The sequence below is a fragment of the Ambystoma mexicanum genome, chromosome 3q, assembly GCF_040938575.1.
Source record: "Ambystoma mexicanum isolate Mex_15411 chromosome 3q, UKY_AmexF1_1, whole genome shotgun sequence".
NCBI lineage: Eukaryota > Metazoa > Chordata > Amphibia > Caudata > Ambystomatidae > Ambystoma > Ambystoma mexicanum.
This window is the reverse complement of record NC_090926.1, coordinates 321213554-321357732: the sequence shown is the minus strand read 5'-3', so window position 1 is coordinate 321357732 and position 144179 is coordinate 321213554. Positions and strand designations below refer to the sequence as shown.

General features: G+C 48.2%; 1 protein-coding gene across 1 annotated transcript; it reads left to right on the top strand.

The window, feature by feature from the left end:
- The first annotated feature begins 47055 nt into the window (after positions 1-47055).
- Positions 47056-142764, top strand: TAMALIN (trafficking regulator and scaffold protein tamalin). The gene is made up of 8 exons (XM_069653895.1): positions 47056-47290; positions 109019-109068; positions 123641-123695; positions 124305-124407; positions 132066-132159; positions 136937-137003; positions 137211-137277; positions 138122-142764. The coding sequence occupies exons 1-8, from the start codon at positions 47144-47146 to the stop codon at positions 138574-138576; spliced, it is 1038 nt and encodes a 345-aa protein (XP_069509996.1). The 5' UTR covers positions 47056-47143; the 3' UTR covers positions 138577-142764.
- Positions 142765-144179: the final 1415 nt, after the last annotated feature.

Here is a 144179-nt window from a genome sequence, read left to right as displayed (position 1 = left end):
ACCTAACTGCCACATTCTGGGCCATCTGGAGTCTCATCATCTGTTTCACTGGAATCCCTGTCATCAGACTATTGCAATAGTCGAGATGGGAGTTTACCAGGGCCCCTACGACCACAGAGTGATCTTGGGCTGTTATGAAGGGGAGTACGTTCCTAAGCATACGCAATGAATAGTACAGAGCTTTTACTTTGGCCCCTACCTGGGCCTCACTGGCCAGATTCTCTTGCCATATGCACCGAAGGGTTTCACTTTCTTCGAGAACGGAATTTATTTACCCAAGATCTGCGGTATTATATTTAGTTCTTCACTTCTCCTTTTTTCTCTGATCCAAATAGTATTACCTCTGTTTTAGCTGCATTAAGCTGCAGATGGTAACATGCCATCCATTTTTTTATATCTTGCATGCACAGGTCAATCCTTTCAAATGCCTTGGACAAATTATCTGTCTCCCCATAGATCTGCGTGTCGTCGGCATATGAATGGAATCTTAATCCATGTTTCCTCAATATATCAAATAGCGGGCGTATATACAGATTAAAGATCAGTGGTGAGAGCGCTGAGCCTTGGGGTACTCCGCATCTCAACTGGATTAGCTCTGAGAGGAAGGCTCCTAGTACCACCTGCTGGGTTCTATCATGTAGGAAAGAATCAAACCAGTCCACCACTACTTTTGTGGCTCTCCCTATTTTTCCAATACGTTGGAAGATAATCTCATGGTTGATTGTATAAAATGCCGCAGACAGCTCAAGCATCAACAGTATTGTAGAGCCTCCCCTATCTGCAGCTTCCAATAGATCATCCTGGACTGCCAATTAGGCGGCCTCTGTCCCATGGTTTAGGTGAAACCCCGATTGGTATTCGTCCAGAAGGCCTTTGCTATCTATGAACTGCTGGAATTGGCTGCAGACCACTTTTTCCAGAATTTTAGTTGGCCAACATAGGTTGGCAACTGGACAGTAGTTTTTTAAATCCATGGGATCTAGGTTGGGTTTCTTTAATAGGGGTTTCACCAGAGCTCCCTTAAGGGTATGTGGGACATAGCCCTCCCTTAAGGATTTATTTATAAAGGAGGTTATAAATGGGGTGTGATTAGCTGCCAAACGAATGGCAGTACATGCTGGCATGGGGAAAGCCAGGTCCTTTGTGGGTTTTAGTTGGAGTATTAGGGCTTGTACTATTTCCTTCTCAATAGTTTGTAGTTTGTAGTTGCTATTCTTACGACGACGGCCATCATATGGATCTTGTGTCCCGTAATGGAGCCTGGCTGGGATTTCATGCACTCCGGTGCATCGTAGTGGATTCGAACAGCTGATTGTGGGCATACTTGTGTTGATCCTCGCAGCGGAGCTGCAGAGAGGGGATCTGGCCTTTCCTCCCGGCCTTCCCTCAGCGGCTTCGATTCAACGACTCATGTTCACCGCCTTCAAGAATAGATAACCAGTCTTGGCTGCTTCAGCCCTAACACCAGGCCAGGCAGCTTCGCCATTCATTTTTATGATCCCAACTAATTTTAACTGTGACAAAGCTCCCGACCTTCTCTCCATGGGTCTGGGCTTACTAAATGTGTGACACCGATATCCAGCTTCTATACAATGGCGCCTCGGCCTGCAGTCTATTCATTACGTATAGCCAGCTTCTATGATCACTTAATCTACTTGCTTTGCTGCATCTGTACAGTTTCTTAAACGGCTTGTATTTTCTGCAGTGCTCTTCACATGTGCACTCTTTTCTTTGCATATGAAGGTTTTCTCAATTCTTTATTTCGTCATCAGTTTCTATAAGGGTCATGCATGTTCTTCAGCCAGTCTTCTCTGTGCGTCATATTTGTAAACATAGGGGTGCCTGTCATGACCCACAGAACGCGCCCCTTATGGACTTCCTGGTCCTTGTCACGGCGGGGTTTGCATTCATTGTTTCTCCCAACATGGCCGTATCACGTGACACACCTCGCACCAGCCTTCACGGCGCACGTAGTACGTTCCATAAATATGCCACGCCCCCGCGGGCCCGCGCGTCTTAATGCTATTGCGAAGTAGCGACCAGACGTGTGCTCCGTAGCTCGCGGTATTATTCCCTTGCTTCTTCCACCCTAACCCAATTCTAGTCCCTTCCTCCCTTTCTTGATTCCTGGACTTGTGTGCTAGTTGCACACCCTGTTATTTCCTGGATTCCTGGATCCTTGCTTCCCGGTACTTGAACGCACGCTGGAGTCGGAAGAGACTCGTGCAGCTTTATTCAAGACTGAAGCAGTACACAAGAAGGCATTGATCAAGAAATCCAGCAAAGATCAAACTCAGGTGAGAAGGGGGGAACTCCTTGACAGTTTGAGACGCCACCTGACCAAACTCGATATGGACATGGAAGCGGCCGTCCAGGACCTAATGCGTGGCATGCAAGAGCTATCAACCGAGGTGCAGAATCTAAAGGCGGAAAACGCCGCTCTCAAACAACTAGTTCTATCCCGCGATTCTGCCACAAAAGAAAGTATATTGCTGGGCAGTATAGTGGACAAATATGATGGCTCACCAAAAACCCTTCGAGAATTCCTGGATTCATGTTTGGTTCACTTTACTTTTAAGCCCTACTACTTTTCAACTCCCAGGGCTAAAGTGGGCTTCATAATTTCCCACCTTTCAGGAAACGCCTTAACATGGGCTACGCCCCTCGTTAATTCTGGCGACGTTCTTCTAGATGACTATGATGGCTTCATACAGACCCTTAAGACCATGTTTGACCGTCCAGAACAGGTCTATAGTGCCCAGGAACGTCTGTTAGACTTTCAGCAAGGATCCCAGGATATGCTCACCTATGTTACCCGATTCAAGCAGTTAGTCAAGGAAGCTGATTGGTCCCCAGAGGCGAGTTTTACCCTTTTCAGGAGAGGACTGAATGAGGAGATTAAGGATGACTTGGCCAGAGTTGTAAGAGGATTCAATTCAACACTACAGCTAAGTCAATGCCTAGTCTGGGATACTGAATGTAAACCCTTATTGATATATCTTTATGTCCAGTTCATGAGTTCTGGATGACAACCCCTATATAACACCCCTCTCTTGGAATCCCCCTGACCCCACTGAGCCAAGAAGTAGTTCTGTTTTGCAAGTTTAAAAGGTGTATTTGAACATTTGAAAAAAAATTAAACAGTATATATATATATATATCACACTTTTATAATGAATTAATAATTGGATATCACACTTAATCTGAGCAGTAATCAATAATGGATAGTCTGGCACTAGCACACTTCTTTATAATCAATGATGAGTGGGTATAGGATGGATAAGATAGCAACAATACTTTTTTGGTTTCAAATAGATGCAATGTGGAATGAAAATGCAGTACAGAAAATAACTTGATAGGATTTCAGCAAAAGACAATGTAATCACTTTCTTGGACAATTCACCCCCCCCCCCTTTATGCAATGTAAAGAGATGAAGATGAGAGCACACAGTTCTTAGGAATGTAATCAAATAGAATTCAGTTCAATTCCCCCTCAGCAGCTTATACAACAGATAGGAGTTTTGAAACACAGGCAAAATGCTTTGAATAAGGTGACAATGCAGTGAGAAATATGCTGAAAATGCTTTTAATTCCCTTCAGGAGGTTCAGGGTGAGTGGTATATAGTTAATATGAGTTCAGGCTCACTCTAGCAATGATTCAGGGATGGTTCTTAAGAGGCAAGCGTAATTTTTGGCAAAGGAAAGCAAGGGCTGGATTTTTAACCAAATCGCGAATCGTGGCAAAATTCGCGAATGCGTGAATCACGATTACGGCAAAAGTATAAGGAGTAGCAAGTCAGTTATAGGTTCGTTGAAAAGCTAGGATTCTAAGCTTTCAGAGGAAAGTTTCTAGCACAAACGGTTACGGAGTTATGAACGATTTTGTGAAGGTTGTTTTTCGGATTTGAAATTTTAAAGTTCAAAGCGACAGGTTACAACTTTGCAGCTTCAGAATTGACAAGTGGCAGTGGTGCAGCTTTACAAAATAACAAGTGACAACTTCTAGGAGGCAGTTCTGGTTAGATTAAAATAGTTTGGATTAGATTATTTTAACTAAGAGATTAGTTCTGCACAGTTCTGCTAGGTACTCACAATATATTTTTGAAATAGGCCTCGCCACGGATCTGGTCAGGTTTTGGACTGGACTCCGGTTCTGGTCTCGGCACTTCACAGTGATCTGGGTCAGCTCTGCTCTGCTGGTCTAGCCTCTCTGGATTCTGGATGTAACACTGCTTTCTGGGTACTGCTACAGGTTCTGGAGATTGATGGATTTGAAGTCTGGATCGCTGAATGTGAAGTCGTCGGTCAGCATGCTCCGCAGTAAATGGAATTGAATCTCTACCTGTCCCAGCAGTCTATTTTATGTGTTTTGAAAGTGGGTGTGTGTCGGGGCCTAGCTAAGCCTGCCCCTTTCTACTTGTCATTGGCCCAATTCTCCCCTCTCCCATGATTGGGGGAAGGAAATGTGAGTCAGAGTGATGCTGTAGGTTTTATGGGTCAGAGGATCCTCCCCTGGTCAGTTTGCCCACAAATCTATAATCGATTCAAATACATATTGCACAGATACACAGTTGTTTAAAATTACATGCACCCATCACATATCACATGAGGTATACTCTGTTCAAACTCTGCTCTTCCTGAGGGCTTGCATTCAAAAATGGCAACTTATTTTCGATTTTAGTGGGTTATGCAACCTTGGTTCTTCATTAAAAGTTATACACATATACACAGGCTGTCCATACCTACTCCAGTAAATTCCCATACCTCTAGCTTAAACACAGAGGCCCTCATTCTGACTCAGGCGTTAAGGGGTTTACGGCGCCGGAGACGGCGCCGACCCTTAACGCCTGATTACAAGGTTCCCTTTGCGGGATGGCTTTTAACGGCTGCTTTTTTGCAGCCGTTAAAATCCATGCCGCAAAGGGACCTTGGCGATAATTACGGCACCGTAATTTACGGTGCCGTAATTATCGCCTTTCCCCATTCCCATTATGCCCTATGGGGCACCCTATGGGGCGAAAATGGGAATGGGGAAGGGTAAAATGGGAAATGGGGATTTACCGCCCCACTCACCTTGGAATGGGGCGGTAAATCCACCAACCACCATGGCGTAAACATAGTTTACGCCATGGTGGTAAGGGTACGACCCAGGCGGTAACTTACCGCCTGGGTTGTAATGAGGGCCAGAGTATGTGGTGTCAATAAATAGCGGGGTTTTGCCCCAGAACATCACACAAATTGGAGTTTGGGCTTGAATCGAAGGTACATTTTTTAAATTAAGGCTCTCAAAGTTATACATTCCTGTCATTTGATTACAAAGGGTTATCAGTATTTTTATAAACTGTATTTTTTGCTTTCAATTCAGTTCTCAGAATGTTGGAGTCCACCTCCAAGACTTGGGTGGGTCAGAAACCATGCCTCTGCTGGCAGGCAGGCCTTTGTTGACAGGAAACAGTCAAAATCAACATATTCTATTCAAGTGCAAGAGCCTATCGTGTGGTCTCTGGGAGGCTTAGGTCAGCAGACCAGGGGGTCACTTTGCATTTGGTTATTATGACCATGTGATATCCTGGGGTATGGTGTGAATCTCTTGAGGTGAGAGGGTTTTCCAGGCTTCTGGCCTCTGGGAACAGCAGGTGGCTAATTTTTGATTAAAATGCAGCCTTTGAAGTCAGCTGAGTCAAATTCCTTTGTCAGCAACTGCACTCAGTTCTCCTGTCAGAGTTTAGACCGCTAGCGCCGCCTTGAGGATTTTGTTGGTACTGCATCCATTTTTGGGATCTTTCTTGGATTAATGCATTCCAAACAGGAATGGTTCTTACATGGTAGTAAATAATCCTTGCTTAACATTGTTTTGATGGGGCTCCTTACAGTAAAATGGTTATGTGGAACCCCACAAAAGGGTTGAATCTTTAAAGTGGTCCGATGAGCCACGATTTCAGCAACTTTTTGACATCAGTAACAATGGATTTTGTTAACAAAGATCTTTCTTTACACTGGTGGGTGGCAAGTTAGGTAACCATTTTGGTGTGCGCACAAACTGCGTGGTTCTCCTGGATTCTGGCGCACATGTGGGCTTTTTGGTCATCTTGGATTTTCTAAGCCCACAGCACCAAATGTTGCAGCATGATAGCTCAAACGTGGGTCAGGACACCCAACAAAGCCCCCCCACACGACTACACTTTGAATTTGAGTCGAAGGGGAGTCGGGTGCACAGAAGGTGATGACCCACGCACTGGTATGTCCGCATAATCTTCTTCCAATTCTGCAAATGGCACAGTTCAGCATCTTTTCCTCCATCCGTTACTGATCGATCGGTTCGCCTCGCCGGTCCTGATGGGAATATTGGGCGGTACCCCAGGCCCCTTGGGTCTCTGCTCCCGGTCTCCGGATCGTCCTCCCTGGCCAGTCTCCAGGTTTTCTTTCTCCTAGGACGACAAAGGAAACGCGGCAATACCTATTCATGGACATTTCTCCCCCACCATTGATATAGTGGGGTGGCATATCTATTTTAGAACTCAACAGATATGAACATGCACATTTCTTTTTGCATTCAAAAACGAAAACACCCACATTGAGAAACTCAGAATTTGATAGGCGATATGTAGGATATTGTAAGTTAGAACTGAATTAATCTGAGACAGTACCCTCTAGGATTCCAGAGGATTCCTCCAGTTGTTACAGAGTGTGCCTGGGATGGCAACACTTCAACTGGTTAATGTGGACCCACTTGTCTTCCCCCTCTGCCAAAGGACCTTTAGGGATGTGGCTCTTGTAGGCCACAGGGGAGATCTTGTCTATAATCTCAAAGGGTCCCTTCCATGTAGGCAAACATTTGCGCTGTCTTGCCTGGTTTCTTTGGAAGTTGTATAGATAGACCCGGTCCCCCACCTGATATTCCTTCCTGGAAGTTTTCAGGTCATGGTGGGTCTTCATACTCTCGGCTGATCTTTCTATATTCCGCTGAGCATAGGCAAAAGCATGTTGAAGGTGTTTCCTTAAATTCTCCACGTACTCATGAGTTGTGGAGGCATTTATCAACGTTTGCTCTTGGGTTCTGTAGAGCAAATCCTGAGGAAGCACCATCTTGCGTCCAGTCATCAACTCAAATGGTGACATTTTGGTTGCAGATGAAGGGGTAGATCTGATGGCCATTAGGACCAGAGGTAATCGGATATCCCAACTTGGCGCAGAATCTGCCATAAACGTTTTTAAGATGCTCACAATTGTCCGGTTGTAGCGTTCCACTGCTCCAGAAGAAGCTGGCCTGTAAGCAATGTGTAGCTTTCTCTTGCCCCCCAGTATCTCCCTATCTTTCTCCTCACTTCACTGGTGAAGTGGCTACCTCTGTCTGACTCAATCCTTTGAGGTAGACCAAAACGGGAAAAGATGTGGTTAATCATCAAGGCAGCTGCCGTTTCTGCCTTGCAGTTTGGGGCTGGGAGACATTCCACCCACTTGGTAAACAAGCATGTCACAGTCAACATGTACTTATTCCCCCTAGCGGAGCGAATCACGGGGCCTACAAAGTCGATTTGTAAATCTGACCATGGGAGTGTCATTCCCCTCTTTTGGAGAGGCGCCCGGTGTGTGAGGGATGTTGGCTGAAATTGTGCACACACAAGACAACCCTTCAAATATTGGTTGAGGTCCTGGCCCATGTGGGGCCAGTAGGCAACCTCTCTTAAGATCTCAAGTGTTGTATGAAACCCCCTATGACCGGCGGTAGCCGCATCATGGGCGTGACTTAACATTAGGCTTCGGAAGGAGGTAGGAACCACCCACTGATCATGGCCAGCTTGGGATTTCCTTACCAACAACCCGTCTTGGATCCGGAACATTTTTGGACATTTCATCAACACTCTTAGGTCCTCTTTCCCAATGTAATCGGTATCCGTCAGGGGAAAGTTCTCAGGGTCCTCAAGGTGTTGGTAAAACTTACCAATAATTGGATCCCCCTTCTGAGCTGTAATTAAATCAGCATCAGGGGTCTCCTTACTCCATTGTGCAATTGAAAGATCATTGTGAGCATTTGTCTGGGACCTAGTGATAGCAGTGACCTGGATTTCCCCCAACAGGGACTCAATCTCAATTAGATCCCCTTGGATGGCCCCGGTTTTGGCCAGCTGATCAGCTAAGTCATTTCCAGTTTTGTCTGGTCCCTCTACTTTGGAATGACCCTTGATCTTTTTCCAATAGATGGTCATCTCATTCGAGGTGACCAGATCATCAATGTTTTGGATCAACTTCCCATGTTTCAAGGGTTTGTTGTTAGCACATAACATGCCTCTGGTTTTCCAATTAACCAGGTGCTCCACGAACCCGTTCCGTACATAATCAGAATCTGTGATTATGACCAGTTCGTGGGGTTGATGTTGGACAGCAGTGAGGATGGCTGGACGCACAGCCATCAATTCTGCCACCTTACTACTTTGGGGACCAATTTTGTATCCAGCAGAGGGTTCTGGGAACTCATTCACCCATGCATTCCCTACGCCGGCCACCAGTTCTTTCTCCCCGTTGTTGTCAACATGGTAAGAGCATCCATCCACATAGACAGTGGGCATTCCCTCACACTTGTCCTCTTCAAAGACTTTGTGTGGGGAATTAAGGTATGCCTCCATGTTGTCCTTGATTTTTAGACTTTCGTCCTCAAGACAGTTTTCTCTGGCACAATCATGCAAGTCAGCCAGACCTTGCGCGAGGGGACTCTTCTTGTTTTGGCCATATCTGACCTCCACAGGAAAGCCTTGCATTGACAGAATCCAGGAAGTAATTCAGGAATTACTCACATTTCCGGCCCGGATTCTGTCACTTTGGAGATATTGCAGAGGCTGGTGTGGAGTCTGCACTATCATGTGTTCCCCATGGATGAACGGGCGGTAATTCTTCAATGCCCACACCATTGCCAGGAGTGCCTTCTCACAATCGTTGAATTTTTCCTCCACAGAGGATAAAGTTTTGCTCGCATAGGAGATTACTTTATTGACCTCGTCATGCTTTTGGTATAATACTGCCGCCAAGCACGTATTAGAGAACCCTGTCTCCAGGAAGAACTCCTTGTTTCTGCCAGGGTAAGCTAGGCAGGGAGCTTGTGAGAGGCTTCTTTTGAGTTGTCTTACTGCCTCGGCTTGTTCTGGACCCCATTCCCACTTGACCCCCCCCTTCAGGAGATGAATCAGGGGTCTGGTGATCTCTGCATAGCCCTCAATGAACTTTCTGCTGTAATTAGTCAGTCCAAGGAGGCTCCTTAGTTCCTGCAGAGTTGTGGGGTCTTTCAGTTTCTGAAGTGGTTCCACTTTCTTTTCCTGGGGACAGAGACCCTGAGGAGTAATCTCATGGCCCAAGAAATTAACACGGGTCCTACACCACTGTGCTTTCTGAAAGGAAAGTTTTGCTCCGGCGGCCCTCAACTGGGTCAGAACATAACGGATCTCCGCTATGTGTTCCTCCACAGATGAACTTTTGATGAGGATATCATCTACATAAGCCAGGTTACCCCTTGCACCTAAGTCGGGCATGGCCTTGTGTAGGAAAATGTTGAATTCATTGCCGGAGTTGAGGTATCCGAAGGGAGTCCGGGTCCATGTGTACTGCTGGCCCCCAAAGGTAAAAGCCAGTTTGTATTGGTCCTCCCTACTGACAGGCACGGTCCAGTATCCATTGGTTAGGTCTATTGCTGTGAATACCTGTGACCCCTGAATCTGGGCCAGCCCTTGGTCAATGCAGGGCAGAGGCCATTGGGAAGTATGGACCCGTTTGTTGAGCTCCCTGAGGTCGGCGCAGAGTCTCCACTGGCCGTTTGGCTTCAATATTCCCAGCACCGGGTTATTGAAGGTGCTGTGAACTGGACGGATTATTCCCCGGGACTCCAGGTTCTTAATTATTTCAGTAAGGGACTCCATGGATGCGAGAGGCAAACGATATTGCTTCACAAACACTGAGTCATTCCAGGGTCCGTGGGAATTGTTGTTGTGTGGATGTCGGTGCGACCACAGTCATATGAGTCTACCGCAAAGAGATCTTGGAAATCCAAGAAAACTTGTTTCAACTTTTGCTTCTGTTCCAGAGTCACACAGGCATCAGCTAGGTTGACTCTCTCTTCCACCATCTGCCTGAAGTCTGGAAAGACTTCTGGTTTGGCTATCTCAGCGGGTGGAGAAGTCCCTGGTCAGAGTGCTGATTTGGACTGGAGGCTTCAGGTGGGAAAGGCAGCCCTCATGGACCTGGAAAATCACCTCATCCCTCCTGAAGTCACAAGTCACATCTTCCTTACCATAGGGGCAGGAAGTATACACCAGGAAGTTCCCCCCATGCCGGGTAAAAATCCTGTCTGGTGTTGTATTGTCCTCACTGTCACCATCAAAACAGTCCTTGGGGATTGGTCCTAACAGTTCATTTCCTAGATCAATGGAAAAATGTCGGTCATCAACCGCCATTCCAATAATGGTGCCTGCGGCTAGAGTAATACTCTTTAAGTCGCTGTTATCCACCTCTATTGGAATGGTGTCATGTTCTATGTTGAGTAATGGTGTTGGGTTTACCCCTAACCCTTGCTGTTGGAGAGAAGCATTTAGATGGATATAAGCATCAGGGTTTTTCAATGTTTGTCCTCTTTTAACTTTCACTCCCAGGGAGAATTGCCGGGTCCTTTCTGGGATGGTGACTTCCTCTTTAATCTGAATTTCAACTGCATAAGGTAGCAATTGAGCTGACCTAAATGCTTTTTCTGGATCATCAAAGCCCATGGTATTATCCGCTAATCGGGACCAAGCTTTGAAGTTTATTAGGTCCAAACTAATGGCAAAGCGATTGAGAATGTCACTGCCTAAGTAAAAGGCGGCAGTGACGTCTCGCACGACCCAACAATTATGGACTATGCTCTTGTTGCCAATGGATATTTTGAGCATACACCTGCTTGGCAGGAGATGTTTGGAATTAGGTGCTTCCAGGTCCATTTCCCATTTGTCTATCAGTTTGAATGTGGGAATGGCTGGATCTTTTGGGAGTTGGCGGAACATGGCTTCGCTGATGAAGCTCTTACTGTTGTCCACACACACTCGAGCGAGAACAGAGTCCTTCCCATCATTTAACTGGACAGGGATGAACAACTGCTCTCCAATTTGCTGAATATCAGCCAGGCTCTGAGCTGATTTCACATCTTTCTGGACGATAGGAGTGGGAGTTTCTGATTGTGGATTAGTAAAGAATTTCAGGGTGTTTCCTTCCAGTGTGGAATACCACCTTAAACTGGAAGGAAGGTTGATTTTCAGAAATAGAGAGGACCCCCCCATCACCAGTCTGTTGCCCTACTGCTATTACTGTCACGTCTGGAGTTTGGTTGTTCCGGAAGTGAAATTCTACTTGGTCAGATTTTTGTTCAACCATGTGGCAGGTGCCGTTTAAACTAACATGGTTGACACTCTGTTTTAATTTTATTGGTCGGCTAGTCTGGGTCCAGAGGACCTTGTTTACACAATCTATTAGGGGTGACAACCTTATCAGGAGGTCATTCCCTAGTAAACAAGGGGTGCCCTCTAGAGTCACTACTATGACCGGGTGTTTCACCTTGTGTCGCCCAATTTTAATGTCCAAGTCTGCAGTCCCCTCAACGGGAATTTCCTTCCTGTCAAAGTTCTGCAGTTGTCCAGAAAGAGAGGTGAGAGGAATACAGTAATTCTCCCCCCTTCCGGCATTTAGTTCCTCAAAGGCCCTTTTGGACAGAAGGGTAGCTTGGGATCCAGTGTCCACCAGTGCCAACATCATACCCTGCCCCTGTACTTGTACCGGGGCATAGTATCTTCCCTCCTTCTCCTCAAGGGGGCACAGATAATGCACATTTTTGGAAAACTGGTGGGCTAACTTTCTGGTTTTGGACATTGCTAGCGAAGAGATTTGGGCAGAATTCTGTGGAGAGTCTTGGGAATCTGAAAGAAAAAGTTGGCAACTGGAGATCAGAGCCATTGTGTGTTCCCCAGGTTCTGGTTCTGGGCCGCCCCCCCCCCCTTTTTGGAGGCAGTCACCAGGATGGGTTTGAACCAGGGGATTTCGGTATTATGGGTTCTGGGATGAGATGATGGGCGGCGGTAGCTCAGTCTCCACATCTCCCCAGTCTGGATTGGAATCCCTTGGGACCCATTTTTCCTTGGGAGGAGTTCCCCCATCTCTGAAGGAGAAGGTCCTTTCCCCAGGATACTCTGAGGATCCCTCTCCCTAAAATTGGAAGACCTGTACCTCCGCCACAAAGTGGGTCTGTTTGGGTCCTTTGTTTCTCCTACCCCCCCTCTGCTCCTTGGTAGGCAGGCTTTCAGGGGTAGGAGATTTTGTTTCCGGTTCCTGGTTTTCCAGGGGCTGTTTACAAGTTGGGAAGGAAGCTTCCTCCAAGGCTTTACACCCCCCTTCCCCTTGTGCCTCCTCCCTGGGAACCGGTGTGTTATCGGGGTGCTGCCCCTGTCATTGTTCTGGAGCACCAGGTCCAGAGTTTGGGGCATTCGGCGGTGGCATGCTCATCTGAGGGTTCTGTCGAGCCCTCAGTATGTGACCCAGATCTCGTGCCATATTTGGGACCTGGCGCTCAAGTTGTGAAACCCGCTCAGGCTGATACGGGGCTCTATTTTCTCCCCTGGGCTGATCCCGGGAAGGGTAGCTATCCCTTCTCTGGTAGTACCCCTGGTTGGGAAAATGTTGGTACCCCTCCACCCTTGGCCTCCCCTCTCCCGGATTAGGTTGTCTGGGCTCAGGGAATTGAGGAAAGAAGGATGGGTGATTTTGGGGCTGGAAATTGGGTGGATACCTGGGGAAAAAGTTCTGCCCAGGATTTGGAGAATTTCTGCCCTCCTGTGGGAAGTTAGGAGGGAAGTTCCCCGGGTCAGGTGCTTGGCTGGATCCCCCCCCTTGGGCTGGAGGAGTCCACACATAACCCAGGATTGGTCGGTTTCCCTTGTAGCGGGGACTTACATAGTCAGGAGAGCGGGGGACCCCATTTGTGGGACTACCTCCTCGACTCCCTGTCTGTGACTGGCCCGAGGGCCTTCTGGGCTGTGAATTATTTGGTGCAGGCAGGTGTTTAGGCCCCCCCATCTCCAAATCTAAAACGGAGGTAACCTTTACCTCTGCTACCTTGGCAGCAGCAGGGGTGCTGTTGGTTTTGGGATTTTTCGGCGCATTATTTTTATTTTTGATGGGCTTCTGCACCTCATAGATCCGGGTAGCCTGTTCAATGACCCAGTCTAAAGATCTTTTCTCATGAAAATCTCTCACGAGCTGGGTCATTATGTATTTGGGTAAGGCATGGAAAAACGTATTGATAAATTCTCTGCTATCCGTGCGCACCCTTCTGGTGGTCTGCACAAAAGCACGTTTTAATTCTTGCACAAACTCTTGTGGGGCCTGATCCTCCCCACATTGCAAATTGTAGGCTGCCTTGCGAGCCTCTTGAGTATTTCTGTGAACAGAAAAATGTTTCAAGATGGCCGCCTTATAGGTGGACCATCTTAAATGATTTTGGTCCTCAAGCCCCGCAAAGAAACTGGAGTACTCTGGTGAGAAGGTCCACTTTACATATTGAATACTGCTTTGGCTGTCCTTCAAATGAAAAGTCTCCATCATTTGCTCAAACAGCTCTAAGTGCTCCCAAACAGAATACTTGGCGTTCTTATGATAAGGCGTGATAACACTCCTTATTGCCTTTATTTGCTTCAATGGGTCCTTAAGCAAGGCCCTTTTTGCCTTATTGGCCTTTTTGGTTCGGGTAACCCTGGTCCATTCATCCTCTGACTCAGAAGCACTGCTTCCAGAGGTTCCTGTCTGATCTTCCAGGTTTTCCCGTATTCTGCGAGCCTGGGAATGGCTGGCAGAATGTGGGGACCTGGTCTCCTGTGTCCTGTGCCGTTCAGAGGAGTCTTCAGATTCCTCCTTGCTGCCAGGATTTGATGGATACTCCCCCCCCCCCACTGACCTAACTGGGCAGAAGTTTTCAGGATGCCCTTAATGGGCCTACTCTCCTGGAGTTCCCCTCTAAATTGCACTGTGCTTGAGTGCCCATACCCGGATGCCCGCCCCTCCATTCCTGTGTGGTACTGGCCTATGAGCCCCATACTTTTAGCTGGATAGTAATCTGCCATCCTGCTCATGTGCGCCAGGCAGCATGGGGGTGGCAGAGTCCAGGGATTGGGAGAGATTAAGGCCTCTGGTACTAGGGCTCCTGAGGTTATGCTCAGGAGTTTCTCTTTCCCAGCAAACCTCATCTCTATCCGCCCCTGTTCCCTGTTGCAATGCATGCAAGAGCCTGCGCTTTCAGTTCCTCAGTTAAGGCCTTACTAGACTCTATCAGTCTCTCCTGCATCGCTACCTGTTGTTGGAGCCTATCATTGAGCCTCATTCTCTCTCTGCGTTTCCTGATTGGTCCTGGAGCACTGGGCCAGTCTTTGCTGCAGGAGGGTTACCTCCTGAGTCCCATCCCTACTGCCCTGCTCCTGTCTTGCCAGAGCCTCCTCCACCCTCCTGGTGTGCTCTAGAAAGTCCTGGTGTTCTTTTTGGAGGTCACCCAGTCCCTGGTGGGCCAGGTGATTTTCTTCCATTTTTCTTTTTAAGTGGCAGACTTCCTGGCCTAAGGTGTCCCTTTCCTGACTAAGAGTCTGCATCTGTGCCGTCAGGTCATCCCTTTGCCTTTGGAAGGCACCAGCTTTCTGACGCTCCTGATCAAACTCTGCCTGGGTATCCAGGTCTTTCAGGATCAGTTTATTGCTCTCCTCTTTCTCTCTGTCTAGTTGGATTTGCAGGGTGGCTACCTGCTCTGTGCATGCCCTGTTGAAATTGATCTGTTGCTCCAGCTTTTTCTGGCTCTGCAGTAGGGATACAAACTGTCTTGGCGTTCCTTCTGCAAGGCCAGAATTCTGGTATCCTGGTCAGCCTTTTCCTGTTGAGGTATATCCGTGTCCTCTTTTATTTTAATGATATACTGCCTACTATCATTTTCTGCCTCCTGGCTCCTCTGCCGCCTCTGCTCAGAAGAGACCAGGTCAGATTGGACCTTCTGTAATGCCAGCAGTTGCCTACTCGCCAGATCTTGGCCTTCAGCACATTTGTCCTGCATGGCTCCCATATGTAAATATAAATATGCCACTACCCTGGATATCTTATTGTGTTCATCTTTGGCTTTCGGAGGCAAAAATAGTTCACTCAGGGCCACATGTAATGGACCCTGATCTCTCCATCTGTCTGACCCTGTTTCAGTGACCTGTTGCGCGATGGCCTGCAACCAGACCGTTTGGTCCTGGTGAGTCCACTCACCTCTCACAAATAGCTTATGTAAGAGGTGCTCCCTCGCTATTTTCATGTCTACCAAGGTCGTCATTCTAGAGATTGATCTCTGTCCTGACTTACAGAAATTAGTATTTTATTTTTGCAAAACAGACCTTTTCCTTAGAGTGTCCCTTTGAAGAGTGCATTACAGCGTAAAACAGCTTGGTGATCCGACCGGATGTATGTATCCCGTCAGTTAGTACACTGTATTAAGCTGCACAAGCGAGAGATCTAACCCAGACGTCCGGCTCGAGCCCCCAATTTGTAAGAGGATTCAATTCAACACTACAGCTAAGTCAATGCCTAGTCTGGGATACTGAATGGAAACCCTTATGGATATATCTTTATGTCCAGTTCATGAGTTCTGGATGACTACCCCTATATAACACCCCTCTCTTGGAATCCCCCTGACCCCACTGAGCCAGGAAGTAGTTCTGTTTTGCAAGTTTAAAAGGTTTATTTGAAAAAAAATTAAACAGTATATATATATATATATCACACTTTTATAATGAATTAATAATTGAATATCACACTTAATCTGAGCAGTAATCAATAATGGATATTCTGGCACTAGCACACCTCTTTATAATCAATGATGAGTGGGTATAGGATGGATAAGATAGCAACAATACTTTTATGGTTTCAAATAGATGCAATGTGGAATGAAAATGCAGTACAGAAAATAACTTGATAGGATTTCAGCAAAAGACAATGTAATCACTTTCTTGGACAATTCACCCCCCCCCTTTATGCAATGTAAGGAGATGAAGATGAGAGCACACAGTTCTTAGGAATGTAATCAAATAGAATTCAGTTCAATTCCCCCTCAGCAGCTTATACAACAGATAGGAGTTTTGAAACACAGGCAAATGCTTTGAATATGGTGACAATGCAGTGAGAAATATGCTGAAAATGCTTTTAATTCCCTTCAGGAGGTCCAGGGTGAGTGGTATATAGTTAATATGAGTTCAGGCTCACTCTAGCAATGATTCAGGGATGGTTCTTAAGAGGCAAGCGAAATTTTTGGCAAAGGAAAGCAAGGAAGCTGCTGTTTTCACACGTGGCTGGATTTTTAACCAAATCGCGAATCGCGGCAAAATTCGCGAATGCGTGAATCACGATTACGGCAAAAGTATAAGGAGTAGCAAGTCGGTCATACATTTGTTGAAAGAGCTAAGATTCTAAGCTTTCAGAGGAAAGTTAAACCAAGTTTCTAGCACAAACGGTTACAGAGTTATGAACAATTTTGTGAAGGTTGTTTTTCGGATTTGAAATTTTAAAGTTCAAAGCGACAGGTTACAACTTTGCAGCTTCAGAATTGACAAGTGAAAGTGGTGCAGCTTTACAAAATAACAAGTGACAACTTCTAGGAGGCAGTTCTGGTTAGATTAAAATAGTTTGGATTAGATTATTTTAACTAAGAGATTGGTTCTGCACAGTTCTGCTAGGTACGCACAATATATTTTTGAAATAGGCCTCGCCACGGATCTGGTCAGGTTTTGGACTGGACTCCGGTTCTGGTCTCGGCACTTCACAGTGATCTGGGTCAGCTCTGCTCTGCTGGTCTAGCCTCTCTGGATTCTGGATGTAACACTGCTTTCTGGGTACTGCTACAGGTTCTGGAGATTGATGGATTTGAAGTCTGGATCTCTTTATGTGAAGTCGTCGGTCAGCATGCTCCGCAGGAAAATGGAATTGAATCTCTACCTGTCCCAGCATTCTCTTTTTATGTGTTTTGAAAGTGGGTGTGTGCCTGGGCCTAGCTAAGCCTGCCCCTTTCTACTTGTCATTGGCCCAATTCTACCCTCTCCCATGATTGGGGGAAGGAAATGTGAGTCAGAGTGATGCTGTAGGTTTTATGGGTCAGAGGATCCTCCCCTGGTCAGTTTGCCCACAAATCTATATTTGATTCAAATACATATTGCACAGATACACAGTTGTTTAAAATTACATGCACCCATCACATATCACATGAGGTATACTCTGTTCAAACTCTGCTCTTCCTGAGGGCTTGCATTCAAAATGACAACTTATTTCGATTTTAGTGGGTTATGCAGCCTTGGTTCTTCATTAAAAGTTATACACATATACACAGGCTGTCCATACCTACTCCAGTAAATTCCCATATCTCTAGCTTAAACACAGAGTATGTGGTGTCAATAAATAGTGGGGTTTTGCCCCAGAACATCACACAAATTGGAGTTTGGGCTTGAATCGAAGATACATTTTTTAAATTAAGGCTCTCAAAGTTATACATTCCTGTCATTTGATTACAAAGAGTTATCAGTATTTTTATAAACTGTATTTTTTGCTTTCAATTCAGTTCTCAGAATGTTGGAGTCCGCCTCCAAGACTTGGGTGGGTCAGAAACCATGCCTCTGCTGGCAGGCAGGCCTTTGTTGACAGGAAACAGTCAAAATCAACATATTCTATTCAAGTGCAAGAGCCTATTGGGTGGTCTCTGGGAGGCTTAGGTCAGCAGACCAGGGGGTCACTTTGCATTTGGTTATTATCACCATGTGATATCCTGGGCTGTGGTGTGAATCTCTTGAGGTGAGAGGGTTTCCCAGGCTTCTGGCCTCTGGGAACAGCAGGTGGCCAATTTTTGATTAAAATGCAGCCTTTGAAGTCAGCTGAGTCAAATTCCTTTGTCAGCAACTGCACTCAGTTCTCCTGTCAGAGTTTAGACCGCTAGCGCCGCCTTGAGGATTTTGTTGGTACTGCATCCATTTTTGGGATCTTTCTTGGATTAATGCATTCCAAACAGGAATGGTTCTTACATGGTAGTAAATAATCCTTGCTTAACATTGTTTTGATGGGGCTCCTTACAGTAAAATGGTTATGTGGAACCCGACAAAAGCGTTGAATCTTTAAAGTGGTCCAATGAGCCACGATTTCAGCAACTTTTTGACATCAGTAACAGTGGATTTTGTTAACAAAGATCTTTCTTTACACTGGTGGGTGGCAAGTTAGGTAACCATTTTGGTGTGCGCACAAACTGCGTGGTTCTCCTGGATTCTGGCGCACATGTGGGCTTTTTGGTCATCTTGGATTTTCTAAGCCCACAGCACCAAATGTTGCAGCATGATAGCTCAAACGTGGGTCAGGACACCCAACAGAGTGGCTCGTCCAAACTCATTCCAGGCACTAATGGACCTTTCCATGCAAATAGATTTTTGTATCCAGGAAAGAAAGGCAGAAAAGAAGAAATCCAAAGTTAATCCTCCAAAGCTGTCCTTTGAGAGTACCACCAAGGCGGATACTAACCCAGGCTCAATCTCTGAACCAGAACCCATGCAGATAGGAGCCTTCCGTGGACCTATATCCCCGCAAGAAAGAATGAGTAGGATTCATACGGGGTTGTGTATGTATTGTGCCTCAGACAAACACCTGGTTAGGGAGTGTCCTCTGGCCCCTCCTCGGCGTTCAGGAAACACCAGCTCCCGATCCTACATTGAGCAGAGCTTCGGGAGAGAGATGTTTGCTCCACATCAATTCCATCCTTGAACTCTCCTGGACAAAACAATTTGGTGATTCTACAAGCCTTCCTGTCGCCCTCCAAGAATAAGACCTATCCCATTCTGGCCTTGGTGGACTGCTGAGCTATGGGAATTTTCATTGATCAAGACTGGGTTGTTGGTCATCATATTCCGTACGAGACACGAAGCACCATGCAGCCGGTGGAAGCAATCAACGGAAGACCCCTCTCTTCAGGACCCATAAGCCTGCAGACAAAAGAGATCCAACTTTCCATAAACCATCACCAAGAGCGGATTAAATTTGACGTCATTAAGTCAGCCCATTACCCCATGGTATTGGGTATGCCCTGGTTACAGAAGCACAATCTGTATATCAATTGGACAGCAGGATCACTATTCCTATGCTGTGAGTTTTGTATGTCCCACTGTCTAATCCTGGATACCTCCTCCACACCCCTTAAAGAACCACCAAGAGACCTGAAAACACCACTCATGGTTTCTAATATCATACAAGTCCCAGAGGCCTATCATGGATATGCTGATGTATTTTCAACTGCCATAGTCCAGGCCTTAGCCACTCACAGACCTGAAGGCTGTGCCATAGATACAGATGCCTCAGCAGTGATTCCTTTTGGCAGAATGTTAATTCTTTCCGAACCTGAGAAAAAGGCCCTCAGAGAATACCTGGATACCAACCTTGAAAACGGCACCATAAGACCTTCAAAATCTCCAGCGGGTGCTTCATTGTTCTTTGTTCCCAAGAAGGACACTAAAGAGCTCAGACCTTGCCTTGACTATCGTGGCTTAAATCAATGCACCCTCAAAGATCGGTACCCACTACCCCTGATCTCGGATATCCTGGAAGCTGTGAGAGGCGCAGCAGTCTTCACAAAGTTAGATCTCCGAAGTGCCTATCATTTGATCCGTGTCCGGGAAGGAAACGAATGGAAAACAGCCTTTAGAACACCCTTTGGTCACTATGAATATCTAGTCATGCCCTTTGGACTAGCTAATGCCCCCGCGGTTTTTCAAAGATTTATGGACATGGTGTTTTCTGATATGTTATTCCTTTTTGTCATTGTCTATCTGGATGACATATTGATCTTTTCCAAGGATCCTCTAAAGCATGAAGAGCTTGTAAAGGCAGTACTGCAACGACTCCGTGAACACAAACTTTTTGCCAAACCCGAAAAATGCTTGTTTCACGTTACTTCTGTTCACTAACTGGGATTCATCCTTAGCCCAGAAGGAATTGGTATGGACCCTTCAAAGGTAAAGGCCATACTGGCATGGCCTGCTCCCACCTCTGTGAAACAAGTTCAATCCTTCCTGGGGCTTGCCAACTTCTACCGGAAGTTCATTTCTTCCTTTTTCCGAGATCGTCCAGCTGATTGTTGCTCTCTTGAAGAAAGACACTCCCTTTATCTGGTCTACACCGCAAGACAAAGCATTCCAGCGATTGAAGACAGAGTTCACGCAAGCCCCCATCCTGGCCCAACCAGACATAAATCGCCCATTCCTAGTGGAAACGGATGCCTCTAACTACGCCATAGGAGCGGTCTTGAAACAGGAACTTGAGGATAAACTGGAACACCCCATTGCTTACCTCTCACGAACCCCGACTCCCAGTGAGACACACTATTCCGTCCTGGAAAAGGAACTGTTAGCCATCCGCCAGGCCTTCACTGAATGGCGACATCTACTTCTGGGTGCTAGATATCCAGTTCAGGTCCGCACGGACCATCGGAATCTTCAAATTCTACAATCATTGGAGTGCAGGAACAGTTGTCAGGCGCGTTGGGCCTACTTCTTTGCCCAATACCAAATTCCAAATCACTCATGTTCCCGGATCACAAAACATGATTGCTGATGCCTTATCCTAACGTCCTGACTATGTAACTACTGAAGACAAGGCCTATCCTAAGATGTTTCCCCACACGATCTTTGTAGCTCAAGCAGTCAACCTCCTGGAAGAAATTTGAGTACAAACCCAATCCTCTGATCTCTGGAAGGATATTTCAAGGAAGAATCCATGGAGCCTAAGACTTAAGGAAGGATACTTATTCAAGGACAATGCACTGGTCATTCCTACACAGAAATTACAACAAAGAATGATAGACCTCTGTCATGATACCCTTCACTCCGGACATCGTGGGATAACCAACACCCTCCGTCTTATACAAAGACAGTTTTGGTGGCCTGGAATGAAGACCGACGTACAGCAGTACATCAAAACTTGTGCTGTCTGCAGTCAAAACAAACATGATAACAAGAGACCGGCGGGTCTTCTAATGCAATCATCGCTGCCAACAAGGCCATGGGAAGTCATTGCAACAGACTTCATTGTGGAATTACCACCTTCCCGAGGGTACACGACCATCATGGTTACCATAGATTTGTTCGCTCATATGGCTCATTTTACACCTCTGTGTAAGTTACCATCCTCGTCTGAACTTGCTGGAATCTTCCTGGAACACATATTTCATTTACATGGACTCCCTTCCAAGGTCATATCTGATCGAGGACCGCAGTACGTCTCTCAATTCTGGAAACATCTCTGTCGCATTTTGGGAATCCAACGCGCCCTCTCATCTGGTTATCATCCCCAGACCAACGGGGCCACAGAATGTGCTAATCAGACCCTGGAACAGTTTCTTCGATGTTTTGGCACCAAGTTTCAGGATGACTGGTCGCTCCTGATACCCGTGGCTGGGTTTGCCTACAACAATTCTGACCATTCAGCAATTAAGACCAGCCCCTTTTATTGTAGCCAAGGGTTCCATCCATCAGTTCTACCCTCTGTTCTCCCTCATCCTACACCAGTACCTACTGTCGACTCCTGGATTGAAACCCTCATCAACGTACACCAAGAGGCCGAAGAAAATTTAGAGAAGGCCAGAACTCAGACTAAGAGGTATGCAGATTTAAAAAGGAGACCAGGTCCTTCTTATGCAATTGGTGATCAAGTCTGGTTGTCCTCGAAGTTACTTCCCCGGCATCTACGGCCAAACAAGTTGGCCCCTCGGTACTATGGTCCATTTTCCATCAAGGAAATTATCAACCCGGTTTCATATCAGATTAGTCTACCAGACTCTTGGAAGAAAATTCACCCAGTATTCCACACATCCTTACTAAAACCCTACCACCAATCCTGCCGGAAATCCTACCGACCTCCTCCTCTACTGGTCGGCAACCAATTGGAATATGAAGTGTCTTGAATATGTGACTCCAGGTATAAACGGGGTCAGCTTCAATACCTGGTTGAATGGAAAGGATATCCTCCTAGTGAAAGAACCTGGGAACCACTTTCTAATCTCAAGATTCCTCGACTACTCAGAAGATTTCACCTTATACACCCGGGCAAACCTGGTGGAACAGCCTTTCGAAGGAGGCATGCTGTCATGACCCACAGAACGCGCCCTTTCTGGCCTTCCTGTTCCTTGTCACGGCGGGGTTTGCATTCATTGTTTCTCCCAACATGGCCGTATCACGTGACATGCATTGCACCAGCCTTCACGGCGCACGTAGTACGTTCCATAAATATGCCACGCCCCCGCGGGCCCTCGCGTCTCAATGCTTTTGCGAAGTAGTGACCAGACATGTGCTCCGTAGCTCGCGGTATTATTCCCTTGCTTCTTCCACCCTAACCCAATTCTAGTCCCTTCCTCCCTTTCCTGATTCCTGGACTCGTGTGCTAGTTGCGCACCCTGTTATTTCCTGGATTCCTGCACCCTTGCTTCCCGGTACTTGAACGCACGCTGGAGTCGGAAGAGACTCGTGCAGCCTTATTCAAGACTCGTGCAGTACGCAAGAAGGCATCGATCAAAAAAATCCAGCAAAGATCGAACTCAGGTGAGAATGGGGGAACTCCTTGACAGTGCCTGGTCAAAACCCTGGTCCTCCAGGCTAGTAGAAATAGCAAAACAACACAATGAACCAGTAAAATAGGGAATGGTGCACATTTCAAATCTGATGTCCGTGTGGTGTGTGCCAACTAGGCCAAGAAGAAGCCCTCTCCATCTGACTAATGATATGATATCTTCAAATTAACAAGACAAAGATAGCAGATACGCTGTCTGTTGCCTTCTTTTCGAGTGGTGAAACTCACCCTACTTAGTTACAGGGGAATGATTATAATTCCCTATTACAGTCCTGAAGAAGGTTGAGTCATCAAGAGGACGAATTTGTGATGTTCAACTAGTCAACCGAAACATATGTAGACTATTTTTTACTGTGTAATTGTTTAAACACAGAACGTACCATCTGCCACTGAAGTGGAGGACATTCTCATATATAAATAGATGAATTGTTGACCAAGGGGTTAACGAGTTAGGTGTGATTTATACATTTTAAAACAGTGAATGAATGGTAGGAATGATTGAGAGTGAGTTGAATTTTGTGATAAATATTTTGTGATATGTGATTTTAAACTCTATATTTTATATATGTTTATGATAATAAAATGAATATGAATTTAATGAGTTACATTTATTGGTATTTGTAAAAAGGTAAATGTGAAACGTGCACCAACACCTATTCTACTGGTCCATTGTGTTGTTTTTCTCTGTGCGTCATACTTAGCTTCTTGTGAAGTCACCAACTCCTTTTCTTACTCTTTTGATATTCCTTCAGGGATTTCCTCCCTTAGATTGTCATCTCTTTGAGAGTACATCTGATAGGGTTTTCTTAATGGATACTTTCTCTCAAAGATTTGCAGCACAACTGCTGGTGTCAAGCATGGCACAATCTTAGGACTCCAACATACAGGTGGGAGGGGGTGGGACTTCCTGGAGAGGTAATCAGCTGCTCCTCCACACTCCCCCCTCCGGTCGAGCCATCGACCACACCATCACCAGTTCCCACATCTTGATACTTCCTCTTGAGGAAGTGCTTCTTTGGAGTCCAGATGTTCATCACTCCCTCCAGGAACCCGGCTGACTTGACATGTTCATCCACACTCCAGGTCATGTAACTGCACCTTCCATTCGGATTGCAATAGACCCATTGTCCCACATACTTCTTGTGATTCTTTGAGTACCGAAACTTCGTTCCACCAGGTGCTACGATGCTGGTCTCTATGTATTTCTTGATATCTTTGCCTGTCAATTCCTTGGGTCCAAACCCTGATTCGACATCGATCATGATCTTCATTCCTACAGCCTTCTTTGCTGTCTTCCTACACTGTGTAATTATTATCCTGATCACACAGAATCCAATCATCACTATCACTAACACTGCTGCAAGAAACTTGAAGATGTTTGCCATACACCCCTTGATCCATGAGAATATGGACGCAAACCAACTGTCATCTGCAATGTCATCTGTCTCATCTTCCATTTTGTTGTACAGGTTTGTCAACAGCGTTATGTCCTCTGTTAAGGTCCCATTCTCGTCATTGTGATAAGGTATGAATGTGCAACATGATGGCCCGATTTTGGCGCAAACCCCTCCTTCCATTACAGTGATCATGTCAAGGACATATCTGTTCTGCATGTTCATCAATCGTATGGCCCTTAGCTCTTCCTTGATAGCATTGAATCCCTTTATGGTGGTTTTGATTGTCTGCAGAAGCTCCCATCTGGGAATCTGCAACCATTTGGCAATGGCCATCGTCTGGATCCCAGGCATCAAGATAGTCGTGAAGATTGAAGCAGTCTTGCTGAACAACCTATGCTCATACAGAATAGAGTTGTATGCTTCTATTGATTTGGCTGAAAAGTAGTTCTCACTCTTTGTTTGATTGAGAAATTCAAGTGATTTTCTTCTTCTCAAATGGGCATCCACCTTTGGAAATTCTCCAATGTTCAAGTTACTCTGAGGAATCACTACTGCTGGAACATGAATGAGCACCAAGAAACACGTCCCTCACCAATACTTGGGCAGCTTCATGCAGGCCCTAGGCCCACAATCCCAATATCGATCCATCAGAACAGCTGTTCCTGCTCCCATTCTAGTAACGTCAACTGTAGTTTTGCACACTTTGTTATCTCCCACATGATTCTTTACATGTCTCCGGATGCACAATGTTGCATTCGCCAATGAGATCACAACCATAGGACCCGATTCCTCTTCTACCCCTGTCAGGAGCTTGCCATTTTTGGCCCATGACTTCAAACACCCATCATTTACTCTCTGCAACTCCTGCACATATTCTGACTTTAGTAGATGAGCTGCACAGGACATCAGTCTGTCCTCCCATCCCTTCTTGGATTTCACTCGTCCATAGACTAAGACTTGAGTTTGTTCCCAACATCCAGGTGATGCAGCTATGTCTGTTTTATCAGTGCAGTTCATTCTCTTCAGCTCTTTAATGACTACCTCTTCCTGTCCTTTCGCCAGACACATAAGCATCTTATTCTTCCATGCACGCTCCTTTTCCATCTGTGTAGTCTTGATATAATCATCCTGGAACTGAAACATCCATTTCGATCTGCATCGTAGAGAAGCCCAAACTCTTTGGAATTGTCCACTGGTCATACATGCTGCAACATGAACGAGGAACTTGGCATTGTGTTCTGAAACTTCTCTACAAATGAAAGTTCGTACTGTATTCAAGGCATAGGGTATGAGAGCGCAGACGTAGCAATTCTCCTTAGATGTTTTCTCTCCCACCTTTCTCATGTGCTGTTACCACATGTTATTACCCAAGTGTGCTGCATTGTCTGGATATGTATTTATCCTCTCACTATCTTCCTCTGCATTTCTCCTATATCTACCATACACAAGGTGTGTATACTGACCACAAAATGAATCAAAAGCAGCTTTTATAGTGGGGAGACCCATAGGGGCCTTTGTCTCCGCAGAAGAACCAGTGTAATAGAGAGTGTGAAAGAGGAGGAATAGAGAGGCAAAAAGAGTAATTGGCCAGGCATATACTATGCACAAGACCATCGAAATCCACCTCCCGCGCCATCCTGGTGCTGTTTGCACGTGTCCATTCTCTAGAATAATGTCAACTTCTATCTTTCTCATTTTTAATACACTTAACCAATTTATTTTACACCTGCAGTTGCAGTATCTGTTCAATGATCGTAATTAGTATCCTTCTAACCACATGGCCATTTTAAGGATCCTGTAAAAAAGTACAAATATCAATGTCTCTTCTGACAAGAGCCGGATTAGCTTAAAGGATAAATACTAAAACAGCAAGCACAAGTCTATGCACATCACTGACTGTGAGGTCCATAGAGGTTAGCTACTTAGAACACCAAGGAATGAATCTGGATATTGAGCTTGATTCCAATTTCTGATCAAGAACTGACGTTTAGGCATAACTTTGATACATCAATTTAATTCTAAAGTTCATTTTTCAGGATTCCTAAGACTCTCAGCAAGGGTTTGCACTCCTACTAAAATATCTATGAGGGGTGTCCGTACAAGTCTTAGTCCAAATGCAAAATCTGCATTTATCAACTGGTCGCCTTATCGTCCTTTTTCTTGGTCATCGACCGAGTCTGCACACTATGAAATTCTTCTTCTTGTCTTGCTTCTGGATCAGCAACGGTGGGAGGAAAGGCCTCGCCTTTATATATTTTCAAATCACTTAAGTGAAGCTAAGCTCGCCTGCCTTGGACCTTTACTACTGAAGGGGTTATATTTTCAACGTTAAAGGGGCCATGAAATCGTGGCTCGTGCCACTTTCTGGTGAAGTTTTTCACTAATACAGAATCATCAACAAACAACGTGGGTGTCAATAAAAGTTAATTTGATCCAGTTGTTGAATTTTCTTCATCTGTGTTCTAAGACTAACCCCCCGATGCTTGATTTGATCTGACGTGAGGGAGATTCTAGAGATCATACATATCAAATAATTATGCAGTTCATCACCTAAAGTCTTAGCTACACTATGGGCATCACTTCTACTCCTAGACCGAGGTGTAAGGGGCGTTCTCATTTGCCGCCCTGTCACTAGTTCGTGTGAGGTGAGGTGGTGGTCCGAACCAGGCTTATTCCGAAGGGCATATAAAGCTAAGGGTAGGCAACATAGCCGTCCCTTCTTCAATGCTAATTTAATCTTGGCACTCATTTCATTAGGGAGGCCATTGAGTCTCTCACATATCCTGTTTGCTTGCGGGTGATAAGCAGAAAAAAACTTGTGTTTTATATTCAATAGGAGCCCTATCTTTTCAAATACCTCATTCACAAAATGTGGCCCATTGTTGGATCTCAGCAGCTCACTCACACCCCATCTAGGAAAGACCATGCATACTAAAACCTTCACTGAACAAGTGCCCTCAGGGTGTGTACATGGACCTGCCTCGATCCACCTAGAGAAGGGACACACTGCCACTAATAGATACCTATTACATCACATACCGGTAGCATATGGAGATAGTCAATATGTAAATGCTGAAATTGACCATTTGGTCGAGGTATTACCCCTCTAATGGTTCTCAGTGTATGCCCAGCAGTAAACTTTTGACACACAATGCAATTCACCATAAAGAATGCAACGTGTTCTAGCAGATTCAGAATGAACCAGTCTTCCACAATCGTTGCAGCAAGACTCTCTCTAGTTACATGCGAGGGGTAATGCATCTGTTCAAGCGCAAATTTTAACAAACCTACTGGCACCATCGGCTTTCCAGTGCTATCTTGTCACAATAATGCTTCAGTGGGGGATAAAGAACAACCCCTTCGCTTCCATAATTCCTGCTCTTCATGAGGTGCACTTCCTTGAATCTCCATTAATTGTGTCATTGATAATTTATTAAAACCCATGGTCATGACTACCGTTTCCTTAACATTTAGAGTATCAAAACTCAAAATATCTGGAGCATATGCAACCCTTTTGGCTTCTATGTCTGCGGCTTAGTTCCTGCAAAAGATATAATCTGTTTGCTTAGTGTTACGTGCGCACTTAATGACTGCTATGGCCACTGGGAGTTGTAGTCTCTTAATAAGTATGTCCAATAAGGATGCGTGTTGCACTGGAGTGGCGTCCACACGGAGGTAGCCCCTCCTTTTCCAACATGCTAGCCCTGCATGTATGGTTGATGTCACATAGGCAGAGTCCCTGTAGACCATCACTTCCTGCCCTTCATGTTTCTCAAGCTCGACAATAAGTGCTACCAATTCAGCTGCTTGTGCTGAAAAGTGAGACGGTAGCCTTGAACTTCAAATTCCCCATTTAACTCGTGCCTTACTACCGCTGCGCCTGAATGCCTTTTCCCACTAGTTTGATACATTTTCAAAGAACCATCAATAAACAGAATTTCCCCTCCTGACAAAGCATTTTCTTTCAGTCCGGGTATATCATCATAAAATTCCACATAATTAGCACAGTCATGCTCATGATCACTGTCAGCTATTGGCTCAGCTACGAACGTGGCAGGATTCACTATTTTATATCTCACAATTTTAATTGTTGGATTTGAAATCATTACCTCATAAACTGAAGCTCTTTACGATGTCAATGTACCCATGGGTTTTTTCTAAAATGGCAAACAGGGCATGCTCCACGAAGAGAGTCATAGAGCAGCCCATGACAATACTTGTAGACTTCTCAATTACGAATGCGGTGGCTGCCAATGACTGTTCACAAGGAAAGTGTGCTTTCATAACTGGGTCTCAAATCCCACTGTAATATGCTAAAGGCTTTTACCATAATGTGGTCCGCTGTGTAAGTACTGCTGTCATGACTGCCCCATTTGTGTGTGAAAACAGATCAAATTCCTCGGCATAATTGGGAATTCCCAAATCAGGGGCCGTACAAATTGCTTTTTTCAATTCCTCAAACCCTTCCTCCATTTCTTCAGTCCACTCTATTTTCACTTTATCCACTTCTGCTTTCTTTAAAAATTGCAAAAGGGGTCTTGTGTACAAACTGTAATCAGACACCCAAGCCCTAAAATAGTTTCATAGCCCCAGAAACTGTTGCATCTGTTTCACTGTGTTTGGCTTTGCGGTTTTCATAATCGCCTCAGCCCTTTCCGGTGTCACCTACTTTCCTTCATGTGAAATTAACTACCCTATGTATAACATTTCTTCTTGGCAGTTTTGTAACTTCTCTTTGTCTACCTTGTATTCCTTGTCTGCTAGGATAGTCATCAACTGAATCGAGTCTTACCTGCACTCATCTTCGGTCGTGCTACAAATTAAAATGGCATCTACGTACTGTATCACTGCACTCTTAAAATCAATATTGCCTCGATCCATCTGTAAGCCTCTGTTAACACAGTATCCCTGGGGCAAATGAGTATGTTTCAGTTGAGTTTGGGGGAGCGTGAAGGAAGTCAAGTCTTGTGAGTCTTTATGAAACCGGATTGAAAAAACACATTTTTCATATCAATCACTGTGAAATATCTAGCTTTCACTGGGATACTGCATAGTATCGTTGCTGGGTTGGGAACTAGAGGAAACTCTGCTTCTACAATCTGGTTAATTGGTCTCATGTCTTATATAAATCTCCACTACCCTCCCTTCGATTTTTTGATCGGATACACTGCAGTATTACACAAGGATTCTGATGGCACCAGAATACCTAGTTTCATCAGTGCTGAAATAGTCTTAAATATTCCTTCATCAGCCTCTCAAGACATGGGCTACTGTCTTGCTCGAGGTAAAATCACCAGTGGCTTCAGTTTTATTTTGACTTCCCCTATTCCCTTTAATAGGCCTACATCATAAGGGCCTGTGGTCCACAGGACGCTTGGCACCTTCTCCAAGTCTTCCTGAAAAAATGCTGGACGCTGCCGCATTATCACCATTCACTGTGGGACTTCTCTTTTCTCTATTCTCATCCAATATGTGATCCTCATAAAGAACACTACCTCATTATCTGTTTGGTCTTCCCTAAACATATCGTCCTTTTAGGACATATCGAACTTGGCTTCCTCGATTTTCCTAGCCTCATTTTTCTTCCTATTTTTCTCTTGCAATAGCCGACAGTGATGCAGTATCGTCAACTGTATCTCAGGCCGTGGTTTTGCTTCCATCCCCACCCATTTCTTCATTTGTCTCTGTACTGGCTCAGGCAGTGCTCCAGATAAGATTTTGAGGTGGGAGTATTTTACTCCCTATTTTTAAACTTTGAGAGTAAATGTGATTTTAAGAGAGTAAAAATTACTTTTCTCCTTTACAAGAGCGTAAAATGTATGTGGCATCCAGCCGACATGTGCAAAAACTATATGGAAATCATTACTATGCGGCAGCTTTCTGCATTGTGACAGAATACACCTTTCATTATTTCTCTACGGTCTGGCCATTTGGTCTCTCCTGTAAATATTTAAATGTTGAAATAAAAAAACCTAGCCAATTACATAGTAAAGCAAACATGAATTGTATTGTGTGCTTTGAGGTTCGATAGCAGAATTGTCTTTTGATGTTTAATGAAAGTCCTAATTTCTTGGAGCTATTACTACCTAATGGTATGCTAATGTTATTATATAACAATGCAGAGAGGCACGGAATCCTGTTACGCTCACCTGGTTCCCACAGGGGCGTTGATCGGACCCGGACAGCTGCGATCTCCACCAACGTGATGCGTAGTACCGAGATGACTGTCTGGACTGGCCCGCCTAATCTTGTCTGCTTGATCCGTAGAAGTATTCTCCTGCAAGTGGAGAAAGGGATTTAGCCACCCATGGATATGAGTGATAGCCCCCTCCCACTGTTCTCGTTCTCTCTTCTTGTCACCTCCGATTAGGAACCTCACCTTATGTTTTTAAATGATGAGCTCTCCATCCTGCATGGATTGCAGGGGCGCGTTGATGCCAGTTACTTCACTGGTTTGAAGGCGTGGGAGAGTTCCGGAGAGTATTGACTCTGAGGTTCCTGGCAAGGTTCGGTAAGTATCAAGTTCATAGAGTTCAATATGTCTGATGATTCACTCTTGTTCCCCCCTTCCTTCCTTGTCTTGCAACTAAGATCGTGAGAATATACCCCTCGTGGTAGTTGGTGGCGCTCAGGTAAGAGTCTGTATTACCCGACGCCGTCCGGTAAATGTTGCCGGTGTTTAACGTGTTGTTTTCTCTCTCTTTGCAGGTGCGGCACATGAAGATGTGGAGAGTTATAGTATAATGCCTCCAGTGGTAATCAGGTAAGTCTATGATGATAAGTGTTTTATTTGTTGGTTTTCTCGGCTCACCTTGTTGTTTTCTTTTGTCCCTCAGGAGGCGGAGTTCGGCGAAGAAATGATGGAAGCAGTGCCGAATCAAAAGATGCTGCGAGGACTGGTGAGTATGGCGTGGCGCTGCAGCTGGAGATGCTACGCGCACTGAAATGATGTTCTTTCCAGGTCCGGAAGCGAGATGGATCCGAAATCAGGTGAGGAATTCGAAATAGTTAGTTTTCTAATCTTGTCCTTTTCTTTCCCCTTGGTTTTAGGAGCTCCAGATTCAAGGCGGACGTGACAGAAGACTGGATGCAGACTGCAGGCACCGTGAGCGTTACGCTGCTGGATGCAGAATAACGCGAAGCGTGTGCTGTTGTTCGGGCATGGTTTAAATAGCCTCCAAAGTAATTCCAGGTAAGAAGTTCCCTAGAACCACGCCCGAGTAAAAAATAGTCCCTATAGAAAAATAGTCCCATCCAGGCCTCACGTTGGCTTGGACTCACTAGCAGCATGGTCTGCATCAGGTAAGTAAAGTCTATGAGCCTGGCGCCTATGGCGCCAGGACTGATTTCCATGATGAGCCTGGCGCCTAAGGCGCCAGGACTGAACCCAAACAGCCGCCAGCCGGGGCTGTTGGGGTTTTAGCAAGTATCTGGATGCCTGCTTCCGGAGCTGATGGGCTTGGTCCTGATGCCCGGGGGTAGGCATCATGACAGCACTCCCCCCCAAGGCCCCTCCAAAATTTGTTCTTCCCCTTGGCCCTGGTTTGTCTGGGAAGTCCCGATGGAATTTTTTCACTAACCGAGGTGCATGAACGTGGTCACTAGCCTCCCATGACCTTTCTTGTGGTCCGTAGCCCTTCCAATCGATTAAATAAAAATGTTTTGATTTAACCATCTTGGAGTCCAGGATATTTTTTACCTCGAATTCAGGTTCTCCATCTATCAAGATGGGGTCGGGTGGTTTGGTTCATCTTGTTCCTGGTTGAACTGGTTTTAAAAGTGAAACATGAAAGACAGGATGAATTCGCATATTAGAGGGTAATTTCAATTTGACGGCCACCGGGTTGACAATGGCCTTAATGGTGTAAGGTCCCAAATATCTAGGGTTAAAAGTCTGACTTCCCTTCAGAGGTATGTGTTTTGTAGCCAGCCAAACTTGATCCCCAATCTGGTATTGTGGAGTTTCACTTCTATGTTGATCAGCATTTTTCTTATATTTCTCTTTTGCTTGTTTCAAATGTTCTGTTGCCTCTTTAAAGGCTTGTGTAATTGTTGAGTGCAAATGACTAACTGCGGGCATTTCTAAAAGCTGAGGCAGATCTAGTTATGAGGTTCGAGGGTGATGTCCATATATGGTATAAAAGGGGCTTTGTCCGGTTCCTGAATGTACAGAGTTATTGTATGCATACTCAGAAATCCATAAAATATCTTTCCAATTACTTTCGGTCTGGTGTAGCATGCAACGTAGGTACTGTTCAAGGGTCTGGTTGGTCCTCTCCGTCTGACCATCGGTCTAGGGATGGTGACTGGTTGATAACCTCACGTCGATTTGCTCCAATTGACAACATTTCTTCCAAAAATGTGAAATGAATTGACTACCTCGTTCAGAGACCAATACGGAAGGAAATCCGTGTATTCGAGGAACTCCTTGGCCAGAATTGAAGCAGAAGGTAATCCCTTTAAAGGAATAAAGTGGGCCATCTTGGAAAAAAGATCCACAATAACTAGAATGGTGTTAAATCCATTACATGGAGGTAGATCTGTAATAAAGTCTAAAGATAAGGTGTGCCATGGTGTAGGTGGAATATCCAAAGGTTGTAAAAGGCCAGCTGTTTTTTTCTTCTGACTTTTGTTTTGGGCGCAAATGCCACAAGACATCACAAATGACTTTACATCTTTTTCGCCAGGTAGGCCACCAGAATTGTCTCTTAATTTTAGCTTCAGTTTTTGCGATACCTGGGTGCCCTTCCATCAGGGTGTCATGATAATTGGAGATGACTAGTTCTTGTAGTTCCTTGTGTGGTAGAAATGGTCGCCCTTGATAATAAGGTAGGTCATTGATGACTGAGTAGTCCGGCCTTTCTTTAACCAGTCCTGCAGGGTTGTTGGATCGAAGAGTTGTTGGATCTTTACCTGAATATCCTTTAGTGTCTGTAGAGTAGTTATGCCAAGAATTCTTTGTTCTGAAATTATAGGCACCGGTTCTGGGTTGGCATATGCTTCTCCCATCCCTATTCAGGATAAGGCATCTATCTGCCTTGCCATTTTTACAGCCTGGTCGATAAGTGATCACGAAATCGAACTCGGCAAAAAACAATGCCCATCGAAGTTGGCGCGACGATTGGGCCTTTGCTGTTTTTAAATACTGCATTTTCGGTGGTCGGTTATTATAGTAATGGTATGCCTGGCACCGAGAAGATAATGCCGCCAAGCCTTGAAGGCGGATTTGATGGCTAATAACTCTTTATCGGTAACCGCATAGTTTAATTCGGGTGCCGAGAACTTTCTGGACCAAAATGCTACTGGGTGAAGTTGACCGGTTTCAGGATCCTTCTGGGACAGGACAGCTCCCATGGCTAAACTGGATGCATCAGTTTCAACTATGTATGGAAGTTCAGGGTGTGGATGCTTTAAGACAGGTGCAGACGTGAATTTCAATTTCAGCTTTTGGAAGGCCTTTTCAGCTTCTTCGATCCACAAGAAGCATTTGTTTTTTCGCAAAAGTGTTGTGATAGGGTGCACAACATGTGAGAAATCCGGAATGAATCTGTGGTAGAAGTTAGCAAATCCGAGCATGCTTTGTACCCCTTTAACTGAACTGGGTGATGGCCACTTGAGAATTGCGTCCACCTTTCGAGAGTCCATTCGGACTCCTTTTGGAGTCAGGATAAATCCAAGGAATTCAACTTCCGTTGCATGAAAAACGCATTTTTCTAATTTTGCATATAACCTGTGCTGGCGTAGTTTCTCAAGGACTGCACGAACGTGCTTCACATGGTCTAATTCTGAGGAGGAGTACACTAGAATATCGTCTATGTATACAACAACACAGACGTCAATGAGTTCACGAAGGACATCGTTCATAAAATACTGGAAGGCTGCTGGTGCATTGCACAACCCGAAGGGCATCACCTGGTATTCGAAGAACCCGTATTTAGTGCGAAAGGCAGTCTTCCATTCGTCGCCTTTCTTTATATGTACCAGATGATATGCCCCTTGGAGATCTAATTTAGTGTAGATGCAAGCGTCCTTTACTTGGTCTAGTAATTTGGGGATCAGAGGCAATGGGTATCGGTTCTTAACCGTGATCTGATTTAATGCGCGGTAGTCTATGCATGTTCTGAGGTCACCTTCCTTTTTAGGCACGAAGAACAAAGCTGAAGATGCAGGGGACTTGGATGGACGAATGAAGCCATTAGGAAGGTATTGGTCCAAGTATTGTCGCAGGTGAAGGTCTTCGGGTTCCGTAAGGGCGTAGATCCTACTAAATGGCGGTTGTGCACCGGGTATGAGATCGATTTGACAATCGTAAGATCTGTGAGGTGGTAAGGTGTTGGCCTGTTCTTTTTGGAAAACATCCTGGAATTCTTGATATTCCTGAGGTAACTGCACAACTGGAGTAGCAACTGTGGCCAGGCCTTGGTTCAAGGTTTTTTCCGGGTAACAAGTATGTGCACAATCCGGGAAGGTTATTCTCTTCTCTCGCCAATCAATACAAGGATTATGTGTTTCCAACCAAGGTATCCCCAGTATTATTTGGAACTGCGGGGCTTTGATTAAATCAAACACAATAGTCTCTCGATGCCCATCTTGACCCAGTAATATCATCTCTGCGGTGGAATGAGTTACAGGCCCAGAGGCAATTTCAGTTCCATCGACTGTGGTGCTGACATCCGAAGTGGTCTTTTTACAGAGAGGTAGATTCATCCTAGTAGCCAATTCGTGGTCCACATAGTTTCCTATGGCCCCGCTATCAATGTATGCCCTTACTGCGTGCATACGTGATGGCTGCCTTGGATCCACAAGGACCATTGGTATGATGAAGTGCGAGGTCTGAGTATCCTTCTTCAAACTCGGCAAGTGGACCTCTACGCTTGTCGGGCGTGGTCGTTTCCCGAATCAGGCTCTGTTTGAATTTTATCAGCAACTCCGACTACTTTTTTGGTTGGTTTTATAGGGCAATCCCGTAGAAAATGTCCTGGGCCGCACAGTACAGACATAATTGCATCTGCGGTCTCCTTTCTCTTTCCTTTTGAGTTAAGGGTCCCTTGACCCCCCCGATCTGCATCGGTTCCGGTGCATCTGTTCCTTTGAGGGTAACATTGGGTTTAACCAATACCCGATTCTCGAACTTAGCTCGATCAGCCTTTCTATTCTGAAGTCTGTGGTCTAACTGGACCACTACGTCTATATATTCTGCGCAATCCTGAGGTGGGTTCACAACTTGGGCCAAAACATCTCGAAGTCCACGATGAAATAATGTAATTCGTTTTACCTCAGGCCATCCAGTTTCCACCACCAACCTATGGAAGGTTGCGATATAGGTTAGTAGATCCTGGTTACCTTGTCGTAAGGATAAGAGTTCGTTATCCAGGGCCTGTCCCTGTGAATGTCTGGCAAATAGTCTCTCCACGCTCAATTGAAACCCTTGGAAAACCCAAAGAAGAGGGTCATCCTGGTTGACTAGTGGAACTGACCAATCCGCTGCGCTGCCACTAAGGTATGATAGTACAAAGGCTACTTTGGCTTGGTCGTTCGGAAAAGCTCCAGGTCTGCATAAAAAGTGCAAGCGGCATTGGTTCATAAACACGGCAAACCTTTTCGGGTCCCCAGCAAAACGTTCGGGTGGAGCTAAAGGAATGCTCCATGGTAGAACCACTTGCACAGGATTGCTCGATGAAACAGGAGTTGGATTCCCCCCGAGTCCAGGTAATGGCGTTTGCCCAGCTTGGTTTTGCAGCAATTGTAAAATCATCAGTGCGCACCTTTGACACAATCAGTTCTCTCCTAAGGGCATTCGTTTCTTGGCACGCAGAGTGCAATTCTGCCCTAAGTTCCCATGACAATAGGGCTAGTTGGTCGGTCTCTGAGGTTTCCATGACGCCTGGGTGGGGATTTGTAGATAGGCTTCGCGTTCTGTTATGCTCACCTGGTTCCCACAGGGGCGTCGATCGGACCCAGACAGCTGCGGTCTCCACCAACGTGATGCGTAGTGCCGAGATGACTGTCTGGACTGGCCCGCCTAATCTAGTCTGCTTGATCCGTAGAAGTATTCTCCTGCAAATGGAGAAAGGGATTTAGCCACCCATGGATATGAGTGATAGCCCCCTCCCACTGTTCTCGTTCTCTCTTCTTGTCACCTCCGATATCCCCTTTTAGGAACCTCACCTTATGTTTTTAAATGATGAGCTCTCCATCCTGTGTGGATTGCAGGGGCACGTTGATGCCAGTTACTTCACTGGTTTGAAGGCGTGGGAGAGTTCCAGAGAGTATTGACTCTGAGGTTCCTGGCAAGCTTCAGTAAGTATCAAGTTCATAGAGTTCAATATGTCCGATGATTCACTCTTGTTCCCCCCTTCCTTCCTTGTCTTGCAACTAAGATCGTGAGAAGATACCCCTCGTGGTAGTTGGTGGTGCTCAGGTAAGAGCCTGTATTATCCAACGCCGTCCAGTAAATGTTGCCGGTGTTTAACATGTTGTTTTCTCTCTCTTTGCAGGTGCGGCACATGAAGATGTGGAGAGTTATAGAATAATGCCTCAGGTGGTAATCAGGTAAGTCTATGATGATAAGTGTTTTATTTGTTGGTTTTCTCTGCTCACCTTGTTGTTTTGTTTTGTCCCTCAGGTGCCGGAGTTCGTATAAATGATGGAGGCAGCGCTGAATCGAAAGATGTTGCGAGGACTGGTGAGTATGCCGCGGCGCTGCAGCCGGAGATGCGACGCGCACTGAAATGATGTTCTTTCCAGGTCCGGAGGCGAGATGGATCCGAAATCAGGTGAGGAATTCGAAATAGTTCGTTTTCTAATCTTGTCCTTTTCTTTCCCCTTGGTTTTAGGAGCTCCAGATTCGAGGCGGGCGTGGCAGAAGACTGGATGCAGACTGCAGGCACGGTGAGCGTTACGCTGCTGGATGCAGAATAACGCGAAGCGTGTGCTGTTGTTCGGGCGTGGTTTAAATAGTCTCCAAAGTAGTTCCAGGTAAGAAGTTCCCTAGAACCACGCCCGAGTAAAAAATAGTCCCTGTAGAAAAATAGTCCCATCCAGGCCTCACGTTGGCTTGGACTCACTAGCAGCATGGTCTGCATCAGGTAAGTAAAGTCTATGAGCCTGGCGCCTATGGCGCCAGGACTGATTTCCATGATGAGCCTGGCGCCTAAGGCGCCAGGACTGAACCCAAACAGCCCCCAGCCGGGGCTGTTGGGGTTTTAGCAAGTATCTGGATGCCTGCTTCCGGAGCTGATGGGCTTGGTCCTGATCCCCGGGGGTAGGCATCATGACAATCCATGCTAAATTCTATATTTAATCTAATGGTCAAATGGTTATTTATATAGCGCTTTTGGCAAAGCACTGTACATAGAACATATTTATCACAATTATCACCAAACCAAAGTCGGTACTCCTTTATCGACCTCCAAAGGATGAAAGGCTGAGTTGGCCTTGCCAGGATTCGAATCTGCAGCCTACAGACCATGCACAGATTGCAGCAACGAGTACTCAACTGGCTGAGCTATCTTATTGGCTAACATCCTTCAGAGGTCGGTTAACTGAGTATCCACGGAGGTATAATAATCACAGTACCGAGATGTTGGACGAACCATTAATGAAGCGCTATATAAAGTTAATTACCTATCTGGGTTATCACAGGGACAGGTTTTTCTGAGTTTCCATTTCAATTACCAATGTAACTTTCCTTTGTTTGTTTTTGAACAGTGCTTGCACTTCTTAGAGAGTCAGGTTTTGGATGTTTTAATTGTAGTCTTGAAGATTTTAGAGGCTATAACACCTGTGATGGATGTAATGACAATCACTCACCCTTGAGCAAAGACTCTGCTGCCACTGACCATTCACAGTAATGTACCCCATTGACTGCAAGGTTAAATGGATGTAAACTATACTGTGCATAGTCATCATTTTACACACTGTTTTTATAATTAGAGTGTACATTTAATTGTAAGTGTAAAAATGATCTACCTCAGCATGATTACGAACATAGCACCGGAAATCTGAAAAATACAACTGTGCAATACTGGTTTGCTTTCACTGTAAAAAAAAGCATAATTTCCAACAAAATATTAATTCTCAATTGCAACTTAGTTTTCCATCTCATTAATTATACAATCCTAAACTTCGAGAAAAATATGCACAGTGCTTCTGAAGCTGAATGGAAAGAAACCATTCCTTTTATCACAGTGTGCAGTTTCTTTTTTTGAAAGGCTTCAGAGAAATACATTCTGTTTCAGAGGTGACTTGCAATTACATTCATGTAGATAAAAATGAAAAGAAACCTTCTGGTTTCTGTAAAGTAACCTGACCTTTTCACTGCCCTCTGCTCTAAACCTGTGTGTAAATGTACACAGGAAAATAATAAAGCTGTTGTATTTACAAGATTTTCATGCATATAAAGGCCTCATACACACCTTATCTGGAGGCCTGGGTATGGCAACCCCTGACATAAAATGTGGTAAAATAATGCCAACATTCTTTCCCACGGCTCCCGAGTTTCATGCTGCCATTTCTCTTGAATATCCTGACTGTAAGAAATAGGGTCTTCATCTTCCTTCATTTTACATGTCATAATTGCACCCATATATGACGCATCGGGATACTGTACCCTGAGAGCCCTCCAAAAATCTGCTGTGCAATTATTAAATGGTGCTCTGTTGTGCGCTGTGTTTTGTGCTGTCACGCTTGAATATCCTGCTCTCCTCATATGTCATCAGCCCTTTCTCCAAGGATAGCTGACTCTTAACGTCCCCTATGGCCAATGTATTTCCTCCTGTCATTTTCTCTAGCTCGTATATCCATTTTCCAGCGGCCAAGGTCAAACTCGGGAGCTTGCACCTCAAATTATCCTTGTCCATCTGAGGCCACGGAATATACTGTGGTTTTGCTCCCCCTTTTTCAATAAGGGAAACTGTGTAAACCCTAACCCGCAGTTGGCTCCCAACGTCCGCCTATATATGGCATCTCCTTGATGGTAGCCATCTTAGTCTGTTCACATATAGCGGTAATTCTCCCTTACCACTATATGATCATCCTCGGGGACTCTGGATATGCTATGGGATCAGGCGTCCTATCCTTAGATGTTTCTAAATCTGACCATCTTACTTGCTTGTCTGTCTGCAGGCTTCCCTCGGGGGTGCATGCACTCCCTCCTTCTTCCCCAAGGGAGGATTCTCTTTCCTCGTCTGACGTGTCTCTTCCCCAGGAAGTGTGACTAACATCCCCTTCACCCTGGTCTAAATTCAGTTTGCTTAAGGACAATGCTCTATGCTTGAGACTGAACAGATTTTCTTCTTCGCTTTGTGATTGAAATGCTAGGGATGGGTCTCCCTTCACTTGATTTCTATAGTTGCCACCTTCCTTCAATTCTTGATAGGCCTTATCGATCCTATCTCTGATGCTTCCTATATCAAAGTTTTCTTCTTCCAATACTATTCTAGATGCCCCGGATGTTGCTTCCTTTATCGGAAGGAACTCATCTGTTCTATCCCATCGTATTCCTGGGCTTGGCCCTACTGGCTCCTGACGAATAATGCTAATATCAAGATCATGCGGTCTCCTTCTTCATTCTAGCTCTTCGTCTAATTCTCTTCGCTTTCTTGCCTCCCCTCAATTCTGTCTTCCTCTTGCCTTCGTTCTTCTCTCCTTACTCCTGCCCTCCTTTCCTCTTCCTCTCTTTGTCTCTGTATACTTGTATCCCTTATTGTCTGCTCTTCCTCCTCTTCTCTCTTCCTTTCTTTTCTATCACTGTCTTCCATCACCCTTTGTCTATTGTCATACTTTCTATGCTCTTCTGCCTGTTCTTCTTTCTTTTCTTGCTCCTCCTGATACATCTGTTCTCGCCATTCCCTGTTCTTCCTTTTCTGCTCATCCTCTTTCAATCTCTTCTCCCATTCTCTGCCCCTTTTATCTTGTTTGTCCTTATCTTCTCTTTACCTAACTTCCTCAATGCTTTTCCCATCTAGCTTGAGTAATATCTGTCCACCCATACATTTGTTCTGCACAAGCATTACCTTGTCAGCTTTATCCTTCTCTCCTTTACATCTCTTAAGTTCCATTTCTATTTATGTCGATATGTTCGACTGCTAACTCTTCTTTTCTTTGTCTTGCAGGATTTTAAAGATCTCTTCTTTTCTCTTATTCTCCTCTGGGCTATCCTCACTGATATAAGCGGGAGGTTTGTATATTGGATTACTATACTATGGGGGTCATTACGACATGGCTACCCTGGAGGTAGCCATGCCGCCATTTGGGTACCGGGACCGGGTTCCTGGAATGGGGAAATACCGGGCTATTCCAACCTTGGAGTGCCCGGTATTTCCCCATTCCAGGAACCCATCCCCATTCCCATTCGAGCCCTCATAGCTCAATGGGAATGGGGAGCATGCTAACAACGGGCCCGTTAATGACGGGCCCGTTGTTAGCATGCTGGACTGCTCGCTGGACCCGCTAAGGACGCCTGGTTTTACCAGGCGTCCTTAGCGGGTCCCGCAAGCGGACCTCGTAAAGAGGTGGTAGGGGGTTAACGGGGCTCTACCGGCCCTGTTAACCCCCTACCGCCAGGGTTGTAATGACCCCCTATGTCACGCTTTTAAAGGATACAACCCTGCTTCTTCCATACTATCGTCTTTTACTTCAGGTGAGGTAAGGGGAGCTGAAGGCTCAACATCTTTCTCTTTTTGCTGATTAAGCATCCATTCCTCAGGTGGCAGATCCTCTCTCTATTGCTGGTACATCTTCCAGAGCTCTAGAATAGCTATCCTTTTCTCTAATGTTTCCCTGTGTACGCAGTATGCAAGTATGTAGTCATGTGTTGCAATACTGCTTTTGACAACGATGCCCCTTGTGGCCACGGCATGAACATCTTATCTGCCGTGCCTTTCACCCATTTCGCAATATTCTGTTTAAGCTTGGCATGTGCTTTGGTAGTGTTTTACACAAGTGCATCAGAGGAGTGTCTCCCATGATGACAAGTCTCAATTGACTGTCAATACTTACCAGATTTATGAATTAACCTGTATACTTTTTACTCAAATCATCCCTTTTCCAACGTTCTAAAACAAAAAATATGAGCATGCACCAACAATCGTTGCTCAAGCATCTAATTTCTTAATCAGCAATCTCTACCTCTGGATTGGTACCAACCTCTTTACTAGGTAGTTACTTATAGCTCATTAATTCTTTTCTCTATGACTCCACAACTTCTATCGTTTTTCAACATCTCTACTCAACAAACAAAACAAAGACTAGTCGACTTTACATATTGAATACGTAATCACACTTTTTCCTTCTCTCTGCCTTTCCTTATACCCTGTACAGGGTTTGAGACGTCACCTTACACGAACCTGTTCATGCGTTATATATTTCACTCTACTCCCACTGGAGTATGAGACGTCTCCTTCTGAAAACTCCCTTGAGCCAGGTCGCTAGGCGCTGTTTTGTCTTCACACAATATTTCCTGTTACTCAAAATTACTACAACCCCAACCCCTTAATTTGCCATTCCCCTTAGTCTACTCACCATTCGTTCGTTAATCGACTCAAGGCCTTCGGTATCGACTCCTCCTTCAACCGACCACTTCGCCTTCCGTCCGCAGAGCGCCATTGGAAACCGGGGAGAGATTTCATCAAAGGGGGACCTGCCCACTCTCTCAGTTCTTCTTGCAAGTTTATTTCTATTTGGCTGCTCTCCACAGGAAACCCTGCGATATTCCGTCTAGATGGCGGTTGATGTCCGATCGTCCGAAATACTGGAACTGAACTAGTTTGGATCTTTTGAACCATCCACAGTGCTACCGCGTGAGCTTTTAGAGCCCTTTTGGTAACACGCATGCAATGGATGGGATACAGAATAACTCTGACACCAAATAATCGAACCAACTCAAGAAAATGGCAAAGATGTCTGTTTTTATTAACAATTATCTAAAATGGGAGGTTACGACGAACATCAACGGACGTTTGTTTGAGCTCTCGTACATTTCATAAAAAATCACATTTATATAGAAATAATTTGTCATATGTGACGTCATGCTATGTGGAAAATACGAGAAACATATGACAAGTTGTGATAGGCTCAAGGGGAACATCAAACTATACTTTCTATAAGGGTTTGGGTTGTGATTGGGTCTCTACTGTCAGCAGGACATCTTGTGCCCACCTCTAGTGCAAATCATCTTCAACTTTATTAAGTACACAGTATATCATTGGCTCTCAAACTATAAGGCCCTTCGTTATATGGCATTCTACAATTGGTTGGCACGCTTGTGCCAGTCTGGAACATTCGGTTCACTAGCGCACATAAGCTCATACCCCAGGTGGTACCAGGAGGTGGACTTGACTGTACCTCCCCACCCATTAGCCCGACGTCTGTCATCCCCAATGCCTTCTGCCATGAAGATTGTCTTTGAACTTGGCCTTGCAGTGTATTCTTGTCTCTGGGAATATAAGGGAGTGCAGGCCCACACTATCATTGTTCTAGAACTCCTTGCCCAACTCTATTTCCATCCTTGGCTCACATGACAAGAGACCACAATTTTGACTATTTTGCTGCATTTGTCTTAAATGAATACAACTTGACACACATGGTGTTCTTTTTTGGACCTTAACAAGGCATGATTTAGCCTCTCACGTTCACTGCCTTCAAGAATAGATAACCAATCGTGGCTGCTTCAGCCTTGACACCAGGCAAGACAGCTTCACAATTAATTTTCATGATCACAGCTAATTCTTACTGTGACAAAGCTCTCGACCTTCTCTCCATACAATGGTGGCTTTGCCTACAGTCTATTCAATACGTATAGCCAGCTTCTATGATCACTTAGTCTACTTGTGTTGCTGCATCTGTACAGTTTATTAAACGGCTTGCATTTTCTGCAGTGTTCTTACCAATTGCACTCTTTGCATGTGAAAGTTTACTCGATTCTTTATTTCGTCATCGGTTTCTATAAGGGTCATGCATCTTCCTCTAGCCAGTCCTCTCTGTGCATCATACTTCACTTCTTGTGATGTCACCAACTCGTTTTCTTACACTTTTCATATTCCTTCAGAGATTTCCTCCATTCGATTGTCATCTCTTCGAGAGTACATCTGACAGGGTTTTCTTAATGGATACCTTTTCTCAAAGATTTACCACGGAACGGTCACAACTGCTGGTGTCAAGCATGGCACAATCCCAGGCCTCCAACATACAGGTGGGAGGGGGTTGGGACTTCCTGCAGAGGCATTCGGCTGCTCCTCCACAGAGTGTTAGCAGCAACACTCTCCTGAGCTGAGCAGCAGCAGAAGCATTGGGCATTGTAAGCTCTGCATATCTGGTGTACGTGAAGGACTTCTCACAAAGTACAGTCAGCTGTTTGAGGGAATAGGCTGAATGGCTGGCGCACCTGTAAACCTGCATATTGATGAGTCCATCCAGCCAATTGCACTCAAACACTGCACGGTCCCATTCCATCTGCAGGACCTGGTGGATAAAGAACTGGATAATCTGGTCGTGCTGGACATCATTGAGAAGGTGAATGGACCTACCCCATGGGTTTCGCCCATAGTCATTGCACGTAAGCCGAAGAAGCCCGACTCTTTGAGGATCTGTGTTGACATAAGGCTCCCGAACAAAGCCATCAAGCGAGAGAGACACTTCATGCCCACGATCGACAACATAATTGTGGAAATGCAAGGGGCTCGGTTCTTTTTTAAACTTGACCTGCGTGCTGGCTATCATCAGTTGGTGTTACACCCCGCTCGACATACATCACCACCTTTACCACAGACTGGGCCTGCACCAGTATAAACGCCTAAGCTTTGGGGTGCCATCAGCAGCGGAAGTGTTCCAGAACATCATCCGTGGGGCCCCGGCGGATCTGGAGGGTGTCCTCAACATCAGCGATGACATTCTGGTGTTTGCAAAAATGAGGGCTGAACACATGGAATGATTGATAAAGACTCCAGAACGGCTGCAGGCATTGGGGCTGACCTTGCACAAAGTAAAATAGAAATTTCTGAAAATAAAATTTGAGTTTTTTGGATTCGTGTTCAAGGAAGGGGGTGTGTCACCGGACCCCCGGAAGGTCAAGGACATTGTGGAGGCAAGGCCCCCAGAGAATGTAACTAAAGTCTGAAGCTTCCTGGGGATGGTCACCTATTGTGGCCATTTCATCTGGAACCTAGCCTCCAGGTCAGAGCTCCTGAGGAGCCTCACCAGGAAAGATGTGATGCGGCAGTGGGGACCGCTAGGGCAATATGCTTTTGAGGATGCGAAAGGGGAGCTAACAGCAGAAGACACCACAGTGTTTTTTGATCCATCATTGTCATCGGAGGTTGTGGTGGACGCCAGTCCGTTTGGTTTGGGTGCAGCCTTAGGCAAACAGACGCACAAAGAGAGGTTAGACTGATCGCCTTTGCGTGCAAGGCACTGTCGGAAACAGAGCAGCGTTACTTGCAGATTGAGCTGGCGGTCTTGTGGGGGTGTAGGCACTTTCGACTATACGTGCTCAGACTGCCAGTGACAGTGGTGACTGACCACAAGCCTCTGCTGTCAATCATGGCCGGCTCGTCATCAAAGCCCCATCCCCGTTTGAAAGGTGGATGCTGGCGCTCCTGGAGTATGGGGTCTCGCTGGTGTATCGGCAGGGCAATAACAACGTGGCGTACTATCTGTCAAGGCACCCAAGATGCGGGTTGGAAGAATGTGAAGACATCAGTAGTGAGAAGGCCAACAAGCATGTACAGCTAGTTGCGGAATCGGCAATCCCGAACTCAGTGCCACTCCAAGAGCTCAAAAAGTTGATGGCAGAAAATGAGTGTTTCTTGATACTGAAGGTGCCCCTTCAGCACAGTTCATGGAAGTCAGGGGTGGACACCCTAGCACAAAGGACCCAGGGTGGCGTTGGAGGGTGCAGGAGGAGCTGACATTTGTCGAGTCAGGACTCTTACTCCGGTGGACTGCATAGTGGTGCCGATGTGTAAATTCCCACTGGTCATTGAACTGGCCCACCAGGATCATCAAGGGACGGCAAAAATGAAAGCAAGGATACGCCAGAAAGTGTGGTTCCCTGACCTTGAGAAATGGGTGAATGGTTTGTGTCGGTCTGTGTGTGGCGTCAGGCTGCTGCCCCCGGCACAGAAAGAGCCCCTCATTGAAACAATGCCCCTAGGAACAAGGTCCTGGGAGAATGTACATGCAGACTTTGGGTCCACCGGCAGAGACACTCACTTCTTGGTGGTGGTAGATGAGTGGTCACGGTACCCTGAGGTCGAATTTGTCACAATGGGGTTGTTTGATAAGGTGGCCGTTGCCCTGGAAAAGATCTTTGCCACTCATGGGTTGCCTCAGAGCCTGTGCTCCGACACTGGACCGCCATCTCAAGGGGACAGCTTTGCCCAGTTGATGGAAAAGTATGGCATATAACACAGAAAAATTACACCAGCCTGGCCCCGTGCCAACGGCGATGTCGAGAGGTTCATGAGGGCCCTTAACAAGGTGTTTCAGATCGCTCACGGCCAGGACCACTTCCTACAACGGGCGCTGTACCAGTTTCTGAGGAAGTACAGAGCCACCCCTCATGCGTTGACTGCAGTGCCACCAGCGGAAGCAATGTTTCAACGTTGTCCGAGGGGGTTAATACCTGAAGTGAAGGAGCGAGAACCAGCCGTGATTGATGATGCTCGGGTGGAGCGAGAAAGGAGACTGAGGACAGAAGGAGAGAACGTCAGAAGAGGCTCCGACCTCATCAGCTGATGCCCGGTGATGAAGTGCTAGTAAAGAACCGGCATCCACAAAGCAAACTGTCACTGACCTATGAGCCTAGTGCCATGGACGTGATAGCAGTATGTGGCTCTATGGTGACTGTGTTGGATGGAACTGCTTCTGTCACCCGAAATGCCTGTTTCTTTAAGAAGGTGGGAGAGACCAGGCCAGAGGCAACCATGCAAAGAGACTTCGTTGTGGTACCGGACGAGAGCGGTGGCCTGGCCCATTTGCCGAGTCACCTGGTTCGAGGGGACACAGGTGAGGAGAGCCCAATCCGGGAGGCAGGCAGGAGGTATCCCTAGAGGACAGGGAGGGGTAAGCCTGCCCATCTCAGTGACTATGTGTTGGACCCCTGAACCGGTGCCCGGTCCGCGGACTCAGCGTGAACTTGTGGGCCTGGGAGGGAAGTAAATAAAGGGGTGTGTGTTAAGTTTGCAGTGGAATGTTGAAGTTATACATGTTCCTCCTATTGTATGTGTTCATTATGAAAAAGGAGGAATGTGGTGTGTGCTCCTATAATGGCACACATGCTACGGAGTGACGCAACTCTGTTGCGTGCGCACGTAATAAATGGAGCGTGCCACCGATCGCCAGTGCGACCATGGAGCCCGGACAGAGAACACTGTGTCATGTTTGTTCCATATGCTGGGGGGGGGGGGCTCACTGGGCCGGAGGGGCACACCGGCAACCATCTACAAGCCCCACAGCCACTTCCACCCCCTCCTTACTGGTTAAGCACTGCGTTGAAACCCAACTTCACTTGAAACCCATGTCAGATCCACCGTTTCCCCCATTGGTGAACTAAACAGCACTCATTTTACTTTCCTGGCATTGGAGCGCATTGAAGCAGGCACCGGCAGCACAGCACGTTGCCGCTAAAAGCACATACAATTCAATGTATCAGTTGTAGCTTCCCATGTACTTATTCTTATTGGTGCACGTTTTGGGAGTGTGTAATTTGTGGCTACTTCTCATTAAGTTTGGGTGTATACCCCAACTAAGGTGATATATTTGTGAATATGTACGGGTCTGCCTGTTTGGTTCATCACATCACCCAGCGTGGCTAAGCTTCATGTGGTGTGTCTCTGGGAGGGACAGTTGCTTCCTTTCTCGGCAGAGCTTGCATACTTCTCGGTGTATTTTGCAGAAGGTGCTGCATGCGTGGTGTATCTGTTTTCCGGGGGCGGTGCTGGCTGCCCCCGGCTCCTCCCCCCTTGAAGTAGCCGCGGGACCTCCCGCCAGTGGCAGAGCCTCGGCTGAGAGCGCAGCACAGTGGACCCCTCCCGGCAGCGCCTCGTTTATTCCCCAGCCCCACGAGCTCACCGCCGGCCTCTCCCATGACCCTCCGCCGCCAGCAGCCCCCGGGGCTCGGCTCCTCGCATCTCCAGGACTCGGAGGTCGGACGCCCGCAGGGAAGCTGGAGAGCAGGGGACATGTACCGAGCCCTGGCCGTGTCCGGAGGCACCCTGCCCAGGGGCAGCAAAGTAAGAGCACTAGAGGGGGTAACTGTGGGCCAGCGTGGCAGAGGTGTGGGGGGGCGGGTATGGGATGCCCACAGTGTAGTTCATAAGGCGTTCCCCTTGACGTGACTCGTACACGTTTTCCAACGAGAGACTTTGAGAATGTGTAGACGGAGCAACGTCACCCTCCCAGGACTACATGGCTCTCTAAAGTTCTCCCCATTTTGCATTGTGGGGAGCAGACACTTCCCCTCCTGGTATCTGGGCTATTATTGACGCCCTTTACAAACGCCCAGGGATGTTTTTGCAGCATAAACGGAGGGGGGTTTTGTTTGCGATGTGTTGGGGATATTTGGCGAGGAGTTGTAGCGTTCCCTCCACCCCTCGGACGTGGGAATGGGGTGCTTGTGTAACGGGCTGGCGCCGCAGTCTGGGTTGCATAGCAGTCTGCCCGGGCCCGGCTCGCACATGTGCAAGTTGCTGCGCTCTGGGCTTGAAGGAAGGGAGTCCCGCTGCGCAGTGCTGCCGCTTTCATGCGTGTGCCCTGCAGCCCAAGCCTGCATGGAGAGGGTTGAGCGCTTCACAGCCCCGTTCAGGAGAGCTCCACAGGTGTCACTCATTGAGCGGCTTGTCCTGGGCCTGCCGCAGCATCGCTCCATCCTCCTTCGGAGACTTCTACTTGGCTGCTTTACCCAGCTGCCAACGTCTCTAACTAGGATACCGCCCCCCTCTGCAACGTCTCCCGAACCTCACTCGCCACCTCTGTGCACTGCCCCTGGAGGGGGACTATCCCCGTGCAACCCCTGCCTTTTTACATTCCATCTTCTAGCCTTGACATGTAGGCATACATGAGCGCTCCTCTGCCCAACTCCCATCTCTCTGCTGCTGCTGCCCACTTGCACTCAGCCCCCTCTCCAACACATCCGTCGCTTGTCTCCCCCTGCACCTTGTGTTGCTCCACTCTACGTAGCCGCCCCCCTGCCCCCAACACTGGAGCTCACTAACTCCTCAATAAGTTACGGTGGGTTTGAAAAGGCCTGCGTGCCCACAATGCCTTGCTCCTGATGTGTCTCTCAACTGGAGGGGAGCTTCAGTGATGGCTACTGGGTGCCGTTGTGGCATGTGTGACTTGGCTGAAATGCATTCTCCTACATATATATCTCGGGTCTCAACATTTGCACTAGCCTTTGGGTATTGATAATTCCCTATTGGGGAGTAAGGAATGGTGTGCCCGTGGAGAGCTGGGTGGCGAGTCATTTTTGATGCCTGAGTAATAAGCTTGCGGCATTAAATCTTTGTGTGTGTGTATATATATATAATGCCCGTAATATACGTAAACACCGCAAAGTGTCATCTTGTACCCGCCACCTCCTCGTGTCATTGCTACACCCGGCTACTGCTTCTGCCACTTGTGTACTCGTGGAAGGCACCCAGCCTTGCGTGCTCATGTACGGACCTTCTTGATGACGTGCTAATTTGCTGCCCAAATGAGTGCAGATGTTATCTTTGGGTGGCTTTGTACGGGTCAGTGGACGTGGCTTTTCCTGCTTGCAGACTGCTTTTTGGTTGTTTTGCCCAGGCATGTTGGGGTGGGCTATATAAGAATGCAATCTGGGGGGGGGGGGTGTTCTTTGGATGGTTACTCTGTCAGCCAAACACTGACCTGCCGAAAGTGTCTTTGGTTGCTATGGAGGGGGTATTGTCAGCCAATCGCCCACCCACACGGCCGGCCCCTCCGAGCATTGTATTATGAGAGTTAGCCCTCCCCTCCAGGAGGTGGGGGCCTGCTGCCTCATGCTAGTAGGGCAAGAGCTTGGCGTGAGGGTGCCAGCCGCACTGTCCTGGGGCCACTGGCAAAGTGACCAGACCAGGAGTGATGCTGTGGGCGATACAGTCCTGTGCCCCAGGGGTGGCCGGCACTAGTATTCTGCAGCACGGCCGCGATTTGTACCGAATACCAACTTAAAACCTAGCAAAACCCTAACCGACCTGGCAGCCAGAATCAAGTGTTGGAAAAGATGGGGGCGTAACCGCATCATTAAACTGTGTGCCACTCTAAGGAGACCCCAAACCGTACATGCTGAGCCAGGCTCTTGGGGGGGGTTGTGGGTGTCGGGTGCAGGCACTGTCCAAGTAGGCATGTTATCGCTGTACACGCACGCTTTGTGGTATTTGCGTCTTCGCACTCTGAAGGAGCCCGTTTGACAGAACTTCTGCCATGTGGGTGGCCTCTTGGTGCTAGGTTCTGAAAGGGACGAGGGAAAGGTTGGAATGGAGGTTGGTGCGTGTAAGGGGGTTGGGCAGGATATGAACCCGAGGTGTGGATGCGTGCATACCCGAGGCACACATTCGCAGTGTGCAAGTTGGGTTAGGGCGCGTGCAGTGCGTGGCACCTGTTTATTTGCTTGCTTAATCACTCGTGGTGGTGTGGAGTGATGTTTCGGTGGCGAGGTGGTCTGCAAGGTGCCGGGGTAGCTGGGTGCGAGTTTGGAGGCAGGAGAGGGGCTGTCGGGCAGCTGCTGTGTATGTTTGCTGGACGTGTGTAGTGTAAGAGTGAGGAGGAGTCGATGAGTGATTTGGTTGTCCAAGACCATGTCTGTAAGTGCTTGTAATTTCGATAAGTTTTGAATCAGAAGTGCCTAAATGCACGTCTGTGTTCAAAGTTAATTCTACTATATGTGTATACTTGGCTACAGGAAAAAACCCACCGTAGATTGGAGGTAATGGCGGGAAGTTGCTTGCACCATGCAGGCTACCCCCCCCCCCCGCCCCCGTGTGGGTGAACTAAAGCAGCAGGCAAGGTTTGAAAGCAGATGGCCAGGCCCCTCATTACGGCGTTTATCCGTGGGTCTCGGATGTCGTCTACAGTAATGCCTTGTCTTGCATCTTTGTTTTGTGCATATACGTATCGCACCTAAAACCTTCAACTGTTCCATAGAAGTGTAGCCTTTGCTGTGCTTTTGTGAAGTCTGTATGAAGTATATCTCCCATCGTCCACCACGCTGTGGCATAAAGGCGAATGCCCATTGCTGATCCATGTCTGCAGTGTTTCAGACACACCATGCTCTGCAGACCCTTCTTCAGGCTGTACCCGATATTGAAAGGTCTTGGCGGTTCTAATAGTTGTTCTTGGGTTTGTAGATGTGGGCCCTCCTCCGTATTGATTGTTCAAAGGTCAGCAACTGTGTGTGTGTAATTTGGTTGCCCAGGTTCCCTGATAGAGGTCCCCCCCCGCACCCGTGCAACAGTCTACTATATACATGTTTCCCTAACTGGTGTACCGCGATCTGTTGCTGCCCAAAGCAAGGCCTGTGCTCGATAAATCTCACAATAGAGTGGAGGCTACTGGTGGCCCAGCTCGGCCAGTGCTTCCCAGAGTGGCAACGGTTTTCGCTGCAGGGCTGTTTTTTCATATATGGACTTTCATTGTGGTGTAGCTTTGCTAACGCTTCAGTGACTACAGCTAGGGTTGACCTACCCTGCTGCCTCATCGTCAATAGGTGATCCAATGACCACAATAATCATACCACCTATGTTTAAAACCCTCATTGCTGGGTATGCTCCTAGCAGCATTTAGCTAAAGGAGGATTGGGTTCGGGAACTTTGAAACATTCCTTTTTTTTCTTATACCTGTCCTCAACAAATGTAGGAGATTGATGACCAAAGTGCACATGTCCCAAAGAGAGGCCAATCTTCAAGGGTTCCAATTCATGTCAGTTCATCCAAATCTTTGCCTCCAAAATTAAGATTACCAAAATTACTCTCTCCCGACCTTCCTCACACCACCTCCCTCTACATTTTACTCTGCCTACTCCACCATCATCCTCTGCCTCCATCTCCCACTATAGTCACACAAATACCTACAACATACTCTCTATTGATGATTGTGCCCCATCAGACCCTCTTGCTCCTCAGCTGGTCAAGCCTATTGCCCCTTTAGTGGCCTCTCTCCTTGCTGAACTCCTCAACCTGTCCTTCGACTCTGCTTGCTTTCCCTCTGTTTCAGCCGCTGTCCTCCCTCTCCTAAAAAAGAAAGGGGCTGTCCCTAACCTACTGGCTAACGTTTGCCCTGTTTCTTCTTCCACACTGCTGTAAAGTGCTTGACAAGTGTTCAACCTTCTTACCAATTTCTTAGACGTCCACAACCTTCGAACCCCCCCCCCCCAAAGAAGCTTTTCACTCCTGTAAGTCAACAGAAACTGCTCTTGTGAAGGTGCCCAGCTTCATCTCCTCTGCTAAGCACTCAAACCTATCCTTTATCAGAATGTTCCTTGACCTGTCTGATGCCTTTGACACGGTCACTCTGATCTACTTAATACTCTTCCTTCTTGATATTTGTGATCAACCCGCTCCTCTGTCAGTGTTCCACAAGGCTTTGTCTTGGGTGCGCTCCTCTTTGCACTCTACACTTCAGCTCTGGGAGCACTAATCTCCTCCTCTGTGTTCTCATAGCAACTCTTTGCAGACAACACCCAAATCCTCTTCTCTTTTCCTGAACTCGGCTCTGATCTCTCTATCAACATTTCCAACTGTCTCTGCCATTAAATATTGTTCTCTTGACAAGAGCATTAACTTCGATAGCAGGACTCTTTGAACACTTCGGCTCTTTCTCCTTGCTCCACTTGCGTGGCATGCTCTTCCCCCGGACATCCGAGAAACAGTCCACAAGGATTTGTTCAAAACCAAACTAAAAGCCTACCTCCTCGCTCAGTTACCCTCTTAACGAACCTCTCATCTGCCTGCTAGATAACATTTTGTCCCTTGCCGCCAACCCGCTCCTCTGCCTCCATTCTAGCACTTCACCCATCATAGTTGCGTCCCGAGCACAGCTGGCCATACCACCTACCTGCACTTAAAAATGTCCAATGTTGGATGTCCTTAATCTATTATCTCCACGTCTGTATTGTCCCCGGTGACTGTTCCATTTACTTCCCTCCCCAACCTGGTCAGAATGTACCTCAAACTCACTCCATTGTAAGAAGCTCACTGCTTCCCGTCAAATCTGATTTCTTATCTATTGTACATTCTTTTGACCAAAAGAGCATTGCTCCTCCTGCATATAATTAAGAATTAACATTGTGATGAGGAATTTTAACCACAACTTTCACCAGTTACGTGGGATCCGAAAACATTTGTGATTCTAGCAGTATTTTTCATGACTCGTTTACCACAATGCTTTTGTGCACACGCCCCCTCCTTTCCTGAACTCCATAGTTAAAATCCACACTGGTTTGGTTCCTTTTGGTGTGAAGACGATTTGACCACATCGTACCTACACTCAAGTCACTTCATTGGCCACTGATCAAGGAAATAACACAATCTAAGACCCTGCAGAAAGTACACCAGGCAGGGCAAGGAGGCAGTCCAGACTCCTCTCCACGATCTCCCAGCCCTATTTGCCTCCAGACACCTGCGGTCGGCTGTCAATATCCAGCAAGCCTAGGTGTGCAAGATTGGGCAGCAGGAAATGCATTCCTACTTGATCTTGATGTTCAGGGAAGGACTTTAAACTCACTTTTTTATGGAATTAATTTTTGCCAGGACTCAGATTTCCCCATCCTATTTCAGCCTTCAGTATTGCTCCTTAAGTCAGCCATGCATTTAACCCACATTCCGTGTCATGGTTATTGGTCGCCCATATCCGGTATATTATCCTAAATTAGGTATTGCCGGAAGGAACTTCATAACTCTTACATTCACTATTGTCTAGTAATGCATACCACCTCTGCATTTATGGATTGATCTGCCAGTAAAACGCACTGTCTGGTTATTTTATGTATTGTGCATTTGTAAGGTGCTTATACATCATGTAAATTGTGTTTCAAAGCGTCCACAGGGCAATGGGGAGGGAACTTGGGAATGAAAGGCAAATATAATACAATGAAGAAAGAGAGGCAGTCCTACTAGGCCTTGTGAGCGTTCAGAACGTGCAAGTGCATACATGTTGCTTTATCATAGCTATCCCTGGGGGTCCTTAAATCTGTAACGCATCATGCATGAATGGGATGCAAGATATCATTTGGTGTAAAAGTTAAGACCGATTCAGCAAGTTGGCAAAAAGTCTCCGACTGTTTTATTATCAGTTGTCTACTGGGAGTTACAACTGACGTTGCACAGCATTATCTCTAAGCATTTAATAAAAAAACAATACTTTTATAGTAAAAACTTGTTTGCCTTGTCGTATGACAAACAAGAAGAACATCTAAGTATACTTTCTATATGGGGACGGGTTGTGATTGGGTCCCTACAGTCAGGTGGACAACTTATCCCCACCCCTAGTGCAAGTCATCTTCAACAGTTATTAAGTACACGGTATATCATTGGCTCTCACACTATTAGGCCCTTTGTTATATGGCCCTCTGCAATTGGTTGGCACGCTCATGCCCTTCTGGAACCTTTGGCTCATTAGCAGCACGTAAACTGGTACCCCAGCTGTCAGTCGGTGGACTTGACCGTGTCTCCACACCCAATTAGCTCAACATCTGTCTTCGCTCATGCCTTCTGACATTCAGATTGTCTTTGAACTTGGCCTTGCAAAGTATCCTTGCTACTGAGAATTTGTGGGAGTGTGAGCATGCGCGTATCTCAAGTCTGGTGCTGCATGCCCAATTTCTATTTCCATCCATACCCCACGTGACAGACCATATTTCAGCCGGTTCTGCAGCATTTAATGTTCTTGAATCAATAAACTTCGCACTCATGGTGTTCTTTCTTTGTACCTTAATGAGGAATGATTTAGCTTCACATTCACTGTTCTTTAAGGATAACCTGTTCTTGGCTGCTCAATTCATTGACACCAGGCCATACAGCTCTTCCAGGCCTTTCCATGCTCTTAGCTTCATCTTTGCTGCGACAGCTTTCCGATCCTACCTTCTCTGTGGGTCTGAACTTTCTATATATGTTGCACCGATGTCCAGAATTCTATATAATGGCGGCAACGCCTGCAGTCTATTTGCTACGTATAGCTAGCCTTTAAGATCACTTGGTCTACTTGCGTTGCTGCATCTGTACAATTATAAAATGAGTTGCATTTTCTGCAGTGCTCTTCACAGGTGCAATCTTATTTCTGCATATGAAAGTTTACTGGATTCTTTATTTCGTCATTAGATTCTATACGATCCATACATTCTCTTCTTCAGCCTCTCTTCTCGGTGCGTCACGCTTGCTTCTTGTGACATCACTACTTCTTTCTCTCATCTTCATATTCCTTCGGGGATCTCCCCCCAAGAGATTTTTCTCGGATACATCAAATAGGGTTTGGTCAATGGGTAACTTTTCTGGAAGGCTCTCCATGGAATAGGCACCATCACTGGTGTCGTGCATGTCGCGATGTCTGGCTTCCAGCATATAGGAAGGATGGGGGCGGGACTTCCTACAGAAGCATTCAGCGGCTCCTCTACAATCCCACCATCATTAACCTATTAACTCTTATCTTTCTAATGTACACTCAACCCCCCACACCGAGCACTGATACAATAAGATATGATGTCATTTATTATGCGCCTGTACACAAGTGTTTCTAGGCGCGATGAGGGAGGGAAGATGGGGGACAAGGCAACGATCTTACTAGGTGTTCTGTAATTCAGATCGTGCACGTGCATTCCATTGAAGTGTTTTATAAAACTGTCTGAAAAATACATTTGTGCAGGCGTATTCCCTTCTGGCCGCATTTGATGCAACGTTATCTGGTGGAAACAGGTTGAATGCCAAAACGTAAGAGGTTGGCTTCTGTTCCAGTGTTAAAGGAGGCTCTCCGTAGTCTGTATTGTCTCTGGCAATGCCTTGTTACTAGCGTGCAGTAGCTACTGTGTGGCTGGCTGACCCAGTCTTCCCATTTTGTATTAGCACTTGTGATGGAATTCAACGCAGTGCACCCTCTGCCCTTTTGTGTGATGTTGCATGCTAGATATCCATTGATCAGTCCCCACTGGTCTAAACTAGTAAGATCAACTGCCAGGAGTTCTCGTCTAGAAATAATTTAGACCTGGCCTCGGGTATGCCGTTTTGGGCTCTGGGTTGGTGGCTACGAGCATGTGGCCCAATGCCATGCCCGTTATTTGTGTGCATACTATGTTTCCTGCGTTTTGACCATGTTCAAATATTTTTAAGATCTTACCACTAATGGGATGGGGGACTGGTTTTCAGAAGAATATTACAAATCTGTTGAGATGTAGTCCTTTTGTGTTTTAACCGGCCTTGAATCGACATGTTTTGGTATCCCTAACCCAGTTGCCCACTATTTGGTAAAGATTGTTGGTGCATTTCCCTTGATTGGAGTAGCCTGGGTGATGGCCGAGGCTGCATTCATTTTACAACTTCAGGACTGGGCCCCCTAGGAGCCAATAGGATATTTTGTTGGGGGACAGAGGGGTGTGACCACTTTTAATTGAAACTATAGTTATTGCGTTTGTGGGGGTCTGATCATGTTTTTACTCAAGAGCATGGCCTCGGCGTTAAACACAAAAACAAAAAAGTGGATGCAGCTGATTTCATGCTTTCTGATTTACATGCCACACTTTCATGTCCATTTCAACGAAATTGACGCATTTTGTTTTCGGAGCCTTAAGACTGACTATCTTAATCGTTTGTTTATTGTATAAAGTGCTCAAATCCTGGCTTGCAGAAGACCTGGGGGCCTACATGTGCGTTGGACGCTACACACCCGATCATCTGATAGCACTGTGTGATGAGAGCAACGAGGGTCTAGGCAAAGTTCCTATAAAAAATGACAACTCCAAGGTGACCATCCAGTTCATGTACAGTTGGGGACTTAGTTCCTTACAATTAAGGCTCCTGGTTTTAAGGTGTTTATTTTTTATACCTCTTCTGTCTGTATTTATCCATATTTATTGTAGTCATTTACCGTCCTTATTTATATTGACTCTGCGAAAAAGTCGTGTTTTCAAAGTTAAAAGGTAGCGCTTTGATGCCTGTAGTGGGATGCGCAGAGAGCTCCGTTCTTGCACTTCAATCCGAGATCGATCCATTTTGATCTTCAACACCTGCTGCTTCTGCTGATGTGTTCAACATCCGTGTTGCCATTTAAAGAACTTGAAAGGGCACAAAGCCATTGTCCTAATTGACAGCCTGAATAGCTAATCCGGACCTATGCATTTTTGCCTTTTTCAACGAAATACTGAACGGAAACCATGAGGGTCTCCATTTGTGTAAAAATCTGTGAAGGATGGGAGCCCTACTTCTACTACATGGAAGCGCAGCCATCGCGTTTAACACTTGCGATTATGCTTACTGTAATGCGCTGTTTCTCCTAGATATGTACTAAACCAGCAGTGATCCCAGTCCTAAAGGTGAAACTGGCCTACCTGAGGGGTACACCTCCTTTTCTCTTTAAGGTAGCATCGGCTGAGGGCAGGCTATACTAGAAAGGATATGAGCCAACATGGAAGCATCCAAAACAGTAATAGTACAGGAAGTACCAAAATGAAAGATGTCCAACCCAGGGTTTTTAAAAATAGGATTCTTTAATTAAACTGATAATACAAACTCGCTAATCAAAAACACCAACCCTCTAGTGTAAGGGAAGACCCAGAATAAGTAGAATTTGTAATGAAAGGGACACTCTGGGCCTGAAGATGCACTCACAGGCAATGATACTTTCAGCGGCATTCTTAACTGAAGAGGTCCATTCAAAAAGGTAGGGAATGGGGGTCTTGCTAGTCACTCGGGCCATGGGGGCAGAACTTTCTCAAATAGACTTAAGTGTTTGTTCTTGGGGCTTGACCTTATCGAGCCAGGTAACTAGGTGCTTCAAATAGGCAGAGTTTGCATCAAGCTGTTTGGAGTTGGTTCTTCCCAATGGATCATGGATGGTGCAGTGGCTTCAGATGGTTCTTCGATGTGGTGATCTGGTCAAATTGGTTGAACAGGCAGGGGATGAGTTGAGTCAGGTCGAAGAGGTCAAGCAATGTAATTCTTAAGTTGTGATCGACTCAAAGGGTTGGCGTGCAGAAGACGGCGGATCGAGACTTGAAATAGCGAACTGTCAAAGGCGTCTCAAAACTTCTCAATGATCAAGCCAGCTCAAATGCATTAAACCTGGTCATTGGTGGTTTCTTGAATACTGATTGATAGTTGTGTCCAGGGTCTCCAATGTCAAGGGAAGCAGTTTCCAGCCATTATGATTTTCAGAGCGCAGTTCCAGTGCTTGCCATCTCCTTTGAGCAAGGTTCCAGTAGCCCAATGGCTGATGAAGGGTGTGAGCCCATCACCCCTGTTTAATAGGCAATCTTTTACAGCCTATTGGTTGTCTAGCTTCTTTAAGGAGTCCAATTGTGGATGCTGTATTAGAACCTTTTGTCTTGTGATGTCATACTCCGAGTTGATTTGCCTGCAGAAAGAAGGGAGTGGGCACAGGACGCTTGGGAGCCCTAAAATAATCCAAGACGGTGGGATCCTATTGTGGACTGGGACTTATTTTCTGGGATACAATAACTTCGCTCTCTTCTCATGTCTCTTTGCATTAGTCTGTTAATACCCACAACGTTATTTCCTGAGGACTGGCAAAGAATGCATTTGAGACATTGGACCTCTCCTTGTCCATGGAGGCAGTTCCTACCTTCTGGAAGGTGACAGATCTTTCCCAGGGAAGACCTGGCCATTTGCTGGGGCAGAAACCCAATGGTCTGTTTTGGGTGAAGCACAGTCACTGTGAGGAATTAGACCATCCGCACGGTGTATGTGCACTCGCCTGGGCTTTTTTGAAATTTTACATTTTTTACATGAAATTGAATGATGGTAGATCAACCTCTGGAAAATGTGTGGGGCTAATCCGCATACATTTTCCTATGCTCACTGCATGATATACACATTGACCTGTGTGCTCTGGATGGACGCAGCCTATGTTCACTGTCCCCCTGTCATATTTAGTTGGAATATGACAGCCAAGAGTACATCGAGGCATCTCTGAAGGGAGAAGGCAAAACCTTCCTCCTGTCATGGCCAGCCTAATTAACTAAGGCTTCATGGATCCGCCCTGCCCTTTGTTAGCTGCTGGTGGAAGCTTTGCAAACTAATTGGAATTCATTCAAACAAGCCCAATGGTGGCCTGGTTGCAGGATTAACAAAAGACAGGAAAACCCCCAACAGCCTTTGATTTGCACTGTCCACCTGAAGCCAGTTCCCGCATCTTAGTATCCAGGGTAGTGACCTGTCCTGCTTGGGGCAGCGGTTTACAGTAGTCATCCTTGCAGGGGCACCCCATTCAGAAGGCGAGAGTATGTGATTTGGTCTGGTCTCGATGCAGCTTCAAGTGAGACCTGCTGTTTTAATCAGGAACCACAGAGAGCTCAATTATCCAGAGAGACCCTTTGATCCACAACAGACGGGAAGATGGGTGGACCTTAGTATTACATGTTTTCACCCCTTTACCTTTTCTGTTGCAAAGCACTCTGCTTATGACCTCATGGATACAGGAGACTGTTGGGGACCCATGATTGGTTCATTAAGGCAGGCTTAGTCTCTGCCATCAGTTTGGTCCATTTGGCTTTAAAAGAGGGTTCAGACCCTCTTTTGGGCAGATCTGAGGACTTTGCAGGGAGAAACAAGGACTAATTTGGACCATGGCTGAAGGTACAGTCTCCCTTACAGCTTCTGCCAGTGAAGGAAGGCCAGGGAATCCAAAGAGCTAAGGAAGATCCCTCCCCTAAACATCTCCTGATTAAAGCGGAAGGTCTCCTTGAGTCTGTGGCGACAACAGACTGTCTCCATCAAATCGCACACTTCTAGCCTCTGAATGGCACCACCCTGCAGAGGTTGACTACTGTAAACACATACCAGACATGACCGGTCAGTGCCCTTGATACTGAGACTGGAGCTGGCTTCAGGTTGACACAGTGCATAGCAAAGGTGTTTGGGCCCTGCAACCAGACCTCTTGTGGGCCTGCTTAAATTAACGGTCTTGAGTATGCATAGCTGCTACCAACAGGTCCAACAAAAGATGGCCGATCAATGGCGCTAGCCATGGCAGGTGTTTGCCCTCCCCCTTTTGAGATGCCTTGATCTACTCCTGGGGGGGGTGGGGGTCACATTCCAACTAAATGTGACTGGGAGGACTGCGCCTGTAGGCTGTGTCCACCCAGAGTACATGAGTACATGTGTCCATGTGTTTGTTGTGCTGTGAGCATAAGAAAATGTGTGCGGTTTAGTTCTACCCATTTTCCAGAGGCAGATCTAAAATCATTCAATTTTGTATAAAATTTCAAAAAAGCCCAGGTGTGTGCCCACCATGCGGATGGTTGAATTCCTCACAGGGGCCGATTAATGATATAGGGACAGATATTCATCCCTGGACCACTGGAGCCCCCGAATTTACCAGACACTGAAAACACAGAAGGCCTCTAGTAACTAAACTGCCAATAAAATGACACCAAAAAGGTTTGTGCAGTATAATTGGAGATGCCCAGAGATCAACATATCTTAACTAGACATGTCTTATAATGAGTTATTAATCAACTACCACCAGGTCGTGGGGGTACACCATTTAAGTACAATTTGGATAAGGGGTGACCACAGTTAAACGGGTCGGTGCCTAGTTGTTAGTGATTTGGGTTGTTGGTAGGAGTGCTCATGTTACTTTGAACTGCCATGTTCGTTAGCCACTAGGTAGATGCGGAGGTGTCGGAAGACCGGCCCAGCTGAGTTGGATGCTTTTTTTTTTTAGCATGGAGCATGGGGTGTCTGCTTAGCAGACCTTCTTTTCAGAGACTGATATTTTATTAATACAAATCAAAAAAGCTCAGGCTTTTCCTCCCTCACAGATGGTATTCTGTCACCATCAATGCCCAGTTGCGGGTAGTGCATTCAGGAATCGTAACTGCTGAATTGATACTCGCACTGGGATGACTGGGGTGTGACTGAAATGCCCTCTTTACAGCAAGTCGTCCATTCTATGTGAATTTGACCACGCTGCAATTATTCCACCCCGTCCTGTTTCTGGGCAGTCCCCACCATGGTTACCACATGGAGCCCGGGGCAGCCCCCACTCGGAGGTTTGCACTCAAAACGCGGAAACTTCATCAACCGCCATTTACAATTATTTTGCAATGCTGTCTGGAGAACAAAAGAGATGACATTTGTTATTCCTCAACAATTGCCGAGCAGATCCCGGAGGAGGCAGAGTGGGAATAAAATGGACTAGAATGGCTGTCCGACTCCCGAGGGCTCTGCAGACGAGCCCGGGGTGTTCTTAATGCACCGACCCGCCTGCTCGGGGAGGGGGAGGGGCGGCTCCCTATTTACATTCATAAGCCATCTGTTAGCTCTTAGGCAAATCCCGCTCTCCAGCTTGTTGACTGCAAACGTTGGTCTGGTCCACAGTAGGCGCTCATTTTTGTCGGGCTTCCGTTTTCTCCAGGAGTTGAATAGATGCCGTCCCTCTAGACACTGAGGCGCTGCAAAGGTGTGCTGCCCAGCAGGGACCCAGAAAAAAGAACCAGGCTGTGTGAAAGATGCCCCCTCCAAGTATTAGCACCGGAGGTGAGCCTTCACCTGCCCAAATTAGGGTGGGTATCTCGCTGTGCCACGTCACATACACCGACCACACCTCGGTCCCTCTGGCAGCCCCAGTTTTGGCCGGGGTCCGGGGATATGTAATTTTAGAGGGATGGGGGGGGGCGGCATGGTTGTTCCCGTCAACTCCCTCCCCCAGCAATGGGCTCTCGCAGGCCTAGAAGGGAGCTCTTTACAAGGTGTGCCCTACTCGGCCTGCTCCCGGGATCCTTCTCAGGGAGCAGGTGCTGGGCGCCTCTCCCAAAACCTTTCTTTCTTTTTGAAGGTGTATCCTTCTCTCCCTCCCAACAAAGCGCCGTCTGAGGCAGCTGCAGGAAGGCCGCAGGTGGCGGCAATAATTAGTGTTATCAGGCGATTAAAATCCAACTGTCAGAGCCGCGCGCCTCTCGCAGCACGGAACCCTCCCCTCGCTCCAGCGCCGTTCCCTGAAGAGGTGGGGGCTCGGGTGGTGGCGAGGGCGCCTAGTGAATGGCAACTGTTTAACTCCAAACGAGACACCTGGGAGAGTGCAAGCTGCTCAGGTGGGAGAGGCCCCTGCCTTCAGACCTACAGAGGGCCAAGTGGGCTGGACACCTGGACCGTGCGACGTTCCTCTAGTTTTTGGGAAAGTGTTCCGTGGTATTTCTTTTTTTTTTGTTTTTTTTTTTAAATTTGCAACCGCCTCATTGGGGATGCGAACCTGGGCCGTGCAGGGGACTGCTCTTAAATCGGATAAGCAGAGCTACTCGCAGAAGCTGGCTTGCTTTCGTTTATTTCAGTAACCTGCTTGGGACATGAAGCCCATTCCCAAGCACATAGTCCTGCACCGGAGTGATTAGCGTTTCTTATGCATTTAAGCACAATACACGTGAAATGGCTGCCGGCAAAGCCATTAATGAATGTAATTAAGGGGCGAGTGGCGTTACTTTGGCATGTCCCTAAAGAGGTGTGACTGGAAAGGATAGTGTGCATGAAGTTACGTTGTGGGAGGGAAATGGTTACGTAATCGTTTAAGATTTATTTTCGTCAACAGTTTCTTTCATTCTTGATAGTAGTTCTAAAACAGTGATGGTGGGCATAGTGTGGGGCAGCAGAAATCTAGTTCCTCCACTTTTTAAAATGTATACGCTCAGACCCCTGCAAGATATCTGCCGAAGTAACAGGCTGCACTCGCATAGCAGGGCCATCCCCCACTATAGCCCCCCTTCTTCCCCAGCGTCCAAGACATAGATGAAATAGTTACATTATTTATAATGATCACAGGGACAATTTGTATAGCATTTGGAAACACAAGATCACACTTGTTGCAGTCATACACAATTTGGGGGGCGGTCCCAGCCACTAAGTGAAGCAATCGCCTTAGACTTCTAAGGTGGCCCTTGAGGGTTTTACCCAGGCTTGCAATGGTTGTATGGTCAAGGGTGACCTTTGTCAATTCCGGGTTTGTAGAGTTGCGGGCGTCCGCCTTGGGTTATCAACTGCCAAGCAAACGTTTCCTGACACCACTGAATCTGAAAACCACAGCGTCAAACTCCTCTCCGGCTAGGACCGCCCTGTAACCCCGCCTGTGACAAACAAAGAAAAGTTGGGCACATAATTACACAATTTATTTAACACAATTTATTTAACAAACATGCTTGTTATCTTAAACCATCCCGCAATCTGCTGCGAAGGAAAAGTGTTACCATCAACTACCATTTCTTACAAATGACAAAATTCCTTCAACCTACTCGATTAACTCCATTCCTTTGCACCCCATCCTAACTAGTTGGGAGGCTGCTGCTGGGTACCAAAAGAATGGAGAGGGAGGGACGGACTTCAGGTGGTGGGCTGCAACAAATTGAATGAGCCTCAGCAGCCCCCCCCCTCCTTATACTGCTCCCAGAGCCTAAAGCCGGATGGCTGGGCATGAGTATGCCCCTTCCTCCGGAAGAGGGGAGGTGCTAGAAACCCCCCCCCCCGCCCAGGAGGGGTGTTTGCCAGAGGTGCGACCCGCTATGCAGGCTGTCCCTCTAGCACCCCCTTCCCAGGGCGTGCAAAGGCAGTAGTGGCCACAATTTAGCGAGAGCACGTGATGGGGGCAGAGCTCAGCAACTACTATAGGTCACCTCTTTGGGGGTGGCAGCGTCGGCTCTGATTTCGGTGGTAGGGTCGTCTCATCCAAACATGTTCTGGGTGTGATGTGCATCCAGCGGGCCTCGCTGGATGCCAGAGTGAATAACCGAGGCGGACACAGTTTCTGGTGGCTGTCATGGTGTTCTGTCAATCCCCTGACAGCATCACATCTCTTCCCCCAAATTGGATGAAAGAACTTCCAGTCTCCTCTGCCACCCGAGGAACAGGAAATTGTCAAAAATCCTACAGGTAACTAAGCGGCCTTGCTCCCAGAGTCTCATGGTCACGCCTTGACTCTTTCCCCATTGTCTATGGCACTTTCTAAAGTGAGAGGCGTTCCGGGTCACTGTCTCACTCCCTCGTGATGTGGTCACCATGCCATGTTCTTTACTCATGATTGTTCATTAGCAAAGGCCAATTTTCTCAGTGGGGACCTGTTCTTGACCAGGGCCAGGTTCCCCACTTGAGTTTTCTTGGGTTAGTGTGCCATGTCTGACTTCCTGTTAATGTGGGCTTGTCAGGCTTGTTCCTCTCACTCGTTATTCATGGTTGGAGGTGCCCAGGTCTAGTGGAGGGGAGTCCCACCTGTATGGGGAACCCAAACATGAGGGTAGCAGGGTTCACTTGCATTGACTAGTGGGGGTGGGGGATCTGGCGGTACGAACGGAGAAACCGGTACTACTCAGGTGGCCATGATCTTTGCCAGCCTTTAGCAATCCTGACAACCTTGTTGGTTGATGCCATGCACCTCTTGGCATCTCCATTGGCTTGCGGCCAGTACAGTGTTATTCGATGGTGACTGATGTTCAAGTTGTCAAAAAAGGTCTGCAACTCTCATCCCTTAAACAGTGGCCCATTGTTGCCACCCTTGTTCTTAGATTTCCTGTGCTGCCTCACCTCAGTGTTGCTGGTCTGGGCAGGCAGTCAGCTGGGTTTTCCGATCCTGCTCTGTATGTGACTTCTATGTTGAGCAGCTGTAACTGTAGCAACCACCTCTCAATCTGCACTGTGGGGTGCTGTGCTGACCCCTTGAAGATTAGTATGAGTGGCTTATGATCAGAGAACACTTTGATGGTGGGTGGGTCCTATGACATAAACATGAAGTGTTGGCTGTGACGAATCTGGGGCACCAGTGCTACAGGGATGAATATTTGTTTCTAAGCCATCAATCAGCCCCATGCCTCTAGTACACCGGAAGGGATCCAAACCAATTGGAAACGCAAGCAAGTTATAAACATCCATGTCCAATTTTGGTAATGTGTGCGGAACGGCAAGCTTATCGCTGCAAGGTCGTGGATCGTTGGTTAGTTGCAACACAGCGAAAAGACAATTAATCGCAATAGTTCAAGGAAACTTTGTTTCAACACAAAGGGAGCAATGGGTCTTAAAATGTCACTAGGGCCCTTTGGAGAAGGACCAGGAGGACAGAACCACAATGTACCATGTGCTTGTATAAGTTCTTGTTGCACGACCAGGTCAAGTCGGTTCCAGGGTGCTTTGCAGCTTCTGCAACAGAGTTCAAGATGGGAGACGGCTGTGTATCAGGCGGCAGACAGTTTGACAAGTGAGGCTGGGCGGACGGCTGCAGGCTGGCCTACATGGCGGCTTGGGGTCAGGAATCGTTGTCTGGGCTGGTTGGTGGGTCTGTAGCGCTGGTTGAGGCGTCTCGGACGGTGTGAGTGACTGCGGCGGAACAGTCAGCGGTGCAGTTGGTTGCAGCTCGAGGGGCTCGACTGGCTCAAATGTCCTTTTTTAAGTCGGGCGCTGGTTGATGCTTGTTGGTGCACTCCTAGCTTATTCACTGGGCTTGTGTCCGCCTTTGAAGGTGGACGGCCCAAAGCTGAGGAGTGTTGCAGGCACCGACTTTGTCCTGGATTAGGTTCAGACTCTCTGGCACTTCCCACCAAGGAAGCTTGCTTGCAGAGATTAGAAGGGCCTAGAAGGGCATGCTGTATGCTGGCTGAGTACTGGTTCTGGAGCTGCTGGAGGGTCCCCTGGATTCAGTGTCTGCCTCTGTTGCCTGGGAGATGTTTAAGGGAGGGATTTTGCATCCCTCTTTGGAAATCCTGGCCTTCCTTCACTGGCAGAAGCTGTAAGGCAGACTGTACCTTCAGCGAGGGTCCAAATAAATCCTCCTAGTTAATCCTTGCAAGATGATCTGCCCAAAAGAGGGACTCAACTTTTTTTATTTTTTTTAAAAAAGCAAAATGGGCCATAGCGACTGGTGTAGACTAAGCCTTCCTTAATGAACGGATCCTGGCTCCCCACCAACAATCTCCTGTGTGAGGTCATGACCAGAGTGCTTTGCAACAGAAAAGGTAAAGGGGTGAAAACATGTACTACTAAATCCCACCCATCTTCCTCTCTGTGGTGGATCAATGGGTCTCTTTGGTTAATTGAGCTCTCTGTGGTTCCTGATTTAAAGCGTCAAGAACAGATTTGTGGTTGCTGCCAAACCACATAATAGTACCTTCTGAATAGTGCCCCCCCTCCTTCTCCTGCGGGGCTGTCTACTGTAAATATATAGTCCCAGACATGACGGATCACTTCCCTTGATACTGAGAGATGGGAGCTGGCTTCAGGTTGATAGAGTGCATATCAAAGGTTGTTGGGGTTTTCCTGTCTTTTTGTTAACATGTGCAGCCAGGCCCCATGTGGCCTGTTTGAATTATACTCCATTAGTATGTTAATTGCTGCCACCATCTACAGAGGGTAAACGGACAGGGCAGACCCATGGAGCCTTTGTTAGTAATTAGGCTGCCCATGGCAGGGTGAAGGTTTGGCCCTCCCCCTTCTGGAGATGCATCGTGTAATCACCTGTCAGATCCCAACTAAATATGATCGGGAGGACTACGCCTGTAGGCTGTCAACCCAGATTACACATGTCTAGATGTACGTCATGTGGTGAGCACAGGAACATGTGTGCGCCCCACACATTTTCCAGAGGTTGATCTACCATAATTTCATTAAAAATTTTAAAAAAGCCAGTGCGGATGGTCAAATTCCTCACATCGGCACCCCCATAGGATAGCCAGTGCCTCCTTTTTCGATGTGGGCATAGTTTCATTGGGGTCCATCCCCTGCTGGCGAATGCAATTGTATGGACTGTCCCGTCAGGGTTCATCTGGATTAACTGTGTGTAGTCCCACGGACTGGCATCCACAAGCAGTTCAGTGTCTTTGGTGTCGTAAAAAGACATGGTGGCGTTGCCTAGCAAGGAGTCTTCATGTGCTGGAAGGCAGTCTCGTGGTGTTCATCTCACTCCCGGGGGGGGGGGGGGGGGTTTGCTTTAGTTAGTTCTCTCAACAGGGCTGCTGTTGTGGCTAGGTCGGGAATTAACCTTCCTCAATAGGTGGCCACCCCTAGGAAACTGAACTTCGGTTGCATTGGCCGGTGCTTTGGGGTTTTTGATGTCAGTGACCTTGGCTGGGTCTGCTGATTTTCCTTTTTCATTGAACACATATCCAAAGAAAACTTATTTTTTTCCCAATTCACATTTTTTCGGCGTGTAGTGTGAACCCTGAGTCTTCTAGACATTGTAAAGTTGCTGCTAGTCAGATGTTCACTCTCTTTCCGTAGACTAGGATGTAGTCACTGTAGTTTCTTATGCCAGGTAGATCCTGAAGCACCTTTCTGATTTTATGTTTATTTCAGTGGCAGAGGAAATTCTCGAGTTGAGCTGTCGAAGCCTCAACAGACTTGGGTGTGAGGAAGTGTGATGCATCTTGATTCTTTTGCAAGCTTGATCTGGTGGTACCCAGATCTTAGATCCAGCTTCCTAAAGATTGTTGCGCCAGTTAGGTCCACGATGAGTTCATCTATGGTGGGGATAAGGTGTCATTTCTTGTCATTTGCCACATTGGGTAGTCGCATTCCGATGCATATGTGGACTGTGTGCGGCTGTTTGGGTTTGGCAGTTACTACCATGGGCGATACCCACGGCATGGGACCTATTTTATCAATGTTGAGAGCCCCAATTTCTTTAGTTCGGTCTCTATGGTTGGTCTCATGTGCCGAGGTTCCACTGTTGGGTCAATTTGTAGCTTGAGGGTGCGGTTCATAAGGCACCCAATACCTTGGAAAAGGTTTGGGTGTTTCTCATCACCATTCATCTCCTGGGTGTGTACGCTAAAAGCAAAATGAATTGGCATTAGGCGCTCCGCTGTTTTGCATCCAAGGAGCATTTCAATGCTTGTACCTGCAACATAGATTCGGCTGTTGCAATTCTCTCCATTGTACGCCAGCTCCGATTTGAAAGAGCCTTTCACCGGTAATGGCTTTTTGCACCTGTATGCATACAGTTGTACTGATCTTGTGCTGCAGCGCTGTACAGGGGAACAGTCTCTCAGTGTGTTACCGGCACCATGTTCATGGTGGCTGTGGTGTTGATCATCATTTTTGTTCTGGTGCAATCCGCCAAGATGGGACACGTTGGCTGTGATTGCTTCCCGAACTTCTTTTCCTATGTCGTGTGCTTGACGGCTGATATTGGGTGCATCCTCTCTTCTTGACTTCAGGCGACATGATGCTTGTTCAGGGCAGGAGTCTTCTCCGGATTGCTTGTCATCCTGTCCATCCTTCGCCTTTACTGCCTGAGCTCGCTTTCTGTCCCTTCGTTGGTAGGAATTGGTGGGTTACTTGCTAGGGTGTGGTGCTGTTGCTGTTATCCCTGCTATTTGTCAGTGTTCCTATTGTCTGGCTATCCCGGGTACTTGTTCTCAGGATATGTGCGTGGCGGCAGACTGGTGCATGGTGGTTCAGTTTACCACACTTTCGATAGACCACCCCTAATGCTGGGTAGATTTCCTCTCTGTGCCAGCTGCCTCTGCACCACTTACAGGTTTTTTGCCGTCTTGGTGCTGGGAGCCCTTTCTCCCACCTGTTCTGGGTGTTTACTACTCCAATGGTGCTTTCGGGGGTGTCTCTGGGTCTAGCGTTAGCCGGCTCATGACTGTTGCTATTGCTGTGATCTGCGCATCCATCCATTCTCGCTGGTGTCCCATGGTGAAAATGCACTCTAGTTCCATGTTCCTCTCAGATCGTATCATCCTGCGTAGCTTCTGAGTCCATGGATCACCCGTATCGTCCTGCGTAGCTTCTGAGTCCATGGATCACCTGTAGGCGTACGGCAAATTCCTCATTGGTAAAGTCGCATCCTTTGGCTAATTATCTCACTGGGTTGCTGGCGTGCCTGGCTCATTCGGAAGCGTCCAAAATCAGTGTTTAGTTGCGGTTTGAATTTGTTGGGCAAAACCGTCTTGGCAGTGTCAATCCTCCTCTGTACCCTTGTTGGCAGGGGCGTTGCTGGGGGGGCTAAAGGGGCTATAGCCCCTGATCTTTTGGTTGTAGCCCCGGATAGAATCTCGGGAGCTACAGCCAAAAGACTAGCTAGCCCCCAGTCCCAACAGTTCCGACATCAGCATAGCCCCGGGTCTTTTCCAGACCTAGCAACTCCCCTGCTTGTTGGGTAGGGCGTTGACGGGCCTGAGAGCTCGAGTCCCCAAGTTAAGCGTCAGGAAGGTACTTTTGTCTGGGGCTGTTACTTTCCATGATTTGATGGGCCACTCCAATGGTTGCAGCCACAATTCCCACCTGAGCGCAGCCCCTGGCACATAGGGGTCAAATTGCTTGAGGAACACCCTTGGGAGAAGTGTATCCATGTGTTGCTCTCGGGTGCTGGAGCTTGAGCGCCTGCCCTGGCTGATGCCTGGGGTTTACCTGCCATGTTGGCTCTGTTGTTCGTTTGAGGCTGTTTGTTTTGTTTATCTGCTTTATTAGTAGCAGGGTTGTTTGTTTGTGCTTGCTGCGTGGGCTCAGTTTAGGGTAATCCCCGTGTAGTCATGAGCACACTGACCTGCGTGTGCTGCTTGATGTATCCTGATTCCCCTCTTCGTGAGCGGTTTCTCCATGTTCCTTGGTGGCTGCAATTTTGCCTACCGTTGCTGGACTTCTGGCTGTCCGGCATGTGTGGTGTGTTTGCTTGCTGGGCTTTAAAATTCAATTTTTCAGGGTGTCTTCACTTCCTCATGTTGTGCCCTGGCCGGCACTTGCACATTGGTGCAGAGGCAGTTGCTTGCGCCGTGATGGAGGCCGAGACCATGTTGCTGGCGCGACTGATCCCATTCTCAGTGTTTTGCTGCTATTGTGCTGGAGGCTGGGCACATGTTGTCAGCTCAGTGAGTCATACTACGTAGTGTGGAATCCCGCCGGCCCCGCTGTGCCGTACAGCCATGCGGCGTGCATCACGGGATAGGAGCCTGGATATCTGTATGTCTTGATATGCGCCCAGCGGGCCTCGCCGGTCGCCGGAGTGAATAAAGGCGGCGCAGTGTTTGGTGGCTGGAAGTCATGGAGTGAGCTTCCAGGGATTCTGCCTGTATTTATTCCCTTTAGGGTACATGCGTTATGGCGCTGGCCTTCATGACTGCCAATTACTTGACATCACATCAGGGTTAGTTTGGCGGTAGAAAGCGTGGTCTGTGCCCTGCTGGCGAATGCAATTTGATGGACTGTCCCGTCAGACGTCTGGGTTAAAAATGCACCTAGTCCCACATGTCTGTGGATATGGAAGCACGTACCCTCTGGGATTGCAGTTTTGCTGACCCCCCTAGTGCCTCACAATGGGGCTAGGGTGGTTGGCAGTGCGATTTTGGAATTGGTATGGGTAGATAAGCTAGAGTTTGGGGTGGTGGGATTATACTTGGAAAATCTCTACTTTGACAGAGCCCTATGTCTTTATTAGCCGGGCTACTATAGCGACTGAACTCGCCATGATACGACCCTTCCCATAGTCATTCTGGGACTTGTAGCAATGCATTAAGATGCTGGTAGGGTCAGCAGAACTACAAGTCCTGAATGTTGCCGGCACAGGTCCTCTGGCTCATGCCGGAGGGCCCTGCAGCCCTCGAGCCACCAGAACCTGGCCGGGTTGAGGGTGTGGGGTGTGTTTGTACTTAGCACGGCTCCCTTAGCACGTGGGAAGGGAACAATTCTCTACCACGAGCCACACAGTCAAATGGAAATGTTTCATTCGTGGCGCTGTGCCCAGTGTTTGCCATGGTTTGTGGCGTGCTTGAGTATTAAAGTGATTAGGGGCATCGGCGCATGATGATTCACTAATTCACGCTCTGGCACACACATCACTTATCTCACAAATGTCATCCATATCAAACAATTGCTGGATGTGTGTATTTTTAATATCGGCCATGATAAAGACCCACGAGGTCGAAACATGTGCCCGCTGACCACCACTAAGACCATGAGTCTACACTGAAATATACATACACCGTACCAACCACACGTAGCGTGGAAATTCATCCTTTCCAAACATATCAGTGCAAGGTAGCCAGGACCTTCTCTCCAACCATACCAAGAGGTGTGGGCTTCACCTCCACCAACCTGTGACGGCACTACCAAGAACTTGGAGCATAGGGCAGGAGTTTTCACAAACTAGGGCCCGCTTCTCTTCTCCCTTATATATTTGTCAGGTTGGTGTATCATGTGATGTACTTTTCATTTCTACAAAACTGTCTCTTACCTTTTTTGAAAGCCATGGATGTGTACCAACGAGCTGGGAGATGAGTGTGTAAATTGCAAACTGGGCACAAAGCCAGGTTTTCACCATTTTAATTAATTTGCATGATCACATGCGCAAAGAGTATAGTCGCTGTGCCTCATCTGACGTAATGGGTACTCCCTAGTAGTGATTCAGTTTAGTGTACACTACTTTAAAACAACCCCCTTTATGGCTTAATGGTTTTACATTGGTCTATATATAATTTTCAGCATTCATCTACTGCAGATCAAAAAGTTGGGTCTCTTTTTTTTCGTGGCAGATTCGTGTAAGGTAATTTATGTGATGTATTGTCATATGAAAGACTGTCACTCCCGTGATAACCGGAAGAAACATCACAGAAATCTGCAAATCGGGGGTCCCACCAATCTTCTGCTGCATCAGGCCTTGCAAATCCTAGACCTGGTCTGCCCGTAATGCAAAGAATCAAACTGAATAATCTAGTCCCATCTGGCGAAACGTGAGCCCTCTTGGTTTCCATGGAGTGATTAGTGGGGAACATGTGAGTGGTGGCCATTTTGGACCATATCTGGGCCTTGCCTGTGTTGCCCATAGAAGGAAGGATTCCAGACACTGGCTCAGTCGTAGCAGCAGAGTAAGGGGGTGGGTGATGTATGTGGCCAGTTAATTGTGGGTCCAGGCACAAACCTGCTGTCCCTCTCTTGTGAAACCAAAGAAAGTGGGGATCCAGGAGCTTTGGCCACACCCCCACCCTTTGCAACTACAACCCAAAGCTTGATCAGCGCCACCAACAGCAATCAAAAAAAGTGGCATTTCAAGGGCAACATTAGCAGTTGCGCCTAGGGAACTTCTGTGGCCTAGGTAGAGGCCGCTTTTTAACAATAGCCATGAGAAGGGTATACAGGCGGTAGCATAGATGCAGTGCACGGATCAGTGACCATATGGAAAAGGCGCACGTGCCCCAGCATCGATGCAGAACTCGGATTGGCAGTCTGGCAGAATCTAGAAGAGCTAAGCATGACTACAGGAGACAGATAAAAAGCAACGAGCTGGCGCTCCTGTCCAAACACAAGCGATTAGCAGAGGTCTATATTTTTCAAGTGGTGCCATTAATTAGCGAAAAAACAAATGACAGTGCGATGTTCAATATTTCAGTGGTCACTTTCTTTTATATGTGAAGCCACGCTCTAATCAATTAATGGGTGGGGCCTCTTTGAAAATCTTATTTTAAGAACCAAATCGCTGTAAAACGCGGACCGTTTTAAAAATATATATAGTGTTTGGATGTTGATTGGTTGCACACTGAGATTAAACTTGTTGCCCAGGATCGCGCAATTTTTAAGGGGTAAAGCTCAGATTTGAACCTCTTCTGCACTTGACCAATTGCACCTTGCTGGAAGACAAGGACTAGAGTACATTTGTTTGTGGGTGATTTTCAGGAATTGGCCCAATGCCCTCTTTTGTAGCCCGCAAATACAGAAAATACATAATGGCTCAACATGATGAAGCAACACAAAAAAAGAAACCGTTTATGTCGAAGGAGAATTATTCTAGCTTTTTCTCCATGATCCACGGAAGTAAACGAGGATTAGAATAGAAGTACATGGGTTTTAGAAAATCTCTTGTGGGTTATTACTGTATTTTAAAGCTTAAATACACCCTAAACCCAGACTTACAGGTAATTGTACAAAAAGAATTGTCAAATAAACAGGCTAGATAATAAGCATTTGAGTGTAAGGGGGTCAGAAAATAAATGAGTGGGCTAAACAATGGCACCAGCATGTACGGAAGCAAACCTTTTCAGGGAAGACAACACAGTACTACACAGTGAGATGAGATTTTCCCAGGATCACAGCATCCTCTGTCAGTAAAGTAGGGAATGATCCTCAACACTTTGGTTCCATGGTCTCGAATCAGACTAGGCAATGGCCTCTCCTGACTAACACTTCATGCGCTTCATCTGTGGCGACTACCGACGACTTCTTACAGCACGTTTTTAGACGAACCAAGCTCTCGACTTCCACCATACTGGAAGTCGAATGAGCAACACCCACACCTCCATGGAATGAACACAAATGGAAAGACTGGGGACTAGGCTGGACCACAACGAAGTGCATGAAAATGGAGGCTTCAGTATGGGAGGTAGACCCAGGTGCACACATTCCCATAGACGGCCCTACTGAAAACAAAGGAAGAGATGGGACCGACCTCATTTGAACCACAGATGGAGGGCACTAGAATTAAAGGGGAAAGAGTGGCAACCCAACAGATACCACGGGGCCAGAGAGCACAAGGGCACAGGGAAGAGTTCCCGCTGCCCTGAAGGGGCCCAGGGAGGTGATGGGGGGAAAAAAGTGATGTTGACGTCTATTAGTCTGAATACCGGGGGCCGGGGGGAGGAAATCGCCACTAATGTCCCTGTTAACCCACAACTCTGCACAGAAAATAGGAGTGGGAACCCTCATACACCTGAAAGTATGACACTGGCAGGGCTATGTGCAACAGGCAGCCAAAAATTGAGTGGGTACGATAAAGTATCAACATTAGCCAACCCCAATAAAAAATCTTGTCCCTCTGCATACACCTCAAATTCTAAACTAAGCACAACCATACATCTACAGAACAACAAACCGCACGCACTTCACTACAACAACGAAACAAACCACACAGCCTCCCACAACAGCACATGACAACTACTGACCGAAAATTCCCACCTACGCTCAGCGGACCGGGTAAACCAAACTGAAGCTGCCAACAGGACATTACAGTTCTTTCACTTTCCCCTGCTCAGTCCTACTAACTTACCCCCACACCTTAGGCTCTTCAGATCCACCTGGGGACCACTCAGGTGGTGATAGTGCGTGGTATTAATATCCTTTAATATAACATACTGATGCTATGTTCGTTTGCAGAATTGGTGCTACCTTGTGGGGCGATGCTGTTTTGTAACATAGTAGCTGTAATACATTTATGATGGTTGTTAATCTGCTTACAACCACATGATGTTGGACTATATGCACAGCTAGTGGCAATAGCGGAGTATTGCGTCTTTCTTTCGAGGATCGAAAGGGGACGTCGACATGGCTGTGCATGTAACACTATCTCTAACGTGACATGTAATTTTCTCGTGCGTCAAGGTCCTTCAGATTATTTTTTTCCCACCCAGCTAGCTGGTCACCATATGCGGAGCACGAAAGAGATATATTGCAAAATGTTATAACTTCTTTGTCCCACGACCAATGGTCATTTAGTCTTCAACCTTCTTCTGTTGTGGACCCCTATGCCAGAGACGTCTACTACTTTCGGCGACTGGTGCTTCGGTCGATGCTGTCGACCGCGTGATCTCGGCCCTCCGGCCAGGCCTATACAGTAGGGAGAGTGGGGCCCCTGGGTTTGATTCTCTTGGAATGCATTTCCTTCTCCCCTCTTTCCCTTCTTGTCTGGCTGCCGCCCTTTACCTCTACTATGGAGAGGTCTCCTTTTTAAGTTCTGTCCATCTTGTTACGGAAAGTACCTGTGGACAAGTGTCTGCCTCGTGATCACGATTAGCGATCCTGCAAGTCCCGGCAACTTTTCTGTCCAAAGATGCTAAAGGATCAGCGGACGAAATGGTGGGCGACCTACGCCATGCAGGGCGAGTGTGGTTCCACCCTCCGCACAGGCGCCTTGAGTGACGAGGATTCAAGTGGCAGCCATGGCTCCGATGTGGACGCCATAGACTACCCGTGGAACCATCTGGTTCCCAGTTGCCTGACCCCATCAGGCAGGCTGCCGGTACTGCTATGGGGAGACTACATCCCGGTGACAATGGCACACCCACACCACGGGAGGATAAACCTACAACCCCATGTGCTCCTTCGACAGATAAGTCGGTTCAGCAACCGACGCCAATGGGGCCCATTGATTTGGCAGCGCCTGTGGATCGGCCGCCCTCACCGCATCCGACTTCTCAGCATGTATCCAGGCATTCAACCCATAAGGGCTTCCCTGCTAAAAAAAAAACAAAAAAAAAAAACAATGCAAGAGCGGTGTCTAAGAAGTAATCCGCCACAGGGGTTTCGGCAGTGCCCAAGACCTCGACGACTCCTACAGGCATGTCGAAATCTCTCTCAAACCACCAGAGCTACGCGAGCATCTCGCTAACATTATTTCGGAAGAGAGTAAGCCTAAAAGTACACCCTCTCATCAAGGAGTATTCAGATGGGTCCCAGCCCCTCTCCAAGACTGTCTGACAGGGCCATTCCCTCTAGAGACCCCTTTTCTCTTGGAGAGCCTTTCCCCCCTCCTGAACCCTCTGGTTCATCCGCATGGACCAGAGTAAGGTTTGAGAGCTGTATGGACAAGCGGTCTACGTTTGGAGACTTCTCTGACAAATAAATTAACCCCAAGAGACCTAGGGAGGAGGATTCCTGCCCTAGTTTTCCAAAGGTACAAAAACTCTCCAGCCACACTCCCAGGAAGAGGTTTTTTGAATACTCAGAACCTGAAGGTTTATGAGGATCCCTATGACCAACAAAACCAACCTTTTGGGCAGGATACACCTGATGCATGCCCAGACTGCGTCCGAGATCAGCCTGTAGAGGAAACGCCTTGACTTTCCCCCACTCCAACACCTGACCCAGACACCATTTGTCTTGATCCTCCCTCCGCACCTTTACCAAAACAAGCTACACCCATTGATGATCAAACGACATTTAATGCAATCCTGGAAAGGGGTGCAGAACATTTCCAGATTGCCATGCAGGAAGCTGTACAAGATGCTGACTTTGTGGAGGACATCCTAAAGGACAAACCACCCGCAATTCAGGCAATCCCCCTGCTAAACTCTATCAAGAAGCGCATCTCACCTTCTTTACTGTCCCTTCACATACAAGGGCTCTCAACCCCCGGGTCAAAAACTGTTCCGCCCCTCCCCTTCTGACCTGTGGTACATCTGAGGGGATGTCACTCCAGACTCCCCAGTAGTTACCAGGCAGAGGGCATCATCTCCTCAGCTGTGTGTTCCACGAGGATTGCTAATAACACTAAACTTCTTGCAAGTTATAGTAATGTGCAGGGGAATTTACTTCAGGAGGGTCGCTAGGAAGTCCCAGTACCGGTACGATTCTGCCTGCTGGCGGTTGTCTCGGAAGGGAAACGGGTCACTCATAACATCCTAAAAAAACATGCTGAGACGGTGGGGCAGACCCGCGCCCAGGGTACTCTTCTTTCTTAAAAGGCACGCCAGGCTCAAAAACTTAAGGTTCAAACTGGAAACCCAGGCCCCACTTATAAACAAACCAGTGGAAGACTCAAATTTGTTTGGGAAAGCTGTGGACACTGCCCTAGAAACAGTGAAAAAAGAGCACGAGACTCTCCCCCTTAATCAAATTACTGCTTGCCCTTAACAGCGGTGAAGTAACTCTCACTGCTCCTTTCGGGGGCAATCTTTTTCCAGTTTCCCACATAACCAGTATGTAACGGGGGGGGGTATGCCATGGTCCTCCGGACAGGTTGCAGCTGGCACCAGTCAATACCAGCAGAGGGGTCAGCAAAGAGGCAAAGGCAGGGTTAGGAACTACACCCCTAGAGGTACCCTGGACTCTGCTCGGAAATGACTTGCCAGTCCGGGGTCCCCTCCCATGCCTTCCCGGTCGGGGGGCATTTAACATCTTTTCTTCACATATGGGAGGGGGTCAGACCAGTGAGTGCTCAAGACCATAGCCCATCGTTACTGTATCGAGTTCCTCCGGCCACCTCGATAGCGTTCACCAACATCCAGACTCCTATCGCCAGCACACCTGCAGATTCAGCTGGAAGAGGTGCAAATCCTTAAAGAAATGGGTGCCATAGAAGTCGTCCCCATTCATCAGGTAAACAAGGGGATTTATTGAGTGTACTTCTTGTACCCAAAGAGGATCTGACCATGCGCCCTGTGCTAGCCTTGCGCCTAGCGAACAGATTTGTCAAACCACAAAAGTTCAGAATAACAGTTACAGGAAGTAATCCCACCCCCCCTCTAACACAGGGGGATTCCATGGCCACATTGGATATGAAAGATGCATACTTTCATATTTCAAGTTGTCCGCGCACAGAAAGTACTTAAGGTTCATGATAGAGGTCAAGCTCCATCAGTTCAAGGTCCTTCTCGTCGGCATTACCTCAGCCCCAAGGGTGTTTACGAAGGTACTGGCGGTAGTAGCGGCTCACCTGTGCAGGCAGTCCATTCCAGTCTATCCTTACCTCAACGACTCTCAATGGAAAACTAGAAGGCCCGTAATACAAATTATTACAAACCTGAAAAAAAAGCTTTTTTGAGACCACTACTTGGTTACTTTTGTTGCAAACCTCTAGCAGGCTGTTGTGCAACATGTTATCAACCCTTTTTTTAAAATGTATTATTATTATTATTTTTTTTACATGTCATTGGCTAGGAGGAACCTATTTACTGTTCCACAGGCCGAAAATTAGAGGAGGGTCATTCTGAGAATCCAGGTCTGTCTCTTTTGGTTGCAGCCCCGGATGGAAGCTCCGGGACTACAACCAAAAGGCTGGCTAGCCCTGAGTCTCGACATAAGTGCAGCTGCAGATCTTTTTCAGACCTAGCAACACCCCTGTCCACCCCTATTATTTCAATGGTGCCTTGGATTCCATTGTTTCGAGCAAAACTTGACCTATGACCCCCTACTGTAAAACTTTTTGAGCCTTCCCTTACGTGTGTGCCTTGGCAGTGGGGTTGGGGGATATTTCCACTGTGGCCCTCTGATTATCCTGCAGCCAGCCCTCCCCAGAACTCCCTTCCATACAATGGCATTCTCTTGGCATCCCTTCTGGACTTCAGGATTGCTTTCTGCCCTTGTGCCATCTTCCTTTAACTGTGGGCAACAGAATGTTCCAGAATGTCTCCATGCACCCAAAATGGAGGCATCTCTTACCGCCCTTGCTCTGGCTCCTAGGGCAAGGCCACTAGCTTGCTCTTATGCCCCTCTTTTTGGTTGCCCCATCACATCTTTCTCCTCCAGGGACAAGATGCGCCGAGTCCTCCAGACAACTTCCTTCCGTTTCAATAATGAAAGTGATTGCAGAGATCTGCCTTTCTAATCTGGTTACCTTTGGAGCTGGAAGAGGAGGGGAGGTGCTTCCCGTGTGTCCCTTGCTGTCTCAACCTTTTATATTCCACATTTCTTTTACACGTTGCCCTTCTCCTTATTTCCTCTCACCCACGTCCTTAGTAGATCTGTTCTACATCTGGAGTTGGAAATGGAAAGTCAAATGGGTGCTCGCCCAAAAGCCTTTCCTTCTACTTGGATCAAAGTATTTTATTACTTGGTGATTTCGTCGAATTGCCCCACACGTGGTCTGGTAACCACCCCGCTCTGCTGTTTCTTTTCTGTTCACCCATTGGGCAGTTCTTCCATTGTCTTCATGAACTTAGATTGTCTGCTAATTCTGCCAGGTGTATTTCTGCCAATGAACATATAAATTGTTTGGTTAGCCAGTTATTTAGTGGGGGTGAGGGTTCAGTGGAGTGCTGTATGTTGTCTTGCATCCAATTCAAAGCCCTTGTCTACTGGCTGCACAATCCACCTATGGAAGGCATGGACCACTGGCTGTTGGCCATAATCCGCTCTGGTGATTGTTCAATCGGCCAGTGGGTAGATCCATGGGAGTGCAAAGCAACATGAGCTCTGCAGTGATCTCATTTAATGGCGGATGGTTCAGCCAACTGCAGGGTAAAGTTTGGGACTGTGATCTTGGAAAATCAAGTGTACTTTGTAGGAATGCCCCTGAACGCTCACACCAGGGGAAAAAAAAAAAAACCTCTAGGGAAAGGGGCCCAAGACACCTCTTGCAAGGATAACCAATATTTGCACCAGTAAATGGAAATGGCTCTGTTGCCGCCAAATGTTCTGCCAAAATCTGCATGAGCAGCACATTAAGAAGATACATGGCATCATCAGTGACATAACATACAGTAGAAACCCCAGTGGCTGGTTGGTGAAACCCTATACATAGGCCGCCTGCTCCATAAGGGATGCCAGGCTACTGGTCCAGCCCCTTCTGTCCGCCCTCTTCCACGTGCGTGATGCAGCATTCATCATTGGGCATGAGGTGGTGGCTAATTGGCAATTATATGTTAAAGGCATGGTCTAGTAAAAAATTATTTAAAAAATAGATAGGCAACATAAAAAAAATACTAGCATTCTCTTTTTTAAAACTTCCTATGTAAAGTTAAGCTCAAAATTCGCAAAAGCAGGCACATGGGCGCATCCATTTTGTGAAATGGATGCCCTCCTGTGCTGGCTTTTGCTTTTGCGGCACTAATGAAGGAAAAGCCAGCCAGCTGTAGTAAACAAAAGCTATTGCTGGGTGGCTTTCCCTTCATTAGTGCTGTACGCGGAGGACGGGGACCGGAGACCAGAGCAGGAAAGCTGCAGCTGAATCTCGGTAAGTGCTATTTATTAAAAAAATAAAAATAAGCACTAGCTGGAGGAGGAGCCTGAGCTGGAGGAGCCTGAGAAACTTGGAAAGAAAAACCGCAGTGTTTTCCAACACAATAACGTTGTATTTATGTTTGCGGTTGCTTCAAAAGCGACCGCAAACATACATACGTTTTTAAAGCTGCGGGTTTATTTCCAAGTTTTCCGTGCTTATGTTTTTTAAAAAATAAATAGCACTTACCGAGATTCAGCTGCAGCTTTCCTGCTCTGGTCTCCGGTCCCCGTCCTCCGCGTACAGCACTAATGAAGGGAAAGCCACCCAGCGATAGCTTTTGTTTACTACTGCTGGCTGGCTTTTCCTTCATTAGTGCCGCAAAAGCCAGCATAGGAGGGCATCCATTTCACAAAATGGATGCGCCCATGTGCTTGCTTTTGCGAATTTTGAGCATGAATAGCTCAAAATTTTACATAGGAAGTTTTTAAAAAAGAGAATGCTAGTATTTTTTTTTATGTTGCCTATCTATTTTTTAAATAAAATGTTTTCTAGACCATGCCTTTAAGTAAACAATGCATCTCTGTAGCAGTGCACCTGTTACGAGCAGACAGAGGCCTGAGGGGGAGTGAAGCAGGGGGGGTCATACTAACTTGCAGTATTCACTAGATTCCAGACAGGCCGGCACCTCTCCAAGGTCTTCCACCCTCGTGTTGGGCTATGTTATCCCCCCCCCCCCGGAACCCCAAATCATGTGACCTAGAAGTGAAGGCAAGGCCCTGCTTTCTGATCCCTCTTGATTGATCGGGGGTCCTAACGGATTTAGGATCAGTGGTCTGGGGCGGGCTGGAAACTTGGAATTCAGGGGTATTAAGGCCTTTGGGTGTTAGAGTTGGGACTGGTAGGGGTTGGAGGTCTGTGCCCTTCTTCTCATGGGATTGTATTGTGGGATTGTATTGTACAGAGACGCTCTGCCCTTCTCCCGTGGCCTTGCAGAGCACATTCTTCCCAGAGCCTGAAGGCTGGCAACTTTTTTTTAAAACAATGAAGGGTTTATGGCTCTCTGCGGCTCTGGCCTTTCTCATTAATGCCCGGGATACAACCTATTCCTTCCCTCATGTTAGCAGCCTGTGATTCAATATGGCTGATAATATCTAAGATGGCGTTTGTCCCTGCATGTGCATATCTATCATGTATAGGACTTTAAGAGCACCCCCGGGTCTCTTACATTACATCTTGGAGTCTTTGCCTTATCCTAAACCGCTTGGAGGTGTGGCATGGTGGTCTCGCCTTCCCAACAACTTGGAAACCAGTTTACTTCCAGCGTTTAGCAGAAGGGGGGCGATGACCAACCCCTTGCCATGCTTGACTCCGGTTGAGCATCAAAGCAGCTTTTTTGTGAGTTGCACTAGGCTTCTGGACATTGTCGCCTTGCTATAGGTGCGATGTTCTGACCGCTCGTGCTTCTGGAGTCGGTGATGACGCTGGATTCCATTTGCACTAGCAAGGCCATGCAAATGGCAGGCATTGCAAATGATGCGTGGCAAAGGTTTTTACTTTTTAAAATGCTGCATTCCGGCCTCCTGCCGGATCTGTTATTTGGCTTTGCGGCCCCAGCGACTCCAGAGTGGAAACTTTGAAAACCAGGTCAGTTGATACAGTAATGCCAAGGGCAAAATGGGTCCTATACTGCAAACCCTGATCCAACATCGTACAACCCTTGTGCTATAAACAAAGCTAGTTTTGTTACGGTATAATTAAAGTACATGGAAGCAATATGTAGACAAAGCAAAGTAGACCAACTTTTTATAAAAATAATAATTGGAAATTCCTGTTCTGTACAGCAACTGAAAATGTAGCCAAGATCCTCAGTGACCCATATACTTGGAAACAACAAATGTTTCTGTAAAGGTTAATATGTTGCTAACAAAAAACATATGGACAAGCCACAATGGTTGTTTTTGGCCATTATTTTTCTACATAATTAATGTATTATTCCTAGTAAATGGTGCACATGCGTGAAAGGGAAACCCCGACACCTCCCCGGAAGTCATCAGTCTTAAGATCTTCCTCGGCCATAGTACATTATCCTGACGTTTTCCCACTTAGGTTTCCTCTGCCTGAAGTTTGAATAGCAGGAACCAAACAATAAAAAATAAAAAAACAAAAATAGCAGGAAGAAAAACCAGGGGAACAAATATTTTTTTATCGACAACTTGCGCAAAGGTATTTTTTTTCGGTGTCCCAGTAGACGGCTCGGACGCAAAGACGTACCCACCCACAGTGCTTTGCTTTCATTTAACAAGCCAATGCATTCTCCGGCTTGTAGTTTTGGATGGTTTGATTCAGTTGGACTAAAGTACCAGAAAAGAATGAAGAGGATCCATCTCGCTGTCGCTTCCGACCAACCTCAAACACGACCGGAAGTGAACCCTGTACCCTGCTACAAGACCACAAAGGACTTCCGGGTAGCCCCTTCTTAGATGATCTCTTCACAACCTAAGGGCCGAAGAACCAACTTGCAGCAAAAACAAAATGGCAACCATTTCATTTTACATAAACGCACACTCGTTTTTACAAGGGATTTCTTTTGAGGGCGCATTACCATTTCCAGTTCCTCACAGTGCAAACGTATTACTAGCAGAGCCTTGTTAAGTACGCAGGGTGTTCGTGGTTGGATTTCTCCCCTGGGCCCAGTGCTAGGCTTTCTGAGGCACCGCATGGCAAACCTGCGGATCGCCTAGTTTACATAGGTGTTAACCTCACTCTGACGTTGCATGCAAAGGTCATTACGGGGCACGTGCTCGTCATTAAGGCAATATGGGAAGTGACACTTAAAGAAGTTTCCATGGTGGTGCGCAACATACGTGCTGTTTTTGCGCACTTCACTGCATACCTTCACCGCACTTATTTGGTACACGTTTCTTAAGGTTTTGGGTTTCAAGAGCTAAAATACTGCGTTGTAAAGATGACCTGCAAAGCACTCCTACCACACAATAAGACAATCTGACAAAATGTAAAACCTTGCAGCAATCAGTTGAGCAACAAAATATCCTTGCAATGTTTACCCCATCCCTGATAGGAGGCTACAGGTAGCAGCATGCAATGTAGATTGGCGCCTGCATTGCATACCCTGTTTTGCAACTACCGACAAGACTTTGTCTCGTAGTGTAGGAAAAGATGTGAAGAGGCCACCTGCTTGTAGTCCACACAACGCGCAGGTTTTTTTTGTTTGTTTGTCCTGAATGTCCCTGTCGCCCACCATTTAGACTCGCCAGAGTGGCCTTCTCCAAGGTCCTTTCCCTGCTGTCTGCAGCGAAATACCGTCAATTGATTCCGCTTCCGTTTGACCTTGCTGATAAAAGATGCGTTAAAAAAATTCCTGACCCAGTGCGATGCCATATGCAGCCGAGTTTCTCTCTTCCAGTGTGTGTCAGGTTGAAAGTTAAGTCTCCGCATTGGGCAAAGCGCCACCCTCTCCAAGAACGGCCCTGTTGCCGGTGTATGTACGCTGGGTGCCTTTTTGGGGCAGGTGGCGTCCCCTGCACGAGCGCCGTTCAGATTGGAAAGGCCCCATTGCTTACACTGATTTCGAAGCTGTGAGCTCTACACAGATGGCGCATAACTCTTCTGTGTTAAGCTGTGGTCGCCCGTTCTAGGGACGGGGTGGTTCTCTGGTGAATGACTGCTTTCTTGCTCCCCGCCCCTTCTTTTCAGTACTGCTACCGCCAACCCCATCCTTCCTGGCCAGGCTCCGAGGCCACGCCGCCTGCTGACCGTCACACCGTGCGCTTTTTCGGAACAGAAGGCCTGGTTGACATTTTATACTGGGGAGACGACATATCTGTGGTTAATGCGCCGAGCCACTTGTCTCGTCTGTGGTTGGGACTCCTTGCACGGTATTGAGTGATGACACCCTTGCTTTCTTGGGGTCGGAGCAACCAAAGCCAGGGGACTTTTTGGGGAACATGCGACGGGCCGTCACGTGCTGCTTCGGTATTGAAGGAGTGATGGCCAGCCAGTTGTGTGCCTCAGCACTATTCTGGTTGCATAATCAACACACTTCACTAGGTTAGTATAGAATATGTGTATATATATATATATATATATTTTTTTTTTTTTTTTTATAACGCGCCTAATACCCGCAGAGCCAGGATTCGAACCTCTGCTGCTCTGCGTGGTCTTGCTTCCAAGGCCAGTGCGTTGCCCCAGTGCTATCCTCGGTTTTCTTTGGAGCGTGTATGGAGGAGCAATATTGCCCTCACCTGCCACCATTCGCGAAATGGCATGCCCACCAGCGCTGCGTGCCATGGCAATGTGCTTCCACCCTGCCCCTTTCGTGGCACTTGTGGCATGTAACCATAGCGGGGCTAACCCCTACTGCAGCCCGCCAAACGCAGGAATACATTGTTTCCACACATAATTAGACACCTTTGTGATCGGAAAACATGGTCATTTTTATTGAATAAACACATGGGTCACTTTCTTGGAGTCATCCTAACGGGCGGCCCCAGTCCTGCTCGGGCCACAATTCTGCCGCGCCTAAAAAAAAAAAAAAAAAAAAAATCCTTGTTCGGGGTGGCTCTGCCAATGCAATCGTTACATAAGTCCGATCTTCAAAAAATGGTGATCCTTCTCGCTTCAGTTTTTGCTCATGTGAGAACGGCCCGCCCTGGTATACGACTGCCAGTTCAGTCACTCCCATAGTGTTTCAATGGAGCGAGCAAGGCCCCTTGTCCCAACCGCCCCTAGTGGTATTGGTGCCAGTCTCGCCGCATCCAGGCGGTTCTAGTTCGCAACAAGACCCCAGCGTGCCTCCTTCTCTAGGAACACCCTTGTAACTCCACCTGTGACCATTGGTTGAAGTGTGTAAAAACAAGTAGTGGAATTATGTTCCCTGCTGGCCTTGCCCAACTCCCCACAGACCCCATCACCATGCCCCCTCCCACGCACAATACAAACCCCCCGAAACACATGCACCTGCCGTTTACGGGAATGTTCACTGCAGTGCACTGAAGTGCAAGTTTCCACTGCTTCCTACACTTTTACTTAAAAACGAAACCATATTGGAATGTTTTTTTAAAAAAATAAAAGTATAGAGACAGTACTTAATAAAAAAAAAAAAAAAAAAAAAACTAGAGGAGCACTGCTCCCAACCGCCCCCACCCACTTTGACCACAGCCTGTGACAGAAAAAAAATATTTAGAAACCTTGTCAGAAAATGCCTAGAAATCAAGAGCACTTATCAGTGCACGCTGCAACCCCTCTTCCTATCCGCTTCATGCCATCGAAGTCTGGGAGGGAGGGAGGGTGGGTGGCTGCTGGTGCCCGGGCTGGAAAGGGGTTTAGCTCGCAGCCCAGGACCTTTATGTGCCGCCAGGCTGGTTCTGACGGGGCCACTGGGGGCATGCCCCTTCTGGCCCCCTCGGGGAGGTGAGCCTGATGCTAGGGGGCCAGAGGGGCGGCCCGCTATGCCAGCTTCCCCTCTAGCACCCCCTGCATGGGCTGGGGCACCTGCTGTGCACAACTACCCCTTTTCAAAACGTTACCATTCTTATTGGGACCATTAATGGGATAACTAATCTACGTTGAAGGGGTTCCCTGCTAAAAAGTCTTATCTCTGAAATTCCTAAATGGAAGGTGCAGGGACGGGATGAACCGTATCGCCTCAGGATCTGTGGCAGAGATCTGGTCCCACTCTGGCTTCCATCCCCACAGTCACAGGGCTATAGTGCCCTCTTGGCTCCTAAAAAGCCCCAGGTTTACAGCGCTCCTCACGCTTCTTGGCACTTTACTTCTAAACACATTCTCGGAGATACAGCGCCCAGGGGGCGGGGCTGGGCCACACTCTGCTGTGCAGCTCCTTTCTCCATCTGGTTTTACACCTCCGTGCGCCGCTTCCTTTGTTTGCTCGGGGCTGCGGTGGCCAGTCGGCATTCTCTCTTACATGGGTTCCTCCTTGGCTAATCCTCGTAAATGCTGCACTTACTTGACTCAGTGACACTATGTTGCGCTTCCGGGTACTTGCGTCCCACCACACAGGCTTGATTTTCTCAGTTTTTTTTTTGTGATTTTAATTTTTTTTTTTAATTTTTGCATTGGTTAAAAGAAAAATCGTATACACAATTGCATACATTACAAGCAGTATAATTTATCAGAATTAATTGCATCAATGAAATCCTCAAATATATCAAATTCATTAAACATTTTAGGAGAGGTGGGGGCCATTCGACCATAAGATGTGGAGAAGCATAAGGCAAATATTGGACCCCTACAATTATTTCAGAGACCGGAATTACAGAAAATAACAGCCTGTAGGCTTTATTAATTGCAACATGGGATTATAAACTGCAGAGATCCAGGCGAGTGCTTTTGGGCACATCCGGTCGGGAAGAGGGATGCCCATTTCTCGCCAGGGTTTCTCCTGACCCAGATGTGTACTCCCAGGCCTGTGTGCAAGTGGGACCGGTCATACCTGCTATTGGCGGGCGCCATGTCGTATGGGTTACGGGCAGGCAGCCTTCAGCCTGACCATTGCCGCCATTTGCCCACGACTTCGTGACTGTTCGTTGTCTAGATTCTCTCCCTCGGTGTGTTTTTTAAATTTATAATTTTGTTTATTTTTTTTTGTCCAACTCCAGCTTCTTCAAATGGGTCACTGCGCAACGTGCGGCCCACTGATATTTGCCTTCTACTTAAAAGTGCAGGGTGGGTAGGGCTGTCGAGCAATTCTTCCTTCAATACCCGTTGCAATCGTCTCGCCAACGTCCCCTGATATTTATTTTTCCATTTTTATATAGCGCGCTAAACCCTGAAGCATCAAGGCGCTGTTACATGACCAGTTACTCACAAAGACGGACCAGGGCCAAATGGCCTGCGGCAGGGCCCCTCTCTGCGCCGGGTGGCAGGATTAATAAAAGACCCGTTTCATCCCGCCTGGCCTAGAAGGGTGCTCCTTCACCTCGCAGTACCCCCCTTCTTTGCATTTGGCACTATAGGGGGAGCTGTGAGCCCCTCATGTGAAAGCACCACTCTGCGCGTCCCTTGCTTTGTCTCCTGGCCTGCAGGCCTTGCCAAAAGGGGTGCAGGCTGGTGCCTGGCGGGCGCTGTCCTCTCTCCCCAACGCCCCCAACATGTCAATTGCCCTGCTGCCCCCTCTTAATACCTGTGCACACTACCTAGGTGTCTGCCGTCAGTCCGCGGCACACGGCATAAGATGTGGAGACTCGTAAAGCAAATAGTCGATCAACGCCTGTTATTACACTGAGACAGGAACCTTAGACAATAACAGGCCTTGCAGAGATCCAGGTGAGCGCCTTTCGGCAGATAAGGGTTAAGATAATAGGATGCACATTTCTCGACCGTGTTTCTCTTGAACCAAATTTTAATCCCAGGCCATTTGTCAATGGGACCTGTCATACCTACTTCTGGCTGGCGACGCGTCTTATGGGTTGCGGGCAGCCTTCAGCCTGACGCGTGCCACCACACCTGCCTGGGTCCTGGTTCCCCCCCAAAAGTACATCTAACTATATCTACAAACGCGCTGAAAATGACTCGTGACTTTCAAATATACTCCATCCTTATGGAAACGTTCAGGGTTTCCTAACGTTATACCCCCCGCCCCCCTCCCAAATGCTCTCACAGAACCTTGACACTACTTTTGTCAGTTTTCTCCTTGCTATATCTGTTGCTTTGTAGGAAAGGGCATGTGCCTTTATTTGTTTTTCTTCCCTGGGCAGAACCACACATAAAAACCTGTGTCCCTCCAAGCGTGTAATATGCCCTTTAATGTTGTGCAGATGTCATAAACCAACTGGTTTCCTCCCCAGTTTAACCAAATCATTACACTCCAAATGAATAAGGATTCTGGTGGTTCCCTGAAACCCACCAAGTCGGCTAGTTTGGCGTGGATATTTTGCATGCCTGAGTTACCCCACCAGGTCATGCTTGTCTTATTGACATATAGCCCTTGTTGTGTGTCCTCAAACTATTTTCCTGTTTGTGGCACAAAGGAGTACCCTATGATCCAATTGGACCTGGATGGGCCGCCGTCACCTGTCTAGAACAGATGCTATATTTGATCAAGACTTGCCTTGCGTCTCTAACACTTGGACGCCCCCCCCCCCCCCCCCCAACAAGCTTTTCTGTTGGCCAAAGGCCCACTCCCCTAAGCTGATGTTGCTGCCCCTATGTGTAAGGTTTGGGTGCCATAGTCGTCTGGGTGCCACTCTGCCACCGAAATGGACCCCTTCATCACTGACTAAAATTGAAACGGACTGAGGGCTCTCCCTTTGCTATGGATTAAGAGCTGCCCACCCAAGGACGGGTGCACCCTGAGGAAACACCGTGTGACGCTACCGGGCAACTGTTATGCAATATAAATTGATGATCCTTCCTTTTCCTTCTGTCTTAGACTTCCTCAACATTGCCATGCTTTCTTTACCCATGTGGACATCCACCATGGCTAAACTATCCTCAGCTGTTGTGCTTCTGGCTATAAGCTCACTTACTCTAAATGCCCCAAAGTATGCCAACACAAACGCTGTTTCAAATAACTGTCTCAGAAGTAGAGGTGCATATATACACCAGTTTACCCAGCAATATCAAAATTTTCTTAAAATCAATGAGTCTCATATCTTTTGTTGCCTTCCAACCTAGCCTACCCTTTCAAAGCGTATTTTATCAATGCAGTGTGTGTCGGGTCCATGCCCTCCTGTTAATTTCACAAAATATGCTAGTGCTGAAAGGTGCGATGCCACCCAAGATTCCCTTCTATTATGCGGGGAGGCCCATTCCACAAATTGATTAACATCCTTTTAATTTCTCTCTCTGGTATGTTCTACCTTTGTTATTGCTTTAAATGTAATGACGCACTCGCACTTACTGTATTGTATCGCTCCTCTTGAAGCCAAAGCATTATTTGCCATATCCAATAAAACACCTTTGGTGCCTCAAATTCCTTCTGCTTGAGACGGATCTATGTGATCACTGCGCCGCCTGCAACTGTGATGCCAAAAATGCCGATGACAGTTACGGCGCGGCGCATAGGATCACTGTGCCCGCTTCCCCTGGCCTGCATTACCCCTCCCAAACCCTCACACCACTTACCTTTGGGGTGGCACACTTCTGTGTGTGCCGCCGCACTCTGTGATCCCTGCAGTGAGTGTCAACTCTTCCCACTAAAGGGGGTTGGAACTGACGCCGTAGGGCGCTTCTTTTTTTTTTGTGTCCCTTACTTTCCGAAATGGTAAGAGGGGACACCCCCGCAACCCTTGACCCCCCCCCCATTACTGTGCCCAGGAAGAGCGGGGGACACCACAGCACCCCTCGCTCTGCTTGGGTGCAGTAAATGTCACCCTCATTTTGTGCGCCTCCAAAGTCAGTGACTGTGGGGGCACACAAATGAGGGCGACATTTTTGTATGATACCCTTGAGACCAATATGTGTGGCACCGAGCACTGGTGAGCATTTTGTTGGTGTGTAGTTCTCTCCTCCCTTGCCCGTGCCATTCTCCATGGTATGTTCAGTAATCACTTGTGATCCACCAAAATTCTCCGCTCTTCCTCTGCTTGTCTGCATCCGGTCTGAGACGTCTGAATGTTCCCCACTGTAGACGAGAGACCTTCGCGATGTAATTCTTTGCCCTCCATATGCTTTGCTTTTACCTTTTTCGAGCCCCTGTTGTCATTGCCCACAGTGCCTCCAAAACCATTTGCGACGATGTGGCTCTCCTGTTAATTAATTACTTGTGACACTGCCATGTTGTCTGGCCAAGCAGCCAGCTCTTTGCCACTTCGATCTTTGCCCCATAGGTGTAAAGGCAATCCCGATGGGAAAGGTTTCCAGTTAGGTTTCTGGCCCGACCGTTGTCTTGCCATGCCTGTGGCCAGGAGCCAGCGCACCACTTTTGCCCCCAAACCTCTGCTGCACCAGTAAATGATACTCTCACGGCTTGGTTATTTAATGGCGTGCGCCATATGACCTCCCACATTGCCAGGTCCTTCACATTCTTCCCAAGCCTTGCATGAAAATCTCCCATGGTTGCCCTGTTTTTCTTTAATTCAGTCCTTCTTGAAAGAGTTTGCCCTTGTGGCATTACCCAGGTATGAAATTATGTGGGAAGGGTCGGCCGTTTCCTCATGCACCAGAGGGATGCCCCATTTTTCAGTTATTTCGTTAAAGTTCGCCAATGCCATCTGCATACATCAAGACCCTTCTGGGCCTGTGAACAAGAAATCATCCAAGTAATGGACGGCCTCTGCCATGGATTTCTGGGCTGCCCATTGAAGAAAACGGCTCAGCTTTTCAAAGAAGGCGCGCGATCTGTCACAGCGCATTGGTAAGGAGGTAAGCACTTGTCAAAATAACATTTGTTTTCAAATTAAAAACCTAGCCGCGGCTGTGGACTTCTGTGCACGGTTTGTCTGTCTGCTTTGGCTGATGGGGGGGAGGGAGGGCTCTCCCCCGACTTCATGTCTACCTAGAAGCTGGTGTAAGGCACTGCCACTTGTGTGCCGGGGACACCATCATTTACTGACTTTTCCCCGGGACGGGGTGGGGTAACTAGGAGGGGGTGGGTAGGATTCAGCGATGCCCTGTATTCCCCCCCCCCCTCCCCCACTAATAATGAGCAGATGTACCCGGAGACCGGTAATTCATGGGCCACTGCCTAAAACGATTTCCTTTTTTGACCCTCCCTATACCCGGATTATAACGATTTAACGTTATTTGGAGTGGTCTGGTTTGAGCTGGGTATGATAAACCTTGTGTCAGAAAATGGCTGTCCTTTGTCTGGACCGGTCTTCCGCCATTTTAACATTGCCTGCACTATGACCGGTGCGTTGCCCAGCGCCATTGGCAGCTCTGGCCGGTTTGCCTTCCATTGCTTTAGGGATGATCCTTGTGCATTTAGCGCTGCTGTTTTCTCCCCCACGTTTGCCGCACTGGGGCCTGTACCTGCGGCACTCCTTTCCCCAAGTGCAATGGCCCTTCTCAAACATGCAACAGATTCTTGTATTGCCACTCTGCTTGCCTCCCTGGGCTGTGGGCGAGTACTCTGGTGTGTTGCGACTATACGTTTTTGCCTCCTGCGAAAGGGCTATGAACGGGGAGAATTTGTGTCTCCAAACCGCCCCTGATAGTTATGGCGGCAAAATGGTCTGATGCAGAGCCCCTCTGTGGCACAGGGGGGCATGATCAAGAAAGTACCCGTTTTGCCCTGCCAGGCCCAGAAGGGGGGGGAATCCTCACCTCGCAGTAACCCAGTTGTTTGCATTTTGCACTATCCCCTTTGAAGGGAGAGGGGTGACCCCCCCATACCTTCAAAGCACCGCTCTGCGTGTCCCTTGCGTGGTGCCGTCCTCTACCCCCGCATGCTAATTGCCCTGCTACCCCATCTTAACACCTGTGCCAATTACCTACATGTCTGCCGTCGGTCCGCGGCACACGGCTTCCTTGGAGCCCGTCTGATTGGCTTACTTTTCTAGTGTGGTAATCTTGTCGCCTGTGGCTTATCCTTGGTTTCTATTCTGGGGTCAGGTCCTGCCTCCTCCCGTGCGACTCCCATGTTATTTAGCTGCAGTTCTCCAGTGACTCTGGTGGCCCTCAGCCTTGCAGTGCAATACTTTGTGGCTTGAGGCTGCAATTTGCCAGCGTCCGCCGAATACTGTTATACAGAGCTTGGGCTCTGGGGGAAGGGAACACTTCCCAATGAGGGCAGGAACAATGGCAGAATGTTTTGGGGAAAATGTAGCCTGTTTAGCTATTTTGGCCGTCACTCCCTCCTGAATTTTTTATTTTTGGCGGTTTTGCTTTGGGCACATGACATTTCAGCTAATGTGGGGGCTGGGTGTGCAAAATGTGTTACACCTCTGGGAGAAATTGTGACGACCCAAAGCAAATGTTTCACAAATAGTCCAATGTTGCACGCTTTGCTGTTTCCAGGTTATGGCACCATGTCCCTTCCACCTGTCGCCGTCTTCTGGACAGATGGTACCAATTTGGAGGTGCCTGGCAAAAGCCTTAAGTGGCACTACAAATCGAGCCAGGGCTCATCGAGGGGCGTGGCCTAACAGCAGGGGTCTTGATGGCCCGTTAGGCCACGTCCCCTTGACGAGCCCAGCTCAATGGGCTACTGGCACCCCTTTTGCAGAGATTACCACCCTCTCCCCCTTTGGGGAGAGGGTGCTAATCTCAGCATTTATTTTCTATAGGCTTGCCTGGCAGGGGACAGCGCCTCGCCTCTTCAGCCTTAATGCTGGTGCTGCCCCTCGCCAGCTGGGGAGGGGCAGCGTCGCCATCAAGGCTGAGCCCACTGGAAGCGGAGGCCTTTTTCCTAAAGACTGAAACTCCCGCGAATCCGCGGGAGCTTCAGTATTTAGAAAGCAAGGGCCTCACGTTTTCTCCATAATGGTGGCGCCGGCCCACGTGCATCCCTTGATTAAAGGGATGCCTCGCAGGTGCAGCGCCACCATTACGGCTGAAAGGCATTTGTTTCTGAAGCCTGAAGCGCTCTCACACGAGTGAGAGCTTCAGGCTGTAGAAAAAAATGCCTTTTCCTGTAGTGGCCTGGGCTGCCTGGGGAGATTAGTGGGCCCCGGCAGGGCCCCGCCTCAAAACGAGATTTCGGAGCCCCGGCAGGCACCGGCCCACTTAAAGCCCTGCCTATGCCGTAACCTGCACAAAAGTTGAAACTGTTATTTATTACATTTTATAGCGCACAAACAGCCCGTGGGCATCGAGGCGCTGTTGCTTGCAGTGAGCTTAGTTACAGAGTGGGTACAGCTGGGAAATGCATTTACACATTTGTACAATGATACATTAGGGAGCATAGTTGATAAGTGTAGAAGTTACAAATGCATTTGAGGATTGCCTAGGCTGATGATTGTGGCTGACATTATGCGAAGAGCACAGTTTTGTTGGCTTTGCCATTCCTTGTTTCTTACCGGCCTTGCCATTACCTGTCTGAGTCGTCGAAAGCTTCGTTATAGAGCTCTTGGTTGGGAACCACGAAATTGGAGGTGACCCTTTCAGACTTTGTGGGACACGCTTTACTCTGGTAGTTTGTACTGGTTTATATGGGATGATTGCTGCAGAGTTGAGTGTCGCAGACCTTCGAGTGTCGCAGACCTGCGGCCCCTTGTACTCCCGCCCCCAGCCTTGTTGCTGGCCCTAACAGACTGGCCTTTTGAGCGAGACAGTTTCATAGCCGCATAATGAGCGCCTGCTGTGTATGCTTTCCCAGGCTGGTGGGCGAAGCCCGACCCAGTGCCACAATGGGCGCGTTCATGCTGACGTCATTGGTGCGTTGCTACCAGATATCCAGCATTCTTTCCATGTGGCCCTAGTGTCCAGTGCGGGATTGAGCCACCCACCTCTGGGGGCCAAGGGGTCCGTCCTGGCCGCCCTTTAAACAAGAATCCACGAGCAGAGCGTCCTTCGCCCCCTTCTGTATGGGGTGCTCTGTGGCGGGAACAATGGTGGCCCTGTTGGGAGAAATACGTTGATGTTCAACAAACTCTTGTTTGGAGAAGAACAAAGTGGGTCTCGAGTCGGTCCGGTTCGTGGTTCAGGAGCGCGTGCGCGTGCTGCAGGCCTCGCGGATCTGTGCTCCGCTCCTCGGGGTCGCTGGATCTCGGTGCTGCCTCTTGAGCCCTGCACCCAGTCTCGCTCTTCCATGTCAAGGGGTGGCTGGTTATCCTATGGGTGAGGTTTCTAGGTGGCTTTATATTGCGGGGTGGCTTGTACCCGGCCCTTCTCTGGAGGCAGTGGCACTTCTATATAGCTCCTAGAAGGTTTCCAGGACTTTCAGGCAGCCCCTTTCAGAGCAGCTACAGTGCAATGCCCGCTATCCTTTGAAACTGGGCAGTTAATCAACGCTGGGTTGGTGAAGGCGAAGAGGGACCTGGCAACCAAATGGGGGAGAGGGGCGGGGGGGTAGAGGAGAAGCCAACGGTGGCGAAATGGAAGGAAGGGATGGACCACCGCAAAACACTTGAAGAAATGGTGTATAAGCGGAGGTTTCCCCGAGAAATTCCAAAAGATGTGGGGAAGATGGGATTCGGTGCGTTAAAGGAGGCGGCGAAAGGCAAGTTGGGGGATTGGGCATGAAATCGGGCAATGGATGAGGCAAAGGACAAGCGCACTCCATCTTGGCTGGGGAGTGCGTGGTGGGTGGTGGGAATGGCAATTGGACAAAAGATGAGGGGAGGGGGAAACGATGAGGAAATGTAGCTAAACTAGTGGGTGATTGTATTTCCAAATATGTGGGTGTGTCTGATCCGTCTTGTTTATTGTACAAAACAATACAAATGAGTAATTAAAAAAAACGGCCCATGGGGCCACCCCGTCTTCCTGCCCATAGCCTGGCTGTTTGGGGCAAAGGGAGCCTGTAGGATGGGGCAACGTCCAGTAACCAACACCCCTTTTCTCCAGACTCGTAGTTTCATGCCCACCCATGGTGAGTTTAGGAGTGGCCGCCGTGCCTCATTCTTTGGGCACTGGCAACTGTCCTATGTTTAGTGTTGCTAGTATTTACAGCCAGGGGAGCCAAGGCATAGCTGTCACCCCATAGCCGATAGGGCTGGGACCACATACCTCACCCGGCCATGGGACGGAGCCCATCAACCAGAGAGCCCTCTGCTGCTCCCTTCCCAATCATGGCAGCCAATCAACACTAGGCCAGAACTTTCCATTGTAGTGCCATCCAGCAGGCGGATTGGCGCTTTGAAGTGACTGCAAGGGGACCGTCCAGTGCCTTGCAAACCAAGTAAATATTGCAAAGAAGTCACTCCAAATGACCCCTGCCTTGAGACGGTGAACTCCTCTTTGCAGATCCAGGGAAAGACCAGAACTTACCACTTATCCTTTCTGGCATTTCTCCTCCTAAACACTAAAACATGCAGATCATGGCATCCATCCGTCTGCCGTGCTGCACCAGGTTCATGCTGGGCAGTGCTATGCCAGTGCCATAATCCACCGGTGTGGTTCTGCCTGAGCTGGCCGCTGCCCTCTCTGAAGTAAAGGAAAGAAGGACAGTAAGATACTGACTGTTTCCAGGGATTTGAAAAATGTCTGCCGTGAATTCACTCTTGACGTGTCCAGTTGGCTGTCCATACTCGCGTGATGCTTACTCCCTTTCCATGCTTTTGGTCAGTGCTGGGAGAGTAGGTTGTAGAGGCAACATTAGTGGGAGGGGTGGTCTGAGCCTTGACCATCTCTGGCTGATCTTCTAGGCCAGCTACCCCTATAGACGGCTTTTCCAGGTTGCCCTAATTCTGTCATTTATGAAGCGCTTTATGTCGAACCAGACTAATTTAGAGAAAACTGCCCGTGCTGTGGATATGGGGAGCCTAGCCTAGGAGAAACACAAACTAAGTTGCTACCCTGCTAAATACGCGAGGGAAGATCGAGATGGCCTTAACAGGATTCGAACCTGCCACCTGCAGATCCCAGACCCTGCCCTCAGCAGCAATTGCTTAACCCATAAAGCTCTTATTGTCCAAAGCACCCTGGCGGTCATCTTTGTTTGTGATCCTCAAAATTGGTCATGGCTGTGACGAATCGACTTCCAGGGCACCTGTGGTCCAGGGATGAATGTCGGTTTCTAAACCACCAATCAGCCCCACACCTCTAGTACACCAGAAGGGATCCGAACAGATTGGAAAACGCAAGCAAATTATAAACCATGTCCAATTTTGGTAACGTGGATGTAATGGCAGGCTTATCTCAAAGGTCGTGCATCGTTGGTTTGTTGCAATAAAGCAACAATACAATTACCCAGTGATATAAGGGACTGTCCAGAAAAGGTGGTATACACATCTACTTTATTATCATCACAACACAGTTCTAGCACACTACAAAATACACCCCACCCTATAAAGGACTGCAGAGGACAGACCATTTCATGAAGGAAAAGGGATGGACTCTGGATACTGACAGGAGGGTAGTCGGTAAAGTAATTAATCTCAATAGTTCAAGGATACTGGGTTTCAGCAGAAAGGGAGCAATGGGCCATAAAATGTCACTAAGGGCCTTCGGCGAAGGACCAGGGGGACAGAAGCACAGTGTGCCTTGTGCTTGTAGACATTATTGGTGCTCGACAGTGTAGAGTCGGTTTCGGGGCGCCTTGTAGATCCTGCCACAGATTTCAAGACTGGAGACAGCTGTGGCTATTGGGCAGCAGGCAGTTTGGCGAGCGAGGATGGGCGGACGGCTGCAGGCAGGCCTACACGGTGGCTCAAGAATCATTCTCTGTGCTGGTCGGCGGGTCTGAAGCACTGGTTGAGGCATCTCGGATGGCATGAGCGACTGCGGCCTAACAGTCAATGGTGCAGTCGGTTGCAACTCGAGGGGCTCGACTGGCTCGAAAATATACTTTTCCGGCAGACGTTGGTAAATGCTTGTCGATGCACTCCTCAGAGCTTCTTCACTGTGCTTGTGTCCTTTTTAAGGAGGACGGTCCAAAGCTGCAAGAGTTTTGCAGGAAACTGCCTTGTCCTTGGTTTGGTTTAGAGACTCTCTGGCACTTCCTACCCAGGAAGCTTGCTTGCAGAGGCTAGCAGGGCACGCTGTGTGCTGGCTGTTTACCGGGTGTGGAGCTGCTGGAGTGTCCTTTGGGTTCAGTATCTTCCTCTGTTCCTTGAGAGATGTTTAGGGGGAGGGGGATCTTGCCTCCCTCTCTTGAAATCCTGGCCTTCCTTCACTGGTGGAAGCTCTAAGGCACACTGTACCTTCTGCCACGGTCCAAATGAGAAGTTCTTGTTATTCCTTGCAAAGTCTTCAGATCTGCCAAAAGAGGGGCTCGGCCCTCTTTTAATGCCAAATGGGCAACAGTTAGTGGTGTATGCTAAGCCTACCTTAATGAACCAATTCTGGGTCCCCACCAACCATCTCCTGTATGCATGAGGTCACTACCGCTATTCAGGCTGCCTCTTCAAGGCTGGTAGGTGTGCTTCAGTTTCAGTGGTCTGAACCCTGGGGTCTGTCAAGGGTGGAGGGGTTGGAAGCCGGGCAAAAGTCTCAAAAAGAAATGTGGGCGGCAGAGTTAATTAGGAAGCAAAATATGCAAACTTCAGTCAGTTGCCATTTTAGTAATCTAAGAAAGGGCACTGGATAGATGTATTTGTCTTTTCTGAAAATTAATCCAGTTTCTGAAAAGTAACCCGAGGTTAGCTTTTCATTGCTGGCCAATTGTAAAAAGATGCCGACTGTGTGTTCGAAATTCTGTCTGAAGCGCACCATCCCAATGTTGGACATTCCATGAGCTCGCACTTTTGTGTGGTCTAGCAGGTGCGCTTCTGGTGTGGTAACGTGATGACCTTGGTTCGAATACGGCTTTGCACTGCTCGTACAGAACCAGCATCACCCCTGCAAAGGCCACCATAAGCTGTTTTGCAGCATGGAAGAGTTGATTTTTGAATTACAGTTCGTGAAAACCATTGGCAAAATATCTGGGCGGGCTTCGATACCGTCATTTTTTAGTTTGCTGTGCCAATAGGGCTGTGACGCACTTGTGGTTCTTGTAGCCCAGTGCTGAGGGAATGAGCTCTTTTTGGGCTGCACTGCTCCTATCATTGAGAAGGTATGTTTCCTGCTGCAGTGCTGTGGAGTGGGCAAGAGTAATGGCATGAACTGTATAAACTGTACAATTTGGCTGCAGTGGTCGGGCGCAGCCGTCGTTTTTTTAAATTCAGTTTTACTGCTCTTATAGTTTAAAAATAAACCGTCCCAGATTCGTCGTTTAGTAGGAAGAAGTGCACTTGATTGACTGAATGTTCCCTTAAACAGCAGGCGCATGTGCTTAGGGGTTTGTAGTGCCCGTGGGATGGGGTGTGGCCATGAGGTTTGTGGGGATAAGGGACAGGCCAGGGGGAACAGAGTACCACTACCTTCGTACACTTCGACCACTGTTTGGCTGTGACTGTACATTTAAAAACAAATTGGCCTTTTTTCTGAAAGCTATTTTAGGCCTTGCTACGAAGCCATTCACAAAGCCGACTCATTCATCCGGCTGTTAATTGAGAAGTTGCGGGTTCGGGCCCTCCCTGGGATGGCTGAGGTGTGGCTTGAGTGTGAAGAATAACGCGTATATGGCATATTTGGTATACCCTCCTGTACATCTGATTCTCCCAGTCTCTGGGACGTCTGGCCACCCGACTTAGTAGTGTGCCCCTCTACTTTGCTAGGAACTTGCACTGTAGCAGGGCCCTGTTTCTGATCCAAAGTGTAGCCCCTCAAGGAGTCTCCTGCTGGCGCTTTTATGCCGCTCGAGCACTTTTCTGACGGAAGTTTCTGGAAGCGATGGTGCACGCGCTGCTCTAGGTTTTGTTGTACTGCCGCTGGCCGTGTTCATGTGAAGGAAATGGGCCCATCTGCTTTTCCCCAGGTGGTGGGTTGCAGGAACTCTGCCGTGTTGACGCACATGGATGTCTGTGCTGCCTGGCTAAGCGTTGTCTAAAATGGATGCGTGTTCTGAAAAATGCCTTGTAGTGCTGTGGTGTCTTATCCATCGTCCTACATGTACGTGTGTCTTCTTTTATATGGTGGCAACGGGCTACCTTCCACGGTAGTCCATTCAGCACCACCACACAGGCAGTCTCACACCAGGCTCTGACCCTCTGAAACCCCTGAAGGGCAGGACGGGCCACTGAGCTATGCTCCACGCAGTCTAGCCTAAGGAGTGCAGCTCGAATCTGGTAAATTTGCAGGCCTAGCTGAAGGCTTAGTAGTCGATGCAAGAAGAAATGAAGATGCAGACGCTGATTGACTCAATCTGGACTGGGTTAATGCACCTGCTGCAGTTAAATGTGTACACCTGCCGGCAACCCATCTACTTCCTGGTGAGATGCATGGGCCCGCTTGTGAGACTTGATCATTGAAACTGTTCTCAAGTTGCCACCGACCCACCCAAGTTTGAGGCTAGCTTCACCCATACCTCACGCTTCCACAGGGTCCTGTCAAGAGCCAGGAATAAGACGGAGGACTCATGGTTTTTGCCATAAACTTTTATAAAATAACTACCTGATATACCCAGTGGTGTCCAGGCTTTCATTCAATCATGGGCACATGTGACTGCGAAATTTGGTGCAGAATGGTGAAATGGTGTGGAATTGTATATGGAACATATGCAAAGCCACAAACTTTGACTTTATATGAAAAAGGCTTAATTGTCCCTAATCTAGAAGATATATTCTACCTCAACCAAAACTAAGGGCCTGTTGTGCATCAAAATGTCCAAAGTAAAATGTCCTGTGTCCAAAATCCTATTGAAGTGCTCTCTCTAAAAGAAACACTAAGGTGCTATGGGTAATGGAAGTACGCAAATGTTAAAGTTCAACAAAAAGGCATAAATGCAACAAGTTCCACATGAATAATGTTCAAAGTTCCAGGGAGTGACTCCCTTCCCAAGGTTTCTCTTCACCAAAACAAAAGTTCAAAACAATAACCAAGTGCTTTGTAGCTCAAGAGGATAACTTGGTGTTGCAACTTATTCCAGGCAAAAGGTCTTTCTCACATTCAACGTAATTCACAACTTCTATGGGCATGAATCTTCCCTGGGATTCTCTGATTATAGTTCCTTGATACAATTTGAGTGTGGGTCCCAGACTCCAAAACAGCGGGTATACTCTCCTGCCATGTGCCTTCTCACATTCACTGTAATTCAATCTTCTGCCAGGGCTTTCTTTATGTAGTTCACTTTATACACACTTTCTTTGGTCTGGTATACTCCCCTGTCAGGTCTTTTAATATTCATTCAATTTCATTTTTTTTTCTGCCATGTATTTTGTAATGTGGCTCTGGGTCCCAGACCTTTTTTCCATGGACTTATCTTATAATCAAATGTCCCAGGGGCCCTATAATCCTGCTCGGGCTCGAACACTGTTTTCTTTGGTACGCGGTACACCCCCAAACACCCTCTCAACGGGCTCATTGGTTCTCAGTAGCAGCTTTGGGGTCCCTTGTGCCTCCCGTGTCAGACTGGGGCTGCTTGTTGGGTCTGCGGAGCATTTAGTTCACTTGTCGGCTACCACGATGCCTCAGGATTCCCTTGGCAGCTTCTTCTCCTCTTGGCGTCTCAGAGGCAGTGCTTCGACAGACAATGTTCCCAGGCCTTCCAGGACCCGGCAAGATGGTCTGCTTCCTCCGACTGCTTCGACCCGCATCGGAAGCAATGCATGTCCTGTGGTGCCAGCTGCCGTACTCAGTGTCTCTTCTTGCCTGTCCTCACCACAGCTGGGTAAGGAGACTGCTTTCCCGACATGGCTTTAAACCATTGTGGGCCAATTGCATTCTTCCAGCTACTAGGCTGCTGGTGTTGGCTCATATTAGGAGTTCTCATTATTGCTCCTTGCCTCTTACTTGTCTCAGTTTTTGTTCTTCTATTTGCTCTCTGATATTGAGGAACACTGTCTGTCAAATTGTCAAGTTGTTGGAGAGATCAAGGCAATATGCCATTAGGGTATGAGGGATGGAGGGGAATATCCATAAAAGGGAAAGTGGGGGGGGGGTCAGGGGAGTTGCTAGGTCTGGAAAAGACCCGGGGCTAAGCTGATGTTGGAACTGTTGGGACTGGGGGCTAGCTAGTCTTTTGGCTGTAGCTCCTGAGATTCTATCCGGGGCTACAACCTAAAGATCAGGGGCTATAGCCCCCTTAGCCCCCCCCTAGAAACGCCCCTGTGGGGGGGTTATTGTGCCTTGCCTGATGTCATCCGCCTTGAGGGTTGCATCCCCATGTGGTCCTCCCTCAAATAGCCACCACCAGTGTCCGAATTGGGTGGCAGCTGCCGTACCCTGGCCACATCAGGACAGGCTATCCCAGGAAAAGGAGTGAGGACACCATTGGGGTTTGTCCCAGTCCCCTATCGTCTGATCCTCCTGAGGGTCATGGCCCACCAGCTAGAGCACAATAACAGCAGTCCGACCCTCCCTTCACTGTGAATCAATCGACTCCAGGGCGTCTTGGCCTTCATTCGAGCTCTGTGGGGTATCCATGCAGGCACCTGGGAGGCCCCATTCTGCCGACCTTGCATGCAAACTGTGGGTGCTGTATTTATGTTGTGAATGTGTCAATTCTGCCGAGGGGCCTGTCCAGCATTCCTCAAGTCGTGTGCAGGGGACAAATGAGTAAAACATGTTGCAAACTTTGTTCGTTACGGGGAAAAAACTTCAAATGTTTTCCTTTTTGACCAGCAGATTTTTGTCACATCTGGCTAAAGTGAACAGACACCCTTTTTATGACCTTGACAGCAATGTGATAGAAGGCTGTTGATGGTTGTCATCTGTGTAGATTTTCTGCCATGGAAGAAAACCTAGCTTTCCAAGTTATGCAAGTAGCTCCCTTTTTAGTTTTTGCCATTAGATGGCGTTTTAGCGTGACATATAAGCCAAAATGATCATTAGAGTACAGATGGGCAGAAATGGCATATGAGGAGGGGACACCAAGCTTGTAGGTGTTTGGTTAGTTGCCCACCCATTGACTGGCCATGCTAATTCTCATGGACATTTCCACCCAGTTCCTTCCTTTCCAGAACACCTCGTCAGCGCTGGCACACAGGTGGTGAGGCCGCACAAGTGCGCAGCAAAAGGGCTCCTTGCCTCCAGCTGGAGGTTACTTGTATCGGTCTGGCCCGGCCCTTAAACACACTTTACAAGAACAGCAGGGTTGCTCAGTTGAGTGGAACAGAACGGAGCCCCCTGCTATTGTGCATTTGTTGGCGTGATTAGTGATGGACCCAGGACACATCCTGCAGCCCCAGAACTCTGGCTGCCCCTGAGGTCCAGTGCTGTCGGAATGTTGGGGAAGGTGGGGTGGTGAGGGTTTCTGACCACCCGCACAGGAAGAGTGCACTCACCTGTGTTTTTTTTTTTTATTTTTTAAAAGAATGATTGATGGGAGGGAGATCAGCCACTGAAAATATGTGGGGCCATTCCTGCACATATTTTCCATGCTCACTGCACAGCCGAAAATCATGTACTCTGGGAGGACACAGTTTACCACTGATGCCCTCCCCTGTCATGTGTAGCTGATACCAGACAGCCATGCATACATCAAAAGCATTTGGCCGTCGACAGCCTGATTAGAATTTCAAGGCCCCATGGAATTGTAGCTCTTGTCCAACCTTGGTGGTGGAGGCGAATACTGAAGAATGTTAATTGGCAGGCTCATGGAAGGCCTGGGTGCAGGAAATGACAATGGAGACCAGACGCCAACACCTCTTGCTAATGTATGTGTCAACTTGGTACTAACACTCCTCCTTTGTATGAAAGGGCAGTGGAGGTCCTGTCTGGAACCACTTCTTTCAGAGCAGGGAAGTATGTGAATTTTAGGAGACCAAAGTCTGCCTGCAACCCCCTATTTCAAAGGAGGCCCATGTTGTGACCAAGCACTGCATAGGGCTCAGGGAAATAGGGAGACACTAAGATGGGTGGGACTTAGAAGTATATGTTGTCATCCTTCCCCTGTCTGTTGCCAAGTGCTCTGGTTGTGACCTGAAGGATCACTGAAGATTGTTGGTGGAGACCCATGATTGGCTCAATTAAGTTGGGCTTGGCCTACACCAAACTCTAGGCCCTGTTTGCCTTTAAGGCGGCTGAGCCCCTCACTGATCAGATCACCTGAAGAATTTGCAAGGAATAAGGACTCATTTGGATCCAAGCTGAAGGTACAGTCTACCTTGCATCTTCCACCAGTGAAGGAAGGCCAGGAGTTCCAAGAGGAAAGCATGATCCCTCCCCTAAACATCTCCCAGGGACAGAGGGAGATACTAGACTCAGAGGACCCATTCAGCATCTCCAGAAACGGTACCCAGCCAGCACAGTGTGCCCTGCTAGGTTTCCGACAGCAAGCTTCCTAGGTGGGAAGTACCGGAGAGTCTCTGGACAAGGCTGTTGCCTGTATCTCCTGGCTTTGGGCTGTCTGCCTTGAAAGGACATGAGCCCTGTGAAGAAGCTAGGAGTGCCACACAAGCATCATCCAGCGTCCATCTTTTTAAGGACAATTTCGAGACAGCTGAGTTCTCAAACTGCATCCGGCTGCTCCACTTACTAATGTCACGCTGCAGTCACCAGAGCCATCAGAGATGCCCCGACCAGCATTCCAGATCTGCCAAACAGCACCAAGACGATTCTTGGCCCTGAGCTGCTGCGCCAGTCAGCCTGCAGACATCTGTCCAGCCTCGCTTGCCAAACTGCCTGCCGCCTGGTACCCGCAGCTGTCACCCGCAACTGTGTCTCACGGGCAGCAAAGCACCATGGAACCACCTCGATGCTGTCTGAAGGCACCTAGAGACAGTGAAGGCCTTTTGCCCCTTTGGTGCTGGGACCAAAATAATCTAGAACAGTAAGACTGATTACTTTACCAACCAACCTCCCTCCTGTCTGGATCATCCCTTTCCTTTGTGAAACTGTCTGCCCTCTGTGTTCCTTTACAGTGGGGGTTGTAATTTTAGCGTGCTATAACTGTCTGTTGTAGTAATAATAAAGTAAACATTTATTTTTGTAAATGACCTTGACTGGACAGTCCCCTTTTATCATTGGGTAATAATTGTATTTTCGCTGTGTTGCAACTAACCAACGATCCACGACTTTGCGGAGATAAGCCTGCCATTCGGTCCTGGTTACCAACAATTGGACAAGGAGGTCTTAAAATTTACTTGTATTCCAATCTGTTCGGATCCCTTCTGGTGTACTAGAGGTGTGGGGTTGATTGATGGTTTAGAAGCCAATATTTATCCCTGGACCACTTGTGCCTTGGAAGTTGATTCGTCACAGGCAGGCGCACAAATCTCAGAGGGCGCTGGTAGACCGGGGGCCGGCACTGCACCTCCTCATGGGAACTCTTTGAGCTCACTTTAAAGCCTTGCTATCAAACTTGCACTGGAAGTGCCTGCCAGTGTTTTCCCAAAGCAGTCTTCTGAGAGTTAATGACTTAATTGGATTTGCATAGTGCTACTTGTGTCATGTCTTTTGGTCAGGTCTACCGCCAGCCACTCGATTTATACGCACTAGGCGTACTTCACTGAAGCCCTGTTAAAAAGCATTCGCAAAGCCATCAGTTTGGCCTTGTGTATAAGTCTTAGACATTTTCCAGCCACTGCTATTAGATTGGCCAGGAACTCGCATCATTTTGCACCTGCTACCATCAATTGCAGTTAATGACAGTGTATTTGTATGTGCAGGTCCGGCTGGTCTGTGTTGGAGAGTATGGAGCAGTGATGGGCAAGCTGCTGCTTATTTTGCACTTTTTAAAAGTTTGAGAAAGGGGACATGTGGGCCTGTGAGGTGTTTGTGTATTTGGTGAGAAACTTAATTGATGGGAGAATAGCTACCCCCTCAACTTAACTGCCTCAACTGAGCTCCCAAAGTGCCTAATCAGTGGGTACACAGACAAGTAATGCCTAGGAAGTCTAATACCGTTTAAAGGAGCAGCTTAAACATGTGATGTCTCATTTCAAGACACAACTACTTTATGCATTTGGTGTTTTGTAATGCTCATGTCTTTCACAGGTAGTGCATCCCTCACCCACAATGGGAGTTGCAGCTGCAACCCCAAATATGAAGAAATGTGGGGTACAGCAGTGGGCAGCGATCCCTGACATGGCACAGGTGTTTGGAAATCTTTGGGCCCTGGCACTTAGTAAACACTGGCTGCCTCTTTGCGGCCTTGTGCCCTTCGGAGCTGAGGTGCCGCTTTGCACAGCACCGGAGAGCTTGCCTCTCCATGCTGAGCCGTTCTGTGCTTCATCTCTCTGTAGGAACGCTGTCCTCCCGTGTCGCACACCAAGGAATCGCCTTGAAAGCATTGGTCACTTGGCTTTGTGTAGTGCTTTAACTGGAAAACGAGCAGGTACTCGCCAAGCTACAAAGCAGGACGTTCGACGCACTCCGCCGCTTCGACGTGGCACCATGGGCACAGCTCCCTTTTAGGCACACCCTGTTTGCAGGCAATGCCCAGTGGGATTAAATTATGTGCCAAGGAGCTAACAAACGTGTATATGAGATCATTTCACACCAACTCCCAGTTTATGTATTGTGTTAAACTTTGAATATCTGTACTCAATGAGACTTTCTTTTTTTGCGCATCAAACGAGCAGATATCATAGCTGTAAACTAAGCTTTAGAAGTTTGTTGTTCGTCTCTCCTTTTTGTTCTGCCCAGTGGGCCCTGACGGAGACATTATGGACACTGCAGGTGGTGGAGAGAGGAGGTGGGAGAGGGTAAAAAGCTTGGTCCTTTAAATTGTGTTATGTGAAAATAAAAGCTTTAATTTTCACCTCGCAACATAGTTTTGTACCGGTACTCCTTCAGGCGTTTAGGTGCAGGCACTCAAATGTAAAAAAAAATTAGAAGTGCAGGTACTGAGGGCCGGGTAGGACCGGCCCATTTAAAGCACTGTCTTTGCACCACTAAACCATCTGCTGTAGTTGCTGGTCTCCATTTGAAACGTCCCCATCTGCCATGGACTACTGCTATGATGTGCTGCTCACTAAAGGGGGAGCAAACACCTAGTCCAATTGAAGCCTGTCATGGTTTATTACACAGCATACTCCAGCCGGGGAACTCCTTCCCCTACAATGAATGTGGCGCTCAATAAAATGCTTTTTATTTTTAATATACTGCGTAGTAGGCCTCCAACCCGTCTTGCACCCAACCTCCACAAAAACCCTGTGCCACAATGGACTAGGAACCAGGCTGGTGTGTATCAATGAGATATATTTATTTTATTTAATGAAAAGGGAAAATCAACCAAATGCACAGCCACCAATGTTGTGGCAACACAAATGCAATATCCTATCTAGAGCGACCAAGTGGAAGTGGGCTGTTGCACTCGCTTTGGTTATAATGACAAACCGGAAGAGACAATCGGGTTGAAATAGACTGTTGCACTTGCTTTTGCTCTAATGACAAAATGGGATAAAAATTCCACACAAAGTGATAGCACCAACCGTTAAGCATCCCCCCCTTGCAACACTCCCACCCTCCCCAGCCCCTGCCAAACATCAATTAAACGTGATTCCTTTGAATGGAAGGCAGTGGCCAGGAGTAGGAATAAAGGGGGAAATTTGATTTGGGGTGAAGCCAACCACTGCAAGATGGGAAGCTAGCAAACAAAAGGAAACCCCGTTTTTGGAGCAAAATGGGATTTTGATTATTACTCACAACTGCCAGAATAGAAGAAAATTCGTATTGCTTACACTTAAAAGATGGGCAGCGTTTTAGAGACTACTAATTAGCACACCAGGGCAAAATAGTAGGAAAATCGGTTCTTGGGAGAAAGCAAATGCAAAGGGAAAATACAGTGGCAAATGGAAATTAGTTTATACTAAGGCTTACAATGACAGGCAGCTCAGGGAAGGAGGGAAGGGGTTTAGTTTACAATGGGGAAAATTGGTTTTCAGTGACCAGGACAGAGGCTTAGACTTCTATGCAAAAGGGATTGCTCACAATGGGAACAACTGGGTTTAATAGGACCAATGCAAATGGGAATTAGTTTGGTAATGCACACAATACACAGACAAATTTGTTTTTTAGTTACAGGGAGAATTGTTTTGAGGCAACACGGACTATCACAATTAAATACCAGGAACAAGATGGTTGATTTTGAATTGCAACAATCTTGAACCGTGAATTTCAATGGGGAATTGATTTACTTGAAAAAATACTAAGGATTTACACAGACCACTAACATACACAGGCAAACAAGAGCTTTTTCTATGGGGAGATAACTAAATTACACTGGCAGTTGGGGTTTTCAATGGGATATTGGATGTACTGCTACAAAAAAGAAGAGTTTATGCAAATTAGGGCTTGGATTTTTGCTACTTGCACAGCAAGCCTTGGTTTAAGATTTCAGGAAAGGCAGCTGCATCTTGGGGCACTCTGGACAGATAGGGCCAGGGATCTGGTCACTGCACTCTCTAAGATGGTAAGGTTCAGCAGCCTTCTCAACGTCCTTCTCCTGTCTCCCAGGTTTTTGTGTGGCCGTAGTCCTAGTACAGTCCCCCCTGAATAGCAGAAATGACATCACTAACTTTACAATCTAGGGGAGGACCCTGTAATTATCCCTGCCACTAGGATTGGACAGTTTCCATCCCTCTCTCCGCCCCCAGTTGGGATTGGTTCAGGGGAGGAGAGCATCATATGTCTTTTCCATTTGTCATCCTCCTTTTGTTCCCTTTACCACTTTTGGCCAAAACTAGTTGTGTATCATTACTGCGTAATTGTACTAGCCACTGCCATATGCAACATATATTCTGTTTGAGTTGGTCATGGGGAATTAGATAAGCCGACTGCCAAATCCGTGCGATGTAGCATGGCCATGTGACACCTTTTTGTTTTCATGAAATATACAACAGTTATGAATATGTAAGTTCTCAAGCATGTTCATAATTTCATTTTCCACCTTTTCATCAAATCTCATTAATTGTCACATGTTCAGATCAGCCAGAAACCTGATGCAAATGGCCATTACAGTTCCCAGAGTCCCAGGTAAATGCAATGTATATCCTTAAAACCACCTGGAAATGACATGAACAAAGGCATAAAATTGAGATCCATCCTCAGTCTGATGGCTGCGCAAAATGTCTAAAGCAAAATAGTCTTTTAATATGAATGATGAGTGTATCTGTCAGCAAATGGGCTGACTGCTTCATCCCCCACAGCCATCTGTTCCCCTGGGTCAGCCTGTGACTAGAGGGTTTTTATGAGTCTCTTTGAAATTGACAGTTTTCTCTTTGAAGTGGGTGCAACAAGAACTTGCACCTTTTCGTCATGCTTTAGCTAAGAATTGCCTTTTTTGAAATTCCTGCCATCATGTCTGCAGAACAAGGAATTATGACGCCTCCCGCAGCATTACATTTTATTGCAGGGTTGTTCGAGGAGAGGTGCAAATCCAACTGGAAGTGGAGCTTTTTTAATTGTGAATTGTATGCCTCAGCCAAAACCAGTTTTTCCTGAAGTAGTCTCTTCAAAGGTTACTGAGTTTTGTGGGTAAAACCTAATATACATTTGCTTTGGTCACCCCCCTCATCAGGTTTCCCTGACATTTTTCTGTGAGCAGTGGTATCTTTTTCCATTGTGGCTTTTTAAAAGCAGAATTTATTTGCAAATACAAGTGCAGGCTGGTTTTTCTTTTTAATGTTTGAAAATCCTGTCTTGCAGGTCACAGGAATCTTTGATCTCTCTTCCTTGGGTGAATTTACATTGCTGCTTGTCCATTGATGATGGGTAGGCCCCTTTCCCCATAGTTCTTTAATTTGACATAAACACAAAGGAAAAGCCAGGCCGTTTTTGGTAGCAGTGTTTCGATGCTGCTGTTGATGGGAAAGGGAAAGCAAATGACAGGCCGTTTTTGGTTGCAGTGTTTTAAATGCTTCTGTTCAGGTGAAAGACTTCTGTTTGGGAACTTTAAATGCACCCGACAAGCTTTGGTGGGAAAAAGCATGCATGACGGCCCCTAAAGCAAATTTGGAAACAAACGGGTCAAAATGGTGGGTTTAACAGCAGAATTGTAATGAAAGCCCTAGGGTTTAGAGGCATGTTTTGAAATCTGGGTGTTGTGTGTCCCATAGAAACGATTCATGCGCCTGCAGAGTAGACTTCTGGCACGTCATTGAAGTAGTGCCCGAGGCAGTGCCACTACCACCCTGGGAAAACTGATAATTATTATTTTGTATTGATCATTTTTATGTGATGCAGAGTTGTGTCGGTTTTTTCTTTTGCTAAAAATTGTTTCAATTAAAGCAAATAAAAAAACTGATGTAGATGCTGTACAAATAACTGCAATTTAAACTGTGTATCTCTTGGCACCGTTTTTAAAATGCTACGCCAGGAAATGCAATGCAAATCATTGTATTTTATAACTGACCATGACCCGAGTACTAATTGTTGTGTAAGTGTGCGGACACCCTAGGGCTAGTAATTTTCAAGTATCGCTGACTGTTGTTAAATCAACATATCTATGCTGCTCAGATATTCCCAAATGGCTTCTGGGATGTTCTGTGCCAATCTGACAGGGGTGCTGCTCAGATATGTTGCTACTTAAATATTCTCAGGCTAGATGCAGTCCCAGCAAATGTTTGTCCGTTTTAAATATAGCCATCTTTTTCTAAATGACCAAGCCACTTCAAACTGCCCCCAGTTTAATCTCACGTGGTGCTGCCCTATTTACCTATTGCACACACCGTCCTGATGCCTTGTGCATTGCCAGCGAAAATTGCTACACTCCTATTAAAGGCCCCAGAAAATGGCCCACGTCAGTTGCATATCCCATGGAAATGGTCTAGTTTCCTATTTCTCCCAGAATAAGGTCTCCTGCCAGTTTCTTATTGCCCTAATAAAATGCCCATACCTTGAGGATATTGGGTGGCGAGGGGGTGGAACATTTGAAGGGGGCTGAGAGGGCAAACGATCAGGCTACTTTGTAATGGACAGCACAGTTAACCCCCTCACACCCCAATCGCTTAATTCAATGTGTTCCTATTGGTTGGCCTATCAGATGTAGCTTCATTTTTGACAAATCAAGGCCAGGTCATAGTATTCCCTTAGGCGAGAGTACAGAGTGCTTGTGGTTAGCCCGTTTGATGCTTTCTAGACTTATGCCTATGGGCTCAGTGGGTATATTGAGCGGGTTCTGCATTAGCAAATTTGGCTGTGTCTGATCGGTTGGTCAATTTGAGCCATCGGGTCGTCCTCTGGGCAGCCTTTGGTACCGCTGTTCTTCATTCTCCATAAACTTGATGGGTCTTTAAAGCCTCTTTGGTTCTTAATGGATCCAAAAAACTCTGGTCTTGCATCTCTACCCTTTCCGTCTTGTGCAATGCAATTTCAACCAATTTAAGGCTTGCTCTGTCCCTCAGTATCTTAGTGTCCCCTTCCACCGCTGAAGAGTGATGTGAGGTGCCTGATCGGCTGGGATCTTGACTATTTCATGTCATGTATTTGTTAATGTTGTCTCGCCAGACGTTTTAGCAAATCGATCATGTCACCAAAGGCTTCCATAGGACCTTAACTTGAAGAGCTAGTGGGTGGAGTGCTGGCTGCTGAGGGTTGCTGGTTGAAGCTGTTCTATAATGTGAGCAATGTGCACAGTGCATGGGCTTATTGTCTCAATTCTAATACGAGGTTGGGGGTATTAGGCTTGAGGGCTACATACGATCTAATGTGCTTCTTAAACTCTTCCGTTTCAGGGCTCTTCGTCAAGGTGCAAATCACTCAGTGAGTCTCCCGAGGGCCACAGGTAAGAGGCCCAGCTTATTCCTATATTCTAGTGCACCATGACTAATGTAGATGATTCGATGGAATAATGGGAGGTGTGTGTGTGTGTGTGTGTGTGTGTGTTCCTAATTGCCATACTTTTAAGATGGATGAAACATGTAATTTTTGATTTGGGTAATTGCTGATCTAACAAGCATCAAGGCCTATGTGTGCTGGTCCTACATTTACAAATGTATGTTAATTCTTTGTGGTGGCAGCGTACCTCGTACTTGCATGGTTCCACCCTTGTGTGCACACAAGCACCCCCACTTTTTGTCAATCTTTTCAGGTGGTCACAGCACTCTTTTCAAGTTGGTAGAGTACACCCTGCAATAGGAGGTTTAGGACCAATAATGGTAATGATGGGTGAATGTGCAGGTTGGGTGGTTGTGCACTATAAACATGTTGAACCAGTAGGCCCTTTAAGACGAGGTAACAGTATCTGAGATGGATGGGGATGCAGATCTTACTCGTACATCAATAATCAGACTGACTCAGGAAGGTGGCAAAACACAACTGTTTTAATTGAAATTGTCTAAAACTGGGAGTACAACGGGCATTAACGGGCGCCGCACAGTCATAAGTCTTTAAATTCACATGGAAAAACACCTTCATAGTCAAATCTTGTCATGAGTGACGTCCTACTGTGTGGCAAAATAAGAAACCTACTAGGGGATGTGATGGGCTTAAAGGGAACATCTCTGTATACTTTCTATGGGGGACTGGACTATGATTGGGGTCTCTAAGGTCAGGTGGACAGCTATGCCCACCCTAATGCAAGTCATCTTATGTATCATACTAATACATGACGTTTCATTGGCTTCTCAAACTATAGGGCTGTTTGCTCCGTGGCCCTCTACAATTGGTTGACACGCTTGTACCCTTCTGGAATATTCCACTCGCTAGCAGCACGCAAGCTGGTACCCCAGGTGCTGGAGGGTTGGCTTGGTCATGCCTCACCACCCAAATAGCCTAACATCCATCATCGCTCCTGCTGTCTGCCATTCAGTTAGTTCTTTGAACTTGGCCTTGCAAAGGATCACTGTGCCTTTTGAATAAAAGGGAGTGCGAGCATGGCCTTAACTTCTGGTCTTGGTGTAGCTTGCCCAAAGTCTATTTTCATCTGACCATGTGACAGGAGACCACGTTTTGAGCTCCTTCGTTGTGTTAATACCATTCAATGAATAAAGTCAAGAAGATGTCTTTGTCCTCAAATGGTGACATGGGGCAGCCCTGATGCTAATGGGGCCACACTGAAGATTTTAAATCCACACGTGGGTGCGGTGTGAGTGCGGGTGGTACCCCCAAGATTTGCGGCACACCCAGAAGATTTAAAAATGGGCTGTGGTGATGGCAGTGATCATGGGTGGCCCCCACACCAACTGGGCCCCTGAGAAGAGTAGAACAAGGCTGCTGCAGTGACTGCGGGCGGACCCCACTACCGCAGGGTGCCGTCCAAGAGCTGTGGAAGTGTGAAGGCAAAACCAGAAGGGGCCATTGGCCCAGTCAGCCACCAGATATGGCACCAAGGTACTGTGAAGGGGTGACTGACTGCGGCAGTCACCCCATTGTGACATAGTGTTTGTGAATATATGTTGTATGTAAATGCATGTGTATTTTTATGCGTTTATTTAAGTAGTGGGAGATGTAGAATTCAGGGCAAGCATTAGGGGGAATGTTTTGTAGGGCTGAAGTTGAATAGGACGTAAGGAAATTAAATGAGGAAAATGGAGGTTGAGAAGAGGTACCCTGGCGTGAGGTAGCTGGATAGTGTGGTGGCCTCTCCGAGGCAGGCTTGGGAGATGGGACCACCCACAGACATCCTCTGGCCTCACACTGCATGTGGGTGGTATAGGAGTTTAGGTAATATGTGCTGTGTCAGATTCACCATAAGCGTCCCCGCGACCCCCTCCAAGGAAGGGTGAGCTGACGTAGGGGGGGGGGGTCCCCATATAGTTGGTGCTCACGCCAGAGGAATCCTAGGTAGTAATAAAACAGAAAAGCTATTATAAGCATACAGTGTTTTTTTTTTTTATAAAGGAGGGTCCCATTAGTATCTCACTATGTATTCTGGTGTCTGTGTCCATTAGTAATCTAGGAACTCTGGGTGTAGCCTGTCTCCTGTTAGAAGCCATTTTGTTTTGAGATGCAGGGCCCCTCCCTATGCAGCTGGCCTGGAGCTGGTTGTCCCTATGGGGACTGGGGACTGTGCCTGCACCGGGGAAAGGTACACCCTGGCACGGAGTAGGGCCAGAAAACGGGGGCTGCACATGCATGTCTGCTGGCGTTTCAACAATCGATCCACACGGAAACTTGCTGTGAAGTGGAACCACCGGCCTGACCTTTTGACAGACTGAAAACAATAATTTGAGGCTGTGACACCATTAATACGATTCACTGATCTCCAGCTAGAACTTGCTGGATGTGTTCTAGAGGCAGAACCACTCTTTCAATGAAGCCTGCAGCTGTGCTGGAATTAGTTTCATGCTTCTTTAGAAATATCCTGCCCTAGAAAGGGCATGGATCTTATAGGGCGATCCCAGGGTTCCCTTGAATTGAATTTCATGTGGTTGACAAAGCCTCACTTCATTGGGGCATTCATTGGGGCAAAACGAGGTGGAGGAAGGTCCAAGCATCAGCTGAGGAAGCCATCCATGTACTTCATAAGGCTCTTACCCGCAGAAATGTAATCTGTTACCTGCTCTGGGGGTGGGGGAGGGGTACAAAAGCGCTGAGGGGTATGCAGCTCTGGTTCACTGGCATGTGGCAAATCGTTGCCAGTTTAGGGAAGTGCACCTTTTTTGCTCAAGCTGCTTCCTCTGCAAGTGCCAGCAGAGACGCAGTGCGTGTGAGTGTGCCCTGACTTGAACATGGTGCTACTTCTAGGCCAGTTCAGCGTTCTCCCGGCTGTATGCTCGGACCCTATTGCATGCTGGTACTTGTAGGCCCGCATTCTGTAAATACTGGCATTGTCACTTTATAGCCTGCAGGGCTATAAAGTGACAATGCCAGTATTTACAGAAAGTATGTATTTTTAAGGAGACAGTGTGTGCATGAAGTAGTGATGTGTGGTGAGAAGTGGGCAGTGGCGTGTCCACATGACTTTATTTGGTGGGCAGGATGCCCATGTTGAGCAGTTACCTTGAGTGTTCATTACTGCTGTGCAGCACAGGGTAGTAACATTTACCCGAAGTAATTACTTGGGCTCATGCCAAGGATCCATGCACAACTCTATGGCCATCCAAAGAGGTCTTGTATGTTCTCTACGTAATTTTGTCACAGCCTCCTCTCTTTCATCCTTATGGGTCGAATACAACAATTAAATATTCAGTGTTCGAAATTTGGGGGGGGGGTGGTATTTAGCTAGAGCCTGGTTAGCTTGCAACAGTGTCCAGGCTTTTGTCTCCCCAGGGCAACTGATGCAGAAGAAAACACAACTATGACTTTAACTTGGGGAGTCATCATTACTGGGCAAAACGATGTTTGCATCTGCCGAACGCTACGCACTAGCCCCTTGCTCCCCAATGATGGCGCCTGGTCTCTGCGGCCTTTAGCTTCTGCTTACCCAGTCTTCATTTCGATCGCTGCCATTTGGTGGGATCGTCCCAGTTGCGCCCGGCGCCCAGTTACCTCCGGGTTCGGCGCGCGGTATCAATGAGATAGAGTAGTGACCTTTACTCCTTTGCACCAGGAGACCCCCTAGAGCAGCGTTGACGCTCCATTATACGCCAGTCCCGGTGTGTGACTCAGATCATTACCCATCAGCACACCTGACATGCCACAGGGCATCACAGCACACGGGAGGAGGGGGGTGTAACGTGGGCGGTGGGTGGGGTCTGCTCGCCCCACGCACCAAATCCTGGTGATTTGGGGTGTTGTGCATGGGAAAAGGGACAGGGCCCCTTTAAGGAAAAGATGAGGACAGAGGGAACGGGGGGCGGGGCAAGGGGAGGGGGAAGCGGGAAAGTCGGGACGAGGGGCAGTTCTGTATTAATAAAGGTTGAATGAAGACGTGCCCGGTGTCGCAGCGTATTTTGTAGGCCAGAGGCCTTACAACAACTGGCGACGAAGCCAGACGGACCGCGCACACGAAGAAAACGCCCAGACAGGGAGCACGCGAGGCAGGGAGGAGCCAGCGCGCCCGAAGAAGGTATCCGGAGCAGCAGAAGGACCCGCCGCCGAGGACTATACGCGAGGTGCGGAGGAACCTACGCGCACGTAGAGAGCAGCTGGAGACCCCGAAAGCGAGGAGGAGCCGGAGCCCGGCGTAACGGAAGGACCCGACGTCGGAGGTACATACGCACGCGAGAGAGCAGCTGGAGCCGAGGAGGGGCCCCGTGGAAGAAAGGAAAGGAGACGCACGCCGCAGAGGACGAGGAGGAGCCCAGTAGACCGCGGAACAGCACTGGAGGCCGTAAGGTGCCAAGAGCACACGCAAGTACTGAATAAACCCCACAGGCCCTGAGGAAAAGGTGATAGGCACGGCAACGCAACACAAGCCACTTGAAAGCGAGGAACTTTATACCTACACGAAGGATTAAATGAGCCACTTGAAAGCAAGGAACTGAAGGATTTAATGAGCCACTTGAAAGCGAGGAACTGTGTGCATGTGTGAACGTGTTAACGGCCACTCGAAAGCGAGGAACGCGTTAAAGCGCCACTTGAAAGCGAGGAACTGTATGCACGCACGAGCGTGGCAACGGCCACTTGAAAACGAGGAACGTCACGCGCAATCGAGTACGAGCAACAGAAAGCGCCCACCCGAGAGTGAGGGAAGTAAAACACGCATACCAGCAGACACTCAACCTCACCAGCCATGTCGCAACAAGGGAGTGGTGGGAGCGCAGCGGGAGACACCACGGCACCTGCCACGCCTGGCGTGACTCCCACAAATCCAGTCTCCTTCCTACGCCGCCCAAACCCATTCTCGCTAGAACCACAAGAAAACCAAGGGCAAAGGTGGCAAGAATGGATGGACGAGTTCGAGGAATTCATGAGGGCAGTAGGAAACCAAGACGCCCCGAACAAACTAGACATGTTCACTAACTTGGTTGGGAAAGACATAAAAAGCGTCATCAAGACCATCCCTGCAGCAGAAAGGAACACATACCAAAGACTCATTGAAGCCATCGACGGTCGATTGATAATAGTCCCGAACAGAGACTACGAGCGTTACATCTTTAATCAATGCACCCAGTTACCCCAAGAAACAATTGGCCAATTCATATTACGCCTACAAAGGAAAATAGCATACTGTGACTTCGCCAACTTCAACGATGACGAGGCCATCCGCCTGAGAGTGATAGAGGGATGCCTGTCATTTTCCGCAAACATCTTCTAAAAAAAACCCTCCCTCTGAAAGAAATAGCTGAAGTCGCCAGAGTATATGAAAGAGTGGATGCTCAGGCTGCACACATGGAGAACCCGAGAAAGATAGACTCCATCGCAGCCGTCACCACCAATCAAATCAGCCGCCAACACAACAATACATACAGACATACCAATGGAACAACGCAAGACGCCCACCACCTGAAAGACAATGTTACCGATGCGGGTTTGAGTTTCCCCACAGAGGTCAATGCCCCGCAATTGGCCAGATGTGCATGAGGTGCGGACAAGAGAATCACTTTCAGAGTATGTGTCGGGAGAAAACACCCCCGCTGTCAGCATATAGACCACACAACCAGCAACCGACCGCAAAGAAGTTCGAGCCGCGGCCCGAGCCAATGAGACCACCCAACCCAAGACCATACGCGGAACGAGAATACGCCAAGCCAGCCGTCAACCCCAGAACACCAAACAACTCCGGGTTCATCAGGGCGGTCGAAAACCTACAAGTGGACCAAACAGATGCACCGTATGCCAACCAAGAACAAATATATCACATGCAAGCGTACCCAGAAGAGGAAACCCGGAGGGAAGATAACACCAGAGACCCATACGAAAACCCGCCAGTCGAAGAACACCCTGCACAATACCTACCCTATGCTGAATACGACCGATACAGCAGGGAATACGTCCGACTCATCTCGGAAGCATCCGACGACAGCGCGGCACCCAGAGTGATGGTACACCTGGGAGAGATAGACACTCCATTCCTAGTGGACACGGGCGCAACCGTAAATGTCATGAGTTACATAGCATACGGCCATCTAGCGAACAAGTTTCCCTTACAACCATCCTACGCCCACATATTTCAATGGGGCGCAACACAGCCACTGACCTCAAAAGGACAATTCACATGTGACCTCATACACAGGGGCAAGAGAGCACCGACCGCGATACACGTAATCCACAGCCAGGCAACTGCCAGATGCCTGCTCAGCCACAAGACGGCCACAGCCCTAGGTCTCATCGACTTCCACTACGATGCATCAGAGGTGATCCAAGGCGTCCCGCCTAATTCCTGCGTCATACAAGCCATCCACCACATTGCCCCAAACATAGGAAATCTGAAATCGGCGTACCCGGCCCTATTTGAAGGCGTCGGCAAACTGAAGAACAACGTCATCACGCTACATGTTGATCCCAAGATCCAGCCAGTACCACAACACCCCAGGAGGGTAGGGTTCCACCTGCAGGCGAAAGTATCGCACGAGTTGCAAACGCTACTGGACAATGACATCATTGAGAGGGCAACAGGACCCACCCCGTGGGTTTCCCCACTGGTAGTCGTCCCCAAAGCAGATGGACGCCTCTGTGTGGACATGAGAATCCCCAATACCGCCATCCAACGGGAAAGGCACCCGGGTCCCAACATAGAGGACATGCTAATCAGGCTCAACCAAGCCACGAAATTCTCAAAACTGGACCTCAACCAGGGATACCACCAGCTAGTGATTGACCCTGCATCGAGGCCCATCACAACATTCACCACCCATGAGGGCCTATTCCGCTACAAACGACTTAACTTTGGAATCTCGTCCGCTGCCGAGATATTTCAAGAAACAATCCACAGACTGATTTGCTCCGTCCCCAATGCATTCAACTACAGCGATGACATCCTCATCTTTGGCGTCACACAGGATCAGCATGACACAGCCCTACACCAAGTGTGCCGCATCCTACAAGATGCCGGACTGACACTCAACAGTCAGAAGTGCGAAATCAACACACGCACCCTATGCTTCTTCGGCCACATCTTCTCGGACCAAGGAATAAAAGCTGACCCGGACAAGATCCGCGCCATTACCAACCTGCCTAGCCCGCAGGACGCCTCCGAACTCCGCTCGTTCCTGGGCATGGCGGGATACTGCGCCCGCTATCTCCCACGATATGCGTCACTAACATGCCCACTGCGACACCTGCTGAAAAAAGACAAACCCTTCCAGTGGACGGACCAATGCCAACAGGCTTTCGCCACGATAAAGCAAGAGCTAGCGGCCAACCGCCAACTGGCGTACTTCAACCCGAGCTGGCGGACAGAAATAACTGCGGATGCTAGCCCAGTGGGGCTGGGTGCCATCTTGGCTCAAACAGATCCACAAGAGAACTCCAAAACCAACATAGTGGCATACGCCAGCCGCGCACTCAACTCCACCGAACAAGCATACTCACAGGCAGAGCGGGAGAGCCTGGCGGCAGTGTGGGCGTGCGAAAAATTTCACCACTTCGTCATCGGACAAAGGTTCACCCTCGTTACGGACCACCAAGCCTTACTGGCCCTATTTGGCAACCCGAGAATTAAGATGCCCCCACGCATTGAACGATGGGGAATCCGTCTTCAGGAATACGACTATACCATCATTCACAAGCCCGGAGGCGACGCAAACCCAGCAGACTATCTATCACGGCACCCGGAAGGAGCTCCAGACACCGCAATGCAAGGAGAAGCCGATGAATACATCGCATACCTGTCACACAATGCTCTTCCCCCAGCCATCACCGCTGAACTATTTGCAGAAAAGAGCAGAGCTGACCCCACCATCAAAGCGGCCGTCCACCTCACCAACACCAACAAGTGGCGGCAGGCGGCCAACCAACACTTCGAAGAAGGGGAAGGGGGGGGAAGTAGACAGAAGAGACTTGGCCAGAATGGAGAAAATACACAACGAACTGGCCACAACAAACCAAGGCACACTACTCAGAGGGAACCGCCTGGTAGCACCCAAGAGTCTTAGAAAGCCACTAGTTATGATCGCCCACGAGGGTCATCGAGGCGCGGCGAATACAAAAAAGATACTCAGAAACCAGGTGTGGTTCCCCCACATGGACACCATTGTAGACGACATACTAAGACACTGCAACTCTTGCCAGGTAAACGCGGCCGGCTCACCACCCTGCCCCCTGCGCATAGTTCCGCTCCCTGACGGACCGTGGCAGCGAGTGGCACTTGACTTCTACGGCCCACTCGAAGAGGGGGGTCACCTGCTCGTGGCCATAGATGAATACTCCTGATTCCCATTGGTAAAACACGTACAATCCACAGCCTTCCACCATGTGGTAGGCCCGATAGACGAAGTATTTAGCGAATGGGGCGTCCCCAACGTAGTGAAAACGGACAATGGATCCCCATTCCAAGGACAAGAATTTAGGAAATTCGCAGCGCACCTCGGATTCCACCACCAGAAGATCACACCATTATGGCCCCAGGCCAACGGAATGGTGGAACGGTTCATGGCGAACATTAAGCGCACACGCCAAAAAGCAGCAACAGACCAAGCCTCGATGCCACAAGCCATCTCACAAATGCTACGAAGCTACCGACATACCCCCCACGAGGCAACTGGACACACCCCAGCCGCACTCGTGATCAAATACAAACCGAGGACCAGGCTTCCCCAACTCGAGGACTACACTCCGGAGGAGGACGACGAGATCCGACGACGAGAAGCAGAGAGGAGACAAAAGGCCAAAGAATGGACTGACCGGAAACGGAAGGCCAAGGAACCCCTGATCCCCGTAGGAGAAACAGTGCTAGTCAGGCAGGCCCAACGCCGTAAAACGGACTCGAGACATCAGCCCGAGTCCATGATAGTGACAGAGGTGAAAGGACCCATGATCACCGCCCTAGGAGACCGGGGTGAAATAACCCGCAACGCGTCATACTTCAGGCGAATGTTCCAAGGAGACAGATCTGAGGACGTACCTCTTGAGGAAGAAGACCCTATGGACCCAGAGACCCCTCCCGATCCGCCCGAGGCGCCGCCACCGGCAAGCCGGGAGGGCGAAGGGGGAGAGCGAGCCGAGCGGCCCCACCGGCTAGCCAGACGGCCCACTCGGCTCATCGAAGAGATGTAAGGACGAACTTCAACGATAAGTAAGAGGGGGGTGTTGTGCATGGGAAAAGGGACAGGGCCCCTTTAAGGAAAAGATAAGGACAGAGGGAACGGGGGGCGGGGCAAGGGGAGGGGGAAGCGGGAAAGTCGGGACGAGGGGCAGTTCTGTATTAATAAAGGTTGAATGAAGACGTGCCCGGTGTCGCAGCGTATTTTGTAGGCCAGAGGCCTTACAACATGGGGGGGCTCGAAGGATCCGTAAACCATGAGTCCAGTCAATAAAATGGATGCACGACTATAGTGGTTTGAACAGCAGGTGCCTCGGAGGGCACCACACCCAGGGTGTACTTCCCCCACCCGCCTGGTAAATAATTGACAGATCTGCGTGCGATCTCGACGCCACCAGCTTCTGCCAACCATCTGCTTATTTTGTTCCGCGCCTCCAAACCTGCCACCCCAGGCCCTCTCCCTTTAGCTGCAAAGAGCAGGCGAGGCGTCATGGTGGCACCTCACCGCACACCTACGCAATTGTGAATATTCAGTCACTAGCCGAACAGCTGCTATTACAAGAGGCAACCGCTTCCACCCGGCTTCTGTGCCCAGTGCACCCGCTTCCCTCGGGGAAACCGACCCTACGCGCCAAGTCCTCTGTCTCCCCTGCCCGGCCTCCCTACTGCCGGGCACAGTTTCAACCGAGCCAGGGTCCAGTGGCACCATGCTATAATCCTAGGGCTTCATAATCTCTTGTGCACCCGCTTCTTTCTTTGTCCCCAACGCTCCTTTATCGTCCCTGGGATAAACCTCGTGCTGTCCTGTACCCGGAAGTCAACACGGACCTGTAAGCAAGAAACTACGCCCTGGATTGCCAGTCATTTCTGCCTGAGCAGCCCCCGTTTTATGGAGGGTGAAGAGGCAGGTTTTTTTTTTGGGGGGGAGGCACGACCTCGAGTTTGCTATTTCTGACCCAATGCCGTTTCAGGGACCTTTCAAAGGACTCGGCCTAAAGTTTTCCCTGCTTATTTTTTTTTTCCTTCTTGTTTTGCTACCGGGATGTGGTGTCATTTGAACCATATTTGCGCATTTTCCCTGCGCAACACCATGGAGTATTCTGTGGTGTGCTCAAGATGGCGCCCACTACTGCAGTCTTGTTTATTCTTGGGCCACCACAGACCAGCTCGGGCTGGTCTATAGGGTAATGTCTGACGTGCCGGCCCGTGATTCTAGTATGGGGTCTTTTTTGGGGCCACTGTTTTGGACAGGAGTACCAGTTTCGTAAGTTACTAGACTACATTTAACCAATGCCAATGCTACTAAGCAAATATGCCACTTTAAATGCATTACTAGCAACATATTGGACCAAAAACACCCCATTGAGTAGTAGTACTCGGTCTGAAATGAGAATTAACAAATTCTAATCCTTACATTTGGGCCACGATGTCGTTGGTGCTTGCCCCATTCTGACCGTGGACACAAACTGAAAGTGCCCATCGTGAATATTTTGAGCAGTGCAGAGAGAATATACGTTTTATAAAACCGCAGAACAGGTCAAATATAAAACATTGAGGCAGTAGAACTGGTGCCAGCCTTAAATGGGAAGTATCGGTGGTTGGGTGGGTGCCAGGGGAAATGTGCCCTAGTTACTGGTGATTTGGTTGTGCGCCACATGGCATCATAGTGGCATCCTGGCAGAGCACCAACGGTGAATGCAGTGCCCCCTGCAGAAAGTGAGTGGAATATTCCACATGAAGAAGGCAGTTCCATGTGAAATGACGCTGGGGATATAGCCAATGGCCTGTAGGGATATAGTTCCAGCGACGACGACCTGTCCCCTCCTCCTTCCGCCCATCGGAATACACCACCAGGAATCCTCTTTCCGAGAGGTGGCCAGGAGAAGCGAGCTCCCTGTGAAGGCTGTGCCAGAACAAGCAATCCCACCCCCGCTCCCCAAGATGCGTCTGCAAGGGGACCTCTAATAGTGCGCTTGGAGGAGGGGCTCTACCCACTACATATTCCAGGCAGTATGTTACACCTTGAGATGGTACTAGAGCCTTAAATGGTGATGACGCTGGAAGAAAAATGCGCCATGTGACACAAGGAGGGGGGATATCCTGGTCCTACAGATGAAAGCGAAAACTGACCCCTCCCACACACCCCGACATTGAAACTGGGGAAGGGATTCTCCTTTGTCAAGAGAAACCGCATCCCTTAGGATTGCCGGGCCAACCTCCTTGCTTACCGGATTAATTGGCAGTAGTAATAAATACTGTGCAGAGAACTGTACTGTTTGGCAAAATACGGGCAATTTGAATAGTGCGCCAGGAGACAGCATGGCAACTAGGAATACTTTGCTAGGGAGAAGTACACTCCCAATACTGCCCATGGGAATGGACATTGGGGGGGGGGGGACTTTCCTTGCCGTCCATCTGGAAAAGGGTATGTCTCGGGAATACTGTGTTAACACCAATGGTTGGTGCAGGGGCCAAGGCCGGACGGGAAGCACAATGCGCTTTATGGATTTTAGGCCGCATTTATTACAACGCTCACTGCGACACATGTATGTAAAAGGCAGAAACTCGAGCAAAATCCTTTTCAAAGCAGTACAGTCACTCCGCGCATATCACATTTCTTAGATTCCTCCACCCCCCCCCCCCCCCCCCCCTTAACCACCTGGGAGCCGAGACCACTGCACCTGAAGCGAGTTTCTCCGGATCCCTCTCCTCTGTCCCAAAGACCTTGATGCATGCCTGTCTGACCACCCCGCCGGCCGGGCCGGTTCAGCCCCCCAACCTCCTTCGGATACCCCCTCCTAGGGGCAAAGTTACATCCCAGTAGCCAGTCCTTAACGGCCCTTTGGCACACTGCTGGTGGGGACAAGCTCCTAATTACAAGTAAGGATGGCGGGAAAAACGTTCTAGTGTGGCACGGAGGCATAGACCGTGTAGGGCCTGAGAGGGCAAGACCCACTGAAAATCTGTAAATGGCCACTCTGCAGCGCTCATTTACAGAGGTTACTGTCACTGCAGCGGGCCTAACTACACTAGCTTCTGGCCCCACTAGTTGGACAATCCGGGCAACGTCTCTGGTGCGGTGTCGGGAAAGGGGGATTTGGAGAGGGGGTGGGGGGGGGAGGAGATTGCGGACAGTCAGTCCATGTTGGGCAAGGTACCATACACATGTGGGATGGCTGTGTGATCACCCTAGACCCTGCTGCACCCACCCCCGAAGCCCTAGACCCTGCAGCACCCCACAACCTCCTCTTGAATACCATTTACAAGCCTGGAAAGGGCCTGTAGCGTCTGCCCTTGCACTCCAAGTGCAAATGAGTTCCTTGCCCGAAGTCCACCATGGGGCACAAGTCGCCATTCATTGCCCTCCAGAGAGAGACACGCACACACGCTAGGTAGTAGAAGAGCCAGGCTACCAGGAGGCCATAAGTTATAGCATAGTAGTACACACCCGCGTGGTGACCTACACACGTGACCATCTAAAGTTTGCTGCCACTCCGAGCCCAGGTAAAACCTCTGTTTTTGAAGGGCCTCTCCCTATTCAGATGAGCAATTTGTAAGATTTGGTTATTTAGTAATCCAACCCGAATCCCATAGCTGTTACATCAATAACCACCTTGTGAACTATAAGGGGCAGCAGGATTAGTTAAAGCGGGTCTTCCCTGATGAACAATATAACACACTCACTGTATAGGCCCTCTAACAGCAACGTTCATGGCAAGTGTGTGTTAGTAGAAACTATCACTTCACAGTCATATCTTTTATAACCCAAGGTTGTCGGCTCTAGGGCATGAGGGTTGGAAACCTGACTGGTTTTCAGTATGTCTCTGATTAATAATTTTGAAACCCATTTGCATACATTTAGAATCCGTTTCTATCTCATGACTATCAATGAGGGGTATCCTGAAAATCTGACATGGAGCCGGCCCTCGAGGCCTGGAGTTGGACAACCCTGTATAGATGTATTTTCAATGTTCACCTGTATATGGAGGCGAGTCGACTATTCAATTTCTACTCGTCATTGCACTGCACAGCTTCACAATTACTTTATTCTTGTTTCTACTAACACTTGCCTTCAACATTGCTATTAGAGGGAGGGCCGACCCAGTGAGTCTGTCACATTAATAATGATCTGATGGATCCTGCCTCCTGCAGGATCTGCCCTGGGCCAGTAATCCCAAGGAGCAGGAACCGGGCTGACCCAGGTAAGTGGAAATGGAAACCTGCTCTATTTACTTCTTATGTTGCATAGTACAGGCAAGTAGGAGAGAAGATCACAAGCCTCCACTCCACTCTGCTTCCCTGCCCAGCTCCAAGTTCCCAACATTCCTTTGGGGAACTCCCAGTTGCCCCAACGCTGCAAGCTCAGGTAGCATTCCACAAAGCCCCTTCACTCACACAGACATCGCTCATATTCTATAGGATACTGCACGATCCACAATTTGACACAGAACTGCTAATGTGCTGCACTTCACCTGCTTCATCTCAGAGCTGATTTTTTTTTTTTTAATTTTTTTTTTTACTTACGTATTTCTGGCGCGCTGTGTGGGGTGCGCATGTGCTGTGCATGTCTGTTTTGCTTGCAGAGTGGAACCACAGCTGCTTGCACATATTTAGTTGTTGCTGCTGGGTATTGCTGACCAATGACCATGCTACACCCTACTGCTGCCTTCCTCATCCTGCAAACGCCCACATCTACCAGCGATGTCCTACCTTGACCTTCCTCTGCATGTCTTAGACGTAGCTCTGTGCTTTGAAGTTGAGGGCCAATGTTTTCCAAGATTTTTTTTTTCCTGAAAGAAAATGTCTTAATTTTAGCTGTAACCCAGCTCCTTGTGTAATAAAAGCATCTTAACCAAATGTGCCTTAAGACACTATCTGTAAACCTTGTCTCTTTACATCTCCTTGTACTGAATTGCTGTTAAATCAAGCATTGGCAAAGCCAACATTTTCAGATGTTGTAAAGGCTTTGCCAGGCGCACCCATAATAGGCCCGGGTACTACCGCCATTTGACACTGGGTGCCATCTTTTGGCCTAATAGTGACATTACGGAATGAGTTGGCAAATGCCTACACATAAGCCAAAACCTGTTTGCTTTGGCAATGAATGTCCTAAGACACCATGTTCAAAAACACAATGATTGGGCCGAAGCTAGACGCTAATTGGTGCACCTGCTGGCTTCATCTCGGGTAATGTGAGCTCAGGGTTTAAGGCCATCCAAGCTCTGGGGATCACTTCTCCAAACCCTGTTGATCCAATCATGTCTCGGAGGGGGAAGGTGGCTGCTGCCGAGAGCGTTTGCTAACCAGCCGTTTCCTTCTGTCTTTTTAGGAAAGTAATCACACTGGAAAGGAAAGACGACGAAACCTTCGGCTTTGAGATCCAGGTGAGTCTGCGGTTCCCTGCGGCGGGAGACGCCGGCTGAGGCCGCAGCCGGCACCTCGCTTCCGCCTGTATTTGTGTACGCCAAACAATGCCTCACTCCAGAGCCTCTATCAGTGCCCGGGCGCTGTGCAAACCTTGGATGTGGGAGCTTGGCGCGTCTGCCCAGTCTGCACAGCACGGGGGCGGGGGCTGTGTGGGGGTACAGTCCACTGTCTGCCATGACGCAGACGTGCTGTCCTATCCACGGCCCTGTTCAGTCATGGCAGCGCCCAGTCTGAGCCGAACTTGGTTTGAGTGACAGGTGGCCCTGAGCGTTAGTCTTCATTTCCAAGAATTATGTAAATCCTGCTTCAAGAAATTAAATTCAAACGGAACGCGTAGAAAAGATGGTATCGTTTTTGACACGTGAAATAAGTAGTTGCCTGAACTAAAATAGAGGCCCTGTGGCGGTGCTTGCGGGCCAAGCGCTGGCCTGTGGGGGTGCTTGCGGGCCAAGCGCTGGCCTGTGGCGGTGCTTGCGGGCCAAGCTCTGGCCTTTCCTTGCCCTGTGAAGAGGAGTGTAAGGCCTCACCCCCCCCTCGATTGACATTATTTTGGCTTGTCTTTTCAGACTTATGGCTTGCACCATCAGGACAAGAACACAGTGGAAATGTTTACCTTTGTGTGCCGCGTGCACGAGGACAGCCCGGCCCAGTTAGCAGGCCTGAAAATGGGTAAGTGATGCCTTCTGACAGTGCGGGCTGGCATTGTTTTTTTTTTTTTAACGTTTTTATTTTTTAAACTGTATTGGAGTGGTGTAACTATTTCCCACAAATATGCCAGCGCAACCGAGCATGACGATGGAGCCCAAACCAACAAAGGGGGCTTGTGCTGGTCCCCCTGACCCCCCCCCATGGTGCATTTTACAGAACACCTTAAGTGAAAAAAAAAGGCTGGTAAAAAGCCAGTTTGCAACTGGTTTGGTAGGGAACGTCATGAAAAAAATCCAATAGATGCAAGTCACTGAGTGAACAAAAGCATTTTCCAACACGTTTTCATTCTGCCTTTGCCCACAATATATGCCAGAATCAAAACATTTTCTCACTGGCTGTGCCCATACATTTCAATGCTGGCTGCACCAATATAAGAGAAGAATTCTAATTCCATAATTCCATATAAGAGAAGAACATACTTGTTTGCTTTGCGATTTTAATTCCAGTAATGATACTATAAGAAGGCCTGTCCACACAGGTTCTGCCAACATATGTCAGTATCTCCATATAAGAACAAACTACTATTGGCTTTGCCATTTAAAAATGCCATGCCACAATATGAAAACCTATCCAAACTGGCTGCACCAAAATGCTAGGCTAGCCACGTAATAACACTACATGCTTGCTTTATCATAGATACCAGTTAAAAAAATGCCTTGACCAAGAAATAGCTTGACTGGCTGCACCAAAGTGCGAGTCTAGCCACATAATACCACTTATGCTTGTGTTATTAAAGATTGACAGTAAAAAAATGCTGCTGCTACAGAATGAAAGTGATTGGTGTACCCCTTGGTGAATGGTCTAAAAGGAACCACAAACCTGGTGATGGACAGCTTGTTTACTCTGCCGTTGCAGTGATTTGGGTACTTGGCATGGACCCACCTCATGCCTGGAATAAGGACAGAAATGTTACCATGGTCCATGGATCCAGCCCCATTAGGGGTTGAATGTGGTTTCCTTAGGATTTATTTGTCTCCGGTTTACTGTAGCAAATCCAGGGCTAATAGCACCAGGGGTGCAGTACTTGAAGGCATTAAAGCATTCTTAAGGATGCTAACTTGGATCAGGGCTAGTAATTTCAAGGCTGTGATGGACTTGAGGACCAGTCTGAACGGGCGTTCGGTTGGCTTCCTTGCCCCATCGCGTCTTCCGTGCTATGAAGGAGAGACCCTGGCATGAATGGGTGTACCTTCAAATACCATTTTTTTACTCATGCATGGAGTATCCCACCTCAAAGGTCCTTGTGGTATTTGCACCCATGCTCTTCAAGCATTGGGGTAAGCAATCAAGGGGGCCCTCACGAGTCACCAAGCCTTAGTTGGGGGCGGCCACCTAAGTGCTTGACAGTCTATGAATCGCAAGTAGCGGGGGAACCTTTAAAAGCCAAGTGGCCTGTGCCTAACAAAAGTGGTAGCATTTTTTAACATGGCAAGAGTCCCTTTTGTGTACTTTTATTTTTTATTTTTATAAAGGTATGTTGATTTATAATTGGTCAAATGCAACAATATCAAAATGTCAAGACGAAATCTACTCTTAATAGGTCCGTGTAGGTGGCAAACTCTCTGTACATTTGAAGGAACTCCACAACTCTCATGTATTCATTCGAATGAGGACAGAGTATATAAAACATTCAAAAAATAAATAACTTTTCGCCAGCTTTGTACACTCTGAAGGGAAAATCTCTCCAAGTGCTTGTGACTGATGGGAGATGGTGACCTTTTCCCGGCTAGAGTAGCAGTTCTGCTCTACATAGTTTCATTGGCTTTTAGGATCGAAAAATCATTCTCAGATATAAAAACACTACTGTTGAGGCCTTTGCTGATGCGTTGGGCGCCCGTCTGAGATGCGAGAGGCCGTTCCTTTTCCGCTCCTGTTGGGGAACTCCTGAGCATCCTTCATAGGGTCAGCCTGAAATCTTCTCACTTATTCTCCGCGCCACTTGCCCACCTGCCCATCCAGACTGCTCTGGCTTCTAGCTGTGGTTGGGGTCCCTAAGAGTTGACATCTAGCGTGACCCCCTGAAAAGCTGCACTCATTGTTGTTTCATGAAGCCAGTACTAGAAATGAATGTAACATTGTGGGAGGTGTTGCATAACGACTCACCGCTTTTCGGGTCGCTTGTGTGGATTAGCACACAGTGAGAAACATGTATGACGAGTTCATTGACCACTTGCCCTCTTGGACTTCTGCGCGTAGATTAAAAGGGAGCCGGGAACACGCTTGGCTTCCTCTCATGGTAAGGGGCACCCCCCCCCCCCCGAGGCTAGTGGTGCAGTTTGGAAGGCCGCTTGCAAGAAACTCGCAGGCATTTCGACTCGGGGCGATGACAGCTGGGAAGCCACCAGCACATGTAATCCTGAATAGATCCTTGCATGGCCTAGATCCACTGCCTGTGTTTCTTGGCATCCCTCTCTCTGAGCCCTTCCTAGTGTACCCTCAAGTCTAGCCTTCGAATTGCAGCCATTTTGAACTCCACTACGCTCCCTTTGTCGTGTGTCCTGAGCTAGCCAGCAGACACAGGTGGGTGCGTCCAGGGGCGGACTGGGAACTAAAAGAGGCCCTGGAAATAATGTCCAAAGTGGCCCCATAGGACACATTTTCAGCAAGCCCAATGCTTTTCCTATGAGAACATTTGGAAATACCACACAAGAGGCCCAGGGTGCAGAGGCCCACCGGGAAATCTCCAGAGTTCCCTATAGGCCAGTCCACCCCTGGGTGCGTCCCCGAGTGGAGGGGCGGTTTTTAGGCCCTGCTGGGCTTGGCCTAAGCCCAATTGCAGCACTGCTTCCGCAGTGGGCCCTTTGCTGCAGCCAGAGTGAATGGTGGTCCTGCAGTGTCCCTATTGGTGAAGTGTGGGGTACAACCAAATGCACCCCATTGGCTGCCCAACCCATGCCCTCACCCTTGCACGGAAGTGTGCGCTACTGACGGACCGTCGTAGTTTGGTGGGCCTGGGGGCAGAGAGTCTTTATTGTGGGTTTGGGAGTCGGTGGGCTGTTATTCTGAGGCTACTTCCACCCCCCCACCCCCTTTCGTGGTGGCACTTTCGGGATTCCTGGTGTGTAAAGGGCCGCATTTCCTGTTGCTTGTGAACATACCCGTAACCATGCGAGGGATCTCCTGGCCCCTGCCTGGAGGCTTGCGCGATCTTGTGGCTCCACGCCGCTGGCCTTACTGGGTTCGGAAGTGTGAGTCACCAAAGCAGAGCTCTTTCGCATCCGCTCTGATGATTGCCGAGGCGTGTGGGGAGAGGGTGCAACCAACCAACCAACCCACCCACGTGCTGTGATGTCTTCCTTCACGCGGGGGCGGCGCTAGACTTCTAGGTTCCATCGCCTTCGCAGCGCTTCACGCCAGGGAAGCGGGCTGTTGCGGGGAAACTGACGTTTCGTTCTTGGTGATTAGGGAGTTAGGAGTGGAGGGTTTAAAAGTGGGTGAAAGGGGCAAGCTGGCACGATCTCCATTCAAACACAGCTGGCCCGCAGACTTCAGCATAGCCACTGGGAAGTGCAGGGAAATGCAGTGCAGGCTAATCCGTACTGTCCTATGAATTGTACAGCAGCCGCCCTGCGGCGGGCCAGTACTGTGCAGTGCCGTGAAGCGCCGGCCAGCGCGGACGCTGCCGGTAACCAGGGCTTCTGAACCTGTGCGTTTTAGGGGACGCTTTTATTGGAGCTGGTGGGCGGTGAAGATTAGCAAGTGGTGATTGCGGGTTTCGGGGGGGAGGGGGGGTCCTCTCTTCCTGCTGATCTGGCCTCACGCGCCCCCTCCTGTGTCCCCCCCCCCTTCCACCCGGTGTGGCTCCACTTCCCCTTCAGGAAATGACACTGCACATTTTATTGAACTTCTGGGAAGACGCTTCGTACTGTTCCAAGAGCAGAAAACATGTTCGCGTTTTTTTTTTCACCCACCTTTCTGACCGAAAGCAACCAGTAAAAAGGCGGGTGCCGTCGTAGGACGCTGCGTAGCCCAAACGCGGCTATGCAGCGTCCCAAATATCCGCAGCTTACTAGCTTTGGGTCCATACATTGCAGGAGAATTCACAGGCTCCAACCCGACCTACCTTTTCATAATTCAAAGGATAATACAATGAGGACGATCGCATTGGGTCCCTTTTTTAAACTTGTTGGGGTTTGAGTCCTATAAAAGATTGTAAGCGAGGGCCAGAGTTGCATCTTAACCAGGACTTTCTTGGGGTAGGCCACCTTTCAACAAAGTGCTCTTACTGGCTGAATATGAAGTGCCAGTCGGTCGCACCAGTGTCTTGTGCCCTCTATGTATTGCCCCAGTCCAGTTTGTGCCTGGTGTACTTATAGGCTACTCGCTGAGTGTATGGATGTCCACATGGAGGGGTGGGGGGGTGCACACCTTGGATGCTCTCATCTCTGCTGACCTCCCTCTCTTGGACCACCCACTCTTCTCTCAACACACCTGAAGCTCTCCTCTTGCCTTGCAGCAGTACATCCAACACAGCCACTGGGTTTCAAAGTCCCCAGACCCATGAAAAAAGTGAGTGACTGCCTTTGGCTCGGCCTACTCGCCTCCATCCACTCCTGCGGCTGACTCCCACCCTCGCTAACCTCAATCTCTCTATCTCTAACACTCTTGCCCCTGTCATGAGGGTCTGACTGAAGCCTTCCAAAAAGTGCAATTCTGGGTATGACTCCGACCTGGCTGCCCTTTACGCAAGTGTAGGTCAGCTGAGCGGAAATGGAATGCGTCGGGCGAACCATCTGACAAACTGGCCTGCCACCTCCTTCAAAGGCATTATCGACTGCATTCACACCAACTTGAAAAAAAATTCAAGCCAGCTTCTTCGCGACATCAAATAACACGGCCGAATGTCTGAAAGGAACTGCAGCCTCTCCTGTCACACCCACCCAGGACCTTTGCTCTGCCCTGGCTGCACACTCCACAATAAAAACCCAAGACAACCCTTCCACCCTCTCCTCCACACCACAGCATACACAAACACCAGCGCCTCCCTTGCAACCCCCCGACCCCCTCCCTGCACTTACCCTCTCTTTGCTCTCAGCCGTCACACTGGATGAGATAATCAGACAAGTCCACTTTATGAAGGATTCATCCCAAAAGGTGGACCCCTGCCCCTCCAAAACCACAATATCCACTCCCTCGCCCCAACATTGGATGATCTCTGAAGCCCCTCCGTTTCCACTGGAGTTTTCCCAACTGCACTTCAGCACTCCCTTGTGTACCCCCTGTTCAAAAAACCCTCTGCCGACCCACCCCCTCCATCCCAGCACACTACCACCCTATCTCTCCTTTCCTGGGCAAACTCCTGGAGAAACTGGCACTCTCTCAGCTGACCCGCCACACTGAATCTATTGGCTGCTCCATGACCATCAATCTGGCTTTACAACATCCAGAGGCATGGAAACTGCTCTTCTGAACACCTGTGAAGACCTGCTCTCAAATCTGGACCTTTAACACTCCCTCTATCCTCATTCTCCTTGACCTCTCCTCTGCCTTCGACAGAGTTAACCACAACATCCTGATCGCATGTCTCTGTGACACCCTGGGAATCGCAGGTCAGGCTCTGGCATGGTTAACCTCCTTCCTCTCTGACCGCCCACCCCAGGTGCAGCGCTGAGCCTTTCACTCGACTATCACTCTCTGAATCAGTGGCGTTCCCCAGGGATCTGACCTATCCCCCTGGTTCTTCAACGTCTATATGGCTTCCCTGGCACGTGTAATTGCCACTTTCACCCCTAACTTCCAATGCTATGTGGACGACCCACAACTATCTTACAGGCTACCCTCAACCTCCTCCTTGCTCATATAATATATAATTTATTATGTCTGCCATTCAGTCATGATGTACTGCAAACAACCTCTGCCTCAACACCATTAAGACTGATTATGCGCATTGGGACCCCTGCTTCCGCACTCCCACTTTCACTCTGGCCAACCTCCCTTGGCCCTGCGCCCGCACGCACTTGTGAGGCTAGAAACCTTGGGGTCATCTTTGAATCCCCTCTCCTTTCCCCTCTCACATCTCGTCTATCAGCTACTCCTCCTCAGAGGTACTCTACCTTTTCTCACTTTCCCCATGCGGCTCACTGTCTCTAGAGCCCTGGTTCTCTCCAGACTGGACTATTACAACAGCCTCTTCCTCATGCTCCCTTTTTCTGCCCTGCACCCTCTGCACCTCATCCAGAACAGAACCACAAGACTTGCCCTTGGCCTCAAGCCCAGGGACTGCATCTCTCGGCGCTGAAATCCCTTCACTGGCTCCCCATGGCTGCAAGGATCAAGTTCAAGACCCCCTGCATTGTTCACAAGGCTTTCTGGGGCCTGCGACCTGCCTACTTGCAACGCTGCCTACCTAAATACTGTCACTCACAAGCCCTCCGCTCATCTAGTTCCAACCTTCTTCGAGTGAGCCGGTTGGCCAAGCAGAGATTTGGAGGGAGAGCCTTATCCTCAGCAGGCGCCTCCCTCTAGAATAGCCTTCCTGCCACCCTCTGCCTTGAGCTGGATCTCCTTAAATTCTGGAAACTTCACAAGACCCTTCTCTTTCCCTACCCTGCTAACCTAGTTCTGTTCTTCCCCTTTCTCCCTCTGCTTCCTTACAGCTTGCTGACTGGCTGCCGGGTGTACCTCAGAATCTTGCAGGTCCCCGGTGCCCCCCCCAGTCCTCTTTCACACTCGCCTCAGGGCTCCCCACCTCACCCACACTAAATGCACTTGAGAAATAACCCGAGTGGTTCTCTCTGCTCTTACCCCAGTCTCATCCGACCGGGTGCACTTGATTCCCCCTCCCTTGTGACCCTCTGTGCACTTGAACAATCTGTACGCACCGTGCCTGAAGTTGGTTTGTCTGTTCTCCCTTGTCTTCACCCCTTAAATGCACTAGTCAAACTGCAGAATCGCTGCCAGGCCCATTTGCTGTCTCTCAAACTGTTAAATGTATTTTTTATGCACTTACTCTGCAGACTTTTATCGTCTCAAAATTTCAAGGGCTCTGAGCGACTGTTCTTTTTCCCTATGTTCCCACCCTCCTTGAGCGCTCTGAAACACTTGCCCTTTGTATAGGTGCTATATAAATAAACAATACAAATAAATAATACAGCAAATGTCCATCATTGCTCTATAATGATGCTGAATTGCATCCAGGGTCCTCAAGGACTTGTTTCTTCAACCCTCCATTATATTTCCCACTAAAACCTCCCCACAAAATTCATATGTGCCGCCCGTTCGCCTCTCCCAATCTATTGACTGCGTTCTCGCGGTGCCTCTGGTTCAAGGGAGCTGTGCTAATTGCCCATTTCCCATCTGCCCTGGTATATCCCGGTCATGCACATCACTAGACATCCTCCTTCTGATCAATCCCCCGCTGTCCTCTATGGCCCTTCTGGATCGGTGGACTGCCCATATCTGGGACCCACCCGCTGTCCTCTATGGCTCTGTCTGGCATTCTGGATCTGTGGACCTCCCGCTGTCCTCTAGGGCCCTGTCTGGCATTCTGGATCTGTGGACATCCTGATGTTCTCTATGGCCCCCTCGGTCCTCTGTCTGTGAGAGCTAGCATGTGTCTTGCAGTTTGTTCAATATATCCTTTTTTTTATTTATTTATTTTTTTCTTTTGTCCTTTGCAGGAGACACCATCACTGGAGTGAATGGCATTAACGTTGAAGGTGTGCGCCACCGCGACATTGTGGAGATCATGAAGGCCTCCGGAAATGTCATAAGGTAGAGAACCCCTTTGCTCGTTATCCAAGCGGCAACAAGTTCTGGCAGACAAAAACGAAACCTGCATTGGTAAAGAACAGCCCTGGTGTTCCCAGTATGTTGTGATTTTTGTGTAATTGCAATTTACATTCATCAGCAAAAAAATGCAATGCAAATGCTAGGGCCCTGCATACCATAGAAGTCAAAACGTATAGGTGGTTCTATGCAATAGTTCTGCATTTTAAAGAATGAACACAAAAGCTGAATTTCTTTTTTGTGTCCGCTTTAAAATGCTGAAATATCACATACAGTGCCCCCCTCGCAAGGTGATCCATTCCCCACCCTCTCCCACTGATGAAGTTAATCGGGGTGTGTGGGGTGGGGGGGTTAATAGCCAGGATGTTTGGAGTGCCTGAATGACTGGGACCACTGTGGGCTGTGATTGGTCCATGACTGGGATGCCTGCATGATAGCAGATCTTCGATTGGAATTCCTTGATTTTGGCGCAAAGCAAATCTTAGATAAGGGGCTCAGAATCCATTCCAGGTCGATCACTTGAGTTCTTCTGAACTGCAGAAGTAGCCAAGAATCCTGCAATAAAGAAACAGACTTGTGAACCCGCCAGAGGACACTTTGAGGTTTGGCTCCCTTCGCCCTCGGTTGTCCCGGCAGACCCCTGTTTTCTTAATCGATCAAGAAGGCCTGCGATGGCATTTCGCCCCTTTGGAGTAGTGGAACAACTACTCTCGGCGGCCCCTGCTTACTCACTTAAGGAGCCTGTTCTTAAGTGTTTCTGGGACATCCAGTGAACTGTCCAGCTCTAACTCAGGGTATCTCGCAGAACCGCTGCCATCTTGCGTTGAAACCTGAGACTTGGGGACATTGCGTGCTTGTGGTCCTGTGCCCTCTCCCGCTAAATTTCACAGGCCTAGCTCCTCTGGGTCCTGAATTGGGTGAGTTGTAATGCAGCCCACAACCTTTTAGTGAGGGTTGATGTAGGTGTCTTGCTGACCGGCTCTCCTGTGCCCTGAAGCCTGCTGCACCAGAATTTTCTTTGTGTCTCCTTCGGAAGCTGAGAAAAGGCAACTGTCCCGTCACGAACGATCGTTCTAGCCCACAGCTGCTGCGAGCCGGAGCACAGTGGAAATACAGGACGCAAACCTACTAACGACCAACTAAACTGGCAAAGTTTGGTCTGGACTGTGCTGAGGGTTGGTGAGTACTTGCATCACTTACCGGTGGCCCCCTCGCACAACCAATCCCATTTACGCACAAATATCCCTTAAAGGTATGTGCTTCTGGCTGGGCTAGCCTGTGCTCCCCAGCTGCTCCACCTTTTGGAAACTGCTCTGCTGCCAAGGGCAGACCCTACTTGAATATTGAGAACCAATTTTTCATCACCTCAAGACCCTTCCTGACTTGCTAGATCTCCCTTAAGAAGAGCTGCTTTTTCCCCATCTTTGTGATTGTGCATTTTTACGCACAACTGTACTGTTGAGCACAAGGCTCCCCACTTCTTAAGTTAAGGGCTGGACTCGAAAGTAAGGGAATGACTTCAAAGAATTGTCTAATGCTCCCAATATGTTAACCAACCCTTTCCCTTACAGGTTGTGGCTTTTACTCCTTTGTCGCATTAGGAAGGTGTGTGTGTCCGTGTGTGTCCGTGTGTGTCCGTGTGTGTCTGTGTGTGTCTGTGTGTGTCTGTGTGTGTCTGTGTGTGTCTGTGTGTGTCTGTGTGTGTCTGTGTGTGTCTGTGTGTGTCCGTGTGTGACACCAGAGTTTACTTGCGTCATTTTGTCCGACCAATGATTTATTAATTTTTTCTATACACTTGTCTAAGAGTAATTTTTGGTTTGTTACTGTGTGTGCTCATTGTGGGCTTCTGATCACCCCCTCCTCCCCTCTTCCTGAGCCTTAGTCTTGATCGACTGCCAAGCTACAAGATTGGTCTTGCTTGTCCAGAAGGTTCCCCTGTTTCACTAAACTAGGGTGGGCTCCTGAACCTCTTCCCACCAGGTCAGAGTTTAGAAATCCATCTCAACAATGACCAGCCAGCAAGGAGGTGAAGCACCAATTGCTCCCTTAATGGCTATAAATCCTTCTTTGACAGCAAAGGGCCGTGGAGAAACCAGTGTTAAAAGGCAAGAGTGTGATAACACTTCTGTATACCCTGAGGGAAGTCCAACTGTAATTACATTTGAGATGTTGAAGAATTTCTTGTGGAAGATTGATTGGAATATTGAACTTTTAGTTTAAAAAAAAAAACGAAGGAATGGGTTATGTGCCACAATATACTAGCGAGTGGCAAGAAGTACAGGCCAGATTACATCAATTACATAGTTAACGTGTCCTTTTATTCTGAGAGCTTTTGTTATTTTGGTTTCATCCATTAACTACCTTCAATATAATGGGAGCAAGATTAAACCTTAGTGTTGCGTTTGTAAAAACAAAAGTTCCCTCAAGACTAGCAGATACTTGGTAGTGCAATGTGACGCCTGTTTTGCACGGATCTAGTTTTTGAGATTTGTAAAAAACTTGAGGTAACTTGTACAACGGCATGTTGGATATGATGCTCGGAAGGTAAGCGGCATTAGCTAATTATTGCTTTAATGAATTATTGGTGTTTTATACAGAATATATTGCAGAACTGGGGTATGAAGTGTGGATTTATAACATTATAATACAATGAAATGCATACGTTTCATGTGAATTGTAAATGAATTGCTTGTCTGCGTGGAAAGTAAATTTTCACTGTAATCCACGATAGTAAAATCTCCAAGCAGCTATGATCGGCACTTTACCTGGGGGAAGGAAGTGCCACTGTACTCTGCGGTAGTAATTGCAGGGAGGATGTTGGGCCTAGGCGGTGGTCTGAGGAAGCAGTAGTTGCAGTACTTTTGTCTTCCCTTCTGCCGCTCACTGGAACCACTGGTTGGTGGTTTACCTGTGCATGAGTTGATGGGTCGTCCTTCACCTTGGTGGGTGTGCAGCCAGAGCTCCATCGCAGAAAAGGGGCTGTTAGAACAAGGTGCCTCTCGGTGTGTACACTCGAGAATGAGCAAACCACTGGTCAAAGCGGGTGGGAGAGGTTTGAATGGTGCTGCCCTACTTACTTTTTTACGAGCTTTCACCGTTCCTGTACTTTGATTTTAAAAAGAAGCTCCCTCAGAATGGTTTTGTTCTAAAATAAAGTTTAAGGAGAAGTTGAAACTTGCATTTCATTTCATTGCGTCCGGGGTCGCGCTCCTAAAGGTATGACGCTCTCTGAAACAGCAGGCGCATTTGTTTTTTGCTTTCGCACTACTGGGGAATCGAACCTGGGACGGGCTGGATCAGCTCCAAACTAGTCCCCGAACTGCTAGATTGCAAAGCACATTCTCTAGCCGCCTCAGACCCTGCTGTCGCAGTAATTGGAATGTTTCTTTTGCATTCAAGCAACTTAATGTGAAAATATTGCAGGCATGGCTGTGCGTGCAGTTAATGGGTAGGTGGGAGGGGTGGCTTTAATCTTTATCATGTCCTTTAATGGGTGTGAATGGTGGTTGATTGGAAAGGGGAGGGTGCATAAAGCTGCCTGCTGTGGGGCAGGGCAATACATAAAGGTATTGGGGTCTTTTTTGTTTGTTGCCCCCACTATTGCTTTCAGCCTTTACACAGTGGTGGGGGTGGAATGGAGAAAAGGGGGTGGGGATGGGGTCAAAACATGTGGTCTTGGTTAAACACACACAGGGGAATCGCGGAGTAACTGCTAGATAACATCAGGTATGTGCAGGACCTATGTTTTTCCCCTTATTGTTGTCTTCAGAGGTATAACTGGGGGGGGGGACCCTCCCAGCTCAGCAGTCTGCATGGCAGGGTTCTGCAAGATGTGGCTTGCCAGATGTTTTGGACTAGAACTCATCAGCCCTACACAGCATAGCCAATGGTGAGGAGTCCTGTGAGTTGTAGTCCAAAACATCTGGAGAGCGGCAGGTTGCATACCTCGGCTTAATGGGATGGACACCTAGGTATCGCCCTTGGAGCTGAACGATTGACGGGAATTCTGATCAAGGAATTCCAACTGTTCGATGGAATTAATTCAAAGCTTGACTATCGTTTTTGGTTGACTGTAGACGGTCCATATGAGTCTCTTGGCGGAAGACTGCTTGCCACAATGATCCATTAATCTGCATCCAAACATTATAAAGCTGACTTCACTAGAGAAAAGTTCTTCAATCCACACTTTGAGGGAAGTGTTTGTGACCCGAGTAGTTGCTGGTCTGTTACTGATCTGCAGATGAAGCACATCGTGGGGGCCCTACTGCTCAGACACAAAAGTGATGAAACGTATCACTCTAGCAGGTGGAGGCCCCGTCTTTCTGTTGATCGGTCCACATGTTGGTGATCGTGAGTAAGGTACTGCCGAAGAGGCTCGTCCACATTGGCTCGCACCTCTGGCAGAACGGTCATTCGTGCCCTCGTCTTTTGCAGATCAGATTGTGACTTTTACTTGGCGCCACACAATGCCACCTGGAGCCTGGCAGGGTTACCAGTACTGTGTGCTTAGGATCTTTTCTTCTTTTTGTCTACAGTTGAGTTGTGCCATTGATTTCTGGTCCTGTGCATGGAAGAGCAGGCCCACCCTTCTTCTGGGTGGTTTGTTAGGTGGCCAAGGCTTCTCTGTAACACTGTAGCTCTTGTGCTTGCTGTGTGGCTGTTGTTGGCTTTGGTCGAAGCGCTTCCTTTGATTTGCTCTTCTGTGGCTTGTGTGGCAGGGAAGCTTATGCCTTCTGATAACGCCATTTTATGCATTTTGAAGGTTGGAGACGCTGTACGGCACAGAAATCCGAAGGACTGAGCTGGAGGCCAGGCTGCAGTATCTGAAGGTAAGGGTGGCCCACCACCTGCAGCGTAACTTCCTTTGCCCCCCCACCCCTGTGTTTGGATCTTCCAAGTCGGTCCTTGGTAGCTTGCATGAGGATGAAGCGGGTGGATCCCATGTCTGGTTCCCAGCCCATCTAGTGGGGGAGGGGCAGTGAAAGTAGAACTTCATGCAGCATTCTTTATTTTATTATAATTTTTTTTTCCTACAGCAAACCCTTTATGAAAAATGGGGTGAATACCAGTCTCTGATGGTCCAGGAGCAAAGATTAGTGCATGGTAAGGAGGGGTTTTCGGGGATGGGGGGAGGGAGGGGAGGGTCTCCTGCTCAAAGGCTAAGGAATGTTTCACTTCTGTTCATGAGATAAAAAGGGGGGGTTGACTTTGTGTGCAGGCGATGGTGGGGATTCTTTATCACTGTGAAAGGCGTATCGCCTGTGAAGTGGGGGGGTATGGGGGGGGGTCCTACCGGTGCAGAGGATGGAGGGGTCTTCCTCTGACTGGAATGGGGAGGGGGTACTGGGTCGACGAGGGATGGAAAAGAAACATTAGTGCAGGGGGGCAGGTTCCTGTTCGGTGGTGGTGGGGCATGGTTATGGTCGGCTCTTGAACACAGATGACTCGGGAGCCAGATCTAGGGTAGAATGCGGGTTTATTCTTCATGGGGTCTCTGCAGCCAGCGGTCAGTCGCCAGCCTCGGTTGCCCTTAAGTGGCTTTCCTGGGATTTTAAACCTGCAGTGAGGCTAAAGGTAGAGTGAACTCTGGTGATCTGGCGGTCTCCCACCAGGCAGCCGCTTAGGAAAGGCCTGGTACATGTTTTCTTATCAGCTATGTGACTCTTCCAAGCCCACGTGCAACCAGTACTGCCCGAGCACTACTGCTATTTTAAATGACCCGCTGTTTTGTGGTATCTGCTGTAGTCCCTGTGGTCTAGCTCTCTTCTGGGTGAAGTTTCTGACGCTGTATGTGTGGTCTTTTTGAGGTGGGAATGCTTTGCATGCATTTGTTTACATTCCCATGGTGATGTCCCCGCTACTTCCTCTGCTTTTTAGATTACATCTGTGAGACTGACGGCCATTTTGTGTTTTGTTTCTCTCCCCCCCCACCCCCCCCCCCCCTTAGGGATAGTGGCTAAGGATCCCAGCGTCTACGAGACCCTGGAGTCTGTGCGGTCCTGCATTTACGGGACCAGCCTCTACGCTGGTCCAGACTCCCTGCGGCACCTCCTCTCTGCTGGCAGTACATGTAGCAGTGCCAGCTGCCTCAGTAGTGCCGCCGAGGAAGATCCCTTGTACCAGACCTGCTACTTTGACTCGGTCGACTCTCTGGTGGAGGTACCAGCTCTCCATTGCAAGGCCGCCAGCAGCAACCCGAACCGGCCCACCCTCATCCGCAGCTCCAGCATGAAGTGTGCCTCCAGCAATGGGGGCCCTGCACGCAGCTGGGACAAGCCGCAGGAGCAGAGCAGCTATGTGGCAGCCCCAAGGAAATCGAAGCACAAAAGTTTTCGCAAACGGCTCTTAAAATTCATCCCTGGACTCAACCGATCCTTAGAAGAGGAGGAAAGCCATTTGTAGAGGGCTATTGTGACTATCTGACGACCTTGTTAGTGCAGCAGGTCCTCGATGGAAGAGAGCCCCTTGGAGGGTAACTATTAGAGTATCCTTGGACCATTGGTGATATGTTGAGGTCACATCCCTCTTCCCAGTGGCCAGGCCGGTCTGGGCCTCTCCAGAATGAACTGGTCCTATACTCAGAAGAGCCCCTGGTAGGGGACCGTGTGGCTTTTTCCAGGTTACTTGGCACCATCTTGTTCTGAAAGTTGGCCAGGAATTCCACTTAGACGCTTTGCCGCCCCCTGGTGTAGATGAAGAGAATTGACTCTGGACACTGCACAGCTGTTGTCCTGGAACTCTGCTGAGCTCCCAAGAAGGTTCAACGGTGGCTGGCACACTGTTTTGGGAAGTACAGCGCCCCGTGAGGCCCTGTCGTGCCCAGGGGGTGGGGGAAAATAATAACTTTGACCAAGGTTTGGTTGGGGACCTCGCTAGCGATCGAAAGTGTGGGAGGAGTTTGTACGGGTCTGCCCGAGACATTAAGTTATTTATTTATTGTTTTTCTATGTATGAGAGTTGAATGAGAAATGTTGGCTTTTTGTTCTACTATATCGTCCTTTCAGCATCCCTGTGGTGCGTGCTCTTCGTTGTGTTTGGATGCTGTGGAAGCCGAGGAAGGACGCACGCGTTGTGCGTGCGTGCGGGTCGCCCACCACGCCCCCTTCGTTCCTTACTTTCATTGTCTGTCTTGCTTCCCAGAGCTTCGCTTCCTCCAAAGCCTGCTTTTCATTATTTAATTGGCAGCACATCTCCCTTTGAAGCTGGGGAAGGAAAGCGGCGGGGGCGCAGACCTTCCAGACGCGCACACCAGGCGCAGTGTTTTTGATTTTTTTTGTAGAGCAGCCTCTCCAGTGTGGACAAGAAACTTCTGACATTGTGGAGGGTTGTAGATGTGGTTGTAGATGTTAACGCGGAACACAATGGCAACTTTTGTCTCGCAATATATACACTTACACTCCGTCATTGGACACCTTTATTGTAGCCGAGACTTTTATTTTTGCAAACGAGATGCATTCTGGGCATTGTATGCCCTTCCCCGAACGGCAACTACGATTCTGAGCATGTCTAGCTGACAGTCTGTCAACGCAGGACCGCTGGGCACTTAGCCATGTATACACCGTTGGGGCAGCATTCTCCTATTTCGGGGTACTGGTTTAAAGATTTGCGTCTCTTTATAACCCCTTCATTTTCTCTCCTAACCCAGCCCACAATGAGGATAGGACCAGCAGCCCCAACCGAGTCGCTGGATGGAGTGCCAGTAAAGGGCTCGTCCAACAGCTGGGCAGGCATGCCCTGGGCAGTGCCTCAGGAGATGCAAGTGTCTGGGCAGGGCCATTCCATTGCCTGTTCAACATAGGCAGGTGCACCCCAACGCCACAGCAGAGGCCTAGACTAGAGCAACAGTTGCCCCCAGCGGCACACCCCACGCGCGACAGGTGCCCTCCACGCCCCAAGTACGTCACCATGCATTCCTCCTGCAGCGCTAAACAGTTGTTGAGTTGCACGCCTAGGAATCCCTGGCGTTCCTTCCTGTCTTCAGGGCCCGGAAGGAACAATGGCCCCAGGGCTGGCGTTCCGAGTTCACCGTTTCCTCCCCGCCTGCGGGAATGACGAGCTGGGCTGCTGCCAAGCTGATCGGCCCTGCGCCCCTGCGCCTTTCCTGTCCCAGAGCAGCTCGGGTGTGCGGCCTCGAGCAAGGCTTGAGCTGCCGGCAGCCATGCTTGGGCCAGTCTGCAGCGGTGTAGAGCAGTCCCGGTACATTCCGATAGAAGTGTGGTCCCCCATGGGGGCTCGTATTCTACTGTGGGGGGCTCTGGAAGGAAGGAAGGGTCCGCCACGTCACCCTTTTATCGTCCTAGCAGTCGGGAAGCTGCCCGTGTTCTGCAAGTACACCCATGCTGTAGGAAAACGGAGCGACTCCTCACCCGCCAGTGCTTCTGGAAATTGAGCAGGGCTGGGCAGAGGTCTTTCCCCGGCCGCACCAGAATTCTCTCGATTAGCCAAAAGACCAGAGTGCCCCTCATTCCCCCTCACCCTCAAGGACCAGAAGGCAGCTTCACACCTTCGCGGATGTGATGGCCAGTACAGCGCTTTTCAGGTTTGAAAGTATTAACCAGACGGATTTTGTGTGCCAAAAAAGACAATGCATCATTTAACAGTTCTTGCACAAAATCCAGACCACAGGTTGAGCTGCACCCACGGGCAGAGTTGCTTTTTCAATTAATCAACCAGAATCTTTCTCAGAAAACCTTTCCCCCCTAATTATCGGGGTTAAGTGCTGTCGTGTCAGGAGGTAGACCTGGGATCCACGCTTCCCAAGTTGCTCTGTTCTAGGTCCTTGTTAGTTTTGCTGGTGTTCTGCTGTCAGGGTGTCTTCCACTGGGGGGGGGGGGGGGGTGTGTCTTACTACCCTGAACATACTTTGGGGGTGCCTGGACAGCTGGCAGGGAATGGGGGTCACTAGCTGGTGCATGTACTCCTGATTTAATAACCGTTTACGTCTAGCTTGGTTAGGATCATGCCAAATCTGTTACGGTGCAAAATAAACAAAAGGCCAAACCGCCATTTCAATGTTCACTCAAAAAAACCTATGTTCTTCACGATAACGTATACAGCATGTGGCCTCTCTGCAGCCTTTCCACCGCCGCTCCACCCGTTCCTCAGTCGGGAAGAGCTGGAGGTGTTGATGCTGTATGTTTCAGTAAGTTTTTTGCTTGGAATAATTTGAAGCTGAATGGCATTTGGTAACGGATACTTGACACCCCAAGTATGTTGCATGGGCCTTGATTCAGGGTGGAAATAATTGGTGGTCTTTGTGTTGGAGTGTGCATGTGTGGGACTTTTTATTTATTTTTTTTGTTTATTTTTTCCCTTTTTCCTCGCTTTACCTGTTTTAATGTGTGGAGTAATATTACACTGAGGGGAGATGGTGTCGGTTGGTTGATCCTTGATGGTTAGAGGTGCCTTGTGTCCAGGATTTTGAAGTCTGGTATTCACTAGATGGCAAAGGATCTCTCTGGTGGCATACCGTTTCAGAGGTGTATCTGGGGGTGATGGCACCAGAAAGGAAGCAGTGGAGAAAGAAGGAAGTGGGACCTAGCTTTAGGCAGCCATCTTGTGTGGACAATTGCAGGGAAGTCCGCAAATGGGACCTTGTTGTTGGGCTGAGCAGCAGGAGAGCCTGCTGCGGCACTGTGCTCTGAGAGGCCAAGTTTGTGGGGGGCCTTTAGCTGCCTTAGCCAATTTTTACCAGTCCACCCTAGACTTTATGCAAAATCCGAGTATCAACCGTGGCGTCCCTGCGATGGTGATATCAGAATATTTTTCAAACTGGGACCGCTTTGCACCCTTCCCCTTGAAAACTCCCTGCCGCAGCCTATCCATTGACCGGTCTCACAGTGGGCCCCCTGGCTGTTAAATCTACCTCATCCTCCCAAAGCTAAACTCTTAACATTGGCTTCAGTAGGTGGTAGACTGCATGGCACTGGGCCACTATTGGCACAAGTCTTTGGAAGGCATACCCTTGTCTGGGATGGACTGCACAGGTGCTTGTTGGTGTGGCAGGGTGTTGGAAGGCAGCGGGTGGACCGCCGGGCAGAATGTTAGGGGGTAACTACTTTGAGGGGCAGTCGCGGCTGCCCTGGATGGGCAGACTGGCAGCGCCTGGCTTTGGCATGCAGCTTGAACTCTTCTCCAGTAAGATGTAACCAGTCCACGTCTTGATGGGGAGCTTATACCAAAGAAAGGACGTTTTCACCACTGTTCATGGCCTTTATTGCTGTGCTTGGTTGCCAGTCTTGCTTCAGTTTCCAACGGTTTGGTTTTCCTGAAGACATGGGCCAAACGCTCCCAAAACATCAAAAGAGAAGCGCCACTACACAAGCACGAAAATACCGCTCAGGGTGACTCCCATGGAAAATGTTTTGCCTATTGTGGGTTCCAAGAAAATGTTCCTTTGTGTTTCTGGGACTGTGGCTTGGCGGAGCGGGAGAGGGGGGAGGGTGGCTCTGAGTGGGTTTAACTGTTTCTGCAGATTCTTCCTGTTTCATGTTCTTTTCACTGTACACAAGTTTGTTTTCATTTCGCCGCAGTTAAAATTGCTATTTCAAAGGAAAGCACTTGTTTATAAACGTCTGCTTTGAGGAATTATGTCCAGTTCAGAGTTATTTTACTTGTGTTTTTCAAATACATGCATTTATTTTGACATTGTTTGCCTCTGTGGCATTGCAGCCATAAGGCAATCTTGTGCGTGTATAGAACCACGTCCTGACCTCACACATACCCTTCAATGTGTGCATAGTGCCATCTCCCTCTCTCTCCCTCTCTCTCCCCCTCGCCCCCTTTCCCCGTCTCTCCCTCTCTCCCTCTTTCTCTCTCTTACCCCCCCACCCCAAAACACACACAAGTGCATGGTATCTGCCAAAGTACACACAATCCACTTATTTCTAATCGGCACTGTTTTTGTAACTGCTCTTCTTTTTGCAGCTAAGGGGCCGTGATAGAAATGTAAGGTTCTTTTTCCTTACTGGAGCAGCTTATAATACTTGTTTTTGGGGTTTGAGTGGGATGCGGGGTCTGCCTCAAAGTTCCAGATTTGTATCTTCAGGAGAAGCCTCCATGTTGGTCTTTTGGGGTCCTGCTGTATTTCAAGGCAGTGTGTTGGTTCCTCTGGTCCTGCCCTTTGTAGAAAAGTCCTCATGTGGGTTTCCCAGAGGCCTGCCTGCTCTGAAGGCTGATTTAGTTCCTCTTAGGGACCTGGTCTTTTTTTTTCCCAAAAGCTCAGTGGTCCTGACTGCTCGAGGTTCATTTTTGCCTCAAACTCCCTCCATCATCTGGTCTTTCATTAGAAGAATCCATGTTGGACCATGTCTTTAGTGCCCCCCCCTCCCGATCCCATCCTTTCTTTTTTGTGCCCGTGGGAGCAGGACGGAGGAGATCCACCCTTTGTAGAAGTGGCTGCACATGGGCCGCCCCCGTTCTGTACTTTCCACACTGGTCGCCTGTCGTGCTTAATTTGTGGGGGTGTATGCCAGGGCTCAGCCCTGGCACTTATTTTTGAGCACAGCACTTATTGTCACTGACTCACTTTAATTATAAAGTGGGTGTGTTCATCAACCACAATGAGCAGATGCGAGCTGTAGTGTAACCCCAAATATGTCAACACTGTGGGGAGCAGCTATGGGTGGTGGTGGCAGCAGTGGTGGGGAACTGCCCACGCGCAGTGTCGCAGGAGTGCAAGAAAGTATTTGGCTGCTGGCACTATTTCTTTACAAATTAAGGACTGGTTGCCTGTGGTCACGCCCTTTTTACAAACGTCCTCTTGGATCTACTCTGGCTCTAGTTTCTACGTGGTGGGGGTCCACAAAGATTTCCCCCTAGAATCTCGCTCCGTGTGAGAGGCACTTCATGTTGGTCCCGTCTTCCACCCTGTGTTATTGTGCTGTGGTGCCTGCATTTCCGTTCTTTTGGCTACACAAAACATATTCCCGCTAGTTCTTCAGGGTGTGCTGTGTTGGTGTGCAGTAGTGGAGCGCCAACGTTCAGAACCTTGGGGCACGATTTGT

Bases quoted from the DNA above. Each gene is read 5' to 3' on its own strand.
- TAMALIN (XM_069653895.1), top strand. From the start codon at position 47,144: ATGACCCTCCGCCGCCAGCAGCCCCCGGGGCTCGGCTCCTCGCATCTC. The intron at 132,160-136,936 runs GTAGAGAACCCC...TGCATTTTGAAG, and splicing joins GCCTCCGGAAATGTCATAAG to GTTGGAGACGCTGTACGGCA. The intron at 137,278-138,121 runs GTAAGGAGGGGT...CCCCCCCCTTAG, and splicing joins GGAGCAAAGATTAGTGCATG to GGATAGTGGCTAAGGATCCC.